We start from the raw sequence: 144,179 nt of genomic DNA on the forward strand, positions 1-144,179 counted from the left end.
ATTACTTTTGTCAGTTTCAAGTTATTTCAGTGACTATTGTGGGTTTTTCTTTCTTTAACGGAAGGGTACCAATAATTTTGCCCACGTCTGTATACACACCCTTACATTTAGTGAGTCCTCCATTTCTGAATCCTCTTCTTAGTGTCAGTAACGAACACCTTTTATAGTATGTTTGGATGTTTGTTCCATTTGATCCTATCAGTTAGTTCTGAAAGAGCTCAAAAAGCAGTGCTGGGCCTTAACATTTGAGACCTTAATGATTGTTCAGCATGTAAACGTTGCCGGGCAACAAACGCAGATCCAACCAGGGAAGAGTGTTTTCAGAAATATTACCTTTAAAAAAAAACAGTTTTCGATTCAAGGCCACTAAATTCACGCCCCCCTCCTTGCCTACTGTTGAATAACTGACATACACTTAAACCAACAAGCAGAGGCAATTCAGTGGAGGAATAAAAGAGGTGATGGCACAGATGTACAGTTATATTTCTTCAGGGGAGAAATGACTGCTGTAGGCTCGGCTGTGAGCTGGCGCTGTCTGTATCTCCATAACTTCACAGGGTATTAATTGTTTCAGCGCCGTCAGCAGAATGGCCTCTGCTTGTTGAACCACATCCAGGAGGAAAGTGATCAGCCAAATTGCACGGGAGCACATTCTGAGGCTCAGCCACAGTGCAAGATGCTGAATTTTAAGATGGTGTTGGACCATGTTGGGCTCCATTTTGAGAGGTTCATTGAAAACGGTTAACCACCACTGAGGTTGAATAGGATTGTGGGAAAGTATCATGGGAAACTGCTAATTTATGTACAGGATTACTATAAAAAGATGTGATGGAGTTCAAAGTCATCATTGACATTTATGTCACATGTCTCACCAATGCCGACCTACAATGCTGATTAGTATGCTTATATATAACATACCATTAGATCAAGTGAAGAGCGCCGTTTGGTGGCAATCACATACCGAGTGATTAGCTGAGAGAAAGAGCAAGAGAGGCTAGGGGGAATGAAACCCACCTCTTCGGGAGATTTTTATTGAAATGGTAAGACCTTCCACAGTAAATGGCATATATCAACCCAAAAACAATGATTGTGTATTTTATTAAGCAAAGGATCTGTGGATAATTTGGTAGGTACAACAAAAGAATAGTGGTGGAAGTAATATTAACCTAAGTAAACGTACTATGCTGAAAAACTACAACATTTTATTCTATTTTGCGTTAAAAAGGCTCGCATTGAATATCCCCTGAGCTATAGGCTTAAAAGCACATAAATACAAACAATACCTCAGTAAAAATACTTATAAAGGAATTCATTATGACTTGGTGAAATGAGCACATTAAATATCATTCAGGAAAGTATACTTTTTAACAGTGGCTTGTTTTCCATAACAGTATAGGTAGTGGTACGCTTATTTAATATATTTGGTAAGTAAGCTTATTGAAATAAAGCCTTTTAATCTAATTTATTTAGGTATTATTTGTTTCTTGGTGTTTCCCTGGTTATTTTCTGAGGGCTTTATGACTCTGCTATGACTCGATGATATGTTCATATCTCGTTAGGAGTCATACATTCTTGAATCATATCCTCTGTACTGAATATCACTGTCAAATGTTATGTTTTGTATAAGAAAACGCACATAAATACATGGTAAACAAAATCAGCTTTTATAGGGGTAAATGTGTAACATAATGTGCTTTTGAAATATAGAAAATGAAGATCCCAAAGTGCCAGCATCTGTGCCAGTAAGGCATTTCATGATGTATTTACAAATAATGTATTTTACTTTAGAGTTATTAATAGAGCATGTGGACGTCGGCAAAAGGCCAGCCACATTGAAATGCACAAGAAGAGGGCAACAGTGGAGTTACCCAGTGCAAAAGCAATCCACATAAAAAATGCAGTGGCCTATGTCTTCCTTAAATACATCCAAGCTTTAAAAAGGCACGTGGGGTTAGGCAGCGGGGGCCGGTGTCAATTTACTATCTGTGCATTTCAAGCGGCATCGTGCGTAATGTTAAATAGAATCTGTTTATAACTTCTGGTTTCAATCGGAGATCCAACCTCCTGATAACAGAGAACGGAGGAATCAGTATCATATTTGAATGTACCATTTCAGCACCATGGACAGTGTCCTTCAGCACTTCATGGTGCCTTTTGAAATGGATCTCATTGTGCTACTATACTTATAAGGCCCCTCAGAACATACTGTATTTCATTGATTGTAACCACAAATACATCCATAATAACTATTGGCAAAACCACACCCTCATATAAGACTATAACACTTGAGAAAAACCTTACGATTTTGCAGGATGTAACACTCAAATTGGCCATCTCACAAATAGAGGAACAACCACACACTACACAAAATACAATTTGGTATTCAGTAAATGATAATGTGTTCCCTATTATCTGCGGATCATACCGATGTCCTATGTTGTAACCACTGTAACTAAAACACAATACCAATTAAACCACACACGAAGCCTACAACTGATTGTCCAAAATTCTGAAGATATAACACTCAAAAATACAGAAAAGCACACACACTTAAACACATACAATTGCATATATAGCAATTGTCATTATCTGCAGAATAAAAATGAAACTTAACTAAACACTAATCTAAGTCTAGCATCAAGCCTTCAACTGAGTCGTAAACAAATACAAATCTTAATAAAATCTGAAGATCTAACACTCAAACTGGCCCTCAAAATATAGAACACACACACACACACACACACACACACACACACACACACACACACACACACACACACACACACACACACACACACACACACACACACACACACACACACACACACACACACACACACACACACACACACACACACACACACACACACACACACACACACACACACACTACAGAAAATTAAAATGGTGATAGAATACCTTTAAAAAAAACCTGATGCATTTGTATCAAGGCAAAATGGAATTGGTTGCAAATCAAATCTCGCTTTTAATAATTGTTTTGATTTCCGCTGATGAGAGGGTCGATATCTGTGTCAAGCCAACTTATTTATTTATTTTTAAAACCTTGCCACCCAAACATTCATCTCACGACGCATCCTTGGACAAGTTCACGGGTCGCACTCTCACCAGAAGAGGGCATTCCGATTCTGCCTGACAAAGTTGCCTTGACATGCAGACATGATTTACAACAGCGTCATGCTGCATCTCAAACCGAGCAGCAGCGAAAACGAAAGCAGGATTTAGACAGAAAGCTTCATATTTGGATGAATCTTAATAATTTCGCGAGGCTCGTTGACAGAGTACCGCAGAGACTTGTGGATAACCGAACACCACTTTCCTGTGCGCCATGCGCGGATCCCACTGAGCATCATTGAGAGAAAAAAAAAAAGACACCGGGAGAGGAATCTATGGGCTGCATTTGGAGAATTACGTCCCTTTTTTGTGCATCGTGCCACTGTACTTGTCCAGTTTTGTGAGAGGATTCTCATAAGACTGGCATGAATTCCTTGGATGTGGCTTGGTTATTGTCTGCGCTTACTGCGGTACTCTTTCTGGCTGTAACTTGAAAAAAAAAAGCTTCCCTCGCTGCGAAGACATGGATAAGGAGTTCTGAAACGGGATTGATCACCCTTTTAATCTGGAGTTGGAAGTAATTGACATTAGACCCGGTTCGACTGCACGGTTATACATGCATAACTAAACCGGATAGCACATCCAGGTCCGGGAGAGTAAAGGGCAGGTGCGCTTTGGAGTCGGCGGCTGCGCGGAGAGACCGGGCTAGTGGATTAGGACGGTACCTGTCTGTGGAGAGCGCGTCATGCGGACTCGGGTGTCGCGCAGTAGAAGCCGTTAAAACCTGTAGGCTGGAGCTGACAGATAAGCGGATATGGGTAAGTTATGTTTGTCTTTTTTAGCAAGTAGCGTGATTCCAAATGATTCTCCTGTTGTTCTCTTTTCTTACAAACAAACCCGAGATGCATCGTGTCTGTGGAGCAGAATGGGTTGTTCTCATCAAAATGTGTCGTCTTTTCAAAATACATTGTTGTAATATGATAAGGTGTTCTTTTTATTGAAGTGGTTCGGGGAGCTTAGAAGATGTGGGTGAAGCTGGTGCTTGTATAGCGTGTCAGTCGCAGAGCTGCAATCTGTTTTTCCTCCATTTCCTGGCCATAGAGCCTAAGGATACTTATTTTTTTTAATTATTATTGTTTGCACCTTTGTGCGCTTACTGCTTGCCAAATCACCAGTAAAAGCAAATACACCTGTTTTCCAAATGAGGTCCATCTCTTTTTGTCTTGACTAGTTAGAGTGTTTTGCTCATTGGCATGGACTGAAATGCTAATGACGGTAAATGTTGGAAGCCATTCAACTTTATAAAGCGTGGCCCTGCATAATCATTGATGTGTGCTTCATCTGTGCACGTTTCCATTGTCCGGTATCAGCCTCAGTACTAACGCCTTCTCCCAAAAAAAAAAAAAAAAAACTCTTGAGGGCTGATTTAAGGCACTGGGTCCTGCATGGTTCTGGTTCTCATTCAAGAAAGCCTTCGTATTCCACACCTGTTTTTTAAAAGGACTCTCCAGATTGAGCATAAAACTGTGTCAACTGTCAATATATCAGGTGTGTGTGTGTGTGTGTGTGTGTGTGTGTGTGTGTGTGTGTGTGTGTGTGTGTGTTGTTTGTACACAATGCCCCACTCCTTTAGTAATGCATCATGGTATATCTCTCATGCACGTGTATTTCCCCATCTTATTCTCAGTTATAGGATAAATAACCATTTAGCCTCCATGTATTTCCCTTATGCACATGTTCACACTCATAACCAACCTCCTCAACCGTTCTCTAACTTTGTCCCTTCCTTGGTAAGGACTGGCTATCCCCAGGAGGCTGCCGTTTGGTGGCAATCACATACCCCCCCATTTTCCAATTATTTGGGCTCCATCTTCTGCATGCTCCTGGTCTAATTTTATTGTCAGGGGTAGCCTAATCTCCCCAGTCATTGTTAACCGGTATACAGATGGCCAAGTTCACTGGTGGTGCTGTGCCATTAATTGCAAGGCTGCATGATGCATCGACCCACGGTGGGTTACTGCACCGCATCAATACAACAGCAGAGAAAGCCATACAGTACAGGCCAGTAGGAGCCCAGACGTAATTTATGTGCACTGCAAAGCAACCATATATGGTTAATCATAGGAGTCTAGTTTATGGGCCTGTTTCCTAAATGAATATCAGAGCGTATGAGGAAAAGCCCTGCATGCTCGAGGTGCAGTGAGTTTGAATCACACAGAACACACTTGCCTGAAAAACTGCAGCTTTTGCCCACCACATAGCATCATGCTGCTGCCCACAATTATTCGATGATTATGTGGCCCTGTGGTCTCAGTCATCCAGCTGACTGTGATGCTCTTCATTAACAGCATGCGACGCACTTATGTTTCATGGGCCATATCATTAGAGTTCTGCTTTGCAGGAAGAGAACAGTAGGGCAGGGAATGTAATAAGACAGCCTGAGCTTCAAAAAATAATTCAAAGACCAAAGTTACATTTCACACTCTGTCCAAGTAATATGAATTAAAATAGATGCAATGTTTGGTTTTGTTACCACTAAATTACATGGATAGGCTTATCTGATGGCAACAGATGACCTTTTGCTGGCCCCAATGCATGCGACAAGGGGATCAGAAAGCCCCTCTGAGAGCAATATCAGGGCATGTGTTATTTACATTTGATTATTTTTACAGAAACAATCAATAGCTTGAAGCACTTGGGATCCAGCATTCAAAATCTACAATATACATGTTAATGCTGTTCAAGTTTGTATAAACTGGATTTATTGAGCTACAAGCTCAGTAGACCATAGAAGGTTTCACCAGTAACACTTGATATGTGTTCTTATATAATCACATCTGGAGTAAAGTAAGACAATGACCCTACTCAAAGAAAGGTATACATGTATCTAGTCTTATCTCTCCAGAAGGCTAAATGTAGAATGTAGTAAATACTGTATTAAATACGATAGACCCAAAGGTGAAGTTGCTTGTCGCTCAGTTTGTTTGTTTAAGAGGATGTGTGCGTTTAATTGACTAATTGACAAAAGGTTGACTAAGACCAAAATACAAATACGTAGAATTATAGACAAAGGGGATGCCCTAAATTCGGATGTACAAGGCTTCAACAAAAATCAAGTGCAGTTTGTGTTGTTGCTACTCTATATCTATAATTTAGGACGCTCACTAACATAATGCATTTCTATCCCATAGCTAACTAAGCGAGCCTAACCCTAGCTCTGTCTTAAATTGGCCCCAAAACAGCTCTTTGAAGAACTGTGGAGTTCCCTTACCAAAACAGCTCTCCATCCAAAGTTTGTCCTCACAATGAAAATGAATAGCACTCTGCCAGCATACACAATACAATGTTGTTCTACCTTAAGAACTATAGGGGATCTTATTGTTTCTACGCTCTAATGTCAGGGCTGTGTTGCCCAGTAACAGACACAATCACATCACTGCGGATGCATGGGGTCAACTTGATCATGATGCTGTCCTTTCGCTGAAGATATTATAAAATATGATGGAATGAAGAACAATGCACAACCTTTACAGTGACATGTGAGATTTCAACCAAGCTTGTATTGAGCCCTGGAACAGAATTTCCATTAGCAATTTTTCTCTTAGAAATAATGATGAAAAAGAGGGATCCTACGTCCTGGTTATTGTTTTCTACCTACACATTTACCCTTTGTTCTCCAAATAGGATGTATCCACAGCAGATTTAGCAATATGTTGGGTTGTCACAGTAATAGCTAAAACAATTACACTACCAAAAACATACATTTGTTATCTGTTTTGTTCTACTATGGAAAAAAAAGCATTTCATTGTGTAAAATGCCACCACCACTCATATCCTTATCCAACAATTGGATCCACAAATACATTATGAAAAGTGATCAAATTATGTATTAATGTACTGTACAACACGTCTACCAGAGACTGTATGGGTTGCAATGCATATGTTAGTGGGCCATCACTAGCACTTTGAATCCAAGAACAACTGCGGCCATTTGCTGTGAGAAAGACCCTATGAATAGTTTTGTTTTTTCTGTACAAATAGGATCGAATGGTCTCAATTGACATAAGAACTTTCTTTGATGCATGATACTTGTTTGTTAATAACTTCAAGTTATCAAGGAAGCATTTCTAGCAGATGTGAGATAGTTGTGAGATGCGAGACTCCATTGCTATAATAAGAAGGGTTAAGGCTGATTGGTCATGCGTGTGTGCAGTGTATTCATGACAATACTCCCTGCAGTTTCTATGCCGTAGTCTTCCCAATCAGTTCTACGAATACAAGACCAGGACACAATGTTTTCCGACCACGGTTGAAAGAGGTCTAACTTGGCAGGCCTCGCCATCATCTGAAAGATAATTGGAGACTAATAGGAAAGCTTAGGCTGGTCTGGGGACGTCCTTCCCTTTATTTTCGGCTGCTGTCCAGCCTCTATGTGCAGTCAAGACTGAGGCTGGGAGCAGTTTTGTCAATGACAGGCAGCAGATAGCAATGAGCCACTTGTGTGCACCCCAAAGTGCACCAGTTAGCGAGTCCATTTGCCAAGTTATTAAGCTACATTTGGTTTTATTTTAGGTCAGCAGTAAAGTGCACTCACTCCCTCTTTGTGTTAGGGTTGAGAGGCAGAAACAGCTATCTTCCCGTGCTGAGGACAGCAGGTCTGTCTGCTACATAACAAAGCATTACCTGCATGGCTTTAGACAAACTTCAGCTTGGACTTATCCATTCATTTGGGATTCAGACAGGTAACTTCGTTGGGTGACAATGAAAAATGAGTAAGTGCGGGTCTATATATTATAATATGGAACACTAAAAAGAAAGCAAGAAAAATGCTATACTAAAAGCTGGAAAGCAAGAAAGGCGGTTGGAGGGCGAAAATGGAAATCAACTAGGAAAGTGAGGAGGTGGTTTTGAAGACATGCATAAAGAGTACACTACTTATATAAAAATGTCAATAGTCGGAGTCCAAGGACATGTATAACTAGCATATTTTAAAAAGGAGATGGAAAATGAAGGAGAAATTCTAATGTAAGTAGATTCAGCATAAGAACGGTTATGGGAAAGATGCATCAGGTAAGAGGTAATAGAGAACCCAAACCCCATGAATGACAACTCAGAGGCTGACTTCTGCTCCTTTGTGAATAAGATTAGAGGAATAGTAAGAGAAGTAGATGGCTTACAGAGGCATTAGCGCACGGAGTGCTCATTAAAACACATACAGTGTCAGGAAGGGGGAGAGAGGTGCCTTGTGAGGCAGCCTCAATCTGAAAGAGATGGCGGCGTCACTTCTAATAAAGCAAACCTATTATGCACATGGGAAATAAAAGCAATAGGGGCTGTTTCTACAGCCTCCTGGGATGCGAGTCAAACACAATATTTAGAAAGCATGCATTCATGTTTAACAGCCCACACGTTCTGTTCCCAGTCTATTAGAATTTGCTTTGAATGCACATGGAACATTACACATGGGCATTGTTCTATATCGGTGTTCTTTCCCCATCTCTACTTGTTTTTTTATCGTAACACTTTGATGCACAGTGTTGTTGGCAATTTAGTAACTTGAGAGAAACATAAGAAATTGTCTGCTTTCAAAAATATAGCACCTTGTGATCACTTTCTTTCTCTCTGCGACATCTATGTGAATGTATCACGAAAGTGCAGACGTGGTTGGATCTGAGGGCACAATCAATAGCCAGCACAAATGATCTGTACTGTTCCACGGTTCCCCTCCATATGTAAGCAATGATGAAAGATTCATCAGAAAACAAACAGTTAGCGTGTCCCTGACGCTCTCTTTCAGACACACTCTTACACACACACACATACAATACCCATATGGGATCAGCAGATGCTTGGCAAAGAGTGAAATGGCTATGTTGGTTAGCATATGCTCTATTATGCCTCCCAGCCACTCTATGTCAGGGAATTATTTCTGAGAAATCCTGCAAAGATTACGGAAAAAAACTACCAAATTAAAATCATGCTCATTGCTTCCACTGTCATTGAAACACAAATATCCCACGTTTTAGTTCATCCTGAACGTAGCACACATTTAACGCATTCATTTTAAGTGAATTCATCACCGGCATCATACATTTTACGAGCTAATTAAAATATCGACTACTTCTACCCTGTCATCGTAATCTTATCTCACTGTCATAATGGTCCATACTTGATGATACTGCCTTTAGAAACACATATAAGTAGTGAACCCCCCCCCCTCCCTTACTTACCCCCCTCAAGGGGAAATCAATGTATCTTAATGACACATCATTAGAGGCTCTGTAAAGGGGAACGATTTTAATGGAAACAACTCTGTCTCACCTCAGAACAAGGAGTGATATCACAGGAAGCTGCTGACCACTGTTCTTCACTTCTCAAGCAGTATTAAGACGTGTATTCATACCCGGACACATTTTGGCAGTCAGTTTGCTATTGTTTTGGCGGAGATGAGTATGTTATTCCATAGAGTCCATAGTGATTGTATTATTTGAACCCGTGGAAAGAAGGATAGATGATTCATGCAGAACTCATACATCTTCAGTTTAGTTATACATGAAATGGCTGGAGTCTGAATTAAAATGCCTCCAGGATTGTATACACAACCAGCGGCTCTTGAATGTTAATTTGCTCTGTACAGGCTGCCTTTCATGGCGTATCTGCTAACACCATCGGTGCAATGATAGCTTATGGGATGACTGAATACGAAAAGAGATAAAGATATGCTTGAGCAAAACTGCAAGTTGCTTTAATTCAATGCTGGTATTCAGTGTGTATTCATGTATAACCACGCAGCGTAAATGACATCAATCAAAACAGCTAAGACTCACATATAATGTAGACTTAGATTTACGCACGTTGAATTATCTTATTAAACGACCACATAAAGTTGACAATATATCGAAAGAAAACAAAGAAAGCTGGGAATTTTTCACTTTTAATACTCTTGAACTATTTTTATAAACTTATCATATCCAAAATGGCAGTGATTTGGTCATGGCATGTTGCATTCTTGATAATGTTTTTATCTTATTTGATTTTGGACGTTTCATTTACTAACCTGTCCTCTGGAATTGTGTTTTAAAAGCACGAGATACATGCTGCCTGTTAAATAAATAATACAATATGTTATAACCCTGCTTCCTTTTACCTCTTGATCTAAAGATGAAGTAGTTCCCATGGGTTTGGGGCCTTGGGGGGTTGTGTGTTACATCATCATTGACAGGCACAACATGTTTTCACAAGTTATGACATCTTCACATCAATGAGGATATGGAAAAGTTTCCTGAAGTGTGAGGGATTGAACTGATGGGGCTGACCCAAGACAGGTTTCAATTTACCCAAAAATGATGCATGCAATTTGCAGTTTTGTAAAGTTCTGAGCTCATTAAAGATGTCAACTTAAGAGAATTAAACTCATCTAATGTAAAACTTAGCAGAAACATAATTTAACTGAGTGGATTCTACTGACCTACCAACAAAACAAAGTCACAAAACAACTGAACCAAAATGGACAAATGTATAATGATGGAACAGACCAAACAAGGGCTAACGACAACAAGAAACCCTAACAATTAAACTTCAAATACATCTAAATACAACAAGCATTAGTTTGTTTGTAGTGCTTTTATACTGATAAAGTCCTATGAAATGAACTAGAATGGACCAAACTAAGAATCAAACCCCCCCCCCCCCATAATATGGCCCCACTTGGTACATTCTAATTGGCCACTTCCTGTTTTTAAGAGTTCTTCTTTAGAGGCCACATGTTTTGCCCTGGCCGGCCAAGATGTCCCTTCTACTGCAGCAAAAAAAAAAGCAGCACCTTCAACACTGGTAACTCAAATGTGTGCAATAATCCAGCATATAGCAACACATATTTCTGACTGACTTGATTTCCAAAGTTTGATGTTGTTTGGTGACATTTGTTTCAAGCCGTTTTAAAGGATTTTGGCAAAGGGGTTAGTGCCATTTCATTGTAGATGCACAGACATTAATCAATACTCTGAATATAGGCTAACAGGAATTTCAGTTCAGCAGTATCTTTTCTTGGTAATAAAAAATCCCATCCAATTGAAGAGGCACATATAATGTTTTACTTTAAGCTATTTGTATATTGATCTTTTGTTTTCTATACAATTGTGATCGTAAACATAATGGAGGTTGAGGCTTCAAATAAGGCCATTGCTTTTTTTTTTTTTGTTGCCTCTCCCTGCACTGCTCATCCTTCGTTAGGCTGTCTGTTAAGTTTGTGTTTTTATTGTGCGAACTAATAAAATACAACAACAAATGTTTGCCTCAGGATAGTTCTTCAGAACTTAGTAGCACCACTGACAAGATTGCTGGGCCCAATATTTTTATTGCGCAATAAGACAGGTCTGTGTGTTTTAAATATGCGTGTGGCATGCATACTGTATGTCTACCAAAGGGAAACTATACGTTATTAAATAAAATCATATGCTTAACTTTTTTCTCCTCTCCCCCTTCCTCTCATTTGTACAGGCTCTGCTCTGCGGCGTCGCTGGCTAGTGGTCCAACTCCTGATGCAGGTGTGGTTGGCGGCAAATCCATCTTTGAGCGAGCGCCAATGCCCGAAGAGCTGTCGCTGTGATGGGAAAATTGTCTACTGTGAGTCGAGCGCCTTTCGAGATGTCCCCAAGAACCTCTCTGGAGGCTGTGAAGGCCTGTCTTTACGGTACAACAGCCTCGCCAGTCTTCGAGCAGGCCAGTTTGTAGGCCTCAACCACCTCATCTGGCTCTACTTGGACCACAATTACATTGCCACTGTGGATGGAATGGCCTTTCAAGGGGGTCCGCAGGCTCAAGGAGCTTATCCTGAGTTCCAACAAGATCACGTCCCTCCACAACACCACATTCCACCCTGTCCCTAATTTGCGAAATCTGGACTTGTCGTATAACAAACTGCAAGCCTTGCAGCCAGGGCAGTTCCAGGGCCTACGGAAGCTTCTCAGCCTACACATACGGTCAAATTCCCTAAAAACCGTCCCAATGCGTCTTTTCCAAGATTGTAGGAATCTTGAGTTTCTGGATCTGGGATACAACCGCCTTCGCAGTATCACACGGAATGCATTTTCAGGCCTAGTGAAGCTCACTGAACTGCATCTGGAGCATAATCAGTTCTCAAAGATCAATTTCTCTCACTTCCCTCGCCTCTACAATTTGCGGGCGCTATACCTGCAGTGGAATCGCATTCGCTCAATGAGCCAGGGCCTGACCTGGACTTGGGCCTCCATCCAGAAACTGGATCTGTCTGGAAATGATTTGATGGAAGTGGATGCTGTGGTTTACCAATGCCTACCCAACCTGCAGACCCTCAATCTGGACTCTAACAAGCTGACCAACATCTCCCAGGAGGTGGCTGATGCCTGGATCTCTCTGACCACGATTAGCTTAGCTGGGAATGTATGGGACTGTAGCCCCGCAATCTGTCCTCTGGTGTCCTGGCTGAGGAATTTCAAAGGTGCAAAGGAGACTACGATGATCTGCGCCTCCCCCAAGAAAGCCCAGGGTGAGAAAGTGATGGACGCTGTCGAAGCTTTTGGTGTTTGTCAATCAAACCAACCGACAACGCTCACTGTGAGTATTCCTCCAGCCCCGTCCAGCATCCCTGTGCAGACTGAAAGCCGCCCGGCTATTCTGGCTTCACCCACTAGTTCTATCAGAGGCCCCACATTGTCAGCTGTTACCCCCCCTGTGGCACCTCCGGCAGAACAAGACATGGAGCCTGTCTCCTTCCATAAGATTGTGGCTGGAAGCGTCGCCCTTTTTCTATCGGTTGCCATGATCCTGTTGGTTATCTACGTGTCTTGGAAGCGCTATCCTAGTAGCGTCAAGCAGCTGCAGGAGCATTCGGCAGCAGCCCGTAAACGTCGCAAGAAAGCTAGAGAGACGGAGCGCACCCTGAGCTCTCCACTGCAGGAGTACTATGTGGACTACAAGCCCACCAATTCCGAGGCCATGGACGTGCTTGTGAATGGGACCGGACCCTGCACCTACACCATCTCAGGCTCCCGAGAATGCGAGGTATGACCCACACCACCGCCACTACTCCTAAAGCAAACTATGTCCACAGCTCGGCGACCAGAGGTAATTATTTACACTCTGCTTTGATAGATGATAAATCCGACCACTTGATTACTTAGCCCCACGCAGCAGGTTTGGTGAACACTGTGTACCGCGGATTATTTAGACGAGTGGTTTTAGCATTACTTTGTGTATAGCGGAACGTCTCTCGCTTTCAGACAGGGTGTTTGTATATTCGCTTAAACCTTAATCTCTGTTGAGATGCAAATGTTTGTTATGCTGCAAAATTGTACAGACATACAGATGAATGACACAGATTACGTTTTTCTATTTTGCATAATCTTGAGCCGAAGCTATTCTGTTTGTGATAAGACCTTTGTGTTTGTGTAGGTGCTTTTTTTTCCTTGGGTAGAACAGGCTCAGTGTGTTTGCTCTACTGCTGTTCAGTCTTTGAGTAGTACTGTGTAGGGAAAAAAGCTGAATGCCGGGAAGATACTTTTTTGGACACTTGATGTGAATGCTGAAAGAGACTTGTCACTGAATAGAGTTTCCCCTGAGCTGATGACTTTGCACATTTATTGACATAGCAATGACTCAAGATATTCGGGGAAACACTCATAGTCCCCCAACTGCGCATCCTTTCTGATATTTTCCTTTCGACTTGCACACCAGCTTAATTGATTGTTCATACACAAACTGAAATGCATACTTCACCGGTCATCCACACTGTATTTCACACAGGGATATAAAAAAAAACAAAAAGACATTTTGTGATATAAGCACATCCGCACACCCTCTGAAAGAAGTAGTGTTTGATAGTCCCGAAAGGAGACGGGAATCCTTTGAAATGTTTTGTTCACTGACAAGTGAATTTCTTCAATCCAGTATCTACAGACTACAGCAATGTGGGAATACTACTTTTCCTCCTTTTTGCTTTCAGCTACACTCTTGTGTACCTGACATACTGAACCGATCTTGGTTAAACCTTTTGTTATACTTTTTTTCAGAGAGGTTTTCCAGAGATACAGATAAGCAAAGCTTCTGTAGAAATGCATTCATTATTACTTATTGACCGGCCCAGTTGAAAGAGGAGGCTCAAAAAGGGCTAAGCTATCTTGGATTGTTTCCATTTTTCCCCCATTAATTGTGTTTTTTCTTTGGCAGTATTTCCTTGTCCATTGCAAGGGTCTAATGGCAGGTGGTGTTGTATCCTGGACACACTGTACAGCCCTCAGAAATAAGTGGGATTTGTGATACTTGTCTATATGAATACAATGTGATTTAATTTGAATTGGATGATCAGTTATCTCACAATTCTAACCCGTAACCCAAGACACATTTTTGTAAAGCGTTGTGTACATTATCACACTACCAGCCCACTCATGTTTGCTGTAGATCCTCCATTTTCTCTGCAAATTCATAGTATACATTTGGCATGTTCTTTCTGGAAGAATGAATATAAATGTAAAGGTTTAAACAGCAAGGATGAAGTAAAGGAGGGCTTGATCCTCTACTATTTTGTCTATTTCTGATACCAGGTCTGACTTTCCTGAAGGCAGGAATAATGTGCATCATTTTGACACATCTTTTGCGGCGTTGACGCGTTATATTTTTCATAAGCTTGATGTTCTAGAGGCCATCCCTTCTAACATAAATCATACACTATTTATTAGCAAGTAAGAGAAAGCTGCCTACAGAAATAATAAAATAATAATACTTGATGAGGAAATAAATATTAACCTTTAAAAAAAGTTGTGAAACAATTAGTAATAATAGTAATAATAATAATTACTGATTTAGTTTGTATAGCATTTTACAGATAGAGGTGGTTTTGATTATTGTAAAGTAACTATAACACATGTGTTTGACTGACAATACGTAATTTAAGGTGCACTGAAAACACAATATCATATGTTACCACTGCTAAGTAGCGCCAAACAGTTATATAGTATTTGAGAAACATTGGAAGGCTATGCCAGTGAGGATGAGGTGGAATTAGCAGCCACTGGGAGGGGGGGATACTGTCACATTAGGTGACTGCAAATAAAATAAAATAAATGCACTCGTAGACTTGCAGTGACATTACAAGGGATAAAATGGCCTTTGCTGAAAGCCCATGCCACTTGGTTCGGGGCTGTTTTCCCGCTCATATTGCATTGCATATTATCTATGAAAGGTGCCCCCTCCCCTCTCCTTCCACTCTAAGATATGAGACACAGAATTCCTCCCAGCCTCCCCATTAGTGCGAGCCAGAAGCCGGCCTGCCGTTTACCATAGAAGTTCTTGCATCTATCATTAGCGTTTTATCTTGCCTTGATTGAACTTGGCAATTTAGCTGACTCTTTTATCTACAAGCCACAAAAAGCGGGAATTAACCCATACTAATAGGGGCAAGGACCAAACCACAATAACACAGGCAGCAGAGTGAAACACCTTGGAAAGAAGCATATGAAGAATTCTGAACAAAGTGGCAGGAGCCAGAGGGAAAGCGCATTTTGTTCTTTTTTTATTTCAGTGCAAAACGGGAATATATCAAGTAATTATAGGTCGCTGATGAAATTGTATTAAAGTGAAACATTTTCTGAACAAAAGTTACAAAAATATATATATTGCAAGCACTGTAGGGCTCCTACAAACTGCACAGCTCTGATTCTTATCAACATACATTTCATCACACGGTCTTCGGCAGGTTAAAATACTCTGTTGCTCCACCTCCTTATATAAGCTATACCTAAGGGAGGGAAGTTGGCAAACACTGTACAGGCAATGCAAATCAGCCTATTAGCTGGAGGAATTTGTAGTCTTCACAAGGTGAGATGTGTTCATAACATGCCTTAATCATCAATAAGAGAACAAAGCTAATCAAAACATCAATTATTACTTTAAAAATACAAGGAAATTAATCAATTAGGGAACCGTACAATGTTTTCAGGTAGCCCTGGATGACTGTAACGTCATTAAGGTAAATGTATTCATTTGTTTAGCTTGTAAAATGTCTAAGATAGATCTTATGTTCAAATTTATAACGGACAGAATCCCGTTTAAGAGTCTATACTGGCTGTATAGGATCCTAATTGGCACGTTGGTTAACTTCTATACAAAAAAAAGCTTTCTGAAAATTAACTCGACTCACCTGAAGGGGATATTAATTGGCAAAGTTATGGCATTTTTGCAATAACATCGCAACCTGTATGTTCATATCATGAGACCTCCTTAGCTCCAGTTCCCTCACTGAACTCTCCTCCATTTTGTTTCTCGAGATATCCTTGACAATGCTTCCCCTCCAGCTCCAGCCTTATCACTTTCTCTGTCTCATCTTAAAACATTATAGAGCCGAGACAGGAACCATCAGTCAGCAGTCCACAAAGTCCGGAGTTCATCTCAGGATGTGCTCCGATCTTGTTTCTACATTTTGTTGCTCTCGCCCGTACATAAATCACTCTTTTGCAGAGCGCTGCAGCACCTGCTACACTCTCTCTCAGGCCCTCGAGGCCATAGCGGCTCAGGACTGATCATCTCCTCCGAGTGGGAATTGCTTATTCCTCCTGTGTCACTCATACCATTTGCTGTCATTTGGAATTCTGTACCATCGCTATAACTCACAACAGACCTCTTCACAGGATTGTCCTTTATCAGCCAAGAGGATCACCTGAGAGTTGGGCAGCCTTTTACATGAATTGCCAAGAGAATTTACCAATACTCGTTTTTCTCACCTAAATCATTTCTACCATCCCACAGAGAGGATTATTTCTATGATTTATATCTTCCTTTGATCTTTCACTTTCTAGCTGTGCACTTCATATCGGCAGTGACCTGGTCTTGAGTGTCCCCTTTTCATGTAACAGGGCATCACTCTCTGTCCTTTCACCAATTTTTCTCCTAACCTCTATTGTAACCTGGCCACAACACACATTTACACGATGCCTTGTCTTCTCTACTCCTATCTTTTTTGTCCGACTTTGTACAATTTCTATGTGTTCGGTAACCTTATCACCATCTTTTGATCCCTACCCTTTTTCTATCCAGATCCACTCATGCTGTATCCTGCCCTTTGGCTATCAGAAAGTGGCTTGAATCTTCTACTTTGATAAAGATGTCTATCTAGTGTAGTATAGTCTATCAGTGTTGCAACCCCTTAATCACTTCCGTTATCACATCTTATGTCCTTAGAAGTCCTAGAACTCAATTCAGCCAGGACTGATCTTTTGACTCTAGCTGACCTTTTTCTAATTAACACTTACTTTAATGCCGCACTGCGTATAGCTGTACTTGATTTCATTTTTATTTTATTTTTTTACCAATCGTCGGCATCTGATAATTGAAACATAGAAAAACATGGCACACTTTTTACTCGTGAATGTGCTGGCCTTTAACCACTCTTCTGTAAAGGTCTTAGCACCATGCAGAGGTTGCTCTCATTGCTGCCACAAAAGTAACACAGCAGAGAGAAATTACTAAAAAATCTTTACACCTCCCTGCTGATTTTAATACGGTAATCCTCAAAAGCTGATGAACGTAGCTTCTAACACTGGCCCTGCATTTCACTACACCAGATATGTCACTCAACCGACTTTGATTAATCATTGAGTTGGCCGATAGGAAATAAGGCAACAAGGATATTGACAATTGATTAATTAGCGATCTCTTCTTCACCACATTTCTAACATTTGCTATGTTATATAGTTTTCACCAAAACATAGGCCTACATATTTGAACATTTCCAATTGTGCTACGAGACGTGATGACTGAAGTTCTCCTTTCATTTCCATTTGTATTCTAGGAAAGGGTCATGTCAAACATATCTTTGAGATCTGAGATTAGAGAATAGTGAATACTGACTTTAATCTAAGAACAAATAAAATCTAATTTGACGTCGTTTTTCTAATTGATTTGTAATACAATGCTAGTTGTAGCCCTAATGCTCAAACCCTATTCTGACGATTCATCTCGATAGGTCACAATACACTTTATTGTCCTCTATGGAAATGTATTTTGGGCTCTGTCCTGCAGTTCCTCAAAAGATAAACAAACATCATACATATTACATAGTAGCAGTTAGACTACTTAGAGGATCTGGTACTCGTGAAAAAGTAAGGTTTATCTCAACTACCCGTCAGTGTAAAATAACAAACAGAACTAATACAAATATTGCCGTTATTAAAAACTAAAAATGGGATTATATCAGTGAAGGAATTCATGATTTCTGGCATGCACCTCTGCTTTCAAACTCTATCTTCTTGCTCAATGTTTTACACACACTGTGAACTCATGTCTGTTTTAGCAGCTTTTCAAATATTTATTATAGAAGGAAGCTTTGTGCGGGGTTTGTTGGATGCCTTTTTTGCAGGCTTTGCTTCAGATAAAATGCTACTTCTGTCTCAGTCAAAGGCTATGATGTAAGCCGCTGAAATGAGAAAAAGTACACACATTTTTGCTCAAAGTTTAGGTGTCAAAATACGTTGGAGCTAATTACTCGCGGGTGTCTGTGCTCAGCAGTAGCTTGTTCTTCAAATGTGAGGAAGCTTCCCTCTCCCCCTCTTTCTACAGTCCAAGGTCACGGTGTCAGATTGTTAATTGCTCCAAAAAAAAAATGCAACAAACACTGGGAGGCTAGCCAAGGGCAAGTTAGCTATCTGTAATTCAGTGGGGAGGCTGAACTTCTCGATGCTAGTGTCTTCACTCGACAATTAGCCATGTGGGAGACTTCAAACATGCACTGCGCGGCGAGAGAACATCTCTCTCATCCGCTAATCCTGTCTGTTTCACACTCTGGTTCCACACCACTGCTTTTCTGCACCCCCGTTTGATCCATGCTTAATGAGGGTGTTAGATCACCAATATAGCAATTACATTACCTGGAAAAGAGGCAAGACTTTCCTTTTCTTTTTCTCCCAGCTTCAACAATGCAACCCAAGTGCATCATTAATGCTAAGCCTCCTGATTCACTGCCCCTGTTATCGTGCTGCCCGCCGCTGATACTCATCTTAAAATCTTTTACAATTTGTATGTACTAGCTTTGTACATTCTTGCTCTGCAAATATTATTATTATTTTCCCTTGGTGGTCTGTTTGCTTTGCAAGCTATTTCTCAAAGCTGTGCGTGATTTGTTTCATCAAAGACCTTTTGCCATATTTACTTATACAAGTAATTATGTCTTCTATCGAGCCCCTTACATGGACAGGTAATCAGTATGACATATTGTCACTGCATGTGAGTGGACAGAGATAACCAAAAAACATGCTGCTTTTATGAATTGGGAATCATAAAAGAAGCTGAGATTACTGAAACAGAACAAATGCTGAAAGGGTAGTATCATATTACAGCACCATTTTGTTTACCCCAGAGTGATCAATGTTTGGCTGCCCTTGCAGTCTTCTACAGCGACAGCAATCATAAATGTTACCTAACTAGCATCTTTCCTAGAGCTCTTTTTTGCAGTTTAAAAAGGAACCCAAAGTCACCTTTAACGAACAGTGTTGTTTCTGTTTGCTTATTTTAGAATAAAAAATACAACAATTAATTAAGGGGTAAAAATGAAACAACCTTGGCAATTTTAATGAAGTTTAAAGTCATTTTGTCGTTTAGCAGCTCAATCAAATACATTGCAAACAGGTGTGCATCGTTATGACTTCTGAGCAGGGAGGGGTGGGCTTTCTCAAGATGTTGGAATATAGGCAAGACAGTTATGCAGTGTTTGATATCCTATAATATTTGGTGTTATCATCGGTATATATGGGTGCCAATAGATATATTGAAGTGTCAGCAGTATTTATAATATCATGAATTTACAGTATGTTCAATATTTTGTGTGATTAAGTTACTTGCTTGGTTTAGCTCCCCCTATAGTTGCCTAGCAGTTGGTATGTTCCAGTAAGGTGAGGCTGAGAAGGTAGAATGCCATTTACTGAATTTAAGAGGGGAATTTATTTAGCTTGACTTGCTTTTTCTTTAGCTTTTTCCAAGGTTTCCGTCTTGCCCATTGTTTTCCTGAACCTTTTTTTTAAGAGAATACCCACAACGTTTTTTTGCGCTTCTTCTCCCTCTTCGTCCTGGTTCTTAGAGTCTTTCTAAAGTTTGTGACCTTTCTTTACATGGGGTGGCAGCACTAATTGCAGCATGTAATATAAAACTCCTGTTAGAGAAACTGTAGCAGCAACAACAATGCAAACCTCTCCATCCTATCAAGCTAGCCCTCTATGCAAGTCTTTAAACAAGGGAAACAACCTGGCAGTGCAGTTTGACCTTTTCATCCTTGTTTCTGCATGACTCACCCTTTTTTAAGGATCTTTCCACATTTATTCATTATTTTTTTGTTTTCTGTATCTTAAAAAAAAGATAAATTGAGTTTTAATGGAATCAAAATTGGAATAAATAATTAGGTAAGATAAAAAATGTAGTGTATTGAACTTATTCTCGCAAGGATCCTGGAGGGGGCCTGGGAGTACGCTCATCCGGTCTACATGTGCTTTGTGGATTTGGAGAAGGCGTATGACCGGGTTCCCAGGGAGATACTGTGGGAGGTGCTGTGGGAGTATGGGGTGAGGGGGTCTCTACTCAGGGCCATCCAATCTCTGTACTCCCAAAGCGAGAGCTGTGTTTTTAAAAAATGTAGTGTATTGAACTTAAGTTGTGATTCAACCCAATTTTCCAAGACAATTTTTCTCAATTCTTAAAATTGTGTTGGTGTTATAAAATGAAATAAGGTTGGATAGAAGTGTGGATCAAGCCTAATGAAACACTCCTTCTTAGGCATTAAGTGATACTTTTCCAGTGAGGTTGGACATGACTTATACCCTTGCACATTAGTCACAACTTGTAAATGAGTGACTCTGAAAAAAAACGAGTCATTCATGTGTCTATGTGCACAGCTAAATACCTGCTGCAGTGCACAGTTACAGCAATAAAGTGATGGTAAAGGAAATCAAATGTATGCAGTATATTTTATTAAACTGTAAAAGCTTTATACAAAGGAAGAATATAAAACATAAATCTAAGAATAAAAGCAGATACTGAATTAATGAAGCATCCTACCAAACAGAAAGAAATAACAGATGTTTTTTACAAATCTTGAATAATTCACCTCTGCTGAAGTTTCACTCTCACCAAAGAACGATGTTCCATTTAATGAATTGACAATGCGTCAAGCTTTATTAGCCTGTCATCCTTGTCGTACCCTAGTGTCGGAAGAAAATATGTAAGCTTTCAAAAGTCAATTTTGTATTTCCATTTAATAGGTTAAATGGAAGGCTCTGGGTGTTGAGGGACAGTCATGGTTGACACGTCTCATCAACATTACGTGGAAGTCAGAAACAGTACCGAAGGAGTGGCAGACCGGGGTGGTGGTCCAGCTTTTTATTCTCGCAAGGATCCTGGAGGGGGCCCTGGAGTACGCTCATCCGGTCTACATGTGCTTTGTGGATTTGGAGAAGGCGTATGACCGGGTTCCCAGGGAGATACTGTGGGAGGTGCTGTGGGAGTATGGGGTGAGGGGGTCTCTACTCAGGGCCATCCAATCTCTGTACTCCCAAAGCGAGAGCTGTGTCCGGGTCCCTGGCAGCACGTCGGACTGATTTCCGGTGAGGGTTGGCCTCCGCCAGGGCTGTGCTTTCTCACCAATCCTGTTTGTGATATTCATGGACAGGATTTTGAAGCGTAGCCGTGGGGGGGGGGGTCTGCAGTTCGGTGGGCTGAGGATTGCATAACTTCTTTTTGCAGATGATGTGGTCCTAATGGCTTCATCAGTCAGTAACCTTCAGCACTCACTGGATTGGTTCACGGCCGAATTTGAAGCGACTGGGATGAGGATCAGCGCCTCCAAATCTGAGGCCATGGTTCTCAGCAGGAAAACGGTGGACTGTCCCCTCCAGGTAGGGAATGAGGTCTTACCCCAAGTGAAGGAGTTCAAGTACCTCGGGGTCTTGTTCTCGAGTGAGGGAACAATGGAGCGTGAGATGGGCCGGAGAATCGGAGCAGCGGGAGCGGTACTGCAGTCGCTTTACCGCACCGTTGTGACGAAAAGAGAGCTGAGCCAGAAGGCAAAGCTCTCTGTCTACCGGGCCATTTTCGTTCCTACCCTCACCTATGGTCATGAAGGATGGGTCATGACCGAAAGAACGAGATTGCGGATACAAGCGGCCGAAATGGGATTTCTCCGCAGGGTGGCTGGCATCTACCTTAGGGATAAGGTGGATCAGTCATCCAGGATGGACTCGGAGTAGAACCGCCGCTCCTTCGCATTGAAAGGAGCCAGTTGAGGTGGTTCGGGCACCTAGTGAGGATGCCACCTGGGCGCTTCCCTAGGGAGATGTTCCAGGCACGTCCAGCTGGGAAGACACCGAGGGGTAGACCTAGGACCAGGTGGAGGGATTATATCTCTTCGCTGGCCTGGGAGCGCATTGGAATCCCCCAGTCAGAGCTGGTTGATGTGGCAAGGGAAAGGAAAGTTTGGGTCTCTCTGCTGGAGCTGTTACTTCCGCGACCCTGATGGATAAGCGGGAGAAGATGGATGGATGGATGTAGGTTACATGGGGTCTGGTGTCATGAAACGCACTCAGAATTGAAGATCTTTCCAGGAACTACACTCATTTCATGACTTCCAGGAAGTGTTGTTATCTGGTTCTATAGCTCGTCCTAATTAACCAACCACTGTAATTAAGAGAAACAGTCTTTAAAAGGAGAGGGTATAGACCTTGTGCTTGCAGTTCTCTGTGGGTGGACAGAGTATTAAAGACGACAGATCTGCGTCTCCATGGGACTACTTTTATCCGGACCACTTTGTTTCTTAATAGTTCCAAGCTGAAGAATAAAGTACATCATTTTCCACTGAAATTCATGTCCCACACAATAGCGCTCATATACAGCATATCTATGCCACTGGTCACTGAGAGAAGAAGGAAAAATAGACATATGTTTGTGCAGCACATTTTTCCTACTTCCCGACCCAGAAATCACCATTGCCATGTGTCCTTGGTACAACTATGATTACAGAGCTGTCTGTTTGCTGCATTTACACACTGTGCATGATTGACATCTCCATGAATTTACTGCATATTGCGTAGTTCTTTCATTTACATCAATGTTAATAGCTATATACTTTAAGTAATCAGCCTTCCATACTAATAAACTGCCCAAACAATTCATATTTTTCGTACTCTATCTATGCAGCAAACATCATCTTCAAATTAAAACATTTTTTAAAAAAAGAGAGAAATGAACTAAAAATACAGAATAATATTGGGGTTGAATATATCCTAATATATTATGTCAATATTATTGCATTTGAGTCTTTAAAGGCAAAACATCTGCATTGACAATACATTTAGGTTAGAAAATACAAGATTTGCCCTACCGAATGCGACTTCTCTTGAGAAAAACAGACTACCTCCTACCATACACATTAAAGTTCAGAAATGACTTTTAACTAATGGAAGGACCAATTGGCATTATTGTTAAAAGACAAAAATGTCAATTGCACAAAACACAATCACTCTCAATACTCTAGGTAACTGTATTAGGTCAAAGACAACGCCACGCATTCCCGAGAGCCGAGAAGAACTATGTGATTTTATTGCTACTGACTCAAGACATCTAGTTTGGCAGATTCAACAGGCAGAAAAGATAGACAGGCTGGGGAGGGGGGGTTGAAGTGGAGTTAGACAGGTAGGCAAGCAAACCTGGCAGAGAAGCACGATCAACAGGATGGAGAAGTGGACAGGCGGACTGGAGGAGCAGTTAGAAAGCCAGAGAAATTGGGCAGTCATCCACACTCGACAGCTAGATTGGCAGGCATCCGTCCACAAAGACACCCAAGCCTTTGTCCACGGACAGCTGTCCATCCTCTGATCGGCGATGCTTCAAAGCTTTTTTTTGGAGTAAGATGATAAAGTCTGAGGCAAGGCCCAGCAGATTGGCATGTTTTGCTCGGATCAAAACTGCTATGAAACCGGGTGTATGTGTGTTCTCAGAATTAAGGGGCATTTAGGATCAAAACAGTGTCAAACTTGTTTCATTATTTATGGAACTTGGGTTGATCATGTACGGCTTAGAAATAAGAAAGATAAAAGAGCAGTAAAACCAGTAGCACTAGATACATTTCAAAATCTGTTTCTTATTGATTTTTTGAGTTGAAACAATAAGTTAGTTAGTGGCGTTGATATGATACATAGAAATGTAATCGAAAACTTTGAATGCAAATGTTATCTGATTTATATCCTTCAAGTTCCTAACCTATTACACAAAGGCCCTTTGCATACATTATTTAAATCAAAAGGCATGCACACTAGGCTACGAAGGCCACTTGTGACATTTCCACAAGTCTCCTCGGTCCAACAAGAATCACTGCGAAAAAGCAAAAGCAATCAGACATCACATTTCCTGTGCTGCTGTGATGTTCTGCCAGTCTTTTTATGCTGTAGGGATGAACAACTCAGATGAAGGGGTGTGGGTGATTGAGATATATTGATGTTGAAAATCAAATGAAATTTACCATGGCTTTCAAGTTTGATCTTTCTCTAGCGTGTAGGTGTCGAAGCAGGCTGGCTGTATGTGCTTCATCCACTCAAGAACTGCTTACGAATTAGCCTTTATCTCCCGAGGCCATTCTCTGAGGTTTTTCGTGAAGTTGAGTCTCTGTTTCCTTTTTTAGGCCATTTTTTTTCCCCTCTCTGCTGTGTCAACTGCTGTGTCAAGTACATATTATTTTTAGTTAATTACCTGTCTCTGTCAACCTCCAGCGTCCCACTCTGTGGCATCGCTGCATAAGCCTGGCTTCAGGTTGTCTTCCACTGCAGGAAAATGTACACCTCGCATGATTGATGACTATTCTCCTGCAGCTTCACTTCAGTATTCCAGTCTAGTAGGATGAAGCTGCAAAAACCATAATATAAGCTCAGAATAAATCCCAACCCATTTTCTTTTCTTTTTATCTTTTTTTTGCATTTTATGTTTTTTGAAGATTGTTTTGGGCCACCTGTGCCTTTTATTAAAGGAGGCAGATGGGATGAAGTGCGGTAAATTGTCCCAGGCCAGATTTGAACCAAAGTCCTCCACACAGGGAACAAACCCCAGTTTATAGGCCACTAGCCCAATAGCGATGCAGGAATGAGTTAGCCATATTATGCTCGTTGGGGTTTTCCCTTTCCTGTAGTGTGTTATTTATGTATGTGTGCATGTAATAGGTCTGCAAAGGCTAAAATCCCAAAGTTCAGGCCAGAGGGAGATTCTCTTCCATATCCCATCCCCCTGCCTGAAACGCCTCGATTAGATTCCTGGTTCAGTTCCGTATCACACTGACCTCACCATGATACGGAACTGAATTCTAGCCAATAGCACTGCAAGTGCTCCATAGAGCCCACCCGAGCAGAGGAGCCATGGCGAGGAGAAGCTGCCACTTTCGCTGCTAACCAAACCTTTCTTTGTTTGCAATACCTAAGGAAGAAGATGTGAAGCACAAGTGGCTTGCATTTATGTTTACCACTATTCCCCCGGAGTAAAAACCCTAAATTATGGTTGTGTTCTCGACATTTCAGTGAATTGAGGAGCTGTTGTGGGAGTTGAGCCACAAGCACACTGCTTGCCTCGGCAAAGTTGCAAGCTAACGCTATCAACGCTAGGCTACCAAGCTTTTAGGCTGTATGCACACTAACTGTACCTAAACTGTGCAGAAATAGGGTGAAGGTTTTTCACTCAGAACACGTTAACCTCTTAAGCCCAGACTTAGCAACTTGTAAGAAACAGCGTCTCAGGGCATGTTAACATTTAACAACCTGTTAATGTGGCATACCCACTTAACGGGAAGAAACTCAGCTACCAGACCATATCAACCATTTTTACCAAAACGAAAGTTAATGCCAACACCAAGCGTCTAAATCAGCACTGAACAAAAACGAGCTAACGCTACATAGCACAGCGTGAGCTAAGGCGATATGTTTACTTCATGCTATCTGCACAAACCAACATATCATATGAAACCTGAGATTCCAAAGATTCCATTGGTATACGTATCATCACTGTACGACCAAAGCTCACTGAACTAGCAGCCAAGAAAGATTAAAAAAAAAGCTGCTTCACTTTACAGAGTCACTATAAACACGTCTTACCTTTGCTGTTTGTGATCAAAGTTGTGTTCAAGGGCATACAAACGCAGCTGAAGGTTAATCCAATGTCTCTGTGTCACTTTGAAATGATTGCTGATAATCCATCATTATTTATTTTTAATAAGCAGGTACACAAGCGATGCCATTTTTTCACATTTTTTTAAGGGGCGGGGCATTTGGCAAATCTTTAAGTGGTTGACCAATCACAGCAGAGTCGCCAGCTAACCAATCAAAGCAGAGTGCGCTTTTGCAAAGGTGGGGGCTTCGAGCTCTTCAGAGCGTTTTCAGATGGAGTGAAAAGTGTGAAATTATGCACAGGCAGTATAAGGAAAATAAAGCGCTCTTTCAACATTAAAGCAACAAAATACATGTATGAACCTGAAAAGTAGCATAATGTCACCCCTTTAAGCACTGCAGTGCTCCCTCGTCCCAAAGTCAACACTTTTTTTTGTTGGTACAATTCCCAAACGATATTATACAAGTTTACAAGGTTTTCACGTTTTGTTCTATGATGTGAAATGCTTATGCTCTAAGGTGTCTTTAAAAAAGGCAGTTGCAAACAGATCAGATCTCTAAGCGTCATCAAGCCAATCATTAGCCACCTTTAGATTAGCGGTGCAACGTCAAGTACTGCTACTGTGATGTAGTCTGATTATAGCATTACATTAGCTATGTATGTCTTGCTTCAAGCATTATAAAAGAAGTGTTAAGATTTGGAGATTATCCTGATGTATCATAACAATTTTTTGGCACATATCGTTATTTTCTGCAATATTCCAAAATCAAATGTTGGTTGAGGGAGCCCTTGGTTGTCCTACAAAAACTTGCCATCACTGCAATTTCTAAAAAAAAAACGTGATGTCATCCAAAGACAACCGAGTAAAACAAAAGGCTCAGTATAGTATTATGGTTTCTCATAAACATACTCGAGTGCCATCTTCTCCTTCGCCCTGTATAACAATTGTTATATATTTGGTGGCCATATTTCTCGTTAAAATGAAATGGTCCCTCATATCGATTGAATTAGCAAGGTAATAAAATCTCTGTATTGACAAAACTGACAATGAATACATTTGGGATTGATTGCGCAATGAAGCTAGTGAGGCTACTTAAGGACCGTGACCCCTTTCTGTAACCATCGACTGCCTCCTGAAATGTGAAAAAAAAAGATCAAGGATAATGATGATCAGAAAATGATAAAATGAGGTAGAGTGCAATACCCACCTGAGCCTTGTGCCTGTTGTAAATCACAACGTGCTACTTACCGAAATCCTTGGTCAGATAATAGCATTCATTTTGAATGATAATTGCAAATTTGTTGTCAAGGTCAGCATTTTAATTATGTCTCAAATGACACGGAGCCCTCCATTAGCAGGTGGTGTAAATATTTCTGCTGCCACTTAGGTAAGCCACCCCCAAAAATGTCAGCAATACATCATACAACAGAGCGGGGATTGTGTTTAAGTTTTAACCATCCGAAACACCATTCAATTAATAAACGTCCCAGCACCGGTAATATTGATACACTTTTAAAAATTGTACATAAGAAACTGCTTTTATGCCTTTAGAATAATACCACTACCTGGTGCATTGTGGTTAATATAGGCAGAAGTTTATGAAAAGGAGGAAAATGATTGGAATACAAATTGGGTCTGGCTGAATCGGTTCTCATCAATTTTGTATATTTTTTAAATTGGGCCCCTGGGCAGATTACACTCTTTGACTTGTTAGTAATACAGCCTTGTGTATCTCAGACATTATGTAATGTGTAATGTTGCAGTACATTTTTTCCTTAGAATTGTACTTAATGTATTATGTATTACTGCATCATGCACCATCTCAGAGTCAGTTGCCCAACTGATACACTCCGACTGATACATACAGTTAGATTGTGCTCATAAATAGACATGTTTCGATATTTGGATGTAGGAAGCCCTTGAGCAACTGTTCTTATTCAATCTGTATCCCCTCAATGTGTAATTCAGTGTGTGAACCAATCAACAAAATGCCTTCTTTCCATCTGCTATGTGTCTCATATGTCGTTCATTCATCTTATCTCATTGGCAGCTTTTGAGATATGATTCCTCAACGCTGTTTTGCTACTGATGATAACCATTTACAAGCAGTCTGTGTTTTCATCGATAGGGTTGCACACTCGGCGTTCAAACATTCATCAGGGATGTGATTTACTGGCTGCGTTCACCCAGTGGGAGGATATTCTCTTTGTATAACCTGGACATTGGAAATTGGATGTAATCCCAATTGTATCACAATCAATGCAAACAGAACATTTGAATAAACCTCTCCATTCTAACTATATTCTCATTGATTGAAGTGTGCACAAAGACATAACCGAGTCATTGTGTGTAAAAAGAGAGTCCAACTTGGAACAGTGTGTTATCTTCTGAGTGGAGAGGCATTACAGTAGGAGTTGACCATTGGTAATGAAATCTGCAGTCCCACGTTTCACAAATTAAACCGTTTTTTTCTCCACTCTTTTTAATCAAGAAGTTGGAGGATTTTTTCCCCGTTTGATTTCTTTATAATAAGGGCCATTGCAGGGCTGTAATCAACATCGGGGCTAACCAGATTTGGGTTAATAAATTGATGTTTTGGACCTTTGACCGCTATAGTTGATGATGGTTGAGTAAATTGCAAAGGTAGAAATATACTTCCTCATCCTTGAGGATCATGATACCTTTTTTTTTTTTTAGGTTGAATGTCAGAAAGGACATATCAAGGCAAATGAAAAGTAAAATCAGATTTAAAAAAAAGATGGGAGCAGACAAAAAGGATAGAGAAGTGAGGAATGGGTATGTGGACCTGGAGTGATGTAGGACGGAGAGAAATTGATAGTTGGAGAGGGGCTGAGCACACACACAGTCACTCTCTATGACCTGAGAGGCACAGTGTTTGATTTAGTGCCAATCAGAGTTTTTAATGTCTGTGCAGTGCATCATAATTTATTAGGATTATCATAAACTTGTGCTGGGAGAAGGAGAGGGAGCACTTGTGCCTCCCTCTCAGAATGAATTACTCGCCGCAAGCTGGAGTGTCAATCAGCCCAGAAATGGCGACACCAGCTTTTTTTTTTCCCCACTTTGTTTTTCTCACCAACCTTTCCATGCAGCCCATCAAAGCCAGGACCCAACATAAATATTCATATTGTCATATTCCATCCTCAATTGGGCCAAGGATATTAGGTGAAGGGGAGGTAAAGGCAGGTTTGAATCTTATTCTGAATGGAAAGGGGATTTAGTCCCAACGTCAGATGAGATCAAAAGCAAGGTAGACTACTTTAGAGGGAATTATTTAGTTGTGGCTCATTAGATGAACCAAAAAATATGTCAGGAACTTCATATGTTCCTCTTTTATCCAAAATATTCAAATACAAATGGAACAATCTCACAAGTACAGACTAGCGAGTTGAAAACAATCTTCAAGCGGCCATTAACAATCCAACAATTGCCAATCGCTGATATGTTTGTCCAATTGTAGTTTCTTTTTTTAACACTATTGTTTCAATCTTTGAAAAAGAAAATAACACTCATCGAAACACAGTTTTGTTTTGTCAAATAAACCCTTAATCCAAAACTTAATAAACTCACGTATAACCAACAATTTTTATCAGCCCAACAACTGCCAATTGCTGATATATTTGTCCAATTCTAGTTTCCTTTTTTTTGCCTTGTCATGTCTTTTTTGACAAACAAAAACAACACTCATCAGAATAGTTTTGGTTAGACGTTCTGATCAACTAATCCCTAATTTGTCCAATCGCCCAACCATACAGACCAACATCTATCAACCTTTATCCCTTTTGGAAGAAGGCTCTTAATACTGTACATACCAACTCATGAGTAAAACTTGTTTCTGGTAATTTAATTTATAGCACTTCACAACTTCACCCCTCCTTCATGTAATGGCAATATTGCATTCGTGAGGTTTCTACTCTCTCTTGTGGCAGCTGAGCTCCCGGCTTAATTTGAACACTGGGTAAAGGGGACACTTGTCTCTCTGTTTTTGTTGAGACTGAAATGAAGACGCTGATCTCACATCGTCTGCTAAGCTGTTTCATTCCATTTTGAGCACGCCAAAGAATGAAAGAACCGCTTAAAGCATGGCCTCGAATATGGTGATGAAGTGTATCAGTGCCAGACTAAGAACACTCTTCACTTGCTTTCGCCGCTTCGGCATGTTGGACTGTTGTTAAATTAATTAATTTATGGTCACAAATATGCGAGAGGGAAGACAAAGGTGATGATGTAACATGAGAAGGCAGTGTAAATCTGTTTTCTCTAAAGTGTCAAATAGTGAAAACAATCCCAAATATTCATTAATTTAGAGTTCACCCACATGGAAAATGCGAAACTCTAGAGCTATTATTTGAACTTGACATGAAACCACATATTTATATTACAGTCAACCATTTCTACAAAATACTTGCATTATTCGTATTTTATAACTGCCTTGGCCTATTCTATTCTTTTCTTCTTAAGGAGTCGACCATGGTCATAAAAAGGCACATTTTAGCAGTGCACTTTGAAACCTCAGTCTGTATCATCTGCATCACAAAGTAAAGGCTGTGTCCCCTAACCAGAAAATATTTCATACATTAAATCATCAATAAGCAAATGTGACTTGCAGTCGATTTCATGGCACACAGGCAAGCACAAGGTTATGTCTGTTCTTCTTTAAAGTGTTTACTGTAATTCACAGTGTGGCTTCAAACCCAACGTGGCCTGCAGTGATAGTGAAAACAGACATTCGAGTGAATGAAGGGCAAATCTGTTGAACAATAGATGGGCTGGCATCTGGGGATTCGGTTTGGGGCCTGTACTGGCATGAATCTCAGTGGGAGTATGAGCGGCAGGCAGAGTGGAAGCCTAATTAATCCAGCCTTCCTTAATTAGTCTCCCTCCTGTCCATGATGCACTCGCCATCTTCCACGCTCCCTTTTCCCTACTCCTGAAAGGCCCTGTCGTGTCCCCCCCCCCCCCCATCTATATATCTCTGTCTTTTTCTCCCTTACTATTCTGTTCTGTTTGGTTTTCCGTCTTTCCAGGCTTGACCGATCAGTGACAATATGTTCCGAGGTGATAAACGAGCACATGATGCTGCAGCTCAGGCAAAGCTATGGTTGTCGGTGTCTTTGCTTGTGTTGCCACTAGAGGACGAGACAAAAGCCCAGCTGTAGGGTGCAGGGGCTGCCTGCCTGCACCACATTGTCTTCACAGGTATTTGGTGTGCCTCACAATGCAGGTGGTCACCGGCATTGCGTGCAGTAATCTGCAAACACTGGCACATGAAAACACATGGATGCATCCCTTTATCCCAGAGGAACAACAGGCCACGGCAGTAGCCGTAACCGGGGCCAAGGCTGCTATTCTCAAAGATGCTGACTTTAATGACGCTGCGTGGTGCCTTGGCCAAGCCCACTCACTCTGTGCCCAGAATAATGAGGCAGTTATTCCACCAGTGGCCATGACCATTCAAAATGACTGCACTGTGAATACTGATCAGGACTAACTGTTGACATTCTCCAGCACCATGCTGGGTTTATAATGAGTTGCATGATTAACTCATCAGGGTTTGCTTGTTTCCCTTCCGGGAAAGGTATATCCTCCACTTCAAACGTAGATATTAGTAATGTAGACAGGCACAATTCCCCTCATTTATAGATAACGGACTAGAAATTTCTTCAGATATGTGCCCTGAATCATTTATTTCAGCTGAATGGAGCCTTTTATCCTCTCTTAGTTTACAGTTTTAGCTTAGCAGTGTTTAGAGTTAGCAGCTAGATGTTTAAGACAGTAGAACATGCAGTGAATAGATAGCTTGGAATTATTTTTTCTGCTGAATGTGCAACCTGCTTGCTATCACGATTGCCAGAAAACATCATGAGTAATTGTACAGTAAAAAAAAAACACTTAGAAAATTTCCCTAAATTAGCTTGTGAGGTGCTATATGGTGACATAGCTAGGTGACTTGTTTCTCCTTGTTTTGAGTGTTAATGCTAAGTTATGCTAAGCGTATTAGCTGCTGGCTGCTTGTGATGTTTTCAGTACTGGCATGTGTGGTATTAATCCTCTCATTTTATTCCTAGGGTACCGCTAGGGTACTTGCTAACCTCTAACACACTAACCACTGGCTTTACATTCATTTTTCTTACCTGGATTTCTTTTTCATTGAAAACATAATTAGACTTATCATCAAAAGATACATCAAAAATGTTAATGAAGTAAAATTTGATGGGGTTTGATAGTGCACATGCATTATAAGAGTCAGTTCCTTACCCACCCCATGGAATAGAAGGTGACAAATTACCTACAACCTCCATACCCATCATTGGACCATAATACTGCTTTTCCACAGAACACTTGCCAGTTTCTTCTTCCATTCTATCTCTGTCTCTTTCATTGTCACCTTCTGTACATGCATTTTTTCCCTTTCACTTCTGCCCTTGTATTTCCATGGGAGTAGAACACAGTCTGAAATAGAGACCAGAAGAGGGTCGAGGTGAAGTTGTCTTTTACGCTACAGGAGCTAAAAAATCCCTTTTCCTCTATACTCCCCTATAATAATGTTTCAAATGTCAAACCTTAGTCGTGATTGCCTTCCCCATATTAGATGTGGCATTTTGCAGTGAACTCTGTAGGAGGCGAGATAAAAATCCTCTCAGATTTTTTCCGATGGTGTTTGTTCAGGGTGGAATCTCAAAGGTTTACTATTGAGATGTGAACATTTACAGCAATATACCATAGCTTTGTGCAACTTAAAGCACATCAGCTCATGGAAACCCACGGATAGAGGAATGAAGAAGCATGGCCAAAACACAAGCTACAGTTGTTAGCTTTCAGTGGATCATGTGTAACAGCTTTGTGAGTTTTTCTCTCCAACTCCTTTCCCCCCCACCCTGTAATCCCAGGTTACTCCATGCCTGTGTGTGTCTGAGATCTTGGAGCTTTCAAGGTTCTGCACCCTAACTGGTGTAAAGAGTGACTCACCACCACACTGCAGTCTGCACACTAAACCATCACATTCCCTGAGCACTGAGAATAAATCTGCTCCAGTTTATCGTTTTCCTTCTCCCACATTCCTTGTATATTTGATGCCATGATTCACCGGCTTTGCATTTCTTCTCTGAGAACATTTGTTGGTGCAGAGACAATTTTTTTGGCCTGTTAAGTGTGGCCCATTTTCTTTTTTGTGTGGGTTTTTTTTTTTTTTTGGTCTTTATTTTCTATAGCTCTGTCTTTCCCAGGGCCTCTTCAGCACATTTGCATGGCCTACTTTCTGTATGGGGTTTGGATTAATACCCACGAGTAGACACTTGAGCAGTAAACACTTCCCCTGCCGTGACTAGCAGTGGGCTTCCCTGAATAAACTGATCTACTTAATGCCTGATCTATATAATGCCTGTTTTACCATCCTGGTCCATACTCCCCATCAGGATCATGACCACACAACACCAGCGCAAGATCAAAATCAATCCACTTCATTCTTAAGAAGACACATTTTATACAATAATTATTTTAACTCAGCAGCAATGTATAACAAATCAGTACCCTATAATTAGCATGCAATGTCGGAAGAGTCGTTTACATGGATGGTTTATTCCAGACCCCTTTTCCTGACACTTCTTAACTTATCTTGTTGCAGATAGAGTTCTTACATTTTCAAAAGAATTAGCTGGAGGTAGTCAGAGTATGATGCAAAATAACTTACTTTTATATGCCAAGTATAATTTGCTGATTACACCTTTTTTCCTTCATTGTAGTAATTTGCCATCGGTACTTTAACTTTATTAAAAGCTCTGAATACCTCTGCAAAACACTCTACGGGGGAAAGGAAAACCTCTCGGATGCATCTGCTGTCAATTAAGGTTATTGATCCTTTGCAACAGATATTCAGCGGAGGACAGCACACACACATTTTGATGTAGAGGTTCTCCGTTTGCCTTGGAAACAGTCCTTCCCACAGTGTGTGGTGCGTTTACATCCATCTATCGCAGTCCCTTTCCAATTGAGTTTCAGATGTGCAACAGCTGAGTTTAGTCAAGAACCGACAGCTGTGTCTCCTTTACTTGGGAGGGAATCTGTTTGCCTGCTGCAAATATGTGATTTGCTTTGGCATGTGCTCATTATAAAATTAACTAACATTCATATTAAACTAGCAGTACAACAAATGTAAATCAACTGTTGATACATAGATTTCCTAACTTTGATTCATCCCATTAAAACTCGCTTTCCCTGTTTAAAGTTGTAATGAGACTGACATATTCTCTTACAGTATGTAAACATACAGTAACATGCACAGACTTTGGCATCGACCCTCCTTTGCAGTGTTGGAGGTAGTACTCGGATCTTTTACTCAAAGAAGCCCTATTATGCTTTCTGTGTTTTTCCCATTCCTTTAATGTGTTATATAGGTTTGAGTGCATGTAAATGGTCTGCAAAGGTGAAAATCCCAATGTTCCCTATTCCATATTGCGCTACAACTTATTATACATGATGAGTAAATGATTTTGCATTGAAGCCCGAGGGGCGCGATATCTATAAGCAATTGACCTATAACAACAGAGACAACTAACCAATCAGAGCAGACTGGGCTCTGTTTTAAGACAGAGGGTGGAAAGAGATGCTGCACCAGAGGCAGTATGAGAAAAATAAAGACCTTTTTTGAACATTCAAGCATGGACATATGTAACAGTAGAGGCACAAAATAAGAATATGAAACCTGAAAATGTGCACAATATGTATTCTTTACTAAAAGTACAAATACTATGGTCTTCAAATCCTCCTTTAAAAGTAAAAGTTCTTCTTTCAGACTGCACTTATTGACTTTATATTTTTATGGTTATTATCATCCTGTTTTTCTACTTGTAAGAGCTTTTTAATATCGCCATCTGTCAATGTGGACCAACACATGTTTTACGAGTACACAGTATCTAGTAGTGTTTAAATAAATGTAGTGGAGTAATAAGTAAAAACACTTTGGTAAATGTACTGAGTTACTCTCCATCACTGCTCATTTGTATATTTAATACCCACTGTGCAGTGTATATGTGAAAACAACAACATCAATGAAAGGCTTCACCTGTCAACCTCAATGCTTTACCTCCAGGGTATTTCAGTATTTTTCCCAGAGAAGAAAATAGATCCATATTGAAGTGCCAAACGCATAACTTCATAGCGAATGATCAGCAGCATCACACTTTTGCATGAATTTCTACAGTATTTGGGGAAAAGGAAAAAAAAAAATCTCAGAAAGGCTAATCTCCCACTGCATTTGCAATGCTTTCTGGGACACCAGAACCCCAGGAGGAAGCTGTCTGTCTGTGTTGCACTATAAACAACTTCTCTGAGTTTGTGTCGGGGGTTTCTTTGAGCGAACAGGAGACAGGCATGGAGGTTTGCCATCTCCCTAAGATTGGAGCAGCAAATAAAAAAGATGGGGGGAAATAGATGAGGGATAGAGAAGGGAGGGGGTGGCGATGGAGAGCAGGGTTCATATATAATGGCTGACTGGTAGAGAATGAGAATTGGCTGTTTTTCATTTCACCTGTCGTTGTAAAAAAGGAAGCGCCTGTCACAATGAGGGCAATGTCACCGGGAGGGACGATGTTTCCATGACAACGGGAATTTCTTCGCCCCTGTCTTTCTTATTTGTGTTGAGCATGGGATAAGGTCTTTAACAAGGGGTGATTCCTCTACACGGAACACAAATGAACGCTTGTTCCTTCCGTTCGGTGACACCAGTGTTGCATTTTCCTCCTCTCTTCATTGTCACATGGACTCGTCACATCTTTTTCCCCCGTGCCGCTCCTAATTCCACTCATATCAAGCTGCGCCTTTTGATCGTCACTCCGCTTGTTCTACATCAAACACCGGCAGTGAGAGTACATTTACTGTCTGTTGTGCTGTGGCACCGCTAATGTGTCACATCGGTGTTTTAACATCTCAGCAAAACAATCACTTTGGCGTTTACGGATCCTTAAGATTTGCAAGGAAAAGAAGGAACTGGAGATTCCCGTTTGGTCCAACAGAATAAAGTGCACATGAGGTCAAGATCCCATCTTGCTGTCTATAAAGATAACAGGGACGTTTCCTGTGCAATCCATGAAATCCCCACGATGAAATGTATCAGCGTTTTGATCCCGGATAAGGCGGTGCTGCATACTGATACACAGCAGTCAGTCACTGCATCCGAATGGGTTATTAAGTGAAGCAGAAAATAAATTGTTAAAACGCTGCTCAGTTATCATTACAGTGTGTAAAAAAGGTCTGTTCACAGACATCACATATACATGAGTGGTGCTCTAAAGAGAATACGTAATAATCAATCAAACATATGTATATGCATAGCTCTAACTAACTGTACAAAACAACATGGCTTTTAGATATTTGCAATGAACCAATAGGATCAGGTGCATACAAAAAGACATGCTATTTCATAATTAATGAATTAATAATGAAAGGGACAGGGTTTTGTTGTAAATCATATTCCTTTTTAATAATAGAGAAAAGCGTTCTTGCAAACGTATTTTTCATTGTAATTTGGGTAATTTGAGGCATTTCTGTTAGGGAGGCGCTGCGAGCGATGGCGCCACTCATTCAGATAAGATCGCCCATTAAGTGTTGCATGGTTTGTATTGTTGAGTCCTTGTTGTCTTGCGCACAATCAGACCTGGTGTTGAAATTAGAAAGGAGTTCCGGCAAAATCAGTGGTACACTTTTCCATTGTCAAGCAGTTGGAAAATCATGGGGCCAATCTATACCACGCAGGGAGGGACAGTCCCCTGGAGGCGTACTGATTGTAGGGCACTACGTCTACGTTATGTTCCACTATCTCATTTTGGGAGCTGCAGGTGGGCTTTTCTTTCTTGGAAAACACATTATGGCATTGAGTCACTCTCCAAGGACCGGCAGTACAATAGCACGCACGGTTTGCAAGATACATTTACTTTGGGAAACGGTCATAATCAAGGTCCATTTCACCTTCAGTGAAGCAGATTATCATGTCCCATATCACTATATTTCATCCTGGTTTCTAAATCATTCCTCTGATATATTTATTTTCAATAGTAAATAACATTTCTAAATGTCAGTGAGGCAATCGAATAAAGTTGAATTGAACGGTATAAATCCAGTGATCAATGGCATCTACCTCCTGGATGGAGAAGTGAAGCTGCTATTCTACATATTGATTCCCATCTGAGCCACACATTAATAATCATCAGTGATCCGAATCTTGACCACAGAGCTTCATTAACATTCTGACAAAGCCAAATGTAATAATTATGCAAATCAAAGGCTCTAAGTGTCCCTAAAATACAGCAAATTTGATTTATTCATATGGAGTCTGAAGGAATACACAGAGGGAAAGAGTTGATAGGGAAATTGTGTTTTCATTTAAAGGCTGGCTTTCTTTGCTAATAAACCCTAGATCTTTGAGGTTTTCTAAAGCAATCAAGTCGAGGCGGAAATAAGGCCAGTGCATTACTTGCTGCCAGAATGGTCAGTTATTTGGTTGTTGATGCTTTTTGCTTTAATTTTTTTTTCACTGTTGCCACTTTGTTGATCAGTTTGTCTTTCAATCAATGCACACATGGATTTCTATTTGAAAGAATGTCACTTCATTGATTGCCTGCAATTGGAATGTCCATGCTGATCTGTTTCTTTTGGTACATACTGTTATACTAATACTGATTTTTAACTACAACAATGTAAATATTGACTGCAATCCTTGCTGTGTGCCTTGACATATGAGGCAAATCAAATTAAAACATATTTTTATTTACACTAAGCCATCCTTATTTTCCACATGTTCTTGTGTAAGGGTGAGCATTGCTGTAAAATGCTATGATACTAACAAGTGTAAGTAGCTTACTAAAATCACTAGTTAAATATAGACTGGGAATGGATGGACTTTTCATACACAAAAGGTAACAAACAGTGCCAAAAAATAACGAAAATAAAGACACAGCCTCCTCATTTCCCAGGTAATAAATGAAGACACGGGATGATTCCTTAAAAAAAAAATCTAATTCAAACAGGAGTAGATAAACTATCAAAATCATTAAGCAGCTGTTACGCTTTTATCACCTCCACGTAAACAATGTTGATTAGAAACTGAAGTAGGTTGGACGACGGATGCAAACTACAATGGCCTGAACACTTCCATTAGGAGGAACGCGCTGACCTCTCCAAAATCATTGAAATATAAAAACACAAATGTGCCAAAACACTTGCAAATGAACAAACTGTCTGAACTTTACAGACATAAAAAGATATTTGAATTACTGCCGGCAGCAATCCTAAATCTGAAACTCACGTGTATGAAGTCTGATTCATGCATCATGTGGTTCTGTTCCTTTTCTGCTGCTTTATATTGCAACCTTGTCCAACAGTAAGAATAGGATATTATAGCACAGACTCTTGGGTGTCATGAGAAATGCATGAACACTGTTACGATATCACCTCTCTGACTTCCCTTAGACCAGCCATGTTCGATTCCATCAGTCTGGAGCTCGGGTTGTCAGAAAGGTGGGGTCAGAGTTGAAACAAAATTCTTAATGACTCCCGGCAGAGACAACATTAAGGCTGTGATCTCTCATTCCGGCGTGATGCAAATACACTGGAAGTGTGCATCGATTTTCCCATCATGTCAGGACTATTCAGCAGCACCAAATCCCTTTTCCAGTCTCTCCCAATTAGGTTTCGGCCCGGGGAGCACTGTCGATCCCCATCTGCCCATCTGCCTGTCAGTGGCCTCATTCCACTGAAGGAGTGAGATAGGGAAACGGGAAAACAAGGGAGGGAAATGAGCGAAAGAGCAAGCAAGCAATGGATAATTCCATGTTTGGCGGCTACGGGCAAGAAGCCTTGGCAGATCCGTCCAAAGCCAAAGCCAGTAGGGGTGGCTTGGAAACGGAAGGACTCCCTGAGAGAGATACTGTTGTTTGGATGATAGAGTGAGGACCGTTGCCCACTCGCGCTCTCCTCAGCCATTCATCAATGAAAACACAGGACTTATTCACCATACAGCCTCTGCCAAGGCGGGATGTAGATTTAAAATGTTTTCAAATCGTCTCCATTTCTGCCTATCCTCTCATCTCCCCTTGGGATGGAGCTATCACAGCGCTGCCCCGAAGGTTAGGGAAGCTGGTCCAGATAATGGCCAGTCTAAGAGGACTTCAGCTGAGTCTTTCACTCTCCCAAAAGGCCTTGGCGCTTGAAGTTGGCAGAGTCAGATGGACTCTCGCTATGATTGCTGCCTCATCATTCTCCTCTGGCGTCTTCTGCTCCTCCCCCCCTTGAAACACAAGATAGTTCCCTGCTGAACTGGAATGAGTGACAGAATATATCCTCACAGTCACCCTGAATGCAATGTCGCTGCGTGTCTTCCACTGCCAAAAATGTGGCCTTATGCCACAATTGTCAATTTAGGGAGCTGGAATGAGAAATCTGCGGTGAGTAAATGAGTAAAAAAAAAGACAGTCCTGTCCATCAAATTTAATTTGACAACCAGTTTTCTCCTCGCAGGGATCTTTTGCTTTGCCCACCTCCCACAGCTGATTTATGCCTAATTGTAGTTGGGTGGGATAGCTGTTATATTCCATTGGCAGTGAGTGGTTTTATCTTTTGGAATAGGCTCCTTACTCGACTTGGTCCACAAATGTGTATATAAGCCTCCATGCCGTTATGTTGTCACTCTCCCCTCATTGGTATTCCGATCTAGCGTTTGTGTTTATGGGTAGATAAAATTGCCATGGGGAATCAGCTGGATATTATGTCAAGTGTATGTCCTGCTCAGAGCTGCCCACTAGTGGGAAGGGAAGAGAAAAAACACACCACCCATTCGTAACTTCATCAACCAGTGCGCAACAGCCAATAAAACACCTGACTTAATTGAATAAGAAAATGCATGTACACGCGCTGATGTTGAATCATGGTTGGACACTGTCCTCCATGCACACAACAGGCATTGAAAAACACTCATATAAATGCGTGCTCACACTGCGGGGCATGTAGACAGACATTGTGGAAATGTAGCTGTCCGCCCCTGCACACAAGTAGATAAAGTTGCCATTGGCCCCATGCTGCAGGCCGATAAATTTCCCCCCACATCCCTTTATGGGTTGTGCTTTTTATTTTTCTGCTAGGGTTTTATCTGGGGGTAGCAGTAGCTGAATCCGCATATCCTGGCCCTGGCACAGCCGGGACTTCGCCCACAGTGCATTAGTCCTCACATGAGGAATTACTTTTTTGATGAAACGGCCCACCATTCTCCGGCCTGATGGAACACCACTATGGGTTTACACCACAGTGATCTAATCTACAGCTGGGCCCAGACGCCGGCTGATGTACTAGTGAGAGAGCGGAGGGACGGAGAGAGATTGAAGGGGCTGAAAGGAAGAGCTGTGGCGTTAGAGCAGAATGAACAGGATATACTCTGTGAGCAGAAACAGCATGAGAGGATCCTCCATTAGAGAGTCCATATTTGCCGTGCGTGCGTGTGTGCGTGTGTGCGTGTGCGTGTGTGTGTGTGTATCTCGCCCATCTTGCCAGCAGATAAACAACGCCTTGCATGACTGCAGGCACACTGGTGGGTCAGTACCGTGTGTTTGAGGGGGAAGAATGAGAGAACAAACATCAATAACAACAGCCCCGGCAGCGGTAGACTTTGTCGAGGAAACCCACAGTGGCGGCCCTAAAGGAGCAAAGGCTGTATTCAGGAACGTGGGTATGACTCATTGGTGGGCTATAATCACCACAGATGGCCATTAGCAAGGTGTGAGGTGAACAACGTAGGCCTCGGGCCCCCCAGCGCCACCGAGGTATACACCGTTCAGTTATGACAGGCTCAAACTTGATGTGTATCTAACGAGCCCCCTGGTAAATTGTGCTTGTTTGTGGAGCGTCTAGCCCTTTTCACCCGCCGGAGAAAAAAAAACGAACAAGACGATGGCTGGAGGCAGATTCCCGATGCTGAGACAATTTACTAACCTAAAAAAGCCCGGACTAAATTTTTAAACGTATCCTCTGGCTTCCAACCAATTACAAATCCGGTTCAAAAATGGTGGTTCTCATTTAAAATGTGTGTTTTGAGAAGGGTATGAGTGGGATAAGCACTTCTAAATGGTACAAAGTAATCCCTCACTCAGATTTCTATTTGTTTTGCATTTTTAGGGTGTTGTTGAGTCAATTTGAATCTGATTTTTGTTTCTTCGTTGGCATGCCATAATACCAATGACACATAATTTCACATACTTCTCCAAATCTTTTATAACTTCCTATAAACCCATAAGAATGTATTGATCTCAAGCGTTTTTTTGTTCATGCGATTGCTGGATCCTGCCCTAAAATATGTAGATTCTAATTTCAGGAAGTTTTTGCAAAACTATTCTTCCGTCGTTTATTTTTTTTTTACATGTGTTTGCATATTTTGAATGTCTCCCTTATCAAACTTACTTGCAATCAGTCCTCCTCCCGCTCATATCATCCACTGTGCCAGGAGAGTCTCAATGTGCCACTTCTGCTCACTCACATTCTCTGTAGTGCTCTTATACCCCAGGTGCATTGTGTGCAACTGTATGGGAGTTGTTAAGCTCTTCTCCTGGGGAGAGGGTCCTCAAATGCTATCAAGGAGTCTGGGGAGAGTTTACCGCTCGTCCCACATCCCTCCCTTATCCTCCTCTCGCTCTGTCTCCAATCTTTTTTTCTAAGCTCATTTAGATTTCCTGTCACGTTCCTTTGAGGCTAAGCCGAACAAATCCCTGCATATTTTCCTGAAAATTGCCTAATGGAAGTAGTGCTGGGAAATGTGGGTTTGATTTCTTTAAAAAGGAAAAAGGGAGGAGAATGAAACAGATTTATAGTTAGATGTAAAGTAGAAGAGGCATACTAATATGTGTTTTCTTTTATGTATAAAGTAGAGTTAAGGTGGCTTTGTGTTTCCAGGACCTCCAATTTACTTGCCATGTGAACCAGAAACAACATACATTTGAGTCTATTGTAACTCTAACCTTAAACCCCACAACATGGTATGTTGCCTGTATCCAGTTATGCAGTGAGGATGTTTTTTTTTTTATTGGATTTTCCCGTTGGAATTTAGTCCAGTATATTGCAGAAAATAGACTTAGTGGCCAACACGCATTCATGATACTTACACGTTTTGTTCAGCAGGATAATCTCCACATATGAACGGCACTTTGTGATTTTTAAGGCATAAATGCGATTGCGAGAAGTATAAAGCTAACACTAAGCTATAAACAAACTACCTCACTGTTGCATGGCTGTGCATCCCCACTGCTAAGCTAAAGGCGGTTTTGTGTCTGCGTGATGAGGTTTTGTAGACTCTTGTTGTCACATGTTAGCAGCCACAGTTTTTGTGACACAGAAACTTTCATAGAGACATTCATGAGCGGGGTATTTACTGATGTATTTTATTTCTGACAACAAAACATGAAATTATCCTAGGCTTGTTTTAACCACAGACATTTTATCAGGCTTCTCATCACAAATATTTTCAAAAACCACTTGACTGCAGGACAAAAGAAAGGGAAGTGGTAAAAGGCTACATTTTTGCCCGCTTTCAGGATGTTTCTGCACCACTCAATAAGAGCAATTGTCCCACAAATTGGTATGCAGCTTTATGGTGTCCACCAATCCTCTGCCTGCCAAATCCTGGCAGTCCTCTATTATTAATAAGGAACATTCTACTAAGTCTGGTACTGCAATAACTTTTTTAGAAAGGGAGAAGAAGTCCGAGCAAGAGCATGGACTCCATACTGACTGCTGTTACTGCCTTATTCCTTTATTTGCCAGATTTTTCAGGTTTTGCTTGACACCATTTTTACTTGCAATTCCAATGATTGGAACCATGTGTTTCAAATCTGCCAGCAGGGTTACCCCTACCTTTTCCTTTTGTGTTTTTGTTGCCTTTACTTTCTACTCACATTCTTTTTTTTGAAAAGCAAAAAACCCCAAGCTATTTACAGATCGTGCGTGTGCTTGAGCATTTAAGTTCCCCGAAATGAGCACTAATGGTAACAAACATGGCATACTAAATCGTTGCACCGCAGGGGACGAAATATACAGAGCACAGCAGCAGGAAATAAGCATAATCTACATAATGTTTAGATATCTGTGCAATTTATTTACAAAAGCCATGCTAAATAGAATTTAGTAAACATATATAAAATACAGCAAGGTTTGAGATGATTTTGATATGACTTATTCAACACACAACAGTAGGAAACGTAGTGTGTTAATCCTGGGAAAGGTGAATGATTACTATTTGCATTATACGTACACAAGAGCAAGTACCTTACCAAACAGTTTTGCTACTATTCATGGCTATTCAGTAATCAGGAAAAGAGGATAGTTAAATTTGGCAGCCCTGAGGGAGAATGCATTTCATACATATGAGGGCGTCCTGTTGGAAAATAACAAGCGTGTCTATTCACATGTAATTCCCTAATTCCTATTCATCTTATGCTAAAATGTATCCATAAGCATTGGTATTTTCAAGGTACTTGAAAGAGTGTTTTATAACTTTTTACCATTAGTGTCTTACATGACTAAACTGAAGTTTGCTCCTTGCACAGGATCAAACACTTCTCATCCGTCGCATCCGTTTTCCTAAAGCTCAAAACTTCTTCAAAGAAAAGCATCGCCAAGCAAGACTGTTTCCAAATGTTCACACTTTGAATTTTTCCCATCCTGTCCTTTCTTGTTAGTCAGAACAACACTCTGATCCCTAAGACACTGCTAATAGGTTCTGGGCGTCCTTTGTTGGTCCTTTATGGTGCATCAGGCTGGTGATGGAGCAGCTTTGCTCGACTCAGCAGGTATCTGTCTCCCAACTCCTCCTCTCAGGAGGGAGCTGGACACCAGGCGGGACGAAACTGCAGAAGCCAGGGCTTGGAGAAAATTGATTGCATAAAAACAACACAGACTGACTGTAAATGAGCATAGTCAGCGGGGTGTAATGTAGGCGCAGAATGGTGGTGGCTAGGTGATGCGGGGAACAGGCCTCAGACCAGACGCTCCGATTCAACATATCCAATCATTCACACTGCCTTGAGCCACAGCAGGGGTATTATGGGATTTTTTTGCTCCTCATTGACTCTCTTTGTGACTGACAGCCATCTACATTGATTGACACTGAGGGACCTAGCAGCCTGCTGAGAGGGAGGGATGCCAGGCTAATTGACTGTCTTCTAGTTAAATGATGGCTGGCTTTCGAAACCTGCAACATTTTTCTTTCCCGATAGCCTGGAAATGATGAATCCTGCTGAAATGCTTCGGCAGAGATGCATGAACTTGCTTCACACTTCCTGCTTTTCGTAAATGTGGATGTGGTCGCTGCGAGTCAACGCCACAATCACCACCAGCCTGTGTGTGTTCTTTGCCATTATAAATACTGTCTCCATGCTTCAATGGCAGAAATTAGAATTAGATGGAGCTGAAGGGGTCTACTAAATAAAGCATTTCAGAGGTTGAATTATTGAAGAAATAGAGATGTATACCTGCAGCAAAACAGCAGCTGATGGTCTTTTTGAACACAGCAGCAGAATCATTCATGTATTAAATTATGTGTTCCAGTTATTTGCTCCAGCCTACAACATTGAATTGGACTAGGAGACTTTTTTTTTACAAGATGATGATTAGTAAGTAATGGATATTGCACATAGAGCTTATGCATGCAATGGATGTCAAGCCTCTGGGAACCCAGCAATAAAATGACATAGTTTTTGCAAAGTATGCTATAGTTTGCAACATTACTATAACATAAGTGGTCTCAGATGGAAAATCTATTGCATGGGATGTATTGCACATTATAAAGATTCACCATTTTAACCACGTAACATAAAAGAACACAATAATAAACGTAATGAAAAAGCGTTTTTTATATATTATCTTTTTCTGCTCTCCACTCCATGTTGACGTGTTGAATAGATAGAAGTTGTATACAAAAAACAAAGAAGAAATGCATTTTCTGATCTGACTTTAGGACTGTCTCCTCTCTGCTCCTTGTGCAGAACTCTTAATCAAACTTTCTGTGACAGCAAAGCAACAACACCATTTCAAACATCCTCTGCAGTAATGCTGATAAACAATATCTGATCCAAAGCTAATATCCATTTTAATTTGCAGTAGATACACAATGTCTGCTCTGAGGTCATCCTATTGATTTAATGTAAGCCGCCTCAATGGGAAAAATTGCATTCATTGAACCCATACAAAGAGGGGCTGCATTTGAAATTGATTTTGTGAGAAGACACAGCCATTGGAATGTTTCTGTACTCCCCAACTATGGAATCTTTAAGACCCATTAATATGTTTGATTTAACTATGGCTGCGTAGGATTTATCGTTAGGGTAAAGGCTTGATGATCCATAAAAACGTCCTAGTCAACTCTTATGCAAGCCACTCGTCATTGTAACTACCGGGTTTGGAGGCAGGGGGATCTTTGCTAATGCACTGAGAATGCTTCTTTGCAAAAAACAAAGTGGCCGTCTTGGAATTTGGATGGGCCATCCAATTTTCTGCTTCACTAGATGTCAGTAGATTGGTGTAACCTGCTTGTATGGAAGGCCATGCCTTTGTGGTAAGAAATGGAGACTTCCGAGTCAAAAGAGATTCAGAGAGAATAGAGAATTGGTAGGTAGGTAGGTAGGTAGGTAGGTAGGTAGGTAGGTAGGTAGGTAGGTAGGTAGGTAGGTAGGTAGGTAGGTAGGTAGGTGGGTAGGTAGGTAGGTAGATAGATAGAGGCCATGTCTTACAGTTTGAAAGAATTGTGTGTGTGGTGTTGCTCCACAGCTCTGGCTCAGGCCTCGGCATTGACAAGCTGTCCACATCTCACTGTAATTTAGAGACCTTACCCCAGAGAGCCGGTCTGAGTTATAACATTTCTCTATGCCCACTCTTCCGCCTATTTTGCTCACTCCCTCGACCCATCTTCCTATTTCCTCCATCTTCTTTTGCCAATGTGATTTGGTTTTACTCCTTGTCATAAAATGTTTCAAAGGGCAAGTTTGTGTTCTTGCAACTTGGATCTCTCATAGTTATTGCTGTGGATTATACGGATACTTTTGGCATTTATGTTATTCATACTGCCTGTGCTGCACCACCTCATTTCACCCTCTGTCTGAAAGTCCAGTCTTCTCCGATTGGTTAGCTGCTTGTCCTGCCCCTTAGCTTATCACGTACAATGGGTTGTAGCGCTTGCAATAGAAGTGGGGGTGTAACGTAGGTATGTCACTATGTCGCAGAAGTAAACAAAATAAATCCATTGGAGGGGGGGAGTGTGTGGGAGAAAAAACTCCCTCTGGAGGAAACGTGTGGTTTTAAGCCTTTGCAGACCATTTACATGCACAAAAACCTATATAACACACAACAGAAAAGGGAAAACCCCAAAAATGCACAACAGGGTCCTTTTTACTCAGATATAAGGTGATCAAATAACAGCCAGAACAAAAACCAAAATGTTTTGATAAGCTGTTCATATTTGATTCTGTCCCTTCACCAGCCAATTCAGGTCATTTTAATGCCATCTTCCATCGTCATGTATTTGTCCACTTTTTTGGGCGCCTCCCTAACCCGACAGCTTCTCAATTCGGTTCTACTTTCACATTTGGAGTGTTTACAGTTCGCCTCTGACCTCCATTATTGCTTTAGTTTTTGGGAAACTTGGCTCCTTTTGGCCCTTAGAAAAGCAGGTTGGTTGCCATGCTCTAAAAAGGAACAACGACAAATCTCACAAGAAAAACAGCATTATTTTCCTGCTTGTTAAACATACAAAGTTACTGCTTTATTTTGGGAGCTTAATACATGTGTTTCTTATGCATGCCATTTTAAATTGAATTTTGCATAATCTTGCCATTATATTACACAGATGGTATCTAATTTTGACAAGATGATTGGAATGGAAAGCTGTTTCCGTTGCGAGGAATGCTGCAGAGGTTAGTAATTGTAAAAGTGTTTTCCCATTTTCTTCACAACTAAATCCATCCTCAGTTTCAACCTTCTTTATAAAAGTATACGTATCCAATCAGCCCGAGTCCTTGATCAGGTGTCCCTCAAGTCCGGTTCAAAGTTGGTCTTCTTTTACACATGACTGAGAAAAAATGTTGGCAAATGAAAATAGACATCCCCTTGGACGCTCTAAAAGCAGTTTATCAAAACTCTCATTTCGTCGCAGCAATTTAAAAATGTAATTTTGTTCCCACTTCGAAAACAGATGCTTTGCGATGGGTTTAAGATTGATTCAAAAGAATGCTTAAGTGTTCAAAGTGGGAAAGGTAAGGAGTCCGCTCTACGTGCCTCATCAGTGTTGACATCTCCGTCCGACAATGAAAAAAATTAAAACCGTCCACTTAAGATGCTAATTTAACAGCATGGTTTCCTTTTCTCGGTAAAGCTTTTCGCTCCTGCCGTAAAGCTGTTGGCTGGCTTCGCATTTTAAACAGCAGTCTTCTTCCCCCCACAAAAATGAAAGAACAACCTTCATCATGTTTAGTTTTAATCACTTAATCCACGCTTTAAAGCAGAAGTAAACAAATAAAATCACATCTAAGTAAATGCACAGTTGGAGTTGTACTGTAATAGCTCGTAAATCTTTCAGCGTTCGTAATGAGCTCCTCTCTCCTCTGGGCTCCGCAGCAAGAAATCAGCACTTCACACGCGAGGGAGAGCGCCGTGCATGCAGACTCCCACTCTACATGTGCACCATTGAGAGACTTGGGGGGAGTGGGGGAGATTGGATTGTGTTTTTTGGGCAAACTGTGTTAATCCCTATGAGAAACAACTCACACAATGAACATCTTATGGGTACGGTACAGAAATATCACGTTGTATAACAGCTTTTGCATCTTGGAAAATGTAAAGTCATACTATAGGACGTGGGATGAGTTTAGTGTGGAGATAATCGCACATCCAAAGCAGATCATGTTTGTGAAAAGCATTTTAATTGAGGCATTATGTACCTCATAATAAAACCATATGACCACCCTTGCTCCTTGTATCTAGGCAACAAGAAAACCACAGAACAGTTCCCTTCCATCCTCTCTTTCTAACTCTTTATCTCCTGCGCTCCAGGAAACCTGGCGTCTTACTTTTGAAAGTCTCATGTAGAATATTTGGGTCGTTGAATTTAAACCAAGCTTTCCCCTTTTTTAAGCGCAACAAAAACGATGTGCCGGTGGTGTTCCCGGTGCATCACCCGCTGAACGGTGACTGTGTTTTATGGCTCTCCTTGAGGAGTGATGAAATGTTTACCAGTGGGTGAGGAGCAAACACGGCAGAGAATGAGGGGGGTGATGTGTGGGAGGACTGGCCACTGGAGGGATGGGGAGGGTGGAGGAGGATGAGATATAGGTGGAGTTTTATGTCATCTGGGCTCAACCCCCACTTAGATAAATCAAATCTGGGAGAAGTTATTTGTGTGTGAAGCATCTACATGTGCGTTTCTACAGCAACACGCAGGCTCTTTGTTTTTCCTTTCTATACACTGGACTCTTTTTCGCTATTCCTCCTGATTTGAATTTTTCTCTTTTCTGCCCACCAGTCTTTCAATTTGCAATCATTTCCGGGCATCAGAGTTACATAACCTTCATTTACACAGTGATGTCTGGTGTTCAGTACTGATGCTTTCAAATCCAGTTGCCACAGAAACAGTGGTGGATTTCTGACGCTGTAGGGGAAGGGAAAAAAAAGACAGCTTTTGACAAACAATTGTTTATTTTAAAAGCGCCAAATGGACATTAATTGTTTCTCTAACTATGATTATTTTTCTCAGTTGCCTATTAGCTCTAAAATAGGAATGAATACACACACTTAAATAGTTTAATCTGATTTATAGTCTTTTTATTTAAACTAGTTGGTTTTATGTTTTGCTTCTAGTTAGCCCCTGATTAAATGGGCCATATTTTGCTAATTTTCAGGCTCATATTTGTATTTTGTAGTTCTTCTGTCACATGTCTCTATGCTTTAATGTTCAAAAGGTCTTTATTTTTCTCATACTGCCTGTGCTGCAGCACTTATTTTCACCCTGTCTGAAACCAGAGACACGACCGACTCTGTGGTGATTGCTAAACCAACGCGATGTCCCACCCCTTAGCCTATCAGGAACAATGTGTTGGAGCACTAACCAATAGAAGTACTTGCATAACATAGTGATGTCACTAAGTGGAATTTTAGCCTTTGCAGATCATTTACATGCAATAATAAATAATACATTTCAGGAAAAGGACAGCTCCTGAAAGCAAGATAATGGCCTTTTATTTTAGTGTTTTACTCTATTGTGATCAAGATTTGTTCCCCAACCCCCTTCTGTTCAGACATTTTGGATGTAAATACAAATGTAAACGGGATTAAATTGTAAGTGATTCCCTGTTGCATAATTTAATTTTGACTCTTTGTGAAATTGCCTTCTTTTTCTTTGTCACAGAAGCTTTTAATAGTTCAATTTGATGCATTACTGGAGCAGTTACACTGAGAGATTAAAGGGTTCATTTGCTATAATTTTTTTCCGTCTTATTCCCCTGGTGTGCATAGCATAATATTAAGTGGCAATACTCAGTGTCTGTTGCAATGAAATGACAGCCTTGACACACAAAGAGATATTGCAGGTAATAGCTGCTGCTGTAAATATAGCTTTCAATGCTAGTTTCAAACAGAACAGAGTCTTATCTAGAACAGATGAGAGGAGACTGCACAGATGTTATCTCCAAATTTACCTTGCACGTTTTGGCAAACCAACCCCTTAACCTTTTTAAGTGACAACGCCTGAAGAGTGTGAAGAAAGTGTGCAGGTGTAGCAGTGGGAACACATTCCACTCCATGCTTTAATTTATTGGTCCAGCAGCAAAATAAGTGCACCTGCTGAAGTCCCAAAGTGTCTGTGCTTTTAGCTTTTTCCACAAGTTTCAACTTTGACATTATGGTGGCTGCAAAGCACTGCTGCTGCACTACTTGAAAAAAGAGAAAGAAAAAAAACAACCTTTGCAATGGTGCGTTGGAAATAGCTTGGCATTCATTTGGGAGGCAAAGATTTGTGGTGTGTAATAATTTAGCTTCTTATTTTCACAATACTTTGGGGGAAATTCTAAAGGTGGTAAGACCAGGATCTGTCTGGTGATTCTTACAGTAAGCATTGTTGTTCTACCCATATTTTAATATCATGAATTAAACAAGAAACTTGACAAATGAAAACTGCTGAATGTTTTGCTGGGAGGTTTTATCCAACTGATGAATGCAAATGTTTTAAGCCTTAATGTTATCTTTTTCTTAGCTTGTATATTCCTCATTTCCCATTAGCTCACATTTTTAAATATAATACCCTGACTGAAGGAGCTGTTACTATTAAAAGATGTGCTCAAGATGTGTACACGTTTCCCTCCCCATCTTTAGAAAAGCAGTAAGGTAGGCCGCCAAGGAAGATGGCTACCGAGGGAGATGAGACACTGACTGTGTCTGATAGTTCCACATGATGGATGTGGCTCACAGGTGACAACTCATGTTGACACCCCCAATGACAATGCCATGCTTTATAGAGGCCGACAGACTGTTACCTGCAGCTTGGCTTCCTCCGCAGAATGAAAATCCCTTGTGCCACATGCCAGCGATTCCATAGAGTGGTACTATTGAGAAGTGCTACCATGTAGAGGGAGAGTGGGGTGGATTCTAAAAATGTCTCATACCCAGACAGCTCCTGCCCACGGTTTGATTCTACTCTTTGTTGGAAGAGCATTGTTCCTGGTGAGCATAGTTGCAGGGAAGAATAACACAGCCAGTTCTTAATTATAAATACGCTGTATTCAACATATGGGCACCGCAGGGTATGTTAAAGTGTTTTGTTTTTGCATGAGCAACTCATATCATCATCAAACATCTTGACCTTGAACTTTTCTCTAGATTTTCCCGCCAATTAGCATTAGCATCAGAAAGTTCGTTATAACTTGCAACCAAAAACACATTTTAAACATATATTGTTTGGGAGATATACATCTTAATTTGCTTCTTGGTACAGGCCCCCCCCAAGTAGCTTAAGCATTAGCACCAGAAGGTTAGGTATTGCTTGAAATCTAAAAAAAAATGTATTGTCAGCACCATTAACAAAAATAACAAGGACAAATATAAAAGACAATATACAAGAAAATAGACATTTATCATAGCATTCAATCAATGTGTGTTCAAAAGGGAAAAAAAGGCAATTTCCTGACAGGTATTGCCTTTTGAAGATCTTGTAGATCTATTCCATTATTTAATGTTTTTCCTCCAAAACATATCCTTTAGGGGAAGAAAAACCTGCAGTGAAGAAACAAAATGAAAACACTTTTTTGTACACTTTCCCCTTATCGTATTCTTTGTTTTGTTTGAACCATAAATGAATAAGAGTCACAAGGACTGAGTAAAGAACATAGGCAAAATCCTCCATCTTAAGTACCACTCCATCCATTAAGATGGAGATTATACTTCCAAGCTAATTGTTTTTTCCTTCTCTTTCTTACTTGTTCTTGAAAGTGCAATGTGCAAGAAATCAAGGAGTGTGTGTCCCCTTTATTTTCAATTTCCCTCCCTAACAAATTCACCCGCATTCATCCCTTGTCCTAATATAACGGCAAATTAAAATTCATTGAATTTCAACATGTTCATTAAGCTCTGAAGGTGAGCTCTCTGTGAGAGGATGTGGTGCTTTAGAGGCGCTTGTGTTCCTCTGCATAAGTGAATGACAAATAGAGTTGGAGTTTCACAAGTGAATGCAGAACAAGGCTTCCCTTTTGAAGAATTTGAACCGAATATAATGCACATACACACATTGTGAAACACAACAGAGACTTATTTAGATGACAACAAATTATGTTGCAAGTCCTAGATTTAGACATGGTGATACAAAAAGGTCTTGGCAGCTGTTGAGGATTCGTGCACAGAACAGACGGGTTAGTTACTCTGACTTACTCAAAGAGACAGTCTTGGGGAAATAGTGACAGGGCCCTTGGGGAAAACTAAATACCACACTGGAAAAAATGTTCTCCGTCAGATATCATGGCCAGTGAAACATTGTGGGTGCATTGTTTATGGCAGTTTCACTCACATGTGTTTTAAGAGCTGCACAATGAATCCAAATTGCAAGAAACAAATTGCAATTAGATTTGGTAAGCCCAACCCAAACCCTTGTTTGGTTAAATACTCCTAAAATTTTATAAATGCATGTCATTTTTGTCACAAACATCTATTTGAAACCCTCTTTATTTGTCACATACATGCACACAGCAGAGCACACACAGTGAAATTGGTCCTCTGCATTTAACCCTTCCTAGTACTAGGAGCAGTGGGCAGCTATCGTGCAGCGCCCGGGGAGCAATGGGGAGGGGGGATTGGAGGTATCCGGTGCCTTGCTCAAGGACACCACAGCAGGGCCTAGGAGGTGAACTGGGACCTTTAATGATGATTTTTAATGATAATTACAACTCTGATACTAAATAAATACGTCGGGATAAGATAACAATCTGATTGATTAGGTGATATCACAGACCATATGGGTAATACTCAACTGATCAAAGGGACAGACTGTATAGGTTGTTGTTTTTTTGCCTCAGAATAAGCAGGACTCTTTCCAGAACAGTATTGTGGTTGCGTACAGGCTAATTATTGGATGATCTCTATAAATGTCATTTAATTCTTAAGTTACAGTACAATGGGGTCTAATTTAGATTGAATGCTTTCATCTGTGTAAGTCTCAGGAGCTCAGATAACCTTTTTTTATATTTCCAAAATCTACAATATTTATGTGTAATTGGTTTACATGGGAAAGTTTGAGCAGTAAACATAAATTTCACTGCCACTGAAGCAAGTAATAGCCACATAATTAGGAGTGATTAAATGCTAAAGAAGCTGTTCAATTATTTAACTTGTTTATTAAAACTTACTCTCTCAGACCTGTATGTGCTGCCAACTTGGCAATACAGTTACTGGATGGGAACAATAATACCTTTTGCAAAACCCAGCTATGTTAAGGTCTTGTTTATGTTTAGTAATTACCCTGAAATGTGTAGGAATTGTCATGTTTAAAATCTGTTTTATTTCAACGTTTTTGGTTCAAAGAAAGCAGTCATTGATTCGGAGCAACTACTGTACAATTCTCCGCTGTCCGTACGCAAAGTGAAAGTACACTTCACTTGAAATGGTTTAAATACACGAGTGGAACATATGCAAAGTGCTTTGAGTACTCACCAATAACAACACCCTGATGGATTCCTATTAGATGTACCACTCAAGGTATAAATTAAGTATTCAGGAGTCCCAGTAGACTATCACATATATAATGTATCAAAGCGGATTCATTAATTTCCTCCTGCTGCGTTTGACCTTGTATTTTTCGGAGGGAGAGACAATGACAAAGAGCCGGATAGTGAGGGACTGACACAAAACATCAGAGTTCATCAGGTCTTGGCCTACAGTTTAGTGAGTGTGGAGGGGGGTGAAGTGTGTGTAAGTGTGAAGGTTGGGTGCATTTGAATGTGTGTGTTGGGGGGGGGGGAGGTTCAGGGGGATGAGAAAAACCAAGGACAGCCGCATGTGCCTTCCTTAACTCTGTTAGGCCAGACTGGCATTTTAATAAGGCTTTCTGAATACCACTACTTCATCCCCGGGGGAAGCCAAACACACACACACACTCTTCGGCCACAGGCACACAAAGTGTACAGAGGGCGGTACAAATCATGCAAAGATGTGTATGCTAGTGTACACAGAGCGACGTTTGGTATATAAAACACCTCCATGTCTACATATTAGAAATGTATAAAGGGTCCAGTGGTGTTCTAGATATGAAATTACGGCAAAAGTAAATCTATAAATGATGAATTAAGTGGCTGGCAGAGATAGCCACAGGAGGAAACTCTTGTAATGCCATTACTGTCCTTACAGAGCAGCGAGGGTGGGCCGGGTGAATACAAGAGAGCTTTGAAAGTCTCACATGTCAAGCACAAAGCACACTTACAATGATGAGGGGGAGGGAAAAGGGGGATTGCATCAGTGGTGTCGGTGAAACCCAGCACCGGGCCAATCCGATGTGTCGCATCTAGAGGTGGGACATTAGACGAAGTAGTGCGGTGTAATGCAGATAGATGAAAGGGGCCTCCATATTGACCAGTTTGGATGCAAGCAGAGTCGCACATAATGTTCACACATACTGTGCCTGCTACTGATATCGATTTGGAGTGTGAAGACCCTGGCTTGCGTTGATATAATCATTTGAATGCTGCTGTCAAAACATCCAGGAGTCTTACAAATTGAATGCAGTCCCGTATGAAATTTCAGCCCTAGTAGACTCTTTTGTTTCCTCCTCCTTTGATCAAGAACAGGAAATGCCATCAGCCAGTTGAACATTTCTATACAAATTCCTATTTTTAGCAAACACAAGTGTCAAGTTTGTATGATGACCCGACTGCAGCGACTTGCAGAACCAAACTAATATGTTGACCTTTTAAGCTGACAAGTGTGTAATGTGATTGCATGCACGCTGCTCCGTTCCCATTTTTCTCGAGACTCCTTTTCACACAGCGGGGAGAGCAGCTTGCGACGGGGATCAGAGTGGTTGTGATACCACTCGCCCTTTTTAAGAGATGAAGCAAAGCAATATTCCTTATTGATGATAATTCCACCCTGATTGGTTAAGCCCCTGTTCCTTATGTTGTTGTTTGTCCCCCTACTTTTCTTTTCACCGTACTTTATATATATATATATATATATATATAAAGCCACTACAACTGTGAATGTACATTCTTTGACAGAAAATAGAGAAATGCTTGGATAAGGGAAGTTCAAAGAACTCATACTTTGATACAAGGTCGATGCCATAATGTTGTACATTTGATGGTAGTCGGGTTTCTACAGTACAGCATACAACACTGGCCAGGACTTTCATTTTGCATTCTTTCTGTGGATACTAGAAAAATGTGTTAATGTGTTAACAATTTTTTTGGCAAGGCAATCAAAGTTCTAAGCAAAAATTGATATGCAAACGGTGACATATTTTTAAGAACATGGGATTTTTCTTTTCTTTTTCCTGTTGTATCTAGTTTATCTATCTATGTATTAGGAATGTTGGAGTTGTACTTGTTTTTGTAAAGTCTGCTTCATTTATGGTACATTACCCTCCTAGCTTTGATACTTCATTTTCTCTGTAGAGGCCTTTTATTGAAATCATTCCTACACATTCAGAGCTGTGCTGGTGTCATGCCAAGTTTGCTTCCAGCTACAGTGTGTGAATTGTCATGCATGGAAGCGAGCAGGGACATGCATGACACATTGTGAATTACTATATGCATTACTTCAATTCAATTATTGCCATCCCCTTAAGTTAGAAGAAAATATTGGTTTTGCTTTCCACGTCTTGATTTATTCATTTTAATTTTCCCACCAAGAGCCAAGAAAGGGCAGCGGTGTCGATGCCAATTTATTTTTTTAAGATGCTTACAATTAATACTTCCATAGGGTCTTTATACATACACCTATACATAACCCCAACATGTATAGGCTCTAGCTCGTCCCTTTACATTATCGGAATTGCCCAATGGGCATTGACAGCGGGGGTTTAATGAATTAAAGTGGACATAGCTGACTCAGTTCAATCGATAACTGGTCCCCTGTGTAGCCCTTTGCTCTGTGCGCCAGCAACAGCAGAGAAGGGGGAGAGAGGAAGACAGAGATAGTGACAACGAGAACAAGAGAGAAAAATGACAGAGTGGAGCGGAAAAAGCATAGATAAAGGAGAAAAAGAGGAGGGACTAACCCTTGAGAGAGATGATGTGAAGGGAGAGAAGCAGGGATGGAGCGGAATACAAAAAGGAATGGATGCAATGAATGAGGTCCGGCTGATGAAAGGGTTAAGTGTTTTGCAGTTCCTCACCCTAATAGCTCTTGAGGACTCGCCTCAAGAGGGCTAGTTTGTACTATATCCCCTGAAGATCCTGGCTGATGCACACTTGATTACTGTTTTTTTCATTCAAACAGTGGCTGATATGTACTCATATCTGATATCGTACAGCACAAACAAACTAGGACTTTATAGCACACGTGGCCTCATTCAGTCGGGGGTTCATAGAAGCAACATTTGTCTTGCGCTGCATAGTAGCGATGAAATCCATAATTGTTGTGGCCTTTTGAGCAATAAACCAGTTTTACTGGTGCTCTATTCTAACATGCGGTCTAGTTGAAGGGACAAATTAATGTTGTCTTGCACAAGAAAGAGATTAAAGACAGCTGCTGGCCTTGAAAAGCATTGTATAATACAAAACGCATAGCATAACTTTGGCACAAGGCTGAATCAACCCTCGATATTAAGACAATGTTGGTGACTGGCTCGCCAAGTGATTACAAAGAACAAACTAGTGTGAAGATCATGAAGGTAGTTTGGACAGTATGCCAACAATATATATTAACATACACCTACAGCTTTTACAATCCTTAAACATTTTGAAATACAAACCTAGCAAACATTAGGTTACATAAGCATTCATTTAGGATTCAGAATTGTTTTTAATCCAATATTTACTTTCCTGGTTGAGTCGTCTTGTTTTTTAATGACAACTGTCCATCAAAACACAGTGGTCTGCAGAGACAAATGGTAAATGTTTGGAGAGCCAATTGTTCAGGAGATTGAAAAATATATGCAAAACATTTTTTTTAAAGTGTCCCTATTTCTAGCAATAGCATCTGTTTGATCAGAAGTGGATGATTGAAGAAGGAAAAAAGAACGGCATTGAAGACTTTTAGCTCAACTGGCTTTGGCAATAGTTTGATTGACATATGGTTATTCAATCACCTGCCAAGTTATTTTCCAAATCAAAATTCAATGACATCTTCTCTAATGACTCTTTTTTAACATACAGTTAATCTGCCATAAAACCAAAACAATACGCAAAAGGCGATCAAAGGGATAAAGGGGATCTGCCGAAAATGAATGATTGGTGGAGCTTTAACGACAGGAAAAGAAGAATCTTTGAAAAAAGGAAAAGGTGAATGTTGAGTTGTTGGAATATCCAGGTTTAAAGACTGGATAGCTGTATTTGCTATGACTGAAATCATCAAAAGTAATTTTTCCCATTTTGAACACAGAATATGGATTTCTTTCCAACTTTGCCAATTGTACGTCAGAGTAAACACATTTCCGTCCAGTCAGAAATGATTGCCTCTGTCTTTGCTTGTTCAGAGCATCTCTTTTCCTTTCAATCACAGCTTCTTTTTTTTAACTTATATTCTATTATTTTCTCTCTTAGCTTACCCCCGTCCCATGCTCGTCCTTTTTTTTTGTATTTCTCTGCCTTGACAGGGAACGGTTTTGCCTGTCATGTCACACTTGTGACTGACTGTGTGATGGATGGTATTCTGGTTAGAGCACTGCTCTGTTTAAGGCACACAGCGGGACCAGAAACACACCGCCACCTCTCACTCCACCTGTCACGCACCGCACCCTGCTCACGTCATCCTGTATTACTTAGAATTTCTCTTACCTTCAAGCCTCTCCATTTTCAAAGCAACCTTGCTCCAGTTCTCCATCCATTTGTTGGCTTTTCACTCTCGTTTCGCACTATTTGTCTTTCTGCCGTGTATCTGTCTGCTGCAGACAGTCCATCATTGTCTTTTACTTTGCCTGGTATATTTTTCGGCATATACTTTAAATACACTGTCTCTTGCAGTTTGCTTTAATGTTAAGCTTCATTTTTTTTTTAAATCTCCTAAGCTTCTGATCAAAATTCCTCTGCACTTTTGTCTTTCAAACCAGACGCTGTAATCTAATCAAACTTTTTTTTTCTCCAAATATTCTCCATTAGGGCTTTCTGTTCCAACATCTTTTTGTTCCCAATTATTCCTTCGAAGAAGCCCATCCGGCTAATTATAGTGTGCGGATGGACAAAGTGTTGAAATTCAGTTATGCTAACAAGGAGAGGGGCAGTGCAGTCGTTCCTCCAGTAATGGGTCCTTGACTGATTGACAGGCCTATTCTCTGCTCCTCCTGAGTGACAAGACTGCAGTCGCCGCTGCAACGTAGGAAATGAGAGTGGAATCACAATACCAGCCATGTCACCTCCTCGGGGGAAAGGAGAAAGGAAAATACAATCACGGTCCCCATCAAACACACACATGCGCACGTACACATGCACAGGCCGCACGGAAGAAAAACACACAAGCACAAACGAACAATCCCTGTTTTTTTTACTGGATTGTACTTGATCTAATGTAATCCATCCAAATGTTGCTTTTATTCTCATAAGGAAGACTAAAAATCCAATAGTGTTGTCCGTATTCAATCCAAATATATCTTATTATTTCCAATATGGTTTTTGTTGGATATATTTGGGCTTAACGTGTGTTATTTTAGGAAAAGTGACACTATGAACGCAGTAGTAGGCTAATTCATTTCATCGTCCTGTAGGGTAGTCTGAGTAAGTGTGCTTTTCTTCAAAATAGGACTGTGAAAACACCTTTAATATTTTAGGGTGTCCCAGGGAGTTGTTTAAAGAAACTGTGAAAAAAGTCTCTCTTTCTGTGTGTGTGTGTGTGTGTGTGTGTGCTGCTGAATGTGCCTAAAAATTTGAAAGAGGCAGAGTAGAAAAACGAAAGTGTGAGAGCTGGCAGAGCTGCTGAGGTATCTAGTTGCACCACACGACGAAATGCAAATTCAAATCCGCTGATTTTTCTCCTGTCAGTCAAGTCTAAGTAATATAATCCTCGTAAACACGGTGGAGGAAAAAAAAAGAAGATACTGATGATGACCGAAGCACGACCACTGAGTGAACCCGTAAGACAAGCTTTGCAGTGTCTTTCATTTTCCAGGTTCACCCTGAGCACAACCCCCTCTAGAGTCATAATCAAGTCTGGTTGATACCATGCTTGGATAGATTAAAGTCTAAGTGGGGACACTTCCTTATTAAAAGCTTTGTTATTGCTGTTTTTACATGCAGCGTGCCAGAGTATGTTTGTGCTGCCTTTTACAGTCGTTCCCCTGATGCTCTCCTTTTACTGCCTGTGGAACAGGCGGGGGTGTTTATGAGTTTATAAAGGCTCATGACGCATCATCATGCTTTTACAAATTCAGACACTGAAAAACTCAGCCCTTCCTCACGCCCTTGCCTCTTCATCCCCATCCCAGCACAATCATTTAACCTTGTTAAACCAGGCCGCTCAGGGGCTGTTACATGCGACAGCAATTTCTAACAGGGGATCATTTCCGTCGCCCGTTAAAGAGGGAAAAGGGTCCGCATCGGCCGTTTACAATTTACAGACACCCTGCTCAACATCTTAAGAGGGGAGGAATGGTTATTGTAGCGAGGTTACTTCAAGTAGTTGGCCTTGGGGGCGGAGATAGAGACAAGAGGCATGCTGGTTAGTGCTCTGAAGCAACAACAGGGCCTTATTTTGACGTTACGGCCAACAAGGGGTGAAGGGTTGAGGGCCCATAAGAGCAAACAGGAGAACACCGCTGCAGGCAGAAAGACAGGCCCATGTCTCTTGGTGTAAAGCAGCAGCTGGACCGGTGCACTGCAGCCATAATGAACCCTATTGAAGGTGAGCAGGAGCCAGGTGGCGAGGCTTTCAGAGGTGGACAAAAGGCAATCAGCCTTGTGCCCCTTTTTGTTTGCGTGCGAGTATGATGCACACGCTCCTGTACAAGTGGAGCCGGGGGGGGGGGCGGAGTGGTAAAAGAATGGAATTGTGTATGGCATTGAGAATTGCTTTCAGGGGAGCTCGAGTGTGCCGCTGTGGATGGACTTGTATTATAGCCTCTGCAGACATCTATTGGAAAATCCCCTTCAGAATTGGTTGTGGTTAGGATAAAGCCCAGGTGTCGGGCATAAGAATGCTCAATAATTTTCCACTCTAAATTGATAGTTTTGAGTCTGTTGCACCTCATGCTGTCTTCAGATTTTTTTTTTCTTTCTGAGGTATAGGTTTCCAATCCTGCAGTTAATGATACTTGTGTTTTATTTGTTCCGACCGCAGCCATCTGTACCCTCGAGTTCCGCAACGGGCTCATGAGTGCACCTGTTTGAATGAGTAATGGCTGACGCAATATTGTGCTGTTAAGGAGCGTCTTATGGGGAAAGGAATGATGATTGTCTCCTTCATATGTGGAGAGGTTTCTCTAAAGCCACAGCATGGGGCCCTGCACCGTAGATAAACCACCAGATGCTTCAGCGCCGTAGATTTGCCGATGAATCTTCTTAACTGCGGCTCAACCCGGTGGATGACAGAACAAGTATATGGTCAAATCACTGTGTGTGACAGCACCCCACAATCTCCGCTCTCTTAACAGCCATTGATGGTTTTCCTTTACTCGTCCCCACCCCTCAATTTCTTCGCTCTCCCCTTACTTACTACTTCCTTTTTTTCAAACGGGGGTTCTGCTCCTGTCGCCATATTTCAAAGTGCACTGTTGTTGTTTTTTGTATTGCGCTAGTGCATTTGGTATAAATGGCAAATTAAAATGGCTACATCGCTTTGGTAAAACATCTGTTCCTCGCTTAATAAGCAGGGCTGTCTTGAAGTGATGGCGTTAAGTGTCATTAAGCGCTGATCAAACAGTGCAGCCCAGTCAGCAGTGGTAAACGCTACTGAACGCTGACATGAGCATGGCCTGAATTCAAATAAATACAATAATGAACATCACAGGAATCAGGTGGTGTCTAAGTTGCACATGTTCTGTTTTGTCTTCTTGAGTGCTTTTGTTGCGTGTCTCCTTTGTAAATATGTTCATCTTGTAACCATCATTTCTTTGGATTGGGGTCTTGTGAACAACTGTTCAAATATCAGCCTTTTAGTTAGTCATCCAAGAAAAGCAAACAGAAATGTTGAAGCGGCCTATTATGCCTTTTGGCGTTTTCCCTTTTTTTCTATTTGGTTATTTGTTCATGCATGTAAAGGTTAAAATCACAAAGATCCCCCAAGAAGGAGTTTCTTTCCCAAACAACACCCCCCCCCCCCCCCCTGCCTGAAACGCCTGAATTGCACCCCTTTGTTTACTTCTGCAAACAACTTCCGTAAAACTCGCTCTCTTATTGTGTTTAACTCCAACATTATGTGACATGCAAAGGGGCGGGGCATCTCTAAGAGGTTTTCCAATCACAGCAGACCTGGCCAGCTAACCAATAAGAGCAGACTGGGATCTGGTTTCAGACAGAGGGTGATAAGAGGTGCTGCAGCACATGCAGTAAGAGCCTGTTTGAACATAGCGTGTTGTAACTGTGGTTGTATGATGTGATCCACAATGAAACTTAATTAGGGTTCAAATCTACCGAGTGTTGCTTTTATGACATCAGAAACGGGGATCTTATAACAGTTTACCAAATTAAAACGCCTTGTTTCTGCTGTGTCGCGTTGACTTACCCGTTATCAGCAAGCGGAACAAGCACTTCCCTATCTAGGGCATCCATTTACATTGAGGCGAGAAAAAAAAGAGACATGGAAGAAAGGAGAAGAACAGAGAGTACAAAAAGTATTCATTTGAAAGACGGAGAGCATCAAGAAAATAACCTCAAAAGGAAAGCGAATTTTAAGCATGGTGCAGGATACTTCAGAGAGACTGATGATGCGTTTCCTAACTAGGCCAGACAAAAGAACTCATGACATCTGATTCACCTTAATGGTGGATGTTGAACTAATGTAGATGACCTCTCCAGCAAACACCTTGACTGTAACAGAAATCGAAGCAATTTACTTTCCAATCCTATCAGATGTAAAAGATCATCCCTATCCTTTATTCAGACAGTGTGACACATCAGAGAATACGCAAGAATCCAGGGTCTCATTACAGAAACATGTCCAGGAAGCTTGTTCTATCTTCACTCAAGTTCCAATGAACGGAAAAATCCTATCTTCCTTTTACCGAAGCAATTTCTATCTCATTGCCATGTCCTTTTAGAACTTCTCTCTGTTCTTTTTTTAAACCTTTTCTATAACTGTACACTTTATTTTTCAGTCGGCGCTCATCACGTCATGCCTGTATCTTTATTAAAGGTCCCTTATTATGAAAAATGCACCTTTTGATGTCTATTATACATAAATATGTGTCCCCGGTGTGCAAGTAGACTCACAAAGTGTCAGAAAATACAACCGTCTCTCTTTCCCCCCTTACCCACATCTCTAAAAACGGGGGTACAAATGAGTTGAATCAGATTTGCTTCGGTTATGACGTCATAACCAAAATGTGGGCTTGACACCTCCCAACCTATACTCCCCCATATACAGTCGGTGAGCTATATCCCCTCCGCAGCACCTCTGTGTGTCTGTGTACTCAGCAGGATGTCTGCAGGACGGACTTAGAGTTGTTGTATATATAATACATATAATGTCACTGTTCGAGTGGTAAACACTGAGAAGTGTTTCAGAAATAATGCTTGATGTGCTTTTGAACATAATATGGGGTTTAGTCACGGCGTTTAGCTGAGTATCTTCTCCAGTAGAAAACTTTCTCAGAGGAGAGAGAGCTGCATGACGCTCCAAAGGGGCGTGGCCAGCTTCAGGTCAGTTCAAGAATCAGCACTTCAGGAACAGGGTTGAAATATATATTCTAGCAGCAAGTCCTCAAAAAAGGCTTTAATTTTTGAGATTCCCCTACCCGAGGTAGAACAAAACACAACAATGATTGTTTTCTTTTTTCTTTCTAGCATTAATAAATTGTTGATTGATTGTTGTTTGTGTGGAAAACATTTCTTTTAAAACACTTTACAGACAAGTTTTGTAGAGATATTGCCCTACAATATATTGTTCAAATAAAGCATAACAGGAGACTGGTAGGCTATTCAAGAGATGCTCAAGGCTAGCCATGTAGCCCAATTGCTGGAGGTTGCCATTCTTATTTAGGTTTCCTAACTTGGCAAAAATCCCTATGTTAGGAAAATGACAAATGTCGTGTTAAAAAGAAACACAATAAGATTTTAGACATCAGAGTTTTCTATAATGGGGCTTCTGCTCTCTAGAATATGTCTGTTTCTACTATTTTTCTAAAATATTTAGACATGTTACTTCTTTAGCACCTTTCATACAAGAAATGCACCTTAAGTGTAGGGTAGAAAAGACATAAAATACGTATAGAATGCAAAAGATAATGAAAAGTATGATGGAACATAAAACACTGTTGGCTATGTAAGTACACAAATAAACACACTTTAAAAGTACATGTATATGAATCATGCATATTACACTAATTAAAACTGCAGCTCCATTATTTTCTATTTCGTTTTTTTATGTTTATGTTAAACAGTTGAGACAATTTGAGACTCAGTTTTACTGACAACCTGTGCATCATTAAGTTTTGTCACCTTAGCAGTGAGGCCCGAAGCAAGCAATGGCTCTTCCAGTTTCCCAACAGAAACAAATTCACTACAGTGCTTGATTTCTAAAGTGGTTGTATTCTATATTATTTAGGAGGCGAGCTCTGTTGGTTTTAACTGTATATACACATCACATGTATTACTATCTTTTATTTAAAAGATAAGATCTAAAGATTATCTAGAGAGCAATTGAACATGTCTTGTAAAACCATGAAAAAACACAAAGTGAATTGTGTCAAGGTTTACAGACTACATGAAGTTTATTGCCCTTGCAATGGTCTTTTTATAAAAACTTAATGGATTCGGCTGGCTAGTGTAACTCTCCAAGGTCTTTGTGTCTCTAAAGATGCTCTTTTTTTATATCTCTACTTCCTCTGTGCTTTGCTTCCGTCCACGACCCTTTCTGAATCCCTCCTCCGATTTACTGTATTTCTGTTCTTTAGTCTTTTTCCACGTGTCCCTCTGTGCAAGTGCTCTGTCGCTTGTCCCCATATAATGTCTAAAAGGCTGCATTGCAAGTCTTATTGTGTAAGGCATTGGTGTGCATTGCTGAACTAATGGCTTTTAAGATGTCAAAGGGAAATGTAGCGCACAGAAAACCCCTTGCCCTGTGTGGGATTTCATCTAAAATCGGTTACTGTGAACTGTACGCCCGGACGACTGCCAATCCATTCTGCAAGACGCCTCTATCTCTCTCTCAAAGAATGGTTAACAGCACAAGGCAGAGATGGCAATTCCAGCCGACGCATTTTAAATCTGCTAATGTTCACGTCGCCTCGTGAACTTGAAAGCATGCGCACCAAGTGAAGCTCCCATATCTGGTTGATTGTGTTTTTGCAGCGGCCTTTTGACTTTTGGATGTGGCACTCTCATGTGTATAAAGAGCGACTAGACACGTATTAAAATGTGGCAGAAGGGTTGTATCTGATCACATTATTTCTAACCCGTCTTGTAAAAACAGTATCCGGTCTGCTCTCAGGTGAGCAAAGAAATCTCACCTGCACAACCGAACCGGAGATATCCTCCGCTTATACAATGTTTCTTTGGTCTGGCAATCTTTTACCTGGCAAATAAAGGTCTCTCTGAGTTTTATCAGTGCTGCAATGCTCCCTCTGAAGGCTTCCTCTCAGGAAATGGAGGAGGAAGTGAGGGGTTGTGCACCGTCAGTTATCAGATATACAGTAGTTGCTCTGGGATATTACTTGCTGATAGATTCGGAATAAGACATCTGCCAGAATGCTTAGAGAGTCACTTCTCGCATAGGTGCCTCGCCGGAGAGCAGGCGTTTTTTTCCCCAGATTGGAAAATGCTAGAAGTTGCAATTGTTCCGGTTCTTATCAGTGCAACATAGAGGAATTGCATACAGTCGCAGCCCTTCCTTCCTAATTCGCCAAGCCATGTGGGTTAACAGGATGTGTAACCAACACAAGAGGACAACTCTACTATATCCACAACACTTGCAATGACACATCTGACAGGTGCTAAAATGAGACATACGGGTCTGTAAAAAAAAAAAAAAACACATGGAGAGCTAGGGAGCTGCAGACTCTGAGAGAAAAACCGAGTATGCTGTCTCAGGCCGTAACCCCCAACAGCATCACTATGTACCATTTGTCTTTACGGATGCGACAGTCTTTAATTATTTCCAGGGGAGGCTTGAATGATTTGCATTACAGTCGATGAGCTACAGGCCATTTTCTTCATCTACCGTTAATGATTTAACTAAGTGCCTCTCATGTGCTTTATCTGCATATGAATTCTGTTAACCATATTTTTCAAGCCCAGCGTATTCCCACTGATAGCTGTATGACTCTCTGGCTTATGTTTAATTATCATTATCATTACGGTGTAAGGTAATTGTATCACTACCGTTGCTGTAATTGGGTTTACTAGTGGTCCAATGGCTTTACTGTGTGTTTTTTTTTTTTTCAAGAAATGTCCTTCAGTCGACAATATGCTAATGCAATTCCTTTTTGAAAATCAAACCTCGGAGCTTTGAAGCCCCACTTCTCGCTCCACTTCGTGTTCTTTGTTTTGTTTGTTTGCCTTGTTCGTTGGTGAAATCTTACCTGAAGCATTCCCCGCCCCACCCGCTATTCTCTTCGACTCCTATTTCCCCAGACATCGTCGCCATAAATAGATTTACCTTTCCCAATAGCAAAGTCTTTCCTGCATATGTTTTCCCTCCCCTATCAAGCCTTTCATCCTTGACTATATGCCACTTTCTTCTTAACTTAAGAGGGACAGATTGAATCAAGGTGTCACGTTAATAACGGCCCCCCTTCGAATGTCTCAATGTCGCCGTTAAGTTTGGTTCCATTTCAACTTCTATCAGGTTAAGCCTGCCGCTTTATCTGTGTCTAGTCACTTCTGTATTTCATTAGAAAGAAACATAAACAAACACAAAAATAGTGTGATATGCATGAAATGAAAAGAAATATCCTGTTCATAGATGAATTAGCTGCCATTATCAAAGCCTTACTAAGCGGATAGTGTTACCTTTCTATTCATTACATTTAAATCTCCCTGCCATATGACAGCAAACAATGTAGGAGTGGCTTCCAAAATCCCCCAGTAATCCATCTTGCCGGTGATTACCGCAAGAACTGGCTCCTAACTGCTTGTGACAGCCAACATGAAACACTGAGACAGATGTCACAAGTTATTGTCGTTGGCAGTCAAGAAGCATTATGCAACTTTAATGATGACTTTCATCAAGCTTCACAAAGCACCGTCGCTTACAAACGAGGAAGCCGTGTCACTCGCTGTGCGATGGCTTTCCAAGCCCAAAACTCGCTCATTCCAAGAGACTGAGCTGCGACTAGAAGAGCATCTCTCCCGAAAGACTCACTGGAGCTTGGCCTGGAGCCACCTTGAACTATACCGCGGCTCCTCAAATAACTCAAATGGAGGTCATTTTTGCAGAGTGAAGTTCCTGTAAGCACAATGGATGTACTCAGACTGCAGCAATCGCCCCAAGGAGTCTGAGCGCATAAATGAAACCTGGGTTATTACATTTCAATCTCTGGGTTGCTTTTTTTTCTTTCTCCGTCATTTGTGCACGTATGCACAACATACAACCTTTCTCCATTTCTCAACAACTTTGCTTCCAAAAACATTTGCAGCAGATTGCGAAACCTACTTGCTAACCTGAGCTTGTAAATGTTAAGACAGCATACCTCCTGTTCCGGCTCCACTCTGTCCAAGACTCTTGCCAGCACCTATGTTTCGACCGCATTTCCCACACCTAAATCATTCTCCGTGCGACTACTGTTTCCCATTGCCTCTCGTTACCGCCGGTTGCCCCGGCTACATTACTTCCCGATCATCTACAAATGTTTTCTTTTTCTTTATGCATGAGTACCGGCCAGCCTCAGAGACTTAATCCTCTGCCCAAGTTATCAGGCTTCTAATAACGCTAGTCACTCCTGCCAAGCCGAACCAGAGGGAAAAAAAACGAGGGCAGGGACAGAGTTTGGTCTTGGTAGGAAGAAATACAGAGGTAGAAAGCAAATTCTTTGAGGATGATTCCGCTTTTGAACTTAGCACAGCGGTATAATTTGCCAAAGACCACCAAAGTGAATAATGGTGAATGAATGGGAATAGTAAATGAAGAACTGCCATACACAAACACAGGCTGTCTGAATAATTCCATTAGAAAACAGTCAATGTTAATTTGGGCTGTAATTAAAGCCCCCTCTCCCAGAGACATACTGGCCTGATTGATAGGCAAATTGCAGGAGATTGTGTTTACTTTTTTCATCCTATCTTGTTAGGGATTCTTCCTATGTATCATGTTTTCTGTTCTATCCCATCCCCCCCACTCGTCTCATGAATAAACCAACAGAATGGCCGAGGTTGATTCCTGGATACAGGAAACACAATTATTGTAAACTCTAGGTACACCTCGCTCAAGGAGGATGGGGGCGATAGCAGATGAATTTCATCGCGGTGGCTGTTTATGTGGATTTGTGTCTGTACGTACGCTTTATAAAGCCCCATATAGAGTCTCATTTGTCAGTCTTTACTATACAAAACGGGCTCTTTCGAATCATTTCAATATCCCAAAATCAATTTTTCTAGTAAGAACCATTTTAAACAAAATGCTTTTAATTGTGTCTTTACTGGAAAATGTTGGCTTTCTCCATGGCTTGTGGTATAATGTTTTATCTGCGAGAGTGGAGGCATGACATCACTGTGTCATCATGATCCTTAAAAGCTTTAGCCTCAAGGCAGCACATGATACTTGCTGTGTTAGTTGTTTTTTTCAGACGGGTATGGTGCCTTGCAGTGCAGTATTTCATGTAGTTGTATATGAAACCTTGCTTGAGAGCAGGATTCTTATTTGTCACTAAGTGAGCCCTATTTGCTGCTATTGGATTGTATGCGTCACCAAATAATGACTTTTGTGAGTACACTTCACTACCTAAAAGTCCTGTAAGATCCTGATTGTGCCAAGTTGTAAGGTCAGTCGGTTTAACTCAAGTGATTGTAATATGCTGTGGTTTGCCTGGTTTTTCAGGACACTGCTTGTTTTTGAAAATCCATCCATCTTACTTTTGAGTGGTCTACATTTTTCAACCGCATTTCATTTCCCGGATCCCTACGGTTGTCCTTTCATGCGAGAAAAGGGGAATAAAGTATATAGCGTCCTTTACTTTTTCTTTGACTGTTCCTCTACCGAAGGGCCTATGCGTTTTGCAAGTGCCCACGACAGCAGTTTTGTTTTCTTTATTGTCCTCTCAGGAGTCCCGGCTGATGTAAAACACAGCTTGCTCCATCCAATGGGCAGCACACTCACCCTGGCAGCCATGTGCACAATCGGAGTGTGCTGGCAGCTCCTGCAGTAATGACTTAATATCAGTCCTCCCACGGCCGAGCAGATGAGAGCACAGGTGTGCAGATCGTCCCCTTTCACATGGCACCGTGGGGCCCACACACGTCATTCTCCATTACTTGGCCTAACATTGGGCCATTAATATACACAACGGCATTAACATACTGTATACATACCTTATTTCAGCATTTGCCATACCTCCTCTTCCTGGATGTTTTTCATGTGGGGGATGTGCATCCTATCCTATAACCAAGGCGTCACAATCGACGTTCATTAACTTCATACATATTGTGAATGGTTGAACCTTTTGTTAGACAAAATGCTGAACGCCATTCCAGATAACAACATGGAAGCAGCCTGTCAATCACAATATGACCCTGTTGTAATAATACTGTGTTAAAAAAGACTTGAAACTAGTTATGTGGACCATAAACTCATGCTTACAATGTTAACCGAGGTAATAAATCAAGTGAGAAGGGTCATTTTTTCAAAGACTTCTAGACAATCTGACTTCTTTTTGCATTGGCGTTGCCCCCCTGCGGGCAATTATTAAAGGCAATTGTAAGGCACTTCTGCATTGTCTTCACTTTTCACACTCGGAGGATGCCTCCTGCTTTAACCACAGAAAAATATAAGTTAATCTTCAGAACTAACAAAAAGACAAGGCTTTGTTGATTTGACGTGGGGAATCGGGCCCCAAATCTGCTTCATTGTTCTGTAGTGTGTACACTGCATGAGGCGTAACATCCTACCCTCAGCAGAAGGCATGCTTATCTATTTTGCTCTCTTTATCTTTATTTTGTTTTAGCTTTTCCTCTTCCTCTCACTGCCTGTTTCTCACTCCTGTCTCTCTCTCGCTCACACACCCACGCTCTCCCATGCGCCTACACAACCACATTGTCTTGCACAAACACAGCATGGGAGAGGAGAGGGGGAATGACTAGTGATGGGATGTTTTTGTTTGAATCTCATCCGAATCTGCCCCAGCTGCCCCCAAAACAAGGCAGCTGCTATCACGACAGATCATGCATGGCTCTGTCAACAGGTCAGGGTGCTTTGCTGCACTTTGTTCTTCCTCACTAAGTGTAGCAGCTTTTTGTGCTTCAAGACCAAGCTAAATTTAATTTCACTTCTGCTCTGCGCCCGGCTACTCAACCCTGAAACCAGAGTCAACAAAAATGCTGTTACATTTTTGTTGCCGGCTCTAAATGGAGGGAAGAGAAGACACAAAGAAATATATCACACGCATAATAGTCGCTATACAGTATGTCTTTGCTGTGTTATCATAATCAGTAAAAAAAAAACAGCCTAATCTATTATAATAAAATACGTTTTTTTAATAAACTAGAATAGAATTATCCTTTAACACGCTTCATTTGACACAGCTGTGACTCTCCATGGGTGAGAAATGTGCAAAGTGATGAGGCACAGGCGTAACATTTTTTTCCCTACAATATCAACAGTAAATTCTTGCATGATACAAACGATATATAAAACAAATTAGAAAAAACAAAACCTTAGCGAGCTGATCCAACCAGCGGCCAAAGGGTGCAAGTCAATTGCAGATCATATGACTCAAAAATTACAAATGGACAGAAATCGGTCATAACATTGATGTCTCATGTGGGCTATTTAACAGCTGAGGGTATCCTCACCCTGTGAATTTAAATAATGCAGTGCATATTCATAATAGTTTTTGTTTTGCACTACAGCTCCTGGATTCTCAGCTGACAGTTAGGAGAAAACACATCAAGGCAGTTCGACTCGCTGCTGGACACCAAAACACTTGCTGTGTTTGAGACGGAAAAACTGCCTCTTACAGCGTGCTTCTGGCTTCACAGCTGAACAACATCTTTCTATGGATGAGCTAAAGTAGGAACGGAAAATAAGACTGCCTTAAAGAAGGAAAAGCAATGGTAATATTAAGATAGTGTGACATCGATTCATGTTTTGCTGTGAAGAATAGTCACATACAGGGTTGGGATGGTTACTCTAAAAATGCTTATCATCAAAAGTGGTTTAATGTGGTTCCTTTCCGTTAGTTTTGATTACCTCAATATCAATTGCAATGCAAATTAATATTAGGGTGCTTTATTTTTCTCACCCCGCCCCTTAGCCTATCACGTGCAATGTGGTGGAGGGCTGGCCAATAGAAGCACAAGTATTAGTGATGACACGAAAAGTAAACAAAGCATTTCAATTGAGCCGTCTGAGGCAGGGTGTGTGTGGGAGGGAACTTTTGCAGACTATTAATATGCAAATACTTCAATGTTTAAGTAGTAAATGATTTTTTTAAATCATTTTTGAAAGTATTGGATGTTTCTTTGTTGCTGTGAGGGAATATTTATCTTTTTTTTTGTGCATGCTGATTACGTAATCTTGTTACATGTTATCTGTCACTCCCCAACCCTGGTTGCATATTTATAATCATCAATAGTTTCAGGATTTTAAAGCATAATGTATCTTACATTGTAATTAATAATAAATTGTAGAGCAAATGAAGACATAATATTGTGCCATCAAAAATGTCTGCGTGACCAGTGAAACAATGAGCTTTAATATTTGCTTTTCAGTGCTTTGCTGCTGTCTTTGATTTTCTCTTTTTTTTTAAAGGATACATTTTTAGGACGTATTTAAAATAATTTGGACTGTCAAGTTGATTTTCTAAGCAGAACATTGAGCCCATAACAGGCAGTGACTCAGCCGAGGAGAGAAATACGTTCCGAACATGATCAAAGATGCACAGTTCTTAGAGTTTTTGTAAAAAAAAATTAAAAAAAGACACAACAGATACATGGTTTTCCATTACGGATTAAATTAACTCTGGCATATGTTATAAATGGTTACTATGATGTCTCAAAGGCATGATGGCACCAATTACATGAATACAAAATCCATTATGAAGCAAAACTGTGAATCAGTTTATCATAAATTGAATGAAACAGCTATTATACCAACATTAAAAAGTGTCATGTTGTGAAAATACGCCACCACATTGTTTCACATCTTAAACACAGCTGATGACGTCAGAGGGGGGAAGTCCTCTCTGAATTGGACGTAACTTCTCACAACATGAAATACAAACCGTGTTTATATTTTATATATAATAGCTGTTTTATTAAGCGCAAGGATTGTCTTTGAGCTCGTTCAAATCTACTTGTGTGTTTGTGTTTTTGTTATGTATGATTGTTACGTTGTCAAAGTAACAGGTGTTCATGTTAAGATTGACTTGTGGTTACATAGGATAGACAGGATATACAACGGTCTCGTTGGTGAAAGTCAATTGTTATGCAGACAAGAACTTTTTTATGAAATGTATTTGGTGTACATCAAAGACAAACATCATGCGGGACAAAGTATCGCTAAAAAGGTGCATTCCAGTTTCTTTGCCAGTGACTGTTTAAAAGTTTAATATCTGACTGAAAAGAGCTCCAGTTGCTATCCCCTAATCTGTACAAGTAGTGATATCTATCATTAGCTATTCATTTTGTTAACCTTATGACATGTTCGGTACCTCACAGCTTTAAAAATGCATGATTCATATCGTTAGTGGCGGAGCTGAGTGGATTGTGGGTGTAGAATTAGAGATAAGCTAGAAATATAAAAGGGCTTTGCTTGGAGTCCTTTTTAATGGCAAGTCAGAGATAGCAGTATAAGATAAATAAAACTGAGGCACTTTTTGATGAGTTTGAAAACTGTATGTTACCTTCATTGAGATAATTGGATATATGACATTTCAAAGTGAGTAGCAATTAAAAGACACGGTTGTAATAACTCCTTACACCTGCACTGAACTAAAAGCAGGTTGTATTTCAAATGTGGAGTCATGGTATGCATTTGGTAAACTCCTACAGGATTTACAGCAGTATAATCCTTGAAAAAAGCTTGGAAAACAAGGTGCTGTACAGATGTTGGTTGCTTATTATAGAACTTTTACAAACGGAGAACAAACAGGAGATCTAGGGCAGGCTGATTTTATTTACACTTATAAATTTAGTCCAGTTCTGAAGAATCTTTGCACATCGTCTCATCTATGTTATCTACACATGAATAAAATACCATAATAATAGGATTAAATACTGATAACCATACCTTTGGTTTGTGTTTCCTGTAAAGGTCATGAAAACATAGCATCTAATTTGGTATTCATTAACATTTCATGAACTCTTACCACCTTTCAGCTTAAGATGGTGTCGATGCTGTTGTTAGAACGCTTCTCTGGAACCACTGCTTAGTCTTTAGTAATTGTTCTTTAGTTTGCAGCTGAGGCAAAAGCTGTGACACTTCTTTAATACATAAAAACCCAAAACACTACAAGAGGAAAACTAATTTAAATCGAACCGGCTTGAACCTAATATATTTGCAATTAAACGTTCTCGCAGACAGGCTTCGATGATTGGACGATACCATTGGGTGTATGGTCAAGGTCCAGTGCTTATCCGTACTCCCTTCAGCAAGGGTACTGGGACACTGTTAATTTAGAATTTTGATTGACAGCAAGTTCAAGTTTGTCGAACAGATATTTCCCTTGGGCAGGAGGTACAATGTGTCTACCCACCCAACAATGTCCCAGTGAGATAACATTGATATGCTTTTAATAAGTAGCAGCAAAATCATTTTTTATGCTGTTGGTTGCAAAATGTTCATACCGACATACGCCCAAATTGCTCATTGACATCAGATGTTTGTCCTATTCTTGATGGTAATGTTTAGGCACTCATCACATGTTTAAAGGCATTTTGGTGTGAAAGATTTGACACTTAAAGCGATACATTTTCATCAATTGAAATTCAACAAAGGAAGTTTTCTTGCCTAAACCCTAAAACAAGTTTCATTTGTTGGTTGTGAACGTCGCACTACACGTTGTACAGCCATGTGTTGCGTTATTGCTGCTGTCTATACAACATATTGGGGACCTCAATCATTTGCGCCATGATTTTACTTGTTTCTTGACCTTTGCTGCTGCTACACAGTGCAGGTCTGCAACTAGTTTTTGAAGTGTCTTTAAACGTTTTAAAACTCTTCTAAACTTCTGTTGTGGGAGATCACAAAATACTCATTCTTTGAGTCATTTGGGTGGTTTTGGAAAGAACTGACGAACTATCGAAAGCATTTTCTCATCTACGTTGAAAGTTTGTTTTAAACCTCAAGTTGGTGCTCTGTTCTGTTACATCATGCAAAACACATTCACAGCCTCTGAATTTACTCACACACCTTATAGTTACTTCAAGTAAAGCTATTGGGACAGTGTGTTTTCTCAGAGTGTAAAAAGATTGACTAATTAGGTACGTGCGCTTCATCAAGCTAATTGCCCTTTCTTGCGACTACGCCCTGGAGGGATTTGTAAGAACCCACGGGACATCAAAGACAAGCATCGTCTGCTCATCCCTATATCCCCTGCCTCTTCAACATCCCTTCTTATAAAAACACTGGTCTGGCTTAATTAACTTTGCCCCATCCAGAGTAGCTCTTCCATATAACTGAAACCAAAGCTGATTGTGAGTGTCATGAAGCAAGCCTGCAAGGCCCACGCAGGAAACCTTCCATGACAGCTCCCCTTCCCCTGAGTCCTTATTGTTCTCCCAACAGCACCATTGGCTGAGAATTAAACATGTGGATGATTAAAGGGATTTGGTGGTGCGCTGTGTCATATTCCTGTAATCTCCCAGATGATGTATTAGGGGTCTACCCTGTCATACTCCCCTAATCTTGCCCCAATGACATCGGCATGAGAGTCCCAGCTGCCTTGACACCCAAACCGCCTTCCCAGACATCTCTGCTTGCCCTGGAGGAGCAGCATTGGCAATTTGACCCAGTCAGTGGGATTTTCTGAATACAATGGCATTGCATGAGCGGCTTATAGCCACTGAATGCCTGGCACTTATCTCTCTGCATTCCTAAACTATTCCCATAATGGAGCAGATGTTCAATATTCTCCTTTTTTTCTCCTCATATTCAATGATTACATCACTTTTCTTAGAGATCAGAATAAAAAGAGAGGGGGTGGCACGGAAATGATTACTATTCAGAATACTTCCAAAACCAAAGGAGTGTCACACTTTCCATCTGTCATAATGTACATTCTTACCTGACACCAATGATATTGCAGGATTGTCTCTTGGGATTTTGAATATGATAAAGTGAACGGATATTGAAATTAATAAGGCGAAAAAGACAGATGTGAGCCTTGGCCTTTGCCTTTTAGATGGCTGTCATCGTCTTTCTGAAAGGTGCAAGAAAGAGACTGAGAGTGAGAGAAATAGAAAAGGGACGGAGGGGATGAGGCAAGGGAATAGCTTTCCACTGCCGCCACCCCTAACAATAGCCCTGTCATCTCCCTCCAAAGAGCAGATGCCCAGGTTCCCGGTGGCATCTCCAGAGAGAATGTCAGGGGAGAAATAAATCTCCTAGCCAATTTATGAGAGGAAGGTGAACTTTTTACTAGCTTTCCATGGTAAAGGCAAGAAGGGAAAATCACTGACAGCTCTGAGTGGAGATTTTCTTTCTTCTTCTCCTCGTTGACATGGCATTTTTATTCATTGGACCTCCAGAAAGCACTCTTGTGCAACGTGGGGGTGAAAGGGAGTCAAAAACAGTCCATGTGAAACTCCTCAGACAGCAGAGTGGTAAAAAAAAGTGAGAAAGGTTTTTGTTTTTTTTTATAAGAGTGCTTGAAACCCAGCCTATCAGTTTTCTCCTTTTTTTTTCATGCTGCAATCCATTATAGGCAAGCTGTAAATACTCATGTGAGAGGCTGAAAGAGCACACTGCGTTTCCTATTTGCTGTACAAACATGTGACCCCTGTACTGCTTCTTATATTTCCATTACACACATCTGGTGTACATGTTGTGTGACATTTAACTCGAGCAAGCAACATTACAAGAGCATCCAATAGCAAACAAAAGCACATCAAATAAGCTGTTATGGTCTCTTAGTACCCCCTCATCCTAGGAAAAATGTCATTATCTCTTGAAAAACTGAGAAATGTGTTCATGAAGCCAATAGGTTTTGTGGTAAAGCACACATTGGTATCTGTAGGACTAACTGTCCTATTCTTTTCTGCACTGTAAAAACACATAATGTAAAGTGCTTGGGATTCAACGCACGTGCAACACACTGATGTATCATTTCATGCCAAACAAAGCAGTTAATAACCTTGAAAAGCAGTGAGGAGTGAATCAAGAAGCCTGCATGTGTTATTTACAGGATAAAAGATGAGAAGGTTACAGACGTCAATGGACTTACTTAGCAGCGCCACCTCAGAAAAGCCATGTGGTGGAGCCATCTTGTTTTTCTTCCATAGCAAAAACATGACCAATGCTAAATTGCCATGCCATTATGTTAGCATGTAAGCATGTTTAGCAGTCATACTGTTTGACATCATGTTAGATTAGCATGTGCTAGCAGCAGTTATAATTATCATTAAACAAAAGTTCAGCTGAGGATAAAATCAATTTTATTTTAAGTTTTGTGTGTTCATAAACAAACATGTTGGCCAACAAGAACATTTAAGCTGCTGAAAGCATTACATTAAAAGTTAAAGGATACATTTCCAGACAATTAAATGGAAAGAAAAGCACATTGTGAAAGGGACATGACTGAACGTCCACAATGCAGATGCAACATAAAATGACTTCTTGTTTTAGCACATATTGTTGCTCTCTAAGAGTATATCAGTGCTTAGAATGGTTTTGATAGTACCATGCGATAATAGCAATTCATTATCGATCCCGTCAACTTTACTGAATTATACAATAATATAATTAGTTCTTAATCCAGATTTTGGCATTCAACCCAGCAACATGTTAGGCAAAATAATTCAGTGAGATCATCTGATTTAAAGGATTTAAATGCAAAGTTCCATAAATACAAGTGAAATATTATTTAAAAGAGGGACTTTAGAGACGTTCTTTGGTTGTTCATAAGTAACAATTTGATGACTTTTCATGAATGGGACCTGTGTGTGTGTTGGATTGTGTTTGTGTCTGTGTTTCCTGTGGTGTAAACTAGGCTGACAGCCTTGTAGAGTATCAGAGGGGTTCACACTACAGAGGACAGCAGCAACTTTCCCTTTTTCAGTTTCTACGAGGATTTGCACTTAACAGGATACCTCTGTAATGGTGTTACACCAGGCAGCACCGTGAAGATATTTTTGACAAGTTGTTACATATAGCAAAACTAATTAGAATAAAAATCATCCTCATCTCCCTTGGTGATGACTCGGTATTAACCAAAGCTGTGAAAAGAATGAACAGTGAAAAGGGTGGGGTGTTTTTTTCTCCATCATGATTTCAATTCAACTAAATGGGAGCATTCTTGGGCTTCATGCACAGGAGATAAGTCTACAATAATTCAGAAAAATCATTAATCTCTGTGACACATTTAGACTTCAAGAGGAAAGCTGGTGCGGAGGAGGTCGTATTCTCATCCATCCTGTTCCGTCTGTCCTGCTTGGTGAAGCCTCCTGGCCCCGAGGGGGTCTGCCCGTTATAGCGTGGCACACGTTTGGTGCAGGGATCTGCAGCGCCGTCTGGTTGCCGGGCAGAGTTCAAGTCTATTTCTGTTTTGTTGCGACGCATTTTGGGGTGGCTCCTCCTCAGCAGGAATGGCAGATATACCTATAAGAGGGTGCAGAAATGTATCAGAGCTGCCAAAGCACTACTAGAAAAGTCCATTCGCTTTCTGTTTTAATGAGCCCGGCCCAACAACTGACACGTCACCTTCACTGTCTCGGCACGAGGAAAGCTCATCAGTATGTGCATAAAACATAAGGCGGCAGGGAAATGTACAAATGGTATGCTGTCCCTCCATCCGAGGTGCTGTTAGTATGTGCATTTCATTCCCTCCTCTGCTGATATGTAAAGTCATTGAATATGTGTGGACCTACTTCTTATAAATCGTTTTACCTTAGGAGATTGTCTCTGTGGGTGGAGGTTTATGCTTTAACATCCAGACAGCATATTTAAAGGCAGCCAGGTGTTGTCTGGACAACTGGCTTATTCTCGTTCAATTTCATTTTAACAATGCTGCAACCATCATCATCTATTGAACACTGGAGAAGCATTATCGACCAAGAACTTCTGAAATAGTGTAGCAAATTTGATGCCTTATCTATGTTGAATGCTGCTTTTTTCAACAGATCTTCAGAACAAAACGGCAAAATAGCCTTAGTTTCGACCAATGGATTGTGCCAATTATAATGAGCTTAAATGGCCTGCTTTATGTTCGATAAAATCATGTTCACGGTCAAAACAAACCAGCCTTGAATGTTCGTAGGAGATGAGATGCAATCATGAGTTTTTCCTGGTCAAAAACAGGATTGCAACTTACAGTTTTCATGTTGAAACTGTAATGGGCTTTCATTCGGAACGGAACAAAGCTAAGAAGCATGAGGCTCTTATTATATGTGAACTGAAGCCCCCGGTCCAAATTTTAGCAGCATTCAATTGGCTCTGTGAGTGGCTATCTGTGTCTTAGTGATAGGTCACAAGGGCCCTGCTACACCAAGTTTTATTGATTCACACGTTATGAGAAGACAACAACAACCTCTACTGATTGCAGTCATTATAAGGGAAGCAAAGGCAGAAGAAAGGTTATGTAGTATGAAGATCAATTCAATAAGGGCTGGAGCAATGGGCAGGACGCTCAGCCAGTAGATGGGTTATGGGTTGAATGGTAAGTCTAACTAGCCCTTACTCTAATCAATACATTTTTAACTAAAGCTAACCAAGTACTTTCCTTGCCTTAATCAATCCTAAAGAAGTTTTTGTTCAAAAGATTTTTTTCATTTAAACAACATAGTAGGTGGAGTTAAAACCCACTGACATATTCATATTGCAGATATTACAGCTGATAATCTAAAACAGTACGGGACCTTAGGTACGTAGATGTGCATGTCCACCTTCTTATTGTCATATGGGTGCATCTGTAGAGTCCTTCATAACAGGTCCTTTACCAGGCTTTTCTCTCACCAGCTTTTTTCCTCCGATGTTTGCACAATGCTGCAAACATTGAAACACAGTCAATATCCATTGATCACTGGAGGAACAATATAGTTAGAGGCAACACATTTGTTGTGTACAGGCTTGTCCATTTCTTCTATCATGAGCTCACTTTCTGAATAATGCTGAAGTCTGGAAGTTACATCCAACCTTAGAGTCCAATTATACATTGTGAGTTGGTGCATGCAGGCCATGTTGGGACATTGGTAAGGCCATTGCTTTTCAGCCAATATTTTTCTGTGTGTGTGTTGCATCCATTAATGGATGAATGTCAACAAGATTTCCCATTTTGTAGTATCCACGTTTGTGTGTATACATGTATAAGTGAGCTTGTCCACTGGGGGACCGAGCTCTCCTCTGGACATGCCAGTGGACGACTCGGGTGATAGGATACACCGCCGCTGGATGCCATCTTTCTGAGATAATGTCATAATGGGGGGGACAGCTGGCAGCTTCGTTTCCTGTCGCCGCACATTTTCTACTACATCAATAACGAGTGCCTCAGCCCAGCCATGAGCGCTACGGCTCAGTAGGCGCATGACTGTATTCTCATGTGTCCTCTTGTCCTCTCTCCTTTCTCCTTCCGTTTGTATTTTCTCCCTCTCCCACTCCTTTTACTTTTCAGAATTAATCTTTATCCCTACCTCCTTCACTCCCCCATCTATCCATTCTCATGTTTGTGTGCTCCTCTGCATATCAAACTTTTCCTCCCACAGAAATATGCTTGTCCTCATTGTACATGTTATATGGAGCATATACTTTGCATCTCAAAACATACGTAGAGTTGTGATGTTAGAATGTTGTTGTTTTAAGGACTGTAACTTCTTTAAAAACTGATCTTTCAGTGCAATAAAATAGCAATAATACGTGAGAGGCGGGACATCTAACGTATTGACCAGACTGGGCTCAGGTTTCAGACCGAGGGGGAAAAGAGGTGCTGCAGCACAGGCAGTGTGAGAGGAATAAAGCATCTTTTGAATATAAAAGGATGTAAACATGTTACAGTCGAGGCAAAAACTACAATAAAACCTGAAAATGAACACAGACACAAACATTTTGGGAGCGGCAGTGGCAACAGCAGCCTGTAGGGACTTGACCTGGGAACCGAAGGGTCACCAGGTCATGTCCTGATCTGACCAAAAGAATATACAGCGTGGATTTGTAGCTGAAGAGCTCTCAGTTCACCTCCTGGGCACTACCGAGGTGCCCTTGAGCAACGCACAAATGCACTCCAACTGCTTCGGGCGCCAGCATACCGGCACCCCCCTATCCTGCATGTGGTCCTGTTTATGCCTGTTCATTACCTTTGGGATAAGTTTGGGGATTAATAAAGTATGTCTTCTTCCTTCTTCAAAAGGGCCCCTTTTAATAAGGATACTTAACAGCAATCATCAAATAAAATTGACCAACTTTGTTTGAACGGATATTTAGTTGACTTTGGTATGCTTGTCTAATAAGCATACTTTTTCTTGATTCATAACATTCTCGTAAAATGTTTGCTGCTTTATTTAAATACCCACATTAATAGACTTCCTCCTAAGGTGCGGGATGACAGTTAACCTGAGTTTTGATCTAAAAGTTGTTGCTGCATATGCTGTGTAAATACAGGCTCTAATGGAAGTGACAGGGAAGTAAATGTGGGAGGGGTGGAGGGGAAGTGACTGCTGACATGTTAGAGCATTAGGGGACCAATGGGTGGCATGATATTGTGGCACTTAAATGTAGTTCAGGATTTCATGAAGACACATCAAAGCCCGACGATATGTCACGCTAGCTCTCTGTCAAACAGTAGGAACTAAACGAAGCAAAAAATCCTCGTGCAGTATCAAGGAACAAGCATAACCACCTGGAAGTAGTTGAACTGCAATGCAATGTGACATATGTCCTAGTTCTTTTTTTAGCTTAATAATATGGAGCCTTGCAAAGTAGCATCACACAGTTAGTCATTTCTCAGGGTTGTCAGGCAAAAAACCAATAAGAGTACGACCGTTGCTGTCACAATTTCATCCCTACATGTAATCCTCGTCCGGAAAAATCATCTATGTGACCTTTCAGTTTAAACCCCTGTAATTAAAAATGAACTCTGACACATCAGTCAGATTTCCCAGTAAGCCTCCCCCATTTCATATCTGATTTTAATGCATCAAATGGTTAGAAATATAGCAATCCAATGTAATGTCATTTGTGTGTGTCAGTTGCAATATCCTCATTTTATTTAGGCACCGTTGATGCGCTGCAAAACCAAAAGAGACACTGTACAGCTTACCTGAATTGAATATATCTCAACTGACTACACAACTTCAGGCATGCATAGTGATGATATGTTACGATCACAATCTGTAAAGCATTATCTATATCATAGTCACAAATTGGTTTCTTTAGTGGGATGTATGCACATACTTCTTCTTCTTTCCAACTAAATCTGCATTACCATTGTCTCCATGTATCTCAGTCTGTTCAACCACTTTGGACTAGAAATATTTTAAAAAATCAAAGAATACATTGTCCTTTACATTCGTGCAGACATGCATGGTCCCCATTGAATGAACAATTATGACTATGATGAGCCCCAGTCGTTTTCTGCTGCTTCTGTGTTCGTAGCAGGTTGGTTTGTTTGGTTGTGAGTAATATGTCTCAATTTTGGATTCCTCATCCTGGATGAAGTTTGCCTCTGCTTTAAAAATACATCAAGTCTTTATTTTCTTGGAATTGGTGATAATGTTTGAACTAACTGTGATTCATTCCCGTTTTATGGCTGTTTGTTATCCTCTTTCTAGTCTTTAAATGTTTTAATCTTGATATGTGTCTTGCAAAGCTTTTAAAAAGCACTTTATTTAAATAAAGCTCTTTGTAATTAGCCAGTCCATTATCACCGCTATGCTTAGTTATAGGACTGAGTAATGACCTGGAAGAACCTTGTTTTTTTTTTAAACTTTTAACGAAAAGTAAAAAGAAAAGGAAGAACATACTGTCTAATCACTTCTTCTAAACACAACAGTGTTTGGAACTAGCATGCAGCCCTTCTGCTGTAATTAAGCTAACAATGCTTTAAACAGCAAGCAGTAGGCAGTAGGCAACGAGTGCTATATCAAACTGTTGATTGTAGTTTTCCATTATGAACTTGCTAGTATTCTGCCAGTGGCTGTGCTGTTAGCTTTGCTGCTGTTGCAGATTGCAGGGGGGGGGACTTTGAAAATGTTAACGCACAGTGCAGAGCAGAAGGAGAGGGAGCCAGCCAAAACCTGCTGGAACAAATGGTGGAATTATCTAGAGTCAAACATCTGGTGAGTGAGAGTATTGTTAGGCTGCCAATATATTTGACTGATGGGTTTTTTCGTCATTGAATATTGGATGGCGGTGCATTCATGTGGTTCACTGCTGATATGATGGAGGCTCTTCCCTAACCACAGCTAGAACAATTTTTAAAAACCTCCAGTTCAACATTTCTTTTTCCTATTTTACTTTTGTAACTGGTTTCGTGGCCAATTCCTCAGTTGAAGCCAACATGTATGTCATCCATTCTTACACATTTCACTATTAAAATGCTGTTTGGTTCGAATCTCAGAATTAGTGACATGTTATTACTTTGGTTTTGAGGCTAACTCAAACCAACATCTACCATAAAGTACACAGTCCCTGTCCTTCATATTTATTTACATGCCATAAAGAACTTGTTTTTGTCGGATCAAACAGCAAGTCTTTTGATTTAACAAACTACCACTGAATGCATTGTTCGCCATCTCAACTGCCTCTCTGAGCCGAACACAAAGCCAAATCATTCTGCTAATATGAAGACCTGATGTCTCATATTCAATTCAGCAAACCCTAGCTGTAGAAATACACCGCAGAGAAATTTGAACATTTACACGACTCCCTATGAATAAACAGTGTAATAATGACAGCTACTCGAGGGTGCCACATTCTGTTGTTTCAAACAGCATTTCACAGCGGCAAATGAGACAATTCATTGCAGTAAGATGGCAGGGGAAAACTAACCCTAACCTTTTTTTTTGCATCATTTTCTTGACACACTGGCAATGAAAATACTGCTCTTGTCATTTACTTTTTTTTAAACATGCAATTTCCAGGCTGACTGCCATTAAAGTACATTTCCCAAAAAGTAATTGGTTTAGAAACAAAAATCCATTGTTCCCAAAATGGCAAGCATTAATTGAGTTCAGTTTGCATCAGACACTTGCAAGAACTTTTTGATGCTTGTCCCAGGGAAATCGCCATGGAAACTGTCGTCTTGATGCCCAGGACATGACCATGCAATCAGACCACTTAGCAAGCAAGTCAGAGGAAGGTGATTCTTGGCTCCCTCTTCTCCCTGTAATTCAGTTACCACTGGGCTGTCATTTAGCTCGGGCGGACTGACAGGACTTTAAAAGTAAGGAAGAAACTGCAATTACCTTGGGAGAAATGCAGTAAAAAGGCAAGAACCATCCAACTGCTTTTATGTCTGCTCCAACACACACAAAGTAACAGCGTTAAACAACAGCAAGCCTGAAGAAAGTGTCCTCAATCTTTTGATTCACCTTTTTTTGTTCTCCGTATAGCACAATGTGCGGCATTTTGAGGCTTTTCGAAGTGATAACACTCTGGTAGCCTCATCAGTAGACTGCATGTCATGGACATCAGTTTGCCAAAACATCAAATGCAGCCGGTATCTGGCATTTGATAAGGAGCTGATTCCAATACAGAGATATGTCTACCCGTGGGCAGACTCTGACACATCCTGTCCGGTTGATGATATTTTTCTGTAACAGATTTGTCTTTGGAGCTTTCACATCACAGGATGAACCTTTCTGACTTCTTCCTGCGTATTTATGTGTCACTTCCTCTGTATTTTATTTTAATCACTTTAATCCATGGTGACAAGCAACAACTGCATGATACTTTTGACACCTAATTAACACATTTTATGTAAGCAAAATAAAACCTTCCTATTTGTGTCAAAATAACATACACATGATGAGCAGAACCTAATAGTCCTAGATGTAATTGATGTCTAATTAGGACAAAATGGTGGAAAAGCAACGAGACCAAACCATGTGTTTTATTAATTTCCATTTGTTTCGGATTAGTAGGAGCTGTAAAGTATAAAAGCTATTTGTTAAACACTGTTTAAAAAACCCCTTCTTTTTTAAATGCCCAAACATTTCTGTATTCCCTCGTAATGTTTTATTTTGTATTGTTGGGGATTAAGTATTAATGATTGTATCATCATGTGTCCTACTCCTTAGATATTTATTTAAGTTATTCACATGATTTATATAAAGTGAATCCTGCTGTGTTTGTTATTCACCTCTCCTCTCATTTCATATCCCTGTACTTCCTGTCTTTGTTTGTTTTCCCGCCTTTTTTGTGATTGTTCTGCACCGCCCTGATTAGTTTCAACTTCTCCTCGATAGCCCTGTGGCCACCACACTCCATCTCACCTGTTCCCAATCACTACTTATACCCCTTTGTTCCTTTTGGTTTTGCTTTAAATGTTTAAAACGTGTAAAAGCATGCTGTAATTACTTAACCCTAAAGTTAAGTAAGAAGCACATATATTTATTGTGTGACAGATAAGAGCTGCATCCTTTGTTTGTGAAAAACAATGAATCTTTGAGAATGGTGCCTCTAAATTATAATTACTTTTCTGATTCTCTTTTTTCTTTTCTTTTCTGCTTTTGAGCTTCACAGCTTTACAGAGTCACACGCAATTACCCAACTGCTATCAGATACAGCAAGTAACAAAGAAATTCTGAAAAATTCACATTTTCTTTCGATTTGTTCCGCATGTCGACTAAATTACAAACGTGTTATTTAATGAAGAGAAGACTGAAGAGAAAAAATACTTGTAATAATTAATCCACATTTTAATCAGATTCCACAAATAGCAATACACACTCAAGCTGTGTGTAATTACCCAAACAAATATTTGTACAGTGTAAAGTTGTCCGGAGATAGAAACTAGGACAGAAACCACAACAAGCATTAAACAAAAAAACCTAATTATCCTCAAATCACCTCCGACTGCTGCAATAACAAACAACAAACAATATTTCTTTCACTGAGAACTCAGTTGACAAAGACAGCTAAATAAACCCTGTTGAAAGTCTGACTATGGCTCAATGGAGTACAAAGCTAAATATCAGTATGCTGGTACGGTATCATGCCCTAAGACAGTTCTGAGTTGTATTAATGAATTTCTGTATTCCTGCATAAACATGAGAATGTGTCTGTGATGCCATTGCGGAAAGATAACTGACTCAACCAAAGCCAAAAGAGATCCCTTAAGGTCTTGATTCTAGAGCTCTCACATTTCTGCACCTGACCATTCATGTTCCATTATAAATGCTGTTCTCACAGATTCTCTATGCGCTAGAATGTGGGAGATGTTAAATTGAATAGCAAGGCCAGAGCAGGCCACTCTACATCTGGCAGCTTTAAATTATTTTAAAGTACATGTCAGGTTAAAAATTGAACTTGCCTGTGTATGCTTCGGTTGTCTGTGTTTAGTTGGAGGTTTCTGTCAATCATTGAGATGTGGTTTTGAGACAGAAGAGGAAATGCAAACATTTTCAATAAAACAGGTACAGTAAATGAATAACAGTGAGTATATTCCAGGAATGTTGAAGACCTGTATGTGTTTTCAATTGGGTTGACTGAGCGATTGATTGGTTTGTGCTTTTTTTTGTGCAAATCTGACAGTCAGTTGTGCCATATTGGACTCTGGAGCGTTAGTCTACTCTATGCTGACACTTGGCTTGGCCGGGAGCATTGTGGTAAAATACCTTCGAGCGACAGCTCAACTGAGTCATTGTTTCCAAGCACAATATATTTAAAGTCTTCACACCTGACAAAGTGTGTTTTACTCACGTCACTATTACCTGAAGTTTCTTCACAAAATGTCTGTTGTGTCTGCAGTCTGCTAGCTCATTAGTCAGCTAGTCACTGGAGGAAAGGCCTGTCGGGCTTGTCCCGACTTTTATTTGAGCGGAGAAAATTAAATCATGACAAAGATTTGCCTCCAGATGAAACAGCTGCAATGTTGTCATCTTGACACATTGAGTGACTTAAAAGTGTGAGAAAGTGGTTCGCTTTTTATTTGAGTTGGGGGTTTGAGACTGATTCAATAAGCAGCTGCAGATCTGTATATAATATATTTACTTCAAACTCGAAAAACAAAAACAAATAAGTTCTAACTTTTTGCTTTTTTTAGGCATTACCCTGTAACTCAGGACTTCTTGCAACTGTTTCACTGTAAGTCAGTTCCCTTATTCGGAAAGTAACAGTAAGTAGTTAGATTATGCATTACCTCAACCAATATACCTAACAAGTTAATTATGGTATGCTTAAGGACAAATTATCTATGCAGGAAAAGGGAAACAGGAGACGACATTTTGATTCCCATATCATTACATATCATTTAGCTGATGCTTTTATCCAAAGCGACTGCGCAATCAACCACAAGGACACACATTTATTTTCTAATGAACACATTTGCATAGGATGGGCAAAATGTGACCATCCGCAAATTATTTGCATCAAGGCATTTGCACACCCCCACCCTCACAAACACTTAACCCCCATTTAATGATCCTTGGGCAAAAACTCTAGTCACCAAAGGGTAAGAAAATGTCTGTGGACCAACCAACAAAGCTATATATAGAGCTGATGTTCATAATTGAAGAATATGTTCTGATATGGATTAGTTTTAATTAGAAGAATGCGTGATCAACATACTCAGCCTGTCGTTTTTTATGTACCTGGTTAATTTGTACAATAGGCATATAGTTCATCTAAACAGAACAAGACAGCATGTACAGATGAGCAAAAGAGAAATAAAAGAAGGTAGGAGAAGACCTCTGTGACAGGGAGCCTGACAGTGCATGAAGACACATTGCTGTAGGCTTGGACAGACTGCTGTTCAAAGTGCACTAGGCTAGGCTATTTTGCTGTTAAAAAACTCTGTCAGCTTTGGATCCCCCCTGGACCACCGCCTATTCCGGTTCTGTAAACTCATATGTTAACAGAAATGCTCTAAAATCCTGCAGTGCCCCTGCCTAGAACTCCTCAGGTGGTACAAGAGTCGTTTTATGGTTTTTGAACCGAGTGAGTTAATTCTTTTGGAACATTGCTGTGACAAAAATCGATTCATTCAATTTTCACACACATATGTGAATACATTTGAGTCATAAAGTTAAGGAGCTTGTTCCTAAATGCATTGGGGGGGAAAGCAGAGAATGAATTACGTTTATGTTTTCACATAAAGTTGGTGTGAGCGTGTTAACACAGCCCAGCAATACATTCTTTAGTTTTGGTCTGTCGTCAGCAGAAGTTGGTGTCATGGGCCAGTGCAGAACCCTTTCCATTTTAGAGAAGATTTGAATAACAAAGCTGGTACACACGTAATATTGTCCACAAAATTACAAGATGTTTGTTGCCTTTATTCGAATTAAACCTATGGTTTTGAGGTTGTATTCAATCGATCATGATATTTCTCAAAAAGATACAATCAAGAGACTGAAACAATTATTCCAAACGGTAAATGTGGACCAGTGTTTACCAATGGCAATGATGACATTTGCATCCACAACTCAATGATATGTCATCATTAAGATTAAAACAACATAAAAGTATTTAGATTTCCGACGGTGGAATCAGATCATTTTCATCCAATAACATTATTTAAAATGGATTCATTAATAATCTAAATATTTGCCAATTCATTTGCTGGTTGCCAACAATAAATCCATCTTTGCAGCTCCAATAAAGGTGATGTTTTGCCTTTGTAATAGTGACTAGTTGTTTCCTTAATGTGTAAACGTGTTTGTGTATTAGCGTAAGGGTGTCATTTCCCACTGTTTATATGCATGTGTCCATACAGTAGGTGTATACAGGGTTTGTGTTAATTGAAAGCACCATCCGTGTGTGTAACATGGCACACACAGAGAGTGGGTGGGAGGATTGTGAAGGGGTAGCCGATTGGGGTGCTGTGATAATTTCACTAAAGGGAATTTGAAAACAGTTGCTCCATTACAATAGCAATCACCGAGAGCCACCTGGTGAAATATTTATCATGGATTTGAGGATTTAGGCGGTTTTAATTACCATTTGCTAAACAGGCATCTTACAAGGTTTTTCTTTGGTGCCATCCCACCTGTCAGTCAGATTGTGTTTGTCTCAGCTCTCAGCGACATGTTCTGCTCTGTGTTCGGTGCGCTTTACAAGAATAAGAACACGGCAGTTAAACACAGGTGGTTTAAAGACATTCGTTTTGGGGGCTTTTCCACATGCTTTGTATGTTACACTGACTGAAATGCCTTTATTGGACTCCTTTGTTTGCTTCCGTAACATAATGACATCATTATGTTACACTCACTATTCTATTGGCTTCTGGCCCAACACATTGTAAGTGATATGTAAAAGGGGTGGGACATTTCTGACACATCTCTAAGCAGTAGACAAAATCCATACCAGACCGAAACATTAGCATAGTTAGTCCGCTTCACTTTTATTTTGTTTGTTCCATTAAGTGTTCCTTCCTAGCCAAAGAAGATGTCTCCAGGTTACGGTGTTCTCTAGGCTCTTTTTTGAAACTGTCTATAAATGGTCAACTGGACTTCTATGTTCTATTTGTATTCTGAGTGATATCGACCAATCATGTTTGAGGGTGCTTTGGTTGAAGGCAGGTAAACAGTTAATGTGGAAAACAACAAGAACGATGCAATTTGGCCGAAAGGCAATCTCAACTCAAAGATTTGTTAGATTGTTCAATTCAAACATTCCAACCTCAAGGACATGTTAAAGTTTGGAAGAACGTGTTTTACTCTATAGGCTTTACATCATCAGAAAGCATCAGGTGTTTAGGGAAACCTTGATTCAGATAAATGTAAGTGCCGGAAAAAGACTTCAGGAGTCGCAGCACATTTAGGATCTCCTGTGACATGACATTTGTAGAATCTGAGTGTGAAGAGATATCACTAAAATATAAAGCCCTGGACTTCAAGGTTAAAAAAGTTACTAAAAATGAAGGGGGATTTACAATATACAACTCCTAGATAACATTAAAAAGTCAGAGCATCTACTGTGGGTCAAGTAAGATCTCAAAGCTGAAGTTTGTAGGTAAATGATTAATGGATTGCAATAAAGTGTATGTAATTTTATTCTAATAAGATTGTGCAAAGCATCACACCATTTGTAGATAAAAAGTCTTGGCTGGGAAATTACATTTCTTGCATCAAAGTAAATGAAGAGAGAGGAATCAGAAAAGAAAAGCAGATTGCTTTTCTTGTCAAACAATGGTAACACGATCAAAGAGGTTATTTTCCATACATTCTGTGAATTCCACATGACTACATTACTTAGCGTCGTGGAGTTTAGTTCCATTAGCACAACTTCTCATTAAAATTCAGACTAGAGAGGTTGGAGCCTCAAAGGAGCTGTCTGGTCAAAGTTTCTCAGTGAAAAAAGGTTCACCCTTTAGGGATTTGCTCTGCCATTGGTGTATGCAAAACCATCCCCTTAGAGACTGCCTGTAGCAACCTGAATTTTCCCGCGATTACATAAGCCCTATGGCTAATTACCTTTCCAGTTGAAAACATACGCCTCCTCATTAATTCAACACTCTGCAATCTATCATAATTACTGCCAAATAAGTTGTTGTTATCGCTTTAATTTAAATTAGTGGCTCTGATTCTGACTTAAGAGATTTTCCATGCGTGCGCGTGGGAAAAGTAAAGTGAAATAAATGAATAACAACGCACTAAATGTAACCTTTTACTTGTTAGAAGTGCATGTTTAATGCGTGTTTTTACATGAAGCTATAACTATTCTACTGTATAAGCAATACTTCTAAATCAGATGTTTAATGTGATTGATTTGTGGACCAGAAATACCTTATTTAGAGTGTTGTGCATTAGACTAAAACGTTTGAAGGGCAAAAAAAAAACGGGAATTGTCGTACTACAGTACATTTCCTTGTGAATAAGGTTATTTAAGACCCTGCCGCTGTATCATTAGAACTAACTGATATCCCTTACTGGTACAATCAGTGCAGTAGCTACTGTATCCAACAGGCCAATCAAAGCCTGTCAGTCATCCTACAAGTAAGCCTTAAAGGACATTTACAGCATCAGCTAACATATACAGGCTTGAATGCCATGTTTTTTCTCAAATTCATAGTCATGTATTAATATATATAGAAGATGTTACAAAACGGTCAGGAGTAAACATGCAATGCATCACCTCCTCACCTCTCCTCTTTGCTCTCGATCTTTCTCTCCAATCAGATACATAGCAGTCAATAAATGTAGCTGCTGTATGCCTTCATGCTACTGCAGGAGACCAATGAGTGGGTGAACGGTAGCATTTTTCCAAGTAATTATTCAAACATTTGAATACGAAACAGAACGTATACATTTCAAGAGCCAAACCTGTGGCAGACTATTGTTCAAGAGTTGTTCTTGACCTTGTCTCAACTTTTTAAAAGAGTCAAACGAGGGTAAAAAAAAAAAATTGGCTAAGAGCCAAAAGAAAAAGTGATTAACCGTGAAGGCCACATGCTGTGTTGCCTTGCCTTGCATTCTTTGTTTGCTTCACTGAATATCTAGCTTTGTTAAAATGCCATCTGTGTCCGAATGCTGTTTAGGCTGCTCGGTGTGAGTCAGGACTGGAAGCAGATCGGGAGAAGGTCTGCATATCACTTCTGGCTGTTGCCCAGCTCCCTTTGACATGTCTTATTAGTCAGGTCTTTAAAAGCCCCGGTCGGCCTTCCCAGGCACACTCCTCCCCAATATCCCTGATTAAAGTGCGACTGACGCTCATAGTGTAGAGCCAAGTTGGCCACACAGCGTTAATGTTGGGTCATGCTCATTACTCAGACACACTACTGCTTGCCACCGCGACTGAGAGAATCGCATAATGCAAGACATCGCCAGCTAAGGGATTTGGGAACTTTGAATACATTTTTCATTTGACACAACCGTCCATCTGCTTTCTTAATACAGTATATGTTTCGGCACTGAAATGGGTGCAGGTGATTTAGTGTCCAGGTGGAGCTTGAAGCAAATAGAATATATGTGTTAAGTTATGAAATAGCATACAAGGATCTTTGATTTTTAGCATTTGCATGTACATAGATAACATATACATACAATGATATGGATGGTTTTAGCTTATAGGTAACTTAAAGATACCACCTAGATTTGATGTCAATGATATAGCAACTAAATACAGCGAATAGTGGCTTTGCTACGTTTATTGTTGAATCTCTTCTGATGACGGTGCTATCATTTAATCAAAGGGACAGGTTTGCCCTGGGTATGGTATTGATTGTGTATTTTTATTTTTAAAACATGCAGAAAAAATGAGTAATGCCTGCAGGTAATAACACCCAGGGCACCAAAACCTTGCTGCTGCTTGCCAAACTGATTGCTGTGAGTACTCATGCAGAAAGAAGAGTGAGAGCTAGAATCTGCTGTTTGTTCAACTGGACAAAACAATGTATTTTGGGCCTCATTTTGACAGTTTTGACAATAAACAGATGGTTTAGAGTCAATTATTACCAGTGATTACAATCCTTCCAGGAGTTTCTGAAACAAACCATTACAACAATGAGCATGCATACCGTATACACTGCAAGCTTTCTGTTTCATTTACATTACTCAGCCCCCGCCATCATCAGTTGTGGTAATTGTGTGTTGTGCCGTATGTATGTGTGTGAAAGCAAACCGGGCTGAGGAACGTGTTGAGCATTGAGTAACATTTCACGGCCCATTTGCTGTGGTCTGTGGAAGCTCCTTTACTGTACATACCGTTGAGTAGTAGGAGGTTGTAATGAGCCGACAGTGGACACCCATCGGTGCGTGAAGGGGGCCTCTGTCGTCCTCTGTTTCTCACCAGTATCCTCTCAAGCTTTTCCGTCCTTTTTATAAAGAAAAAAAACAGCTTCCATTCTGTATGAATTTCACAGTATCCATCTATCTGTGTGTGTGTTGTGTTGTACCAGAGACCTGTAATCAAGAGTCACTGCACATAAAGGGACCTCCAGTCATTTAGGAAATTAGTGGGAGGTTAACGGCTTGTTTAGAGAATCAATTAGTCTAAAATGTGGACATGTGGGCCCATTTTCACACACAGCTCTACGAGGGAATGTCAAGGTTGTACAATCTGCCTCCGTAACCCTTTATGGCTCCACCACTAGTACTGTCCTGGGAGGCCTCTTCAATCCCACTCAATGGAAATGAAAGTTAAAGACACAGTAACGCAGCTGTTAAAGCATCTTTAGCTTCTGTAATTTTGTTGTAATTCTTCGTATAAATGGAATATGTTGAAAAGCTCTGATCTGAACCCAAGGGCACTTGATTCGATCTCTTGATAGTGGTCATTACTTAGCAATTGTTGGGGAGAAACACCCTGATTCCTCTTTTCAATTGTAAATGACTGTGTTGTTGTGTCAGGACATGGTGGAAGAGGAGGAATCAATTCCAGCCACTTCGACCGCAACAGCAGCACTTTTGGAAATGTGACACACACATAAACACACTTACACGTGCAGCTGGGGAAGTTTTCCTCTTGGGATGTGCTGTCTGAGAACAAACGGATGGTGTTTAGCTTCACACCCCCTCAGACACGTTCATGCACACTGCTCCGCTGAAATCCTGACTGGTGGGCTCCGTGTCATTGATGCCTGCCTCGCAACATCTGTGCCGACTACCCCCGCATGCTAGAGCCGTGCAACACTCAAACAGTCATGCTCACACTCTAGCACATGCAGTCACAGTTTGCAGATGGACACATGATTATGGTATAGTTGTTTCAACTGATGGGGGGGTGTTTAGTGTAGCTTTATGACATAGATCAGAACGCTTGTATTGGGTTTAAACATAATGTTAACCCTTGTGTTTCGTGTACACACAGCTCCCTTTGGACACGTTTACAAAGCTTGCATATATGCTATTACCACGATGGCATGTTATAAGCTGTAGTTTTTTAGAATTGGTTAGGTTTAGGGTTATGGTTGATTGGTCGTCCGTTCATACAGTAAGTAAGCAAAACCGTTCACCATGCTTTGGCGGCCACACGTTTTTCCAAAAGATGCTACAAATGGCCATGGAGGTGTGTGTGAGGTTGAGTGTGTGACTGGTGTTTTTTTTTCCTTTAGAAAGATGTGATGCTAAGGATCCAAACCAGTGTGATTTGGACATAAAATGCTTTATTTGAAGCCTAAAAGATGAATTAATGCAAACCATTTAATCTTTTTCAGCAATTATTGGCACTCTTGTTCAACATGTCTAATCAGAAGGCATTCTGTTGACAACGTGGACCTCAAATGGCCACCTTTTGGACACACTAATGACCCACCAGACGAAAAAGCCTATAAGAATCCCACTTATTCTACTATTAGTATCACTTAAACCAATAGTTATCAGCCACTACATTGCCTAAACTATAACTGTATTGTAAACCATGGTAGCTGTAAGCTATGGTTATATTACTCCTCATGATAACAATAATAATCTTTAAAATTATTTCTGATTAAACACATTACAATTATTATACAGCAAATGTATTTCTAATTTTTTTATTCACTAATCAATACACAAGTGAATTTGAGATAGTACTGGCTAAGGAAATCATGTTGTAGTGGGTGTGAAAACTATGAAAAACACAAAACTCAAAGCTCTCTAGGAGCTGAGACTCATTCTCAGTGGCAGTACAACAACATAGCAATTTGGGACATGTTTTTTTCTGAAACCGATTCAACAGCATAAACACTGGATCTAATATGCATCACAGCATGCTTTAAATATAGATGGACCAGAAGGAATTATGGTAATATACAATATCTCTAAACTTCTACAAAGAGTAGTAATGTAGCAGGATGAATACGAGAGAAAGAAAAAAGTAACTAGATGTGGATTTCCAGTAACGTGGTTATGGTTTGTTTTAATAATTCCCCAAAAATGAAACCAATGTAATAATGCAATATCGATAACTAATCATGCTGAAAACAAAGTTACAGAAGAATAAGTTTGGAAAGCAACAATGATTAACAATTTCTAAAAACAAATATTTCTGCAATCATTTGGGGAAGAGGAACACAACGCAAAGTGATATAATAAGTAGTAATTCCCATAATAATCCCTGGGTGTACGGACTAAAGGGCTGCACATTAATGAGAAGAACAGTAACTGCCTAAGCAGCATTTTAGTGGGAGTCTGTTGCACCACCTCTTCACTGTGTCTTGCTTCTGTGTGCCACAATATGGTGACTTGAGAGGATCAAAGTGTTTGGCACGAAGAGCGGCAGACTTTTGAACCGCAATGCTCCTAAAGCCCAGGGAGGCATTAGTATTGTCTGCCTGTGGCAGAGTTACTGCCTCCTTAGCTGCTCATAAAAGCTTGAATGCAGAAAGAAAACAGAACTTCTGAGGCACACTGGAATGCTGTAAAAAACAAACTGGAATGTATAGGATTTTTTTTTTAAGAGCTGTTGTGAGGGTGTAATGTAGGAATATCCACAGATGTTGGAAGGGAATGTTTTGCGAGTCTCTGATCAGCCTCTGGTTTTCAGCTACAGTTGGTGTTTTTTCACAAAGAGAGGTGTTACTATACAAAAAGTGAAATATCTGCATTATAACAGTTTTATTTGAATTGCACCGTTTAAAATTTAACTGGCAACTAGCATGGAATTACAACCCTAGAAGTCCATCAGCTATAACCCATTTTAAGGTTTTTTGGTTGGACTTATCTCCTTGGGCAGGTTATTTTCAAAGCTATGGGGACAAAATGGCCCGAAGGTCACTCTAGTGTGTTCAGGCATAAGGAGATAAAGATCCTGGATGAGGCAGGGTGCCATTCATTGTCAGATGAAGCACAATCGGGTACCTATGGCAGAGATCCAAAGAAGGGAGAATAATTCATCCAGTGGTGCAGCCTGGGGAGTTGAGAGAGTTTATTTGTCTTCATGCAAATGTGTTCTGACAGTTAGAAGCTGCAGTATACAACGTAACATATTGAATGCACTTGCACCTGTTTGCAACATATATTCAACTAAGGCTATCACATACTCTACATGATAAGCAACATAATCTGTGTGTGTGTGTGTGTGTGTGTGTGTGTGTGATACTTTATGTCCTTTAGAGATGCCAAACCTAAAAGGAAAACATTGAGCTCCTTGGTAGATTGTTTCCAAAGTTCAGACAATTTCAACTCTGACCTTGTTTGCTGGTGACCTTTCAATGCACACTAGCAATGACAGCTGTGTATGGCAGAACCTTAGTGTATCCAGAGATTACGAAACAGGGAAAGGTTTTCTGCCCCCAAACCCTTCTCCTTTCCTTCTGAGGGAGTATATGTGCTGGTGTCTTCTTTTGACCTAAACTGAAATACATAATTCATAATAAGTATTTCATTATACCTTTCTTGCCTTTCAACTGCCCTTTACTGCTAACTGGCGCATAGTGAGGATCATATACCACCATACCACCCGTATGGACTGCTGTGCCCCACCTTGCGGTTTCGGGTTAGGGTTTGGGATAGTCACTGTTGTTGCCCTGATTGGTTTTTAGACTTCTATCTAGAAGCCTCGGACTGGTATTTGCCTCAACCATGTTGTTTTTTTCAAACCATGACACCCTGTTGGCCTGTACTGTGCTCCAGGTTGCAATAAAGGTTAGGGTAAGTCACCTTGACTTCAACCATTCACCAATTTGTTTCAAGGCTGCTGTCTGGAAGCCTCAAATTTGTATTTTTACCTCAACCATGGTGTTTTTGTTTCAAACTAGAAATTACACAAGAGGATGAAGCTAGTTACGACTATCTTTTTATTGAATTACACAATTTAGATGTTAAGTTCATTTAGGTGTTAAAAAGGTCGAACAAGTCTAAATAGGTATTTAAGTGAATAGTAATAGACGTATCAAATACTGAAAGAACAATTGGCCCCGTACTGTTTTCACTTTCCGAAAACAACAGGAACTTCTTCCACAGTGATTGGCCCATTAGAAAGCACACGTATCATTCATTTCTACCCAGATCACATACTTCAAGAACATTTGGAAGACACATTTAAACGTGTCTATGTTGTATTTGTGGAAATCTGACCAGATGTTATCAGTTTTCATATTTGGTTGGCTCCAGAGTCAACAGGCAATTCAGTGTGAGGAATTAATAATTTCCTAATGCTAGGAGGCACAAAGAGAGGCTGATTGCATTCCTAATGAGCTTTCTGTACCTTGCAACTATACAAGGATGGCAGATGAATATCAATAGCACTGGAGTGACGCCGGATTGTCTGATATATTCGTCTTTCAAAATTGCATGTTGTCTGATAAATATGCGTCTTTCAACATCCCATGCAGCATAGAATGTTAAAAAGTGCAGACGCAATGTCAAACTGGTATAAAACTCTTATCTTGTAGAATTTTCTCATTCTGTCCCTCCTCTTCCTCAGGCTTCCATAGATATGAAACGTTCAAACACACTCCCTACGAGGCCAGATTTATGCCCTAGCAATTTCCTGGAATGCATTGAAACGGTTAGGACTTAATATTGGTTAATTCATTTGTTGGACTTCAGCAGGGAGGTATGAGCAGAGCTGGTGTGGACTGGAGATGAGGTGGAGGTTGTGATGGTGGTGTTGGCTTCGGGGTTGGTGGAGGGTTTAAACCGAAAGGGGAATGGGGTGAGTAATCCACTGAGTGCCTGTAATGTAATGAGTCAGCTGTGCTTAATGGAGTACATTTGAGAAGGAGGGAGCTATGCAAAGGAAAAAAGGTGGTGGCTTCAGAGGTGTGCTTTGGAGCTGAAAGAAAGGCTAGGTTGGAGGACTGAAAAATGAAAAATGGAAATCCTACGACCTACATTTTTCCATGCTAGACGAAGATGACCTCAGTAGTTATTTTATATGAAAACCCACCTTAACTTTTGGCTGAATTGTAGTGCTGCACTACCCCATGGAAGCATTTTACAATAAAGCCCAAGGCTACAAATACCACAAGTTTTTATAACTAAACAGAAATGGATATAGTGCCTTCAGAATGGCTTTAGATTAGCCTGGTGGTCTAGGATAATTCCTGAACTGCCAAACTGACTTAGCCCAGACTGTTACCATTTGACTTTGAAATCTCTGCTTGCTCACACACACAAACACACACTATTCCCTCCTTTCAAGCCAGCATATATCTCCATATCATTGACACAGTCCGCCCTCTTGTAAAAAATCCTGGCATAGGTTCTCTTCAATTTCCCTAAAATAGGATTTATCTACTCAGAAGGCTGTTGTGTGATAAGTTGATTTCATGTACAAGCATAATGGTGACATGTTTTTGGGGAGATACTTTCACCAATTTTCTTTTAATTTAAATCCACTTGTCATCTAGTGCTTTGCTTCTCTCTGACATAATTTAATGTGTACATTGAACCTCTATTAGAGTTTAATTTGTTCCCATTTTGTTCTCTTCCCTACCGCGTCAACCATGTTCACCAAATGAACCTTACCTGTGGAAGCTAAAGGGCACCCATTCGTTCTTTATTTCAAGATTCTGAATACACTGGATGTAACTTTTCTGCGGCCAAATAGTTTCTTTCTTCAAGGCAAATCAATTCAAACCGTTATAACGCTATGTACGCTAAGCTTGTCAAGATACCAGAATGTTGAACTTCAAAACATTACTGGTGTTAAAAAGAAACTATAGTCTGGAACTCTTTCAAAACTAAGACAGCAAAAAAAGATCTAGACACATACATTTGGTTTCCTTTCACTTAAAAAACAAAACAATTGACAACCTATTATCCAGGTTAATTACACCATCGTTTCTGGCTTTGAGCTTTTTCCGATATCATTCTTCTAATCCAGTTCAACTTCATGGGAATGCCAGAAAAATGCACCTTGGCCCTCAAAACTTTCTACATGTCAAGATACTTTCAGGGAAAACTAGCAAACACATATATTTTGACAAATAGGGCGCAGTGATTTTACTTTTCAGGAAATTAAGCTCTCTTGTCAATAACTTGTTTGCCTCAAAATGTGGTACACACTACTGGTTAAGGTTAAAATGAAATGTCAGGGATATTCATGAATGACATCGGAGTTTTGACACTTGCTCAGCTTCACAACACCTCCTCAAGAGTCAGGGGTTGTATTATTCATGCCTTCCGTGTCGTTGTCATATCTGCAGCTCCTGCTGTTGCTGCGTGTTTCTTGTCGCCTATGTGTAACGACCTGATGATTTGTCAGTCTGCCAGGCTGCGGTGTTTAATCCAGGTCAGCTGCCGTCTTACCCTGCTGTTTTTACGGCCTGTTAGAAATCTAGTTATTGGCCTCATTTTTGAGGCGTATAAGTATGTGATTTAAAGTCGGGGAGACGGAGTGTCATGAGAGTCTTATCTGTTTGTTTGGCTCTGTTCTAAGGGGAGGAACGCAAGACCAGACGCATAGCCAGATGTGATGAGTGCCTCTGGCTGTGACACAAGTGACATGCCACAGGAGAGAGAGAACGGGTTTATTTGCTCAAGCTCTCAAAGCAACAGTCGAACACACCCACATGGTAGCCATATATGCAGAGAGGTCGGTTAGTCATTCATACATGCATATCTAAACGTGCCAATGCATATCTTTGTATTCTTTTGACAGTCACAGTGAGCTTTACAGTAAAAGTCGTATGCAGGAAGAGAAGAGTGAAATTCTCCCCACGCCTGTAAAAACCGGTTGTCGCAGATGCTTCGCAGAACACATTTTGGAAGGTCTATGTAAGCAAATGTGGGAGGTTAGAGGCTCAGGTGGTCACCATGTGAGGATGATTATTACAGAAGGCCAGCCGTTTAGTGCCAAACAAACAGTGCAGTAGGCTTTGAGTCACACAGGCCCATTAAAATGTTTTCTGACAGATGAACTGCTTTGGAAACCGGGAACATCGTTTGAAAGTGTGGACTGTTTATTTAAAAGGGAAAACAGCTGTGACTGTTGTAGCTGCCAGGGCTTGTTATGGAAGTTGTTGTTTTGGTTTTGAAGATGATTTTGAAGATGTCCACAACAACATGTTGGTTAAACAAGATTTGAATAAACTAGATCTATAGTTTAATTAACTGTCTGTATAGAAACTGAATGGTTTTATTTGGTCAAATTGGTATGCATTTCTGGATTGATGTAGTAAGTTGTTTCTGGTGAAACATGTTGCTATTCAGCTCAACACCTGAATGCATCTTTCAAATGTAAATAAAACATGTTTAATGTCCAGTAAAAAAAAGAAGGAAAATCTAAAGTCTAAAGAAGTTGGATTGTGGTTGGGGCTTTCTTGCCTTTCGACTGTCCTTTATTGCTAATGATGATCGCAATACAACCTTTCTACCCATATGGACTGGTGGGTAAGCATTAGGGTAAATCACCATGACATAAGACAATTTTTGGACCCAAATCTTTAGTTTTTTAACAGATTTTGCAGAACCCAAACCATTCCATGATCCATTTTTTAGAGGTAGTTCAAGAAGCACATAATCTAGTCTGGTGATAGCAATAACATTCCTATAGTCATTACAACAATGGTTGGGTTTGATCTAATTTGGTGGCTCAGCGGGGATTTGAATTATAAGTAAAGGAGTTGAGATTTCAATAGTTCTCAGCATATTGAATTACGTAGTTCAGCTATTGATTTTTAACTGCGGAGTCCGTGCAAAATCGTTTCAGTTGTAAATTACATGTTCAATGTCTACACTTGATACACTTGTTCTTTTTTACATCAGTCGGACAAAGTTGATTGATATTTTGTTTGTCTAAGGCTTTCTTCTGTGTCCCCTTTTGTTTCCCTTTCTACTTCTACATTTCCTTCACTCCACCATATCCTCCTTCTTCTCTTTGCTCTCCATCTAAACAGGTCCCCCACCAGTTGGGCGCGCTGACCTTCTACCGCTATGAACAGCCTATCGTTGACTACTGCCAGGCCCATCAACCCCTGCGGCTCAACATGGGCTATGAGGGACCCCCACAGGGCCTGGAGGGCCTGGAGGACCTGGGACCGTGTGATAGGGGAACCATTCAGACAGTGGCGCTGCCTGCCGTGCCCACTGCCGCCAGCATAGGTGCCCCCGTGCCAGGGCCTCGTTCTCCTCCAGCAGTCCTCAGACCTCCAACTGAAGGTCCAAGTGGCGTGTCTTATCCTACCATCGAACGCACCGGCACACTCAAATTTGGACGTTAGCGAGCCGAATCTGGTGGTTAGAAAGTGGGGCAAGGGCCTCTGACTCACCGTGACTTTCTAATGAAGGGGCAGGTGAGCTGGTTATTCAGTGGGGCCTTGTCCTTAGAACATGAATATGTGAACTAGAGGACAAAACTTTTCTAATTCTGCCTGAAGGGACTTGGAATCTGAAACACACAGTCTCACTAATATACAGCAGAGCGTGGGACATCCTTGCAGATCCTTTTTATTTCTTTTTTTCCAAAGCTCCTCACATAAAACACGTCTGAATCATGGGAGGTAATCCAGCGTATGTCAAAAAGTATTACCTTGTTTCCAAATCTGGGTCTTGGCCATATCCCATCATGGGGCCCCTGTTCACAGCAGTCCACATGTACTAAGTCTGGAATAAAAGGGAAAGTGCAATAAACACGAGTTCTCCATCACAGAAAGTGCGAGCAGTCACATAAAACAGAAACAGGAAGAGGGTGGGGCTTCTTACTGTGATTAGTTTTAAAATATTTAGTCTGTATAGTTGTTAAAAAAATACATTTATCAATTTTTTCACAACGATGAGTCATTCTCTCAAGACAATGTTATAGAATTCTTCATTCTTTAAACTAGTTTTCTGTTGTTTCTGTTGACATAGGAGTTCACACTGATTTCTATTATGTGCATGTCAAACCAAAGAGTTTACTTACATTTTTGTTGTTCAATGCACATACGCTACTCTATATGAGAGCATTCTTAAAATGGTCTTCTAAACCAGCCCCTGCCAACTTACTTCCACAATTTCAACCACATCCCATGCTGGGTTCAAAGTACCAATGCAAGTGAGGTAGCGAAAATCTAATTTTACAGATATTTATCATAATAATTAACTGGTCCTACCAACATTAATTTTATTGTTATTCATGATCTAGGAGACACAATGAACACCAACAACCAGACAAACAGTTCTGGAGAGACATTATGGTATGTTACATAATATTCAATGAACATTCATGGGATCTTTTCACAGCAGGTCTTGTAGGTGTATATGATTATATCCCAGCTGGACGACTCACTATGCTTTAAAGAGGTAACCATTGGGAATTGATGTGGTTACATTTTTGGAATGCAAAGTATTGTACATATTCTTACAAAAGGTCCACTTTACCGAAGGTCAAACCACTCTCACTGCCCCAAACAGTCAACTGAAACTAAGTCAATGTTTGACTTTGGTCACACTGGACAATTTGGAGCTCACCATCTTGCAGGGTTCCCAAAAGCTAAGGCCTTGTGCTCCCATCAACCCTCCACTACAGAGAGCAGCAGTTTCTAGTGGGGGCATGTTGAACCAGCACGCTGACTTCTCTTTAACCTGCGTATGACCCCAAGGACTGTAAACGCGTGGGAGTATTGCCTGACATTTCCCTTTTTTTTCCAGAAGGCTTGTCTGCAGTGCGGGACTAGTGCACTCGTAGGCTTTAGCCACCCTGCCAAGCACTGCTATTCACCGACTTGTGAAGCTGATGAGGACTTCAGAAACGGCTGTGATGGCCTGTCAGATATCATCTACAGATTAATCGGAGCAGTGCAACCAGGGGCGATTTCTTCATGTCAGTGGTCATACCCACGGGAGTTGTGGAAACTGTGCTTTGTCCTCCCATGGTGTGACTGATTGATCTACATGAAATTGCAAGGGGCCAACATTTACCCACAGATAGTGGGTGTATCCTCAAGATATTAGAGAAAAAATGTTTTTGTTTTTTCTTTGTTTGGTTATTTGATCTTTTCGGCTTGGAACTTGGAACATAAAAGACTTGTGTTCAAAGATGATGTCAAGAAATTCTATAAGACTAATCAATGGACAAACTCGAATAGAACTTATTTATCGTGTAAATAGTGAATCTTTAAAGATGGAGGAAAAAAAAGTATGAACTTCACTTCTTCTGAAACACATACTGCTTGTGAACAGAAGAGGAGCCTTATTCAGTTTCCGGCGGGAGCCAAGATGACTCGGAGAAGAGGTTCCTACTGTACCGCTCCTGTTGTTTAATGATAAATATTTTTATATCTGCTCCCGACACTATTGTACCATTAAACACCAATTATGTTACTGAGGTTATTTCTCAAATCCAATCATTTTACTGAATCACGGGAAGAAGGGAATTTCGGGAGCCCTGTTATTATGACATACCACAAGCGTCAAACCTCATAGAGATCCACATTTTCTGTTCTGACTTCAGACATGTTTCCTCTTGCAGGAGGTGGCCGCACGATGTGTTGTTAGGTACATCCCAATCTAACCCTCTTGTTTTAGAATTATAACGGTATCTGCCATTTCACGGCCTACTCGGGGAGAAGAAGTGTGCTTTTCTTTACACCAAGAGTTTAACTTGGGAAGGATGTTTCTTTTTGATGTGCCATCATTTTGTTAAATGTTTTTACCAAAAACCAGCCCCAAAATAAGAAGTGACCGAAAACTTTTCACGTCTAAGAAGGGTTCAGTCCCCTTCGTGTACAGGACATTGCATAAAAAAAGCAGTTGATTCGCTCAGTACGGTTGCTTAATAGTGCTGGTGGAGTTTACTTTGTAATAGCGGTTGTGCCAATGTCTTTATAATGGGAGCTCTCTCGATTCTATCCATGTATTGTCTTGCCTTGCTCTATATCGCCCCTGCTAACTCCTTGGCCTGAATTTCATGTCTGCCTCCGGGTGATTCGGGTGAACCTGTTTAATGATGTTCTATTTCTGTCCGCATGCTGATATTTTGGGAAACTATGCCCGGTTAGGGAAGAACGCTGAACCAGAGACAAACAGTATGGGAGATATTTCCTGTCTGGAATGCCCTAGAACCAGCAACACGTATCATGGAGGACTTCACTGTTTTTAAAGCAACTTGTTTGCTGACCCATTCCTGCCCCTGGCTCGCCTAAAGTAGGATTCCCTGGTACAATACAAGCCAGAAAAAAGAGGCCTGTTTGGACACTCACTCCAGGGACAGCCTTCCCTTTTTTTTTTATTGGTCTCCTGCTAAAGCCCAGTGCCCCATATGTAGTAATTACTTCAGTGTTCAGCAGTGATAATGGTTCAATTCAGTCTAAACACGGTGATCAAAGCCACCTTCATGTGTAATTAGGAAATGCTATTAAAACCTTTGTCTAGTCACAATTAAATCAACTACTAATAAGCGATTGATTAATCATGACTGCCTCCCTGATAAATCGTATATGTTCAGCAGAATGTTCCAATCCGGCTGCCAGTAATTATTTCATCTTTTGTCCATTTTTTTTCTCGCCATCAGAGAACTGGAAGCACAGGCGCTGCATGCTAATGATGCATGTTAGAGCTGAACCCCAGGACCGTCTGCGCTAGCCACGCCACACCAACAGGCTTTATTTTCTCTTCTGCCTTGTTTGTTTATGGTTTTGTACGCCCCGAGCTCCCCTCCCTCTCCCCCGCCCCATCCTCCAGTCTTTGAGTTTGGTCCCCATTGGGAACATTTGTCTTTTTTTCCCGTTTCTTTTCTTTTTGCTTCTGGGGAGTTGAATAAAGTTCTAACGGAATTGCACAGAAAAGTTCCATATTTCACAGTTCATACGCAGAGGAAAAGATAAATGCAAATCTCCAAGGAAAAGAGGGAGGGAACAAGAGATGCTTTACAATTTGGAGTAGTAAAGGGACAAAAGCAAAGTGCAAGGACATATTAAATCAGAATGAAGGCCCTGTGACGTTTTTGAATGCTTTATTTCCATCTCCGAGACGTGACGCAAACTGCTTTAGCCAAACTTGGATAGCGGCATCATACACATAAGTATACATTTGGTACAAACAGACCAAATTAAAACCCCAAATCAAATCAACTTGCATTTGCTTAACTGCACCTCTCTATTTTCTTTTCTACTGGAGAAAACCGAAACATTAAAACACAAAGACACAAAGAAAATAACCATCAAAAGGGCAACACACACGCCTTGATAGATGATAATAAAGTACTCCAGCTTTTGACACTCCCATCCATTTCAGCACACCCAAGGCCATCTGCAACGCTTCAGTAGGTTCTAATCCATTACCTCATAAATAGATTTGAAAAATTAATTCCAAGTCAGACGTGGAGTTGCAGCTTTTCCTCCTCTACCATACATCTGTGTCTTACCCACAGGCGACATCGGGGCATACCCATGCAACGCACGGTCATGACTCCACAAAGTCAGTACGTAAACATGCGGATAGGAAAGCAGGAAAAAACAAAAAAGAAAATTAAGCAAATTCTCCCATCTGCTACTTCTAGACTCATAATTTAAGTTTCTGTGTGCTGTTAGTGTGTGTGCAGACTGCAAAGTGGTAATAATTAATAACTTTCTCGTGCTGAAGGCAGAAAATGGACACTCGATGCATTGCTAGTTAGTTAGCTACCCCGCATGTACCCAGGTGGCCTGTGTGTGTGTGTGTGTGTGTGTGTGTGTGTGTGTGTGTGTGTGTGTGTGTGTGTGTGTGTCTATCTAAAGCAGCACCTTGTCCTCTACCTCCTCTGAACCAACGCCACCATTACTGATGTTCAGGCCAACACGCTCCCCATTGATCGTTAGTGTTCCACGCTGTTTCACGTTAGCAGGAAGTCTTTAACCTGTGACCCACATTGTCCTGACTCTGTTTTTCTGCCATTGCTCATGTCAGAGGGAACACAGAAAGTGAAGGCATGATCATTAACCTCTGTCAGGGATACACACTTTTCCGTTTGTCTGCCTTTACGCCCCTAATTGGATTTAATGTGAGCACCGTAGAAAAGGAAGCTTTTTATTTAAATAGTCTGCATTCTAGACTTGCTGTTGAATTGAGAGTGCAGTGAGAGAGAAAAGCAGAGGGAAACTGATAGAAGCAATATCAGGATTGGTCTTCGTTGGCTTGCAGGCTCAAAGTACTTTCCCAATTAATTTTGTTTAGCTGCCAAGCTTCCCATAAAAACCAGGGGATCCCTGCTCCTTCTCATGAATCTCCTGCAGAGCATTGGTTTCTGTAGGATGTAAATATGCGCTGCATTGTTTTTTCTTTGGTTTTTTTTGTAGTCGGTTTGTTGTTGAGTTTCTTTTTTTTTTATTATCTGGATTATTGTTCTTTTTACTGTATTCAGACTTAACGCATTTTTGTGGAGACCTGGTCCAAGCGCAAAAATATGGCTCCTCTTTGAGTATATTATTGTCAGAAAATGTTTTGTAAAAATTTTGATGATGATATCAGAAATAAACATCTAAAGATGGGAGCTGTGATGTCTTGTTTTTTGGCAAATATATTGCATTGTACTACAAGGGAACCTTACAAAAACCTAGTTGTGGGCACTTCTGTGAGCCTGTGAACACAGTCATAGTGTCAATAGGACTGTGGATGGCTCCTGTGCCCTGAAAGTAGTAGGAGTGTAAAAAAAAACAGTGATTAAATCCTGCATTATACTACAATTTTATCAAACAGCATTATGGTTATGAGCCAGTGTTTTTGAAGCTACTCTGGATTTATAGTTGTATTTTATTAAAGTGCATTACTTAATCCTTAAGTGCTTCTTCAAGTAATTTCTTTCTTATTTTTGCACCTTGTCCTTATTTGTGTTTGTTGGCATTATTTTTCGTGCCTGATTTAATCTGGTTTGTTTCAGAGGTATGAAGCCAAAATGGATTGCAGTGTGATTTCATTACAATAAACAAATCAAAAGTGTGGCAAAATAACTGCATCATGATGCCAATTTATGATAACAGATGCTTAGTCAGGTTTGTCCACAAGTCTTTTTGTGCTTTTAAAAGGCTTGTTTTCTGAGTTCATCCGAGTTCCCAATGAATGGCTGCTTTTAGTCCAGACCCAGTTTCTTGAAGCTTGGCAACTTATCAGAAATGACTGTACCAGTACCAACATCCATTAGGGGCATAGGAACAAAATTTTCCTGTCTCAAACTCAAGAAGCCTCCAGCAGTCTGGGCTTTCAAGTCGATGAATTTGGTAGCTAGGCTTGCAGAAAGTAACCATTCATAAGTCTGTGTGGACCTCTGAGTGTTTGGAAATCACTCGACCCTCCACAATTCATGGATTCATTCTGGAAATGTTACACATTCTTCCTCACCACATGGATTATACTGAAAAAACAACCTGATACAAGCGGCTAAAATGATTCAATAGCATTAGAAATATATGAAGACAACCTTTCATAATTAATGTTGAGCTTGTATCATGAGTAATTCCTGAAAAAATACTATTTATTTTCTTGTGAGGACTCCGGCATTGTTGGGATTTCTCGAAACAAAGAAAAACGTCAAAAGAAATTAAACTATAATGGACTTTTGCATGCTTACTTACCTTGTTTAACATCCGAACAGGTCGAAGGTATCATTACAAGGTTAGCTGTTGGTGCTAAAATAGCTGGGGATGTACCCTAAAAACAAGACTGGTAAAATTAACTTGTCTCTTGATTCATTCTGTAGTTGTTTCTGCACCCTTTGCAAGATTTAACACGTTTTTTTAACAGAGTATCCAGCTCTGGCAGTTTGAGATACAGCTTATTTGTAAGCATCTACTGGTACAGACAGATCTTATTTCGAGTGATCCTCGCTGTCTTCTCAATTACTTACTCTACTTGAAGGTTTCCTCTGCCACAATGGTGCCTGGGAAAATTGCTTTCAGTCACAGTAACATGGCCAAAAATAAATAAACCCCATTCAGCTGGACTGTGACTGACAAGTTAAAGACATTTAAACACTCATCGAAACATCTAAACACATTCACAGTAATGATTGTAATCTGGACCTTTCACCGACCGTAGGACTGCAATCACAGTGAGAAAGAACAAAATCACACTCAGCAGACTTTGACAGCCTGTGGTTAGCCTCTCTGGGGTTTCCTCAAAATAGCAACACGGTCCACAGAGAGCATCAGAAGAAATAAGAAACACACACCACACTATGAGACACTTGGGATCTGTGATCACACTGTCACAATCATAAGGTGTGAGGAGATTGTCAAAACTGTAAAAAAAAAAAGAAATGAACAGCGCAACGTCAGTTTACCAAATTTATTCAAAATTCAACCCAGGAATAAAACACGAATCCTAAACAGAAATGTGATTATAATCTTGACACATTTATCTGTGTAAAAGTAGAGATACCACGTTGTAAAATAATTATGTTACAAATGAAAGTCTGCATTCAGCATTGGAGCAACAAAGTATACTAAGTAGACTTTCTTACCAGAAGTACTTATTCTGCACATCTCAGAGTAACATACTTTTCGAGTTGTTGAGTTAAAATGATGATTGAAATAGAGTGTAATTCTACTGAATGCTGTATTACGCCTTCCCCTTTTCTCCCTTAGCTCAGGTGCTCCTGATCTGCTCCTGGCCACACCTCTGCTCAGGCGTTCCTGATTTGCCGTCATCTCTGATACTTAAGGAAGTCTGCAGGACAAGGATCGGTTTCCCTTTTCTTGCTTCCAGACACCACGGTACTCAGTTTTTCTTAGTTAAGGATTTCACTTTTGACTTTACCCATATTCCTTTTGCTGCTTCTTTTGAGGATCGGGGATCTGGTAGTCCAGTTTTTTGATGGATTATAGTTTCTCAGATTATTTATTTCTATATATTATGCATCCTATGGCCCCTGGGGTTGCTGGCCTGAAGTTTGTTTTGAAGTCCTTAATACTCGATGAGTTTGATTAAGTTTGATTTAAATGTTGTTGTAAATAAAAGTAGTACGTGTCTCTTGGGGTTTTGCACCTCAAATTAATGCCGTGGGTCACAAACTGATCCGCAAATGTTTTATGTCTCCTTGTGGCTGTAACATGCTGCAAGTGTGTGCATACAGCACTATTACATCAGTGCACTTGAACCCTTAGTTTATGAATGTCCCTTGTAGTGACAAGTGTCTAGTGACAATCTTTTATAACCAACCTGTGACCTGTTGTTTTTTAAGGTAACTTCGGCCGTGGTGGTACAAAAAAAAGTACCCAATGCCAAATATATAGCCGAATGGAGTCAGATACAGCCGTTTCGTCGAGTCAAAGTTGGCAATTGGCTTAAGATACTTAAAAGACGTGCATTTCACTGCATCATCAATAAAGTTCCTGAAACTGGGTCACACGTCAAAATTGTGCTAGTTCACAATAAGACACGCACAGGGGAATGGGGATACCTTAAAAAAAACCTGTGGCCACATAACCTACATTTTAATGTTAGTTTGAATTTTTTTTAACTTTTGGTAGAAAGCGCAGTCACACAAACACTCAAGAATTAATCTTAGTGTTCATTTGATAAACTTTCGTGGGACAGTGCTGTCACTCAGATACTCTGGAAGTAAACTTGATTAATGCAGTCGCCTTGTTCTGAGTGCACCAAATACCCTCAACAAAAGAGTCTACCACAAGTGTAGCAGGGACGGGAGATCTGTTTGCTTCAGTTACCTGTCACTTCAGATGCACACATCATGCCATCACTGCCTTGAAGCAACATGACAGGCCCGCTCGCAGTCCAGCTCACAGCAGTTTCCAGGACATGAGGTCTTGCTATCTTTTACTTTTCCCCTCCAGTGATCACACACCCTCTGCTGGTCACGTCAACACCATTGTCAAGAAATTACCAGTGCTTATTCATCACACGTTCAAACCTGTAGCCAGGTAACACATTGGTCGTGACCCTTTTTCGCAACAGCCAACGACATGAGATAATTATATACACGGCTCAGCTTAATGCTCCATTCTGATTGGTCGATGTGGAAATATAGCAGTCTGCTCTTTTCTTGATAGCAGCCTATTGCTAAGGACGCTTTGATCAAGGGACCATGCGCCGTTGTATCAATCCGCAGAAAGAAGCCCGCCGAATTTCACGTCAGCTGTGATCAAAAAGACGTCTTCACATCTGACCCTATCCCAAGAAAGAAACACCATAGAGTTCTCTGTGAATATCTTTTTTAAAAATATTTTTGAACACACTACGAGATTAAGAAAAATGGACAAAAGAAGGAAAGGGGTTAAAATAGTCTGAGAGGTATCCCAACAGAATCACCCTTAATTAATTCCTTCTGGAGATTGTTCTACCGTCCATCCATCACAATAAATTGGTTAAAAGGAGAACACTATTAACTAGTTAAAGATAGCTGGATGGACAACGTTAACACACCTTTTCTCTGTTAATTATGGAAGTGCGTCTGACGTGGGAGCACATTTTTGTAGTGGCCCAAAGACGTACTTCGGCGTAAGTCTGTGATGTCATTGGGCTCAAATACACTTTTTCCCAGATATGGGTACTTTGCTCTTGAGAGTCAGGCCATTTTTGCTTCATGCGCCCCACTGAACAACTATCATAGAAATGAATGGGCCCCTGCCTCCAACACTGTATCCAGTTCTCTTTATGCATCCCTGGTCAGTATACCAAGAAATCATGAAATGCTGTGAGCAGCATTATATCAAAATATGCCAAATTGCTATGCTGTGGAAGGGTAGCAGCTTTTTCTTATCTGAAAGGTTAAAAAGAAGGTCTGACATGGCTGAGGGTTAGCCTCTTTCAGCTGATTACACACATCCCACCTCATCTCTGTCCGTGTGAAAAAAGGCCCGTAGCTGGTGGTTGATTGGCCAGATCAGGTGGCTCGGTAAGTACGCGCCGTCTGTATCTCGGTGACCTTTAAAGCAGCGTGATAGTGTTGTCGGGCTGATAACTCGAGACTGGGAAATTTGTGTTTGATTCACTCTAATGTGGTCTGTCAATGTTTCTCGCAGCTGAAACTCCCTATTTCGTTTTTTCCTCAAACCGGGCAAAGATTTCTGTGTCACTGTTGGCCTTACGTCCACTGTAAGTAATGGAGCCTCCTAGGGCATTTCAAAATGTTGTGTCCTCGCAGAGCCTACACTGGCTTTTAGCTGTTTCCTGCCACAGTCTGGAGAAAGCTTCAGTGAGTTTTGTCCACAATTGTTGCCCTCTATAGAAAGCCAAAGCGAGCCCTTCTCCCTTCCCCCGTGGGCATTTTTTCTTTCACATACTGTATCGTGTCTTCCACTTGACCTGAAATGGGCAGTCAACATTTAAAAATAGAGTTTACATTTGTGTATATTTGCTCTCTTTTGGTCTTTGCTTTCATGCAGGTCTTTTCTTCCAGCATTTAAAAAATAAATGCACATCCTTTGATACCTTTTAAGGTTGGGGTTAGCAAGGTTCACTACTTTGTAAAAAAAAATGTGAAATGGAATTCAGAATGGAAACGGTTTTTACTATTGTTAACAGCTCCAAATAATTTAAGGGTTTTTAATTGTGTTGACAATTATTAAAATTACTGAGCCAACTTTTTTATTTGACAAAGCTGCATTCACACATTAATACAGAGTGTTCTGTTCAAGATTAAAAAAGCTGTAATTATATATTCATGCTAGAAAAAAAGCAACATCATCGCAGTTTCTACACAAGTGGTGACTTGAGTCTTTTAAGGTAACATCTTTGTTGAAACTCTAGCTTTCCTTTTAAAGGTAAAACAGACAGAACAGGGCAACCGCCGACTGTTAGACGCCAGCAGGGAAGCTTTAAGTGGGGGTTGTCCACCACCAAGAATCAGAAGAATTCAGTGGAGGGACAGTCCTTCGCAGAGCCAATCCTCACTGCAGGGCCTCAGACATAGACATATTTGAAGATGCTCATTCAAGGTCACCAAGGCCTCCCCACAAAATCTAAAGGTTTTAACCAGACAGATGTTTCCTTCCACCAGACAGCAGCAGGGTGTAATAGAAATCAGGGACATGATTCAACCCCCTTGAAGGAATGGCTTAAGCTTAATCGGCAGCCTTTCCCCAATGCTATGGTGTCACATAATGACAGGGAGGACAGTTTGGGAGACTTAATAGATGGGGTTCGTAGTGCACACATTTTTGCACATGAAAGGAATTTGCAGAGGGTGTGTGGATCTCAAGGTCAGCATTGCACTTGAAAGCCTGACTAGAAGAAATGGCATGATATGGATCACTGTGCAAATAGTGCCTGGTGCTTGAAAGGTGTCCACCCTTATAGTTTAAATAATGGAGTCACAACATCTCATGACACATCAGGCATGCTTGGTCATTAGAAACCGTAATCTTGTCAAAATGGGGTCTGTATGAAGGATGGGGAACGGTTTCTTAACCAAAACTGGGTCCAAACCGCATTGTCCACACCAAAACATCCATCACATATTCAGTTGACATTTGTTTGTTAAATGTAAACTAAAATACTAAACTTGGAGAAACGAATCATTTATCAGGCATTTGCTAAATATAGAAACCTGATCATCTGTCCTTGGCAATGACTTTAATAAAAGGAACATTTTTCAACTATTTGAAACTCATTTCTCCATAACATAAACATAATAATGGCATTTCTAGGGTTTTCCAAAAATGTTGATAAAATCTTAAGCACTTTGTACTCTTGTAGCCATTTGAATACTTCTAGCAGCTGCTTCACAGAAAAATAAATCCGTTTTATCAATATTTTAATCAAACCAGCCTTTAAACAGCAGCATGGCTGAATAATTCCTTTTCATCCACCTTTGACATTTATACTAAACATAAATGTCATTCAAAACTCTGCCTGATATCTAGTGAGCTCTAAAAAAAAAGACGAGGTTTTGGTATCAGACGTTTGTGTTGCCGTATGTAATTCATAATGATATTTAATCTAACTTAAACAACAACCTTTGTCACTTTAATGTGGTGTAAAGACAGAGATATTTTCTGTGTTGGCAAGATAATTGATTAACACAACTGCTTCCATTCACTCGCTTGCACAAGTTAGACATTTCGCCTGAGGTTTTAATGTCTCATGGGGTTTTTGACGTGTCTTTCTTTTTTTTCTGCAAACCGTCTTTAAATCCCTAGTGTAGAGGTTTCATTCCCTCCCATGGGATGCAATCATTCCACAGAACTGGACTTCTCTTTCTTGACCTAAATCACTGTTGTATAAATTGGTGCTTCTTCTAGTTGCAGAGCCTCCCAGTGTAGAATAAACACGAACATCTCTTTCATTATTTGAAAATCTACAGGGGGAAGGAAGCACTAGGTAGGACCTAAGTGTTGTAATGGCCACACGGAAGTTGAGCAGATCAGAGAACCCGGGACGCTTCTATATGGTGGAAGGAAGACACAACAAGAACATGGTTTGGGATTATACTGAAGATCCAAATCAGCCGGGATTTTTTAATATGGAACTGAAAATATGTCATTAGAATGTTGGGCAAGTTATTATTGATAGGATGGGCTGATGTATTTTGTATGATACAATTTGTGAAAAGCTTTTCGTGGCTCAGTGGGAGCTGTGTCAAGTCAGATCAATTGCCTCAAGTGGTGTCATTTGAGCCAGCACTACATGTTTGGAAACAAAGTGTCTCAAAGCTACGTTAGCTAATGGAGAACATACTGTACCTATATATCCAACTGAACTGTAAACAGATGTGTTTCATTATGGGTAATGTACCCTCAGGTTTTTTTTAAAGAAGAATAAAAAAGACATTGGTGACACGGTACACACTCAGTCTAGAACATTAAAGGACATACAAGACAAGGAAAAGATTAACTTTTCATTTATCCAATTTGTTCAACACATTCATCCATCTAGGTTCATATTCAATTATTAACTTGCGTAGACTAAACCATGTAGATGGAAATAGTGAATCCAATTGGTACTTCTGGCAAAAATAATTACATTCTCAGTGATATAACATTTCTAGCTATGTGTCTAATCTTTCAAGAGTTCATTGTGTACAGACAGACTGTGCTGGTTAGAGGTATAAGAAGAGAACAGTCAGCACAGGAGAGAAGGAGAAGGACAAGGAGAAGGACAAGGAGAAGGACAAGGAGAAAGGAATGAGAGTACCAGTGGCATGTAAATGAGTTGCATGCCCAGAAGATTATCAGCTGCGTGAGTGTTGTTGTTTTATATCTCTTGTCTTTTGAACAGCACTTTGAATTTGATCTATTAAAAGTTGCCTTAAGGGTGCATCACTCGCATTACAAACAATAAAATGATAAAGGTTAAAGACACAGGAGAGGAGAGGAACGAACATAATCAAAATGTGATACACTTAGATGTGGCTTTTTGATAATTGTATGACCTAAGTATCAAACGAAATTCCCCAAGACCTCAAGAGGGGGTTGAATATTTGAAAGCTACAATTCAGAGTTCAGATCTCAGAGTGGGAATATAATGAGAGACCTCTGGTGTTTGTATTCAGATCTCCTTTTTAAAAAAATATTTTTAGGAACCTTTTGTGCAACATGTGCTTTTCCCTGAACTACATTGTACTATGATGATCCTGTAGGGACCCCAATGTGTCTTTCACGTTTCGCAAAGGGCTTTTATGACTGTCACAGTCTGTCTCTCCACTCAAACCAAATACTTTACTCTCCATGCTCATTCATTAATATTTTCCATCCAGTACCAGATGCCCTAGGTCTTTCCGTCCTTTACCATCCTTCTGTTCTGATATTACCTCTTCCTTTCTGTAATGGTCATACCTCCCACTCCTAACATCCAACTTGCATCCTGACCAGTTGCCAGGGGCATTGTATTTATCCAAAACTTGAACCAAGCATCAACTCTGCATTTAACTTAGACCTTGACATGCTTACCTGCCTACCTGTAATCCTCATTCATCTCCAAATTCAAAAGAAATCATTGAACTGCACCAGTTCTATCGCTTTCATCTGCATTTGGGTCTTTGTTCCCTGTATCCATTGAATTGAGATGGCTTTTAATGTGCCTGCCAGTATGTTTTTAGAGTTGGACTATTAACGCTAGCAAACTGTCAAAGCCATACTGATAGTTCAGGTGGCTTCCAATCCTCTGATGAGTGAAAGCAGCACAATGAAAATGTCTGAATTCTTCTTTGTACTGCAGATCTTTCCTGCCATGATTTTAGAGGATCTAAGGTAAACATATTAAAGGAACGTCTTACCAACCGCTTAGAGACGTGTCGAAATGTCGCGCTCCTTGAAGGGCTAGTCACAAGAAGCGCTAGAGTGAGCTGGTGAGGGTACTATGTCACGGAAGTAAACAAAGAGCCCAAACCACAGATGAAAACTCATATACTCATTATATTGTCTTTACAGCCTTTTTGTGTTTATATACAATGTCGTGCAAACAATTCAAACATACCTTTATAAGCTTTTATTTTCCAATTATATATATATATTCTTTTTTTAAACAGGTTTGTAGGTGACCATTGTTGTGCATGAATGTGCTTAAAGAGGGCGTATATTGAAAGCACTCAATCTCACACTTCCTTCAACAATGGCCATTAAGTATGCAGGCCAATATAAAAAGGGAGCATCACACCAGTAAGGACACAATGAGAATCCAAGTCATACAATAGTGTAAGCTAAAGTGTAGGGATACAATAAAAGCATGAATACAATGTAAAACTAAGTAACTGTGCACAGCTATAGGAAATGATTATACTGAATTCAATAGAAAGTACACAGTGTGCGTTCATGCCTTCTGTCACAAATCACTGTTGAACGATTTATCAGGTTAATGATGTAACAATTCTTTGGTTAATGTTTGGTGTGGTTAAGAGAAAGACAATGGTTTGACGTTAGTTAGTGAAGCTTTTTAACGTTAGTGGACATTGTGAGGGTTAGGGTGACGGATACCATACGTATGAAGTGAGGGTTATGGTTCAGTAATCCACGTGTTATACGGAGCGCTTTCTGAAGCAACTGTTGTTATTCTTCTTGTTAGGACAGTCTTATTCTGATACCCATATCCCTTACGGTTTATCAAAAAGAGCTGCTCCATTCTCTTGTGTTTGCAGGATCATGCCAGAATAATTACTAAACTACACTCATCTGCATAAACACAACCTGAGCTGTGGCTCTTTGCCCTCCCACGCACAAGAGGAATCATTTTACAGCGGCAAATTTAACAAATACAAGTGCAATACAGCGGTGTTGTGACTGAAAAACAAATGCAGTTACTGGAGCCAAGCATATTTATTTTGTTGATAGTGTTTTTGTTCCTGGAGGAATAATATTTGCTGCAATAATATGAACTGTAGCCCTATGTGAGCAATTCAGAAGCATAATGTGATAAATACTGAATATAGAATAGCAGCAAAGCCCCCCACTAAACAGGAAATCCCTTATTTATGCTCTACTTACTGTATGTTTCATTTCCAGCACAGGCACTATCACACAATCTTATTTTCCTCAACGGGGCAATAGACGTGTTGGTTAAAAGCCAAGTAAGAAGATGAATGAATCTCAGACAGCTCTGCAGACGTGAAACACAGAGCTCCAACACTCTGAGCAGCAGTGATAATGACGCGCAATGCGCAAAAGACTCATTTTCGTCCGTACGTGTAGTCAAATCCTCAGGGTCAATCTAATTTACTCTGAGCTTTTTAATTTCCTCCCCCACTTTTATACATTTTTTTGTTTCCTCTATGTTGGAAAATAGGATTATAAAACAGCGTTTAGGCAGGGTAATACCGGACATGATGTTCTTTGTAACAAGCCATGTAGTGCAGTGCAGAGCTCTATAACAGGCCGCTAATTTAACTGAGTTATAGGCTAAATTTGTTAAGGCACATTGGGCTCGGCAGGGCTGGGATTGTGCTAGCGGGGGTCTAATGGCCGGATGGGAGGAAGTTGTACAAAAACCCCCTGACCTCCAGACTCTTGCCGAGCTCAGAAAGAGTTGTGTTTTTCACTCGTACTGGAGAAACTCGCTCAATACCAAAAATGTATTTGGTAGATGTCTCCAGGCAGGCAGGAAGTGGTGCATTTAAATGTGCCGTGAGTATATTTTTTTATCTTACCCTTTGATTGATGATTTAAAGTATGTGACTAGATTGTTTGAAGCCGTACTGATTTCCTCTAGTGTTTAGGTCTTAACAAGAAAATAGATCAGATTTCATCGATGTGTAAATCCTTTATGCTTGGCATCCATTGTGGGGAAGCATTTTCATTGACATGGTTAAGAAGTCCACAATGAAAGTCAAAGTGAAAGCAGTAGAGTGCATCTGATCTCTCTTCCCAAGCTCCAGACAGCAGTCTCTAACCCATTTGTGGTCATCGTCAAGACACAAAAGAATTCAAATCCCCTATCGTCCTGAATCTGTCTTTACCAACAAAGCTTAAGAGTGCTCTTCTCTCTTTCTTTCTCCATCAAAAAAAGGAAGAAATGTATGAGCTCAATGTAGGAAATAGATCTTAACTTCAATTGGAAAACACACAGAAGAAGTTTGTCTTTGAAAGTTTGTGGCGTGTTATTTTTGGTTAAAGCTCTTGTTTGCATCAAGGCCGCTAACTTCTAAAGAACTGAATCACGCCTCCAGAGAGTAACAAGTAGAAGTCAGCTCTCATCACTTCACAATTTAAGCAGTTGCAACACTCAAACTGAACACCATTGTCAAACAGAGAAAGAAGTCTTTTTTTTTTGTGCAGCCTGAATTGTAAAGAGTTCTGCACCTGTGATGTCTTTTGAAAATGCATGCAAGTTTAGTAAGCCAAGAAGACAAGGCAAATAATATCTTAATATATCACACTCCCGAGAGATTAAATTGATTAATAAGATTATGTTGTGCTTGTTGTGAAGTGCAATATTGCAAATGTAATGCCTTTGACAATGAACGTGAATGCACTTAAAGCTCCTAGAGAGAGCAGACATTCTCTATACACAGACTTTCTGTGCTATCGTGTATTGCAACATTTCCTGAAGCAGTAAAGGCACTCAATAACAAACACTTGAACCCAACAGTACAATACATCCAAATCCATAACATCCTCTCCTGGATGCCACAGCAGCAATATAAAAACACCCTTTATTGAATTCGCCGCTGGTGGCGTAACCCGCTGTTCCGTAATTCTCTTGATTTTCATTATTGTACAATCCCCCTGCTGTCTCTGATTTATTAGTCTGTTTGAAGTTATCCACTCATTAATAATACAATGGTATTACTCTGCTGTGTTGGCCCCACATCAAGCTCCCATCCATACCATCAAATAAATAAGAATCAGCTTACAAATACAGCATAATGCAATAATAATGAGCAGATTGGTGCTATAATCTCCGATATGAGGGTTACGGTTTTTCAGGAAACTTCATTGTTCATACCAGATTTGAACACCGAAGGGGCAATCCACCAATTGTACAAATCGAGTTTATTACACAGAGTGCAATTCAGCCGGGAAATACTTTCAAAAGGTTAAGCTAAAGATATCCCAAAATTCATTAGGACCTATTTTGCATTCCAGTTAATAATACGCCTATAAGATTGTCTTAGCACCAAGCATATCAACGGACATGAAGAAAGCATGGATATTATTTTTTACATCCAAAAACACTACACAGTTATGACTGGATCTCAACCATTGGTCAACTCTTAATTAGATTATATTTAGGCTTGCGGAGTGGTGTATATGAGACGGCATATTATTCTCATCTTCATTTTCCTATTTGTATTTTTTGCCTCTACTGTGACTGCTTTATTTTCTCATACTGCCTGTGCTGCAGCAGTACTGTTTTTACCCTCTGTCTGAAACCAACAATGCATATGAGGTTATCAATATATATATATATATTGGCCATAACAGGCTAATCCATTGTGCTCTGATAAACTAATAAAGTATATTTTTATTTGCATGCCGTTTACTCTGTGTTCTTACTTAAGATGCATGTGTTGCTTGGTTGCTCTCTCCATGTTACATGTTTTAATAAGCACCCTACAACATCACCAAATGGTGTCATGCACAGTTAATATCATTTGCAGTGGTTATTAATTTGTTTAATGAATACCTTCAAATGGATACATAGAAATGTATTAACTTCAATGACTGAGCTTAATTATAAAATGTCAAAAACAGCTGCCACTTCCGCTAAAGCTCTAACTATCCAGTAATTATATATAAGAAGTGGGTGGAGGGTTCTTTCTAGAAATCAAAAGGCCTGATATAGGAGAAGCATGTTGAGAAAGACATGTTGTCTTACTTCATCATATGCATTGCTCCTAAGACGTAATGCGTGAAGTACCAGCCCCACATTGATGGCAAGGGATCATTATCTGAGAGGGTGAAATTAGCTCTGCACGAAATAAAGGAGACGACTTGAAGAAAAAACGTTCACCCCAGAAAAATGTGACCATTGGTTATTAAAAAATGTCTTTTTTCCTGAGCAGATTTTCTGGTGAAGTTTGAATTATAGTTAATAATTAAATATATGAGGGTCCTTTCAATTCAATCAACAGATATACAGTACATGCATCAAACACAGCATGTAAACATTTATTTGTGCAACCGTTTGAACGCGTTTATCCAAAATGTTTAAAGTTCAAAAAGGGCAAAAAAACAATGAAATTTAGACAGGGTCAGAAGCAAGGCCAGGACATGTTGGACACTGTGGAGAAGAGAGACAGTGATGAAGAAAGAAAGACAAAACACAGAAGGACGATTACTAATAGAATGTGGCTGACAGGGCGGAGACAGACAAACAAACAGCTCAACAGATTGACCGGGGATGGAGGGACAGGTAGAAGAATGACTCAGCCTAAATTTGCAATCTTGGGCCACGACATGGGAAAATAGAGAGTTGTTTGTAAAGTTGATAAGTGCCTCATTCCAATATTAGTACAAGTGTCTCCCTCCTGAGAATTAAGAAAAAAAGAGGGGGGAAACTGACTGCTGGGAAGAAAAAGATGATGTATTCCGAGCACAGGATACCTGACGCCGCTTAATTGCAGGATCAGTGTCTTAATTACTGTCTGTAATCAGCCGGCAGAATGACTGTCCTTTTGCTCATTACCTAAAGCGTTAGTGTTACAATAGACTTCTTCCCAGCCCACTCCTCTGTGGACTCGGCAAACGATAGTGAATTACCATCGCTTGGGTAAACAGCAGCCTTAAGTTTAAAAGAGCACTTGAGAAGAAAGGAAGATTGGTACGAAATTATTGAAATGTGAGGTTCTTGTGTTTAATGAGCGCCCCCCCCCCCCCCCCCGCAAAATTGGATGGGAGATCACTGGCTGACTTTCTTTTCCTACAGTACATTTAAGTGGGCCAGGTCCTTAGATCAAATCAATTTCCAATACAATTCAACCTCTCCGTATGTTGAATAATGACTGGTTTATTCTCAAATTCAAGTGCTTGTTGGCGGAATAACCATTTTGGAGAGGTGATCAACCTCAACATTTATCAGCGCAAGCAGAGAGCACCCCGCTAGAATATATCATTTAATATAATTAGTTTTTCTTGTTGCCAAGGCAGCTGAACCAAGATGCTTTTCTGTTGCAACAGTCCTCACTCTCCCTACTCAACAGCCTTGAGGCTATTCTTCTCCGTCTGCAATGGATTATCAATGCTAATCCAATAGTAGTTAATTCATTTTGAATGACGATTTCTGAAAAGATCTTTTTCATTTCTGGTTGCATTTATCCAGGCGGAATAAAGTTGTAGTGAAGTTAAACTTGGAGTGAAGTGAAACTTAACCCAGTTTTTTTAGCCATAAGGTAGGCCATCAAAACATGTTTTTAAGGCATTTTTGTTCCAGTGAGGAGACTGGAGCAATTATTTTTTTACTAGAACTGCCACACACTTAATGTGTACAATACCAATGGGAACAGTTAACAGGAAGTATTAGCATTACAAAACACTTTGCTGAAAATCCCCAACACCTAGCTTTGATTTTTTTTGTGTTGCTCTGTGTGGTACGCAGAGGGAGAAGAACACCTGTTCCTACATTTGCTCTTGCAGACATGTAGAAGCCCCAGAGACATAGCTGAGGTCCAACATTGGGTTGTAAATCTTATTTTTTCCTGTGCTGTTTCTGGAATGCCCATGGATTTAGCTAATTAGCGGGAGCCAGGTGTTAATTAGCCGAGGCGAGAGGGGATCGGCTTGGTTCCGATCCATACTGCGGTGTCTCACGGAGCTCCGACTCTTTGATCGCCCCTGCAGAGCTGAACGCGCCACTGTGCTTGTCATTTCCAATTAGGATGTTAAACAGATATTCCAAAGATAACCTCCCCGTTGCCCCCTTTACCTTCCCTTCCTCATCCCAGTCAGATGAGTGGAACAACAAGGATGACAAATCGGCAGAGTGAATATTTTCTTTCTGTCAAGTGTTCTCCTCTCAGCTGTGTGCTGGCGAGGCTGTACGCGAAGCAACACCTGCTAGGGAGGACACATGGAGAATACAAAGGAAGTAACAGTTTACCGTCATTTTGGATGAAAGCAAATGAGTTTCTTACCACGGCAGTTATTATAATGGCGATTTAGAGAGGAGACAATTGAGAGGTAACAGTTACATACACAAAGTGCCGAGGGCCATTATATGCATCATCAAGTCTGAATGTGTCACCATTAGAAATATAGGCGTAATGTAGGCCAATCAATCACCGTATTATGCTAATTAAGAGGGTGTTTGTTGGTAGGGCCCCTCAGAGGCTCACGTGTGTACACCACCAGAGATGAAATACAGACTGTGCATCCAACTGTATGGGAGCCTTAGGGGCCAAATTCTCATAATGCTGACATACATTGAAAGATTGTCAGTTGCTTTCCAAGTACACAATGAATCACAACCAATGAGCAGCCATGAATTTTCTCCATTCAAGTTGATATGAAGCACATGTTCTGAGTTCCATTGTTGGTGATACAAACTAATGTTCTCATCGAACAAAATGCATTCTCTGTTATGACTTTTTTTTTCTCACAGAAGAAGTCACCTTTTTGAGAAAGAAAAAAGGTTGTAGAGTAAAACAAAACTACTTGGTTAGGTTGATGCAGCAAAACAATTCCCTAGAGTTTAAACATTATGGCTTGTTTTTAAAGGGGCTGAGGTTAGAGTTATGGGTTTTTGTGCGTGTACGTTTTTCTGCAAATCCCAAAGTTATCTCCAGAGAGAGTTTTTCTCCCATACACTCCCCACGGCCTGCCTGAAATGCCTTGATTGTAGTTCTTTGTTTATTCCTGTAACATAGTGACATCACTATGTAACAGTCACACTTCTATTGACTACAACCAGTACATCGTTTGTGATAGAATAGGTTAAGGGGCAGGACATCCCTAAGCGGTTGACACAACAGAGCAGGCCAGCTAACCAATCAGCTATCCAACCAGCAGACTTGGCTCTGCTTTCAGACAGATGGTGAAAAGGTGCTGCAGCAGAGGCAGTACGAGAAAAATAAAGACCTTTCCGAACATTAAATCATGAAAACATGCCATATTAGAGCCACAAAATACAAATATGAAACCTGAAAATAATCATAATAGGGCCCCTTTCATTGTGTCAGTGTTCGGGAACCTCATTTTTCAATGACCAGGCTTTGATATTTAAATTTAAAAGGTTAGCATCACAGTTAATGCATCACCAAAGAAAAAACAGTAGCATTAGCCGAGCCTTTTACCCTTATTCCAAATTAAGTGAAGCATGGTGTTGCAAGTGGAATTTTATAAATACTTGCTAAAAAAAAACGTTGCTCTATTTGAAATGTCAGTAGAGCATGACTCAGCTGTTTTGCTGCTTTTATGCAAAACCGTTTCAGTTGTTTCAAAAAATGGAAAGGAAACTTTGTCTTTTTTCATAGTTTTAACTGAACATCACACAAAGATTCTACTTAAAAATGACTTTAACCTTAAATACAAACACACACAGCACATATTTAATAGGGACACCCTGACAAAAACATTGCTCAATAGCACCAGTATTAGTCTAATACTCAAGAGTATACCTCTTATTATGCAGAAGGCTTCAAGGTATTTCTGTGAACATTATTGGAAGAGCTGTCTGTACGTATTTTGTAAGTTCTCCCAGATTGCAACTCCCAGGCGTGTGAACATGTAGGCTGAGTGGAAGTGAATGTAATGTGAGTGTAAATATAAATAACGTGTGTGTTTGGTCCTGTCACATCATGTCGTTAATGTCATACTTACTAATTTAAAGGCTCAATGTTATTTTCATGGACATTTGTCGTGCTTAAGGCAATCATATGATTCTGCCGAGGCCTTATCATGTCTTGACATTTTATTCTGATTTATGAAAGAGACGGCACAGTGTGAATATGCATAGAAAATGGATTAACGGCAACACACATTTTTTTTTACTGGTGTCTAATTTGCATCTCTGCAGTGCCTCAAATATCTTGCAGCATTTGCCGCACTGAATCGTGTAAACACCTTTGTTTTGTATGATGAAAGGCAAGTTGGGGGGTTGGGGTGGTGAGGCATTTTCAGAACAACATGCAGATACGCAATAATAAAGGGTATGAAGAGACACATTTGCATACGAAAAACTGTTCACTTATGGTGAGTGCTTGATGCCTACAGTCTATGTATGAGCACTCACATGAGTAATGAGTCTGGTGGATGTGCACGTGCAGGAATGGGTTTTTCTCCTCAGTGGGATCCAATTGATAGGCTTACATAGAATTAGCCTGGCTCTGGATACATAGGATTTGGCTGTACAGACACACATGATGGGTCATTTAACATGCTGCTGCAATGTCGTGGCGTAATTGTTTGCCCGTGTAAATATGAACCTGAGTGTACTCTTAAACTGCAAATGTGTGTGAGCAAACCACAGAGGAAACGGGCGATTAATTGGATTGGGTGGCACACATATCCCGTGTTTGCACAGGGAATGGGATGGATGGGAATTTCTGGCTACTGTACAATGTAAAATTTCAGCCTTTAAGACATTGAAATCTGTGTGAGGGAGTGGGGGGAGGGGAGGCAGGGAAGGCAAAGACAATCCAGCACAGATTGAAGGGCATGTCACTCAACAGCCAAAGTCACGCAGGTTTGTGCAGAAGGAGATAGAGAGTGGGGAACAAAGGAGGGAGACGCAGAGCTAGAGAGAAGGGGAGTGTGAGAACAATGCTAGAGGGGTGAGAAAAATAAAAAGTAATTGAGTGATACTCCTTTCTGATTTTGGAGTAAGGGAGCTTCAAGGGGAAATATGGAGTGAAATAGTTTTGAAGCAAATGTTTTAAGTGAGAGTTAGAACGTGAGAAACATGGAAAGTAATGGTGAGGCCGGAGGTGGTGAATGGGTCAGGGTATAGAAAAACAAAAGAATAAAAAATAGCATTTAAAAAAAACCCCACTGAAACCAGGGCAATTGTTGAACAACCTCAAATAATGTTGTTTAAATCAATTCAACAAGATACATGAAGTAGAAAAACATGTTTGCATAGATCTTAGACATTACGCTTTATACACATACCATTTGTTTTTTTCAAAGGAATTGTAACGTGTGATATCACTTTTGTAGAATAAGACTTTACAGCATACCCATGAAACAGAAGGAAAACATTCACATTTTTAGATTAAGGTCAGGGGTGGCTAAAAATGAAGACGTCAAATGTGCTACTCATTGGAAACGCACATAAAGAGCAAAACAAAAACCTGAAATATTCCATTGGAAATATTGTTTTTTTTATCTGCCTTGTCCATGCTTTTTATATTTGATATGAGAAAAACAGCAGGCTATATGATTTGTGACAAGGGAATGGTGATGGTAGTGGGGAGGCATTCCCACAACGTCCACAGCATATGACACTAAAAGCTCTTTCCTTCTTATCATTAGGTACATACAGTACAGCGCATATGATATATTGATACCAAAGAAGTAGCCACCATATGACAGAACAGCCAGTTAGAGGCTCACAGTGAACGCCAACGAAAAACTAAATGTAATGTAATAAGCTCTGACATTTTCCAATGGCCACCATGTCCCTGTTTTCTGTAAGGCCCTGTCATTCAAACTGGCCTGGAGACCCTGCAGGCTTTTATCCATCAATGTCTTTGCAGAAGCAATTATGAGGAGGAAAAGCACTTCTGCTGTAAACCCAAATCATCCTCATGCATTGCCTTCCCAGTAAATGTTAGGTGGTAAGGCGGAAATTGAAAAGCACTACACAGTTTTGCTTCAAGGACTGGAAAATACTTCTTCTACATTCAGTCAGACAAAAAGCTACTAGATGCTAATTGAGGCAGCATGAATCACTGCAGTCATGCGCACAAAAACACCATATGCTTGTCACTGCATAACACTTCCAGGAGGTGTCTAGAAACACAGACGTTATATATATATTTTTACACTGTACCGATGCCTCGCCATCCTTCTTTCTCTCCTGCTCCCTTTCTCTCTCCGTCATTTGTGTGATAGACTGACCTAGGGATATAAATGACATGAATTGCTATCTATCATTCCACCTCCGTTCATTCTCCCCTTCTTCCTCCCTCGTGCTGTGGAAATCAAAGACTGCTGAGCCAGGGGGAAAAAAGATTCCATCAATCTTCCCTTGTCCCTAACAGTCACGTTTACCTGACAAAGTTGCACAGCACTCTGTGAAATGCGGTTCCATCCTGCCAAAGCCTTGGCTTATGCCCCTGAAATACTGTTTCTTTCTTTATATTAAATTCTATTTAATGGGCTGCCTCGATGTCTCGGCAGGCACGGGGTGCATAATGGGTACTTGCAAGATCATGGAATCTGTCTCATGACCTTCGTCACACGTCTACCGCGCTCTATTTTAAGCTTTATTTATTCAGGGGAGGTTTGCTGAGCAGGCAGGCTTGCTTACAACAATGCCTCTGCTTAACATTCTAACAGTTGCACACTTTTGGAGCTGACCTGCACTGATACACTCCTCAGTGTTGGACACTGAGTATTCTGCTGGTGCAACTGGAGCTTTGCCTAAAGGGTTGAAGTACTGTTCAATGCCTTTAGAAACTTTTCAATAGGTTGACATCTCCAATTGGCGCCTGGGTCAACTTTAGACTTCATAAGCTTATAATTTAGCCTACCAAACACACTTCTTCTCTTTGGGACCCACTGTTAAACTGATAAAGCAAAGGGTGAGATATCCATTTTCGTATTTGATGTAGATCTATCGTCTGAGTTACATTTAGCTTATTGTTGGGGTTTATTGTTACAAGGCAGTCCTTGCTGTCCTAATGAAGCATCTATTTCAAAAGTGCAGCTTATTAAATGGACGCTCAGTATTCAGCAATGCCGTTATTATAGATCTAAGTCATGGACAAATTGTCCCTATCCACACATTATGTAAGTGAAACAGTGCTTAACATTGCAAATTGAAACCATAGCTTGTTAAGGTGTCAATACTACTTGGTTTGCTTCAATTCAAAATCACTGTTGGGGTTAACTAGATGTTTGTGTTACATAACTCAAGGAATACCCTCTGAACAAGACTTTACATTACTCACATCTGGTTGGGAATATGTTAATGTATTATAGTCCTGTAGGCTATAAAAGGTACAGCCAGGTACTGGACAGTTCCATACAGAACTCATCAGGTACTAAGAGCCTATCAAGCACATACTTGAGTGAGGTAGAATGCAAGTGGATTAATGGGAAGTTAGTCAAAGTCGTCACATTCCTGTTCTCCTACATGGCTGTGAAAAGATTAATCTGAAAGAGATGGGAGACAAAATCTACAATTCTATTTTTATGCAATAAGTCCCTCTAAAGTCTGAAATTAATTTGAAGCTTCAGCAGTCTGAGTAGCACAAATCAGGTGGATATCTTCCAGAGTAACAGAAGATTTAAAATGGAAGTTCCTCTATGCAGCCGTGCTCGTTTTTCCTTTCTCTTCAGTTTTTAAAGGATGGCAAACTAAGAGGGAATTTTGCAGCAAAAAACGTGGCAAGTTTCAAAGATAACTCAGATAGTCAGACTGATGAAGAACTATATATAGTAAACCTTAGTTGAACTTTGGAATCCCCATTGTTTCAATTGGAATCCCATTTGGAAAGGGGTTTATTCATATCCAGTTTGGAGAACAGGAACAATTGCAGCGACCTGTAATGTTTCCAATGCACACCTATGGGCGAATTGTCTGGGACTCTAACCCTGACCCTGTCTATCCTTTAAACTTGGGATGTCTTCATTTGAAATTTCCAATTATTTCCACGATAAGGGGATGTGATCTTATCATGATATTAAGAAATGTATGTAGTTGATATCTGCATCAATAACTTAACACAACCGATGTTGGGGTCAACTTCAGAGTGAATATCAATGTCATGCACCCCTAAGTAATCCTAGAATAATGTTTGGAAAATCACAGGTTTCCTGGTTCATTTTGATATTGAATTTTAACTGTAAAGCTAAGTTTGTCTTTTGTAGCAACTCTGCTTTGAGAGAGAAATAAACATTGCATTGCTTGTTCCTGCTCAGATTCACGAGTTTGACATTCCATAAAGGCAGAATAGAAACAAAAAGATAAAATGTTCACTTGAAAAGTTATTCCTCCATCTGAATTCCTGGTTTATGGCACATTTCAAAAAACCACAGAAAAAACGTTTCATAAGAGATAAGGCGAATGTTCTTTGATCCAAGTGGAGAAGTATTCCTTTTTGACACAGCTCTTGCCTAGTTTTCAATCTGTTCAAGCTTTGTTCTGTTAAAGTACAGCTTATCTAATCTCTCCACAAGTGTTGTTGTCACTTTTCACCAAGTGCTATATGCCAACGTTGGAAACTAATCTGGGAAAACTTCATATAAGGTTTTTAGTCCCACAGCAGAGTTTTTGAGTGGATTCCCTTGAAGTAATTGGTCATGAAAATGTCCTGTCTGCCCACTGTACATGGGCAATTATTCTCTGACACACAGTTCAAATATAGAGATATAGAACTGTCCTCAACAAGCCGTTGAATGAATTACACGTTAAATGAATTCAAAGATTGCTTGCAGAGTCTCCAAAGCTGGAATATATCTGTCCTCATTATTCTGATATGATATTGCCTTGAGACAGATCAGACAGCAGATGCTAACTACTCCACTAAGCTTGAATAATGCCTAAAATCTTTGCCCCAGCCTTATTTTTCTCATAGCTGCGTTGGTAATGTTATTGCAGATATGCTTATGATGGTCCGTCTAAAAGTTCTTCGGGTTTGGCTGAAAGCCTAGAGGATCAACATTATCATCGTGGGCCAGAGGAGCTTGCCCAGAAGCTTGTCCCCAGAGGCTGCTTAATGAGAGGACAGAGAAAAGGCGAAGAGGAATTGAGGCACCTGAAATCCTGCTGTTCTTAGAGTAAAGCAGAAGAAAAAACGCCTGCAGTGAATGTGTTGACATGGCCACGGGGCCTCTCCAGACAATGTCACGACCCTGCTTTGCCTCCTGGGCAGCCGGCAACACCGTTTATCCGACACGTTAGCCTTGTAGCCGCAGTTAGGGTGACTTAACACAAGATGACTCCACAGCCAAGGCAGAATTCCTGAGGTTACACTGTTCATCGGAGAGGATTCTGTCCCCCATTTATTGTGTTGTTAATGTGACAAGACATACAGCCACCTCTGGAATAGATTTTGACAGGTGTGTGATGTTATTGCTTAGTATCAGGGCTATGCAGGGCATCATAATTCTGAAACAGTATCCTTCAGGGTCTGGACTTTGAGAAATACTCCCTTCTCTGAAAGGGCCATGAGCTACTCTGATCTAAGTGTTTATTTTCGGGTCACTGAAAGGTGCATGTGTGTTGTTTATCTTAGATTATACTGAACATGTCAAACCCCTCACTGATGAAGTCACACATGATTCAAATGAAACATGAATTCTGACATATAGCACTGAGAATGTGGAAAAACGCTAAAAGCTGGATCCCAGCATGATTTTGTGGAAAAAAATCAACCTAAAAAGCATTTTTAAAGAAATGCTGAAATGCCTATTGTATTTCTCTGACTGTCCTATTCTTTATCCACTACAGGAGCAAAGACTCAAGGCAGTTGGAGTTCAGACATGCTACGCTTTTCATAGCCACATGTGAACATGTTAACAGCAGTGTCTGTGCGTGTTGCATCTGCCTCTGCTTATTGTTAGCCTCTGTGGCAAGGCTTTCTGTGGTATTGACATGAAAGAGTAAAGAAAGGAAGCCATGTGAGTAGTGCTCAAAGAGACCAAAGGTCTCCTTGTGTGGTGGATTCTCTAGCCGCAGCTATCTGAGATTGTGAGTTCTGCTGTGAAGTAGAAGCTCACAGTGCAGGGAGGGCAAATCTAAAGTTGGATCCGGCCTTGAGAAACCTTTTTGCAGGGTATTATAACGCAATAATGGAATCGCCCTCCTTTTTCTAAATGAGAATATAAACAAATGATGGATAGTAACAATCTGAGCAGTCACCAGAGCGCATCGAAAGCCCGAACGCCCACATGACCATGTAGAAACATTTCGAGATAGAAAATAAATGGAAGCTTTTCTTCCATAAATAACTAAAATTCAGAGGTTAGAATTGAGGACTGGTAAACAGTAGAACAAATTGCAAAATTAAAAATCTCTGGCATTTGGCAGCTCATCGTCATTGTGTGTCGGGACTGCTTGTTTATGTTTTGGCTATAATACATCTTGGTTATCTGAAGGCACTACACCTTTTTGGTAAGGTTTTGAAAGGTTTAAAATATGAATTTATGTTACATTTGTTGTAATTTCTTACCAAGGTACTGTTCGATCAACTTCTACTAGGTAAGAACATGAAATACTCACATAGAATGTGTCTTTTAAATGCAATTAGTCATTTTGTAATTTCAGTGAAATACTGCTTAGTTACATATAGCGTTAAGTTACATGTTGACTTGTCTTTGGTCATGTGGGTCGAAGGTCCTTTGACTGTTTTAACCATCCATCCCTGAGTCCTACACTCTTTTAATACTGCTAAAGACTTCTTCCTTTGCTGCTGTCATAATTTATTGTGGCCACTAGGGGGCACCTGTCAACACAAACGTAAAGACGGATCGTAATTACCTACTTTTACGAACAACCCAAATGGTTGTTTTTCTCTTTACGGTAGGAGGCAGCCTGCATCTACTGTATTTCTGACTGTGTTTGTGGCTCTGTGTGGGGGTCAGCTCGGTCAGGCATGGTTGTGTGCATGTGTGTGTGAGCATTTGTCTGTCCTCCCTCTTAGATCCTAGTCTGATGCTATGTTTGTACCCGGCGATGGGTGCAGGTGCACTGTTGGCCTGGAAGTCCCATCTCACTGCTGCATCATGTTTTTTTTCCGGTTTTTTTTCTGGTGTCATCTCTTTTTCATAACTCTTTTCATTGCTAAAGCTACTGTGCATTATTCAGTTTTATCTGAACACCAATAAAACCTGAGAAATGTATTCTTACTTGCACACAAATACATTGAAATAGTCGTGCAAGACACGTTTTAATCCGTACAACTTTAAGCCAAATGGTTTTTTTTGTTTTAGCCATGAAAGTTGTGGGATCTTTGAGGCTGCACAGCCATGATTGGGAGGTATGGGACCACCAAACTAATTACTTGATGGATTGTGCTAATGCATCAAGTAGATGTTAAGATCTTTTAAGAATGAGAGAAAACGTTGATCTACTGTTGTTGCTCAAGGGAAGATAGTGTATATGGTTCACCAACATACCTATGTCATTGTCTGGGGACCATGGATATCTGTAGGATATGTGGCAGAAATCACATTAGAAATAATAACCAGAGCAATAAACTGACCTGCTGCACACTCAAACAACTAAGCAGGAGAAGGGATGACCTTACCTAACCCAAGGTTTCTTCCAAGTATTTGTATAGTGTGGATACATACCAATGAGGGTAGCCATGTTATATCCCTCCAACGCCTTGTCTTCCTTGGGTCTATGATTGCGCGATTGATTAATTTGATAGGGCATTGTCCGTGAAGTCATCCTTCATGAATCGATGTGTGAAAACATTACTTGAATTGACCGCACAGCTGAATTGACTACAAACAAGCGCACCCCTGCTGCTCTGTAGCAAACAGTGGCAGCATGGGCCTACAAGGGTCAGTGGTATCCTCCCCCCGGAGCCCTTTCCCGGCACCCACAAGTATCCCGCTCACCTTGGAATGACCTGGTTGTTATGTACCTTTGGGAAACAGACTGTTTAAGCTATGTCAGCTGGCCTAAATAATGCCATCACCTGAACAAGCAGGACTCAGCAGAGAGATGGGAGGGATTAGCTCGGCGTGTTGGTTGCATGCTGTCCCGCCTGCTGAAGGGCAGATGGAAATTACTCGGGGAAAACAATCCTTTTATCGCCAATGTCAATATTAATATTAATGGCCCAGGGAGCAATTCTGTGAGCAAAACTCCCAAAAACAATGTTGAGAAAATAAAAAAACAAAAACATACATTCATAGAAAGTCAAACAGACAGGTACACACATATAAAGAGGCTGGTGCCCCGGCAAAAACACACATTCACTGAAGAGAGGAAGGTCAAAGGTTGCGAGCAAACTAAAACTATACACAATAAAAAGTGCAATTTACATTTTTAAACAATCAGCTAAAATAATGTATGTCTGGCTTTTAGGTTACATCCATGTCTCTCTAAAAAGCCATCACTTCATCATTCTCATATTAGACATGTGTATGTTATTTTGATTCTTTACCTTGAATTTTTAATTCAAGGCATACTTGAAATATAAGGTTCACAAGAATGGGACGGATATGAGCTCAACGTCAATTTGGCCTTTGACCAAAATATTAAAATCCTTGAGTGAAAGATGGACGTTTGTTCCAAATTTTGGTCCTCAAGGCGTTCCTATGTTCACCCGTGCGAGAGAATGGAAGAGTGGAATGGCAGTACATATGGACGCACAAATGTCTCCCATTAGGAGAATAATATAACCACAAAATATTGAATAGCACTGCATGATACAGATTAAAGACTTTATGTAGATTTATATGCATTCAAATATTTAAATAGCCTTCATATATTTTGAAAAGACTTGCTGTAAACGTAATTAACCTTCTGTATTGGAGAGGCAATTATACACCCACCTACTGCCTCATTACTGTACAGTATAATTGATTCTCATCTGTCAAGTTGGAGAACAGTCACAATTGTTTAGTGCTTTCCATTGGATTTCCTCCATACATCTGATGAACAGTATGTCTGCAAATACTGCAACGATCTGTATAACAGAAGGAGAGGATGATGGGTATTTAATGCAATACTGTTCAAATACAGCAAACAAAACAACAATGCTTTCCTGTCCAGTCACAGCTCATGCATTTCATGTGCGTAGCAAATGCAACGGGTGATTTGGAACACAAAGATCAAATGGCATACATGATAGATTTTTATTTTCATACACTTTGAAGGCCACCAAGGAATGCATTAATCAGTAAAAACATTGGTTAATACAAAATGGTAAAACTCCAGTCAGTTTAAATTAAGTAATATATCTGGTTTAAATGCATTTGTTGGAAGTATTTTATTTATTCACATGTTTAAAACATACAAATACAATCATTGGACATGCTGGAGGTACGTAAAATGGGATACCCGATAAGCGACCTGATGAATATCAACCCATATACTAAACATACAGCATTTCAAATAATTATGACTCACATACAGTGGGGCAAAAAAGTATTTAGTCAGCCACCAATTGTGCAAGTTCTCCCATTTAAAAAGATGAGAGAGGCCTGTAATTGTCATCATAGGTATACCTCAACTATGAGAGACAGAATGAGAAAAAAAATCCAGAAAATCACATTGTCTGATTATTAAAGAATTTATTTTCAAATTATTGTGGAAAATAAGTATTTGGTCAATAACAAAAGTTCATCTCAATACTTTGTTATATACCCTTTGTTGGCAATGACAGAGGTCAAACGTTTTCTGTAAGTCTTCACAAGGTTTTCACACACTGTTGCTGGTATTTTGGCCCATTCCTCCATGCAGATCTCCTCTAAAGCAGTGATGTTTTGGGGCTGTCGCTGGGCAACACGGACTTTCAACTCCCTCCAAAGATTTTCTATGGGGTTGAGATCTGGAGACTGGCTAGGCCACTCCAGGACCTTGAAATGCTTCTTACGAAGCCACTCCTTCGTTGCCCTGGCGGTGTGTTTGTGATCATTGTCATGCTGAAAGACCCAGCCACGCTTCATCTTCAGTGCCCTTGCTGATGGAAGGAGGTTTTCACTCAAAATCTCACGATACATGGCCCCATTCATTCTTTCCTTTACACGGATCAGTCGTCCTGGTCCCTTTGCAGAAAAACAGCCCCAAAGCATGATGTTTCCACCCCCATGCTTCACAGTAGGTATGGTGTTCTTTGGATGCAACTCTGCATTCTTTCTCCTCCAAACACGACCAGTTGAGTTTTTACCAAAAAGTTCTATTTTGGTTTCATCTGACCATATGACATTCTCCCAATCCTCTTCTGGATCATCCAAATGACCTCTAGCAAACTTCAGACGGGCCTGGACATGTACTGGCTTAAGCAGGGGGACACGTCTGGAACTGCAGGATTTAAGTCCCTGGCGGCGTAGTGTGTTACTGATGGTAGCCTCTGTTACTTTGGTCCCAGCTCTCTGCAGGTCATTCACACGGTCCCCCCGTGTGGTTCTGGGATTTTTGCTCACCGTTCTTGTGATCATTTTGACCCCACGGGGTGAGATCTTGCGTGGAGCCCCAGATCGAGGGGGATTAGCAGTGGTCTTGTATGTCTTCCAGTTTCTAATAATTGCTCCCACAGTTGATTTCTTCACACCAAGCTGCTTACCTATTGCAGATTCAGTTTTCCCAGCCTGGTGCAGGTCTACAATTTTGTCTCTGGTCTCCTTTGACAGCTCTTTGGTCTTGGCCATAGTGGAGTTTGGAGTATGACTGTTTGAGGTTGTGGACAGGTGTCTTTTATACTGATAACGAGTTCAAAAAGGTGCCATTAATACAGGTAACAAGTGGAGGACAGAGGAGCCTCTTAAAGAAGAAGTTACAGGTCTGTGAGAGCCAGAAATCTTGCTTGTTTGTAGGTGACCAAATACTTATTTTACCGAGGAATTTACCAATTAATTCTTTAAAAATCAGACAATGTGATTTCCTGGATTTTTTTTTCTCATTTTGTCTCTCATAGTTAACGTGTACCTATGATGAAAATTACAGGCCTCTCTCATCCTTTTAAATGGGAGAACTTGCACAATTGGTGGCTGACTAAATACTTTTTTGCCCCACTGTATCTAGCATTGGAAAGAGTTCATGATTTATGCAGACACATTACAATTGATGGACACTGTATTGAGATGACTATACTATAACTATGATATTAGGCAGGTCATGTTTTGGTTACAAGGTGTGTTCAATATGTAATGTAACAATCTGTAGTTAAATATTGAGTTGTAATTGTGCTGAATGTCAACAGTTAGTGTCTTGCCACAGAGATGTGTTTTTTGTATTTTCAAAAAGAAACTAATGTTACAAATTAAGTGCATTTCAGCTTTTTAGATCAACCAAGATTGGTTTGTGCAAGCAGTTTATGAGTAAACCTCAATTTTAAACACATTCTACTGTAAGTGACTCACTTGCATTTCCTACTTCCATTGGCAAAATTGGGATTGCAAAACTCTTTCCTCGTCAGGTGTGATGCTGCTACGCTTATTGAATCAGATTCAAACAAATGGTCTCAGCTGAAACTGCTTTGTAGTGATTAAAGCCCTGCGCCAGGTACCCTCCCCAGCTCCTCCAACGGTGCTCAGCTTTCACTTCTTGGAATGAGACTTGAGAGCACGGAGTGAGAAAACGAAGATGCATGCAGAACATCATTTTGACATGTTATACGGATCCATCCAGGGGTCTGAGAGAGGGGAAAAAAAAGTGGGATGTGGAGTCGAACTACTGGGAAATATCTCTCGGATATCTGGCAGCAGGGAAATAAATGTAATCCCCTCCACCCCCCCTCTTGCTATTATCTTCGTCTGGACTTGTGCGTACTTGAGATAATGTCGGCTTTGAGGAGCGGAGTAAAAGCATACTCTTTCCAAATAATGCATGCATCTGATTAGCCTTTGGCTGTTGTTGCTCGGACAGGGAAGTGGCGTTATCTCTTAACTTCTGTGGCGCATGGCAAAAACACAAAGTAGGGGAAATGTACGGAGAGGGTAGAAATGAAAGAGCAGGATGCATAATCAGGTTTGACTCTCCTCTTTTCATGCTGTTTTAAATGGCTCCCCCTGCATGTGCACATCTACCGTGAGTTAAAAGCAATTCAGCTGTCTGTAGCACGTTAGAATTCTTTTTGACGTCGAGACAGGGTCGTACCACATACCGATTTAGTTTAGAGATTAGGGTCAATCTAAATCCAAATGTGCATCCTCCAAGAACACAGAAATAAATTGCCTTGTAATTTGTTTCCTGTGAACAGACAGCCCCAATGTTTGTCCTGGAAATGTGATTAGAGCATAATCAAAGAGAGATGATGGGTGTTTTTGCTATGTGTTAAAAGCATTTGTCATGTCAAATGGAGCCAGCCTTGCACTCCTTCCTCCTTCCACATGCTAAGTATCTTGCAGTGGAGTGATTTTCTTTTCACTTCATTATTCCTTTTGGGTTCCTTTTCAAAGTGCATACTGCGGCTGTGATTCGGTTTTTCTGGTTCATCAGACCAAATAGATCAGCCAGAGAGTCATGCCTAATTCCATCAGTCGCTCAAACTTTCCAGGGAGGAAGTAGTATGATAAAGAAGCGGGAAGCCACACTGGTTTGCTCTTCCCTCTTTGGCTACTGGGATTAGAAATACAGTCATGAATGTACATGCACTAATTAGCCTGTTAGATAATATATATTTAATTGCATCACCTTTTTCATTCTTGCATTGAAAAGTACACATTTTACTGAAAAATACTGGCCCAAATGTTCTCACCCCAACCCAAATGTTCAGAGGTGATGCAGCACAGGCAGTGTTAGAAAAATAAAGACCTTTTTGAACATTAAAACATGAAAACATGCCACAGTAGAGGCACTAGATACAAATATGAACCTGAAAGTGAGCATAAAAGTAACCCTTACCATTAAAAGATGTGTGGCGTTTGTGCTGCATTCATGTGGGGACATTTATCAGAGAAATTGCATCCATTTCTTTTCCACATTGCTTTTTATAGTTCATGACCACACCCAAGCTGAATTTGACGGTCGAGTATTGGCCACCGGATGTCAGCGCTCAAGATATTCTACATTCCATCTTTGAAAATAATTCAATTCATCTGGCTTTTTGCCCATGAAAATAAGAATGTCAAAGGAACTCTAATTTTGCCAGAAAATCAGTGAGTTGACTGAGACACCTGAGCCTCATGTTTGTCGCCCGAGGTAGTTTTTGTTCTGCAGCCGTCTTGAAAAGTCGAGCTGCATTGCCAGTTCATGTTGTATCTTCATTTAGATAATAACAGGGATTACGTAAATCTCAAACGTGATGCTGTAATGATGATGTTCAAACACACATTGAAGGAATCTTTTGATTTCTTCTCAAATTGTCTTTTGCAATAACATCATTTTTTTTTTAGCTTTTTCTTCTCCACATATTATTTATTGTTAGTATCTACATGTACAGTATGCTGAGATTATGTTGGACATTTGCTAACCTAATCAGCATTCATATGTTGTATTTTCTAAAGGCGATATCAGATGTATCCAATGAGTTTTTACAAAAAGGAGCTGCTAGTTTCTATCAGGCCGTTTGCAAATTGCTTGCGTGCAGTGGTCTGCAGCGGGAAAGATATACATTCCAGGTATCTATAGGAGGTAGAATTTGGTATTCCTGTTCTTTTGTTAGCCTTAGGGCCGGTGTGTAGTATTTCTGTTAGTGGAAAATTATATTCATAACTGTTTATATTAATGTATATTCACTTGAAACGAATAATCCTTGTGTTTTGGTTACTTACAATCATCCCTTTTTTCCTCCACTAATTGTACTACTGTAAGCCAAAATGCAAATTATTTAATGAATTAGGCTAGTACGAGTTTCATTTGACTTATGGTTTTGATTGTAGAGTGACTAGTACACGTTTTTGGTTCAACTAGTATGACATAATGCCTAACTAGTGTGACATAACGTTCAGTTAGTCTCGACAAAGAGCCAACGAGTGGAGAAAAAATGCCTTCGGCTTTCAGGTATATGGAATGCAAACAAAATGGCTTGGTATGTCCTTCTGCTCACACATGTGTTCTGTAAGAGGACTTTAATTCCCTGGCCCTTTAAGCAGATGTGCACTTCCCCTTCAGGATGACTCTGTATTTTCTTTCTACTTCCATGCTCCAAAGAAATGAATGTTTTCTTGTTTATTCACTCACTGTGTATGTTTTGATTATGCCTCTATAGAGGGCGTATTTGATTAACAACTTTTGTCCAAGCACAATCAAGTACTAATTAGCTTCCAACGAGTGCTGCTAATTCAAGAGGCCTTCCCTGATTGGCCTCACATTAGGTGACAGGAAGTAAAGGGTTTTGAAGACAATAAACAAGTTGGTCTGGGGAGCAAGGCCAGTGCCAAGGAATTTCATTTCTTAAGTTGCTAAACCTACTTCAATAGTTTGTTCCTCTTTTTTCCCCCCCATTTAAATACATTGAGATTATCATGAAAATCAATGGTTGCATGCTGGTGCATTTTTCCACTCACAATACTGGTGATTCAGTTATCTTCATCCGATGTCCAGGGTCAAAGTCTTGCGCTTTTGTATCGTACAACCACCATACATGTACACTCTGACTTAGAACCTCTATCTGAATGGACCTTTTTGGTCAGAAAGACCTTTTAACAAGCCTTTCTGACCAAAAGAAAGAGTTGCAGCAACCAACTGCTACATTCCTAGTACCATTTAAGTTGGTGGAAGAAAATTAAAGTTGGAAAGAATGTAACATTTGCCTTTCTGAAAAAGGTGTCAAGGCTGCAAATGGATTTTATACAAGAATACAAAAGGGACTGAAAGCTGCACAGAATAGTGAAAAAGTGGATAACATGTTGGTGTTTTGTATAAGATTGAATGACCTTGATGGGCCAAAGCACCACTGAATGCAATCAGTTTAACTGAGCGCATACTTTATTATACCAACGCCTATTCAGAGTTTCTAATCATTGCGGTTTGGAGCTGACCCTTGAAGCACAACTCTGTTTTCAGTGTGTACTTTCTGTTTTACTGACAATTAACTCAGTCACCCCTCTTTTTTCTTTTGGGAGTTAATCTTTTCATTCAACTTCATTTAAAAGCTTTTGATCTTGAACTACATTTCTGATGGTGAGGATTTGCAAGCACTTGATCTGCTCCAAGTGTGGCTCGGCCGTTTATTGTAACTGGCTGAATAAAAAACGATGATGATCTGGAATTTATAGAGGGAAAATCAAAACAAAATGAAACCCAAAATCATTTCAATCTCATCGTTTATTTTTGGACCCATTGGACTGTCATTACAAATGCCCTGTAGACCCTTGTATAGCCACAAACAAAATGCCAGATTTCGCAGATTTAAAGTCAGGGTAAATTTGCATACAAGGACACGCATTCTGTCCGGGACTGAGCAGATTGCTCATGCCTGATCCAGCATGTGGACTGCCTGAGCCTGTGGGTTGAATCTGGCTCTGCGACGTTGGCAACATGATGACGAATTGTCTCAACAAAAGCGTTCATAAAAAAAAATCTATTTCATGCAGTTAAATAACCTCCTATTGCCCCCATTTCAACACAAAATCCAACAGGCATTGGCAACATCATAGTCCGTTTATGCTAATGACATGATAATCATGAACCAAGCATGAATGAAAGCTTGAAGAGACCAATTATAAGCCTTAAGTATTTTGCTTTGGTCAGTTTTAATTGTGACATACATTCTCATGCGCAATTCTAACCCCAAGCTAAATGCAATTTAAAGTCAGCATGGAGTGAAAGTCATAATGAAATGCTCCCTGCTTTTAGCCAACAACACTTAGAAATATGATGTGCAATTGGTTCTCCTTGACACATTTCATGAATGTCACATTTCAGTTTAAAGCTAAGAGCCTGGCTGTAGGGTGGGTTGGTCCAAGACCTAAACAGCTCAACAAGTTTTGGACAGATATTTGTGGTTCTCTGATGGATGAATCTTACAAACTCTTGGAATTCTCTGCCTAAAATGAAAGTCAAAGTTTGAGAGCTGTTCCCAAATCAGATTATTTAGATCGCACACACATTTGGCTGTTCAATACGAAGATTTGGATTCAGTGCTTGAGAGAAACTATGTGATTTTAGCCTTTATTTGCATGCACTTAAACCTATATAGCACACTTTATATTGGGAAAATACCCAAAAGCATAAAAAGGGCCTCTTTAAGTAAAATTGCAGTGTCTATTGGTCAGCTTTGGTGAATCATTGTATCTTTATATTTGCATGCAAGTGAAGTGAAAATGATCATGAGGTTAGGGTTAGTGGTAGGCTTAACCATCCATAGCTAAACACCTTCTCCAACAACATGATGTTTTTTAGTTGGCTTTTCGAAAATAAATTTGACATTCCTCTGGAGTCAAACTTTCCTTTCATTGTTTCTGCCTAAAATAGAAAGAAAGTGAACCTGTAGAAAAGATGATTGACGCATAAAAGACCTACCATACATGAATCATTTCAATAGTGAATGTAAAAGCTTTCATGAAATAGGATCTTAAGAAACTGACACACTGCTTAGTTTTTTTTTCCCTCATGTCATCTTGACATACATTACTGCCATCACATATAGTGTCCAGTGACAATGAGTTTCCCAGATGACTGACTGGTCGTTTACTTACTCTTAGAATCTGTCAGACCTACGGTATATGTGCAATACTTGGGCCATTATATCAGGACCAGCCACGAGTAACTATTAATATAACTACTCGCCGAGTAGATGACTAGTTTCTATATTTACTTGGGATCACTGCAGGTCAAGCAGGGCACACACTGTATAATAATATCAATGACACTCTTTCTTTTTTACATAGTTCTTTATGAACAAATAGTGATTGAAAAAATCAACATGAAAATTAAGATAAAAAAAGGGAATACAATATTTTTAAAAACTCCCGTAGATGGATCTCAAAGTTGTTTTAAAGTGTGACAGCCCTTTAAGGTAAGCCATTCAAATGTTCACAAGTGCTAAATGCAATTGGTGTATAACCTTTCTTTCTAAAGTCCTGATCCTGAATCAAAGAAAGTACAAATGTTCTAAATCACAGGCAGAAAGATATGATATGCAACCTGTGGCAAGGCATCTTTAGCCTTTGATTAAAATCAACAGGTAGCCAGACCGGAGATGTGAGTTTCTATTAGCCCCCAGCCAACTATTTTAATTGGTTGGAATAAGGAAAGATACTTTTTTTTTTAACTGATATGAGAGCAGAGGTCCTGTCAGAAAGTAAAGAAGGCATGGAGAAAAGTTTCAAGGTTTAAAGTAGAAAAAAACATAGAGAAATATTAGAATCAGCACTGAACCATTGACTCTACATTGCCAAAAGAGCTTTTGTGAGATCCCACTGATGTTGGAGCAATGAGGCTTGGCTCACAGATGGTGTTCTAGTTCATTCAAAAGGGTTGAATGAGGTGGATGTCAGGGCTCCCTGCAGATCTGTCAAGGTCTTTCACTCCAAACTGGGAAACCCATTTTTTAAAGAATCTAACTTGTACATGGGGGAAATGTAATGTTGAAAGAGTGTGCTTCTAACTTGTTTTGGCAAGTTTGGGCAGTCCTTTTGCTGCTTCCCACACAAAAGGACTTTGTCTGTGAACAGTTTCTTATATTGATAAAAAGGGATGATTCTAAGTAACCAAAACACAAGGACTATTTGTTTCAAGTGAATATACATTAATATAAACAGTTGTGAATATAATTTTCCACTAATAGAAATACTACACACCGGCCCTAAGGCTAACAAAAGAACAGGAATACCAAATTCTACCTCCTATAGATACCTGGAATGTATATCTTTCCCAATGCAGACCACTGCACGCAAGCAATTTGCAAATGGCCTGATAGAAACTAGCAGCTCCTTTTTGTAAAAACTCATTGGATACAGATAATAACAAATAAAAAAACACTAATACTCTTGGAAGATTAGAAATTGGAACAACAATGTAAACAAAAGAATCACAAACAACTACTTTAACAAATCAAAACCAGGGAAACAAAACAGCAGTGGCGGACAATCTATAAAAGAACAGAGCACACTTATAGAAAGGCCGCCATAAACCTTAACCTTATAAAAACTATGAGCGCTCCTACCTTATGTATCTCGGACAGCGAAGCCCCTCACTAACCCACACAGTACCGCTGGTCTTGTTACCATCACGGACAAAGCTACAGTCTGCTGGAGTAAGGCAGGGGTGTCTCTCGGTGAACTTTTTTCACCGAGGGCCACATACAAAAACATATGAGCTGGGCCACTTATGGAGGTGAATATTGCCTCATACGTTAAGATATAAGTTAGCAAAACAAATCAAATGTAGGTGAATAATGTGCAATACTTGAAAATGCTTTAAGGAAAAAAAAAGCCTATATCCCATCTCTCTTTAGGGTTTCATTCATTTTGTTGGGAGCTCATTCCTTAAAACAGAAGCCTCAGATTCCTGATAATAAGAGTAAATATGAAGGTTACATTTCAAGCGTATTATAGAAATAAGTTATTGGGCTTTTTTTTATCAACTAAGATTTGTTAGAAAATGTTTTACATTTTAAATGACTACATTTATTTGAAAATTGGGCTCATTAACACATGAACACTGTGTAATATATGTTAACATATATATTTGAGAAGTACAATCTAAGACAAGCAAAAGTTTAATTTGTGGGCCATATTCCATTATAGCCTACTTTGCAGAGGGCCGATTCAAAATGGCCTGCGGGCCGCATTTGGCCCCCGGGCCGTAGTTTGGACACCCCTGGAGTAAGGTATACAAGTCAACAACCAGAGCCTAATGTGCCACTACCGCGATGATTGTGGAGACTTACCGGAAACGTCTCGCTCGAACGGGACAGAACGATCAGGTATCAGCTGTTTAAATATTGTTTACCAAGTGAATGGAATGCGGAAGTGGGCGTTACCACTGTAGCGCAGTACTACGGTGGCCAACAGGTGGTTTACATTTATGGTCGGCTACATATACAACAAATCTTGTAGTTGTGAAGAGCTGAGGGATTCAGGTAAGGTTGCTAAATTATAATATATCGGTACAGTGTTTCAAATTCATAACATGTGTATATATATATATATATATGCCATTCTGATGCTCAAATTGATAGAGTAAGAGGGGCTGTCATTGTTGGTAAGAGTGAGAAATGGATACATTCCAACAGAGACAGACAGGTAGATGTCTGTGAGTGACAGTCAGTTGGTTCGGAAAGTGGAAAAAGGGAGGATGACCTTTGTGTGAGGAGAGGTGTCAGCTCCAGGAGGAGCAGGGAAGGGGACGGCGGTGTCTCCTTCGCTTCAGTGACTTGCCCTCTTCTGTACAAGAAAGCTGTCGGCCATCTTCCAAGAGAACTCTCTTTCTCAATCTCCCTTTTTATCTATCTGCCAACTCTCTACTCCCTTCACTCTTTTCCTTATGTCTCCCAACTCCCTTATTTCAACCCCCTCCTTGTCTCCCTCTGTCAGCCACCGTTAAATCAGATAGATTGCAGGTGTGTTTCCACTGTGAGGGAGGATTCACTGCCGCTGTATGCCTGCAACCTCTCAGCATGACACAGCACCTCTCCCAATTTACCGTGCCATAATTTATCCACAGTCCCTAAACATACTAAAACAGCATTTATGTATGCAGGCCGTATGGTTATCCTATTTATCATATACCTCTACCTCTGCATTAATTCCGAGGTGTGATTAACTACAAATGCCCGCTGTCAGTGAGCATATAAAGTCTAGCAATAAACTGCCCAGCTTCATCCACTGCCCATTCTTGACTGGAGATATTACTCAAGCGGCCAATCTGTGATTATTCTGAATGAATTTACCACAGGCGTTTTAGAGAGAGACGAGATGTATCCACGCCGAATATGATTTCCTATCTCGCCTCGCTGTGTTTTCAGGCGTATTCCCCCCATGTTTCGTAAAACAGGAAGCGCCTATCAGCTAAATGGCACCAACCTTTCTCAGCGGGGTGAAAATGACTACCTAAGCTTTGCACCGGCCTCAGCCCTCTCCCAAGATGGTAGTTAAAAAAACGATGTTGACCTATGCACGGCCTCAGGACTGTATATCTCAGTCAGAACGGCACGCAGGAAATAATCCCACCAGTTTTGAATTATTATGTGTCCCAAAGTCCCTAAATGGATTTTCTAAGGAGCAATGCAAGCCTGTAGACTATTTCGCCTTGTTGGTGTTTCCCCCCCCCCCCACACACTTTTATGGATTTTTATATTACCCAGACTTCCATAATCCCCCTTATACAATTAGATTTATCCTCACTCACTTGTGGAGCGGCACTGATTAATCGAGTCTCCATTGACAGGTCTCAATTAATCCGACTTGATTCTAAACGTGCATTAATAGCCAACTCTATATCAAGGACATTGCACTGATGGTTGACCAAGGTCTGGCCTTTTAAAATCACAACAGTAAACAATCTGGTTGAGACCATCATGACATTTCAAAACCAAGCCTCTTTTTTTTTTTGCTGGATGCATGGTTCTATATAAAACGATCCCTGTGCTTTTTCTGTCCTCACAAGCTTTCAAAGGTCAGCCTGGACAACACCAAGTGCTCTAATTATATTTTTGCTGGAAAATAAATGTCCAGGGAGCACAAAGAGTTCCAGACACACTGTAGCTGCTGCACAATATAATTTTTTTTTTTCTGCATTAAGGTTAAAGCTGAGCCTAAAATTACCTCAGTTTCATTGGGATTTCTGCGTTTCGACCCTCCAAGGATAGGTGCTGCTGAAGGGTTGATGACCTTTTTATTTCCTCCTTCTCCTTCCTCCTTCATTCTTGCCTAGGTGATACTTATTCTCTTACAAAACGGGAAGGGGCAGAACAAATTCATTTCAAAAGTAACCTGCGTCCTCTATTCTTGGTGTCTTGCCGTCTTCACGTTGTTGACTATTAGTGCATTTTTGTTTCCCTCGGGTGAATTTAGCAAAATCATGCATGAAACACAACAAAAACAGGAGGCAAAGCAGGAAAATAAATCAATATAAAAGAGCGCACAGAGGAGAGACCAAAGGGGGAAAAGTTCAAACGCTTGGAAAAGTCTAAGTTCCCTAATCTCCCTTAATCCTTCTCCTTGCTTCAGTTTTACAGAACTGGGGGGAGAAGACAGAAACCCTTAGTAAAATGATGACTCTTGATCTACTCTTAAGTATTCTGCTAAAATACCTTCTTTCTCCTTTCCACAATTTGATTTTCTCATACAGAAATGGTAATTGACAGACCAACACTAAATGAAAGGGGTCTTATTCTGCTCCTTTTCAGGTTCATATTTGTATTTTGTGATTCTACTGGGACATGTTTACATGGCCGGCTCTGTTGTGATTGGTCAACCGCTTAGCGATGTCACGCCCCTTAGCCTATAACGCGTTGGAGGGTAACATCAGGGTTTCCCTAGTTTATACAAAGTCCTCCTTGTTTTTTACATACTGTACAGGAAACTTGAGAGAAGAAGTTTGGGTAAGATGTATTTAACAAAAGCGTTCTGATTCTCTGGCACGAAGCAACTCATTCCTCTGAAGAGAAGATTTCTTCTTTTGGCAGCATTCAATCCGTACAAAGAGGTGGAAAGGCGAAGGTGACCCCTGTCGAGCAAGTATCTCAGTCTGGACCACTTTCCCCTGTAGCTCTTTCCTGCCACCCGGGCCATCTGAAAGCCAGGCTCAATCCACTTTTCTAAATTGCTACCATTTAATGGAACACCTTGACCTGACTTCCCTCCCTGCCAAAAATAAATAAAGAAGTTGTTGGGAAAAAACGAGGCCTTTCCAACTTACTGTGATGCCTGTGGAAAATTGAATACATCAAACACCACTTTTACTGAATTGCTTGACATGCGGTTCTCCAAGAGATACACTGTGGGCTAAATAGAGATTTACAGCTCACGGATATTTTACAGGCTGTATATTTCCTTTGGCAATTCCCCTTAGTAATAAGTGTATTTGGAAAAATTGAATGGCATCAAATTAAGTCAACTAAATAAACAATTTACCGAAAAACTGTTTTTGAGTTAAACTGCCCATTTGAGACCTTAGATGTCTATTCAGTTTAAACCAAAAGTGAATAGAAACAGAAAAAGCAGATTCCTCACATTAGCTTGGTCCCAGGTGGGTGGTGGAGCAGCTTGTTTCAAGACCTGCAAGTACAAGTGGAGGAATATGAAGTTCAAACAAGAAGGAGGGGCTTTTATGCACCAAAATAAGATAAAAAAGGTTTCCATTTTATTTTTATGTTTCTATAACAATCTGTCTTTGTTTCCATAGCAATTATGGAGTTCATCTTTTGGCTGGTAATTCCTGCAGAAATCAGAGGCTGACTGAAAGCCCCACATAGATATACAGTAGCTCAGTAGGACTCCTTTGAGTGAGCTTGAAAGAAAAATTAGCTTTTGTAACCCTAAATTTGTTTCTAGTCGATTGTCATTCTGCCAATGTGCAGTCAATCCTTCAGATACAAAATCTCACTAAACCAGTCTTGAAAAAATACAGACCTTTTCTAACACCATCCGTTTAAAACTTGTTAATCTCTAAGATTGACACCTCAAAGGTGATGAGAATTTAAATGTAGCTCGCCATAAAGCGTCCCACTCATTAAATCACGCCGGCGAGAATCTAATTAGCAATGACGGCCGACTTGAGTGACAACTTGTTTATGCAATGCGTCGATAAAAGAGTTGATGTTTGCCAAAACCAAAGGGATATAACAACGTCCCTGTCCTCAG

General features: G+C 40.4%; 1 protein-coding gene across 1 annotated transcript; it reads left to right on the forward strand.

Moving 5' to 3' along the window:
- Positions 1-3,812: 3,812 nt before the first annotated feature.
- On the forward strand, positions 3,813-104,965 carry LOC134868131 (leucine-rich repeat transmembrane neuronal protein 4). Its single transcript, XM_063889034.1, is given in 4 exon segments — positions 3,813-3,890; positions 11,572-11,876; positions 11,878-13,113; positions 99,261-104,965. Coding segments are annotated over 4 exon segments (1,869 nt in total). The 5' UTR covers positions 3,813-3,886; the 3' UTR covers positions 99,585-104,965.
- The last annotated feature ends 39,214 nt before the right edge of the window (positions 104,966-144,179 follow it).

The sequence above is a fragment of the Eleginops maclovinus genome, chromosome 8 (genome assembly GCF_036324505.1).
Source record: "Eleginops maclovinus isolate JMC-PN-2008 ecotype Puerto Natales chromosome 8, JC_Emac_rtc_rv5, whole genome shotgun sequence".
Classification (NCBI taxonomy): domain Eukaryota; kingdom Metazoa; phylum Chordata; class Actinopteri; order Perciformes; family Eleginopidae; genus Eleginops; species Eleginops maclovinus.